Below are 144,179 nucleotides of genomic sequence, written 5' to 3'. Positions count from 1 at the left end.
TATGTAGTAGTTCCCTCTGACACACACACCATATCCCCAGTACATTATACACAGATATATAATAATTTGTAGTAGTGCCCTCTGACACACTCACTCACACACACCATATCCCCAGTACATTATACACAGATATATAATATTATGTAGTAGTTCCCTCTAATACACCATATCTCCAATACATTATATAAAGATATATAATACTATGTAGCAGTTCCCTCTGACACACACACACCATATCCCCAGTACATTATACACAGATATATAATAATTTGTAGTAGTGCCCTCTGACACACTCACACACACATACCATATCCCCAGTGCATTATACACAGATATATAATAATATGTAGTAGTGCCCTCTGACATACTCACACACACATACCATATCCCCAGTGCATTATACACAGATATATAATAATATGTAGTAGTGCCCTCTGACACACTCACACACACACACCATATCACACACACACCCCATATCCCCAGTACATTATACACATATATATTGGTTCTCTCTGAGACCAGACCTCACGGTCACCTACCTGCCCTGCTGCCGGCCACCTGCTGAGTCGGTCGGAGCCTCCTCAGTCCTGACATCCTCCTCCTCATCAGATTCATTGCTGCTCTCTAGCCCCCAGCCGGCCTCATGGAATGTGGCCCGGCCCCAATCTGGACCATGATCGAGGAGACTGGACTGTGAGATGAACATGGCAACTTAGCGCCTAGCCAGTAGTAGCCTTAGTCTGGATTCTGGAAGACCGTCCATCACAGTCACTCCTCTGAGGACCCAGCCACCTGAATTCGAATATTACATTTATAAAGCACAGTATTAGACTAGAAATACTTTTTCAAATTCAAATGTGACATTCAAATTCGAATGTAGCATTTGAATTCGAATATTACATTTATTAATCACAGTTGTAGACTAGAAATACTATTTCAAATTTGAATGTCACATTCGAATTCGAATGTCACATTCACATTCGAATATTACATTTCGAAATTGAATGAATACATAGCTAAACATTCTATTATTCAAACAAATATTTTCAAATTTTATTGAAAAATTTTAAAACGAAAATTCGAAAATAGAATGTTAGAATGTTATATAAACATTCGAAATTCGATTCGAATGAACGAATGTATCAAAATTCGTTTTAAATTTTGAATTTTTAGAAACATTTGCCCATCCCTAGTCCCTTACCACTAATTTATCTGAGTATTTAGATATCTTTCTGCAAAAATGTGTTAAGGTATTACCCTCCTTTCATGAAAGATTCAAATGACGTTTGGAGGCTTATTGACAATTTAGAATGGGAGGACTATTTTATTTTAGCAACATGCGATGTTAGCTCCCTGTACACGTGCATTAACCATCAGGATGGTTTAAAGGCAGTTAAATACTATCTAGAACAGGACATTTTACTTGAGGCTGAACAAAAGGAATTCTTTGCCAAATCCATCAATTTCATTTTGACCCACAACTTTTTTAATTTAATTAAAAAAAATTTAATCAAGATAGAGGGACAGCTATGGGTACCAGGTTTGCTCAAAGTTATGCCAACTTGTTTATGGGCTTTTGGGAAAATAATTTTCTACATGCCCACCCACTTGGAGCAAGCCTGGTAACCTATAAAAGATATATTGACGACATCTTAATAGTGTGGTGCGGGACAGAAAAATCCTTTGAGGATTTTGTTGCATCAATGAATGACAATATATGTAACCTGAATTTCACCTATGAGATAAGTAAATCAAGTATAAACTTTTTTGGATTTGGAAATTTTCGTTAAAGACAAAAAATTAAGTAATAAAACACACTTCAAAAAAGTTGATGCCAATAGTTATGTTCATAGAATTAGTTGCCACCACCACAAACTGAAGGAAAATATCCCTATAGGTCAATTTTTACGTATTAAAACAACTGCACCCAAAATGAAGATTTCGATCATCAATCTGAACTGCTGAAAAATACATTTCTAGAACGAGGGTATGAAGAGAAAAATGTAAATGAAACTAGAGATCTAGTACATAAAGTAGAGAGAAAAACACTACTACAAGATAAACCATGTTCATCAAGAGATAAATTAATTAATTATACTCTTTTTTGCTCCTTTCATTACTAAATTTAGTGGTAATAAACATCTAGCAGAAAAAAATCCTTAAAAAACTTTGGGGACTCCTGAAACAAGACCCCAAGTTGTTTTTAAAAAAACAAGAAATTTAAAAACAATTCTAGCGCCCACAGAGTTAAAAAAGAAAAGCAAAGGCACTTTTAAAGATCTTCATGGAGCGAATACGCAAGGTTTTTTTTCCATGTCCAACTTGTAAACATGGCAGTTATTCCAAAAAACAAAAAGATTTCACTTCAAATGTGACAGGTCAAACATATAAAATTAGGGATGTTATCAGGTGTAGTGACAAAAATGTTGTATATTAGAAATGTGCGATTCGTTTCGGATCGATTCGGAAATTCGGCCGAATTTGGTAAATTCAGGATTCTGATTCGAATTTCCGAATTAAAATAGTGCCGAATCTACCGAATAAATCCGAATTAGTTCGGATTTATTCGGATTTATTCGGTATATTCGGATGGCCATGGATTACACTAGTATTGTACAGTATATTAGGTTATATCAGTCTGCTATGGGTTACACCTAATATACAGTACATAACACTAGTCTAATACACAGCACATCCCACCTAACACTTACCGAAATTCCGTATTTCCGATCCGAATCGAACCGAATCCAGTCGAATTGATTGAAATCCGAATGAATCCGAAACGATTTGAATTTTTCCGAATTCTAATTGATCCAAACCGAAATTTGAAAAATCCAAACCGAATTTTTTCACTATGCACATGTCTATTGTATATATGATACAATGCAAATGTGGGAAACAATATGTGGGGGAATCTGAAAGACCACTAAGGGATAGAATACGAGAGCATATTTGGTCCATAGAAAATCATACTTTGGAAAGAAATAAAGATTTGCCTGTCCCCAAACATTTTGCATTATGTAACAATGCCAACATGAGCCATTTCTCCTATATGGGAATAGATAAACATAAAGGACATTGGAGGGGTTGCAATACACATACTGAACTCCTCATAAAGGAAGGAAAGTGTTTTTTTTAGTTAAAAACACTTCAACCTAATGGTTTAAATAATGATTTCGATATTAATTGCTTTTTAAATTATTAATTCACTTAAAGCTTTTTTTTATTGTTACTATTTCTTTTTATCACTTTGTTTCATTGTATTATCCAAAGAAAATTTGCTTTGGATATATGTTCAAATGTATTTGTATATATAGATTTTTATAGTTCACTTTTAATATATGTAATAGGTCACATAACACATAAATATTCTACACTTCGTAGATATTCACAAATTATACTCACAAGTCAATATTAGTTTATTACCATATAGGTGTTCCTATTATAAGAAAATGTATATAATATATTTATCCCAATAAATTTATAAAGTTATTAACTTAAAGGGACAGTTTAGTCCAAAATAAACTTTCATGATTCAGATAGGGCATGTAATTTTAAACAAGTTTCTAATTTACTTTTATCACCAATTTTACTTTGTTCTCTTGGTATTTTTAGTTGAAAGCTAAACCTGGGAGGTTCATATGCTTATTTCTAAGCACTTGAAGTCCGCCTCTTCTCTCATGGCATTTTGACAGTTTTTTACCACTAGAGGGTGTTAGTTCATGTATGTCATATAGATAACACTGTGCTCACGCACGTGGAGCTCCTAGGAGCCAGCACTCATTGGCTAAAATGCAAGTCTGACAAAAGAACTGAAATAAGGGGGCAGTTTGCAGAGGCTTAGATACAAGATAATCACAGAGGTAAAAAGTGTATTTATATAACTGTGTTGGTTATGCAGATTTAGGGAATGGGAACTAAAGGGATTATTTATCTTTTAAAACAATACAAATTCTGGTTTAACAGTTTATATCATTTGTGCACCTCACAGATATTGATCTTTTCACCTTTTTTTACTTTTCAATTTCTGAGCTACTATTTTTTATTACCAATGCTATTACCTGTTTGAAGTGTTAATATCTATGTTATGTTATGAATTTGTCAAACATTCGTTAATAATGCGCCCCTGTCTGAGATATACGACACTTAAATCCCTTTTCTTCCTATTGGATTAATTTTCAAATTATCCCTACGCTCTTTTTCTCAGCATCAGCAGTGTGCGGGTATGTAGAGCACCGTGGGCGCATTATGTGTAGAGCTTGAAAAAGGCCATGAACAACTGAAATTCGTTGCTCTTTATTCCTATGCTTTTTGTCCCTCACTGGCATCCGTAATCCTGTCACTAAGTGGTAATTTTCTAACCGCAACATAGCAGATACTTTGTACAAGACTACCTTCTGAATGCTAAATGAAATAGCATAACGGACGCTTTTGGATCCTTGCCGGCTGATCTAAATGACCACTCGTTGTGAACCGAAGCCAAATCCTCCCGGTGTAAGTAATTTAAAGCACCTTAGATTTGTTTTCTCTTCCAATTTTGATTGGGATCGTTTCCAATATCAGTTTCTTCCTATCATTTGGAGTCCACTCACCGCACTCAAGCCTCTTTTTGTGGCATTTTTCCTTTTCATGGATATCTACTCTATTTGCTCTATTGTGTTATTTTAACTCATTGTGCATTCTGGAGTGTATGAGATTCTTATTGTTTTTCATTGTATACTCTTTATTTATTTTTTTCTGATACTGCATTATTAGTTGTTTTATTGATGGTCATAACCCCTGTCATGCATTGCTAATTAGGCTGCCACTTACAGTGCAACAGTGTTTTTTCCTTTTAGGATTTCCCATTTTACTAAGAAATGCAGTATACAACCACAGGTGAACAGGCCCACAAAATAGCATACAGAGAAGAAAGGCTGTGAACCTGTTAGTAATAATTACAAAAGTGTCACTGTGACTTACTATCAAATATTGAAATAAAAATCATGCTATTTATAAATGTTGTGGTCCTGAAGGTACTATAAAAGTATGTTTATCATGTCAAGAGTGAGCAAAGGGGTTACATAATAAATAAATAGATATTTCCTGTAACCCTTAGAGGTGTGAATGGGTTATTGTATAAGTCAGTTTGGGAGACCTCACAGTTTCTATTTCAAAAACATGCACTTAACACATGAAAATGCCTTTTCAAAAGATTTTTGGTTGAAAACTAATTTTTAGCTGCAGGCTTTTAACAAACTAAACGACATTGCATTGTGATCAATATGGTCAGAAAGCCAAAAGCCTTTTAGGAAGCAAAACGCTGATAGATTATGATCAAGGCCTCAATATAAATACTTATCAAGCTGTGGATGCAGCTTCTAAGCTCTTACCGTGGGCCTGATGCGCTCTGTGGGAAAACCAGACCCGCTCAGTAGAGCACAGAGGGCGGGTCTGGAAAACCCTCTTTTGTAATCAAAAATCACCTGATATATTATGTAATAAAAAACTAGCACTAATAAAATGTTATATAATTCTGCACTATGTGCAGTATTATATAACATTATTTTTTAGGTTTACTGGCACTTTAAGACTGTTGTATTTTTTATTTTTTTTTAAATGTTTTATTGAGGTTTTTATATATAACAACAGAAAAAAAGCAATTAAGTACATGAATATTCAACATACAAAGTACTTTCTATCAATGATATTTAGGCACATTAGTAGAAATACATTATCTAACATTCAATATGTCTGTTGCAAAGCCTTGGGATTGTAGATCCACTAGCAACAACTGTATTTTTATATAGAACAATTAAAAAAATGAAACCTCATTTTATTTTTTAAGATATAACTATAGATTGACTACTGCTCCAGTCTCTCATGGACCGACAAAACTGTGTGTATTATATAGAACTGTAGTCACAAATAAGCCTTATAGACCTCCCAGCTGATATATAAGAATATACTTTATATCGCTGGAGGTGGTAGGACTAAAATGATAAACATTCCTTGTTAAACCATGACACATAGTTTAAAATCTGATTTTAATTTTAGAGCAGACAAACGCTGCTAGTAAATACCCCCAGATAATAACCTGGAATTTTTCTTAAGTTTGCAAATTATTAGAATATTATCTTAATAAGGTGGGGGGGGGCAGAGCCTTTTGAGAAGACTCAGGGTTATAGCATACAATTAGATGGCTTAGTGTTGTTTATATAACATCAGACTTGCAATCAGTCCAGACTAACATCTATTATGGGCTAGATTTATCAAGCCCCTACGGCAGCAAGTTCTCTCAAGAACTTGCTCGCCGGGATTTATCAAGCAGCGGTCACCAGACCGCTGCTTCCCTAACATCTACGCCACCTCTATTGTGGCGATATTCAATCTCCTCGGTCGTGTTCGACCAAGGAGATTGACAGCTCCTGCCCGCGTGTGATTGGCTGTGCGCGGGCAGGGGGTGGGATTGCACGCAAGCGCAAAATTGCGCTCGTGTGCAATGTTAATTACCTGCGGGTAATTTCGCCCCGCCATAGGCGAGCTGAGGCGTACAGGGGCGCATATACGCGCCCCTGTACACCTCAGCGTTGATAAATCTAGCCCTATCACTGACTGCAGAAGCACCCCTCCCTCCCCTGCCGGCTAGAGGAAAAAAGAGGATCCGTCCTTTAATGCAGACACAAGAGGAGAAAATAAAGCTCAATTTGAAGCAATATATGATAGAGCTCCCTCTGACTGTAGTAGAAAGGATATGTGATAAACCGTTTCTGAATTGGCTGCACATACTATGTGATTAACCGCTCAAATAACACCATGGAAATATACATGGAATACTTAACTATATAGCTTCATTTGATGAGATCTTTATATAAACGGTATGTCTCACACTGGCCTGGTGCTTGGCTATAAAATGTAGCAGTGCTGCTTATGAGCCATAGAGCTCTAATTGAAATAGAGTACGTTGATGTTCAACATATAGCTATAAAACAACCATTTAAATAGCTAATCTAACTTTTGTTAATAAACTTACTGTAAATGCTCAGAATTTAAGTATAAGATACCACAGGGAAGTTACACTTAATACGCTAACAAGAAAATGGAATCTGATATACACTGGGCGTGTATGAAGCACAATTTTAAAACCCCTGCAGCAAACGTGCACATACACAAGCAGTATATGATATTCTGTAACATATCATGTCGCATAAGACTGTATATTATAAAATCAACAAAAAAATTATTAAGTTCCATTCTGTTTGCCATAACTCCATAGTCTAAACTATCATACGAAGTACCAACTAAGTACCCTGAAATCAAAATCTATGTTACAATCATTAAAACTTGCATGAACAAAAACTGAGTCCGGGATCCCACAGTATCCTCCGCCACTTGCTTGATTCACTAATGAAGCAATAACTAGCGTGGGGAGTGTTTTTTTATCAGTACATCATGGTATCTGTCAAAAATTTTGTGGCTGAATCCTCCGAATCTCCCGTAAGTAAAAACTTGCATGCTGCGAATCAGTGGTGTCTCCCATAGTGTTACTGCTGCGCTCAAAGGTATATATGTCCTCATAGACTGCCGCAGCTTTGGGGGGCGGAGTTAACTGCCTAGCTGAGCAGACGTGCCATAGTGAAGCTCTGCAGAGAAAGCTATCTCAAACTTTATACAGAGTGATCAAAAGCTTTGAAAACTACCCTTTCTATTGCCCTAACGTTCCCTCAACAGAGGGTACCTACTCTAGAACTTTCGTGCACCTCTGAGAAGAAAAGAGAGGAAGGTGCTTTGAACCCTCAGCTCACACAGACTCGGGAAGCCGAAACAGCCCGCAAGCCGGGCGAAGGACACACAGACAACACACAGCCCAACAGGTTCACCGGACATCAGCTACACCTGTGGCATTTCACACCGGAGACTTAGTACACTGAACCGGGACCAACAGTGCACGGGCCGCAGCTTGCTCCTGGCGGCCATACCGGGACCTGAGAGAGACACCGCAACTCCCTCCTACATACAGCGCTGCTTATACCCCCACAGAGGGGTACGAGGGACTTACCGGCGAAACACCACTATCGGAAGCCAGGGAGAGGTGGAGAGCCACTGCGGTGAGTGCTCCGGAACTTTAATTACCTAACTTGAGCGGAGATTTAGTGTCGCGAAAAATCGCCATCTTGTCTTCTTGGAACTTTGCCCAAATTGCTTACCGCTGCCCGCAGCACGCTTACACACGGACATTTTGCCCCAGGAATTTAAAGCCCCAGCAGGCAGCTCCTTAAGAGGACAGGACATTGGCACTTACAAAACTGTACTCCCCGCAACCTGGTAACCTCAGATAATAGTGATGTGACACAGGGGGAAATAAAGAAACAATAAAATAAAATACCAAAGTATTAAGGCCTACTGTAGCTGCTTAGTGGATGCTGCATAACCCATCCACCATATCTGGCTGCATCATCTGGGAAAATTCTTATGCTCCCACACTACTGCTAACCCCCTAAACATTAACCTGCTTCTTTAACAACTCACTCCACCTACATATGCGAGATAGAATTTTACCTAAAAGAGGAAAGTCCTTTACATGTATACTTTGAGACTGAGATAAGCCCAATCAACCTGGGACACTTTAGAACTAATCCTACTCAGCAACTGTGAGTTTTGACCTCTCTCCCTACCATTTCCCACCTGGTACCACAGGTGGGTCATATCCTCACCCCCTTATCCCACTTTGTCGAGAGGAGACGCATCCCCTGGGGAGTGGGGTACATAGTCAAGACTGTCGCAGCCTTCTGACAAGCTCTCAGAAATAAGGGGTAAAAGCTACATAAAGTACACCCATTATACAAGGAGACCCTATCTTTCCTGCCACTGATGTAACCAGCAGTGCAGGACAAGGCTTCTGACCAGCAGACCTCTAGGCCACGTAGCTCTCAAGAGTACATACATTTTCATTTGAAAAGAACAACTTTTAACAGCATGTAACTAAACCCTAGCGGCTAGATTTGGAGTTTGGCGGTAAAAGGGCTGTTAACGCTCCGCGGGTTTTTTTCTGGCCGCACCATAAATTTAACTCTGGTATCGAGAGTTCAAACAAATGCTGCGTTAGGCTCCAAAAAAGGAGCGTAGAGCATTTTTACCGCAAATACAACTCTCGATACCAGAGTTGCTTACGGACGCGGCCGGCCTCAAAAACGTGCTCGTGCACGATTCTCCCATAGGAAACAATGGGGCTGTTTGAGCTGAAAAAAAACCTAACACCTGCAAAAAAGCAGCGTTCAGCTCCTAACGCAGCCCCATTGTTTCCTATGGGGAAACACTTCCTAAGTCTGCACCTAACACTCTAACATGTACCCCGAGTCTAAACACCCCTAACCTTACACTTATTAACCCCTAATCTGCCGCCCCCGCTATCGCTGACCCCTGCATTACACTTTTAACCCCTAATCTGCCGCTCCGTAAACCGCCGCAACCTACGTTATCCCTATGTACCCCTAATCTGCTGCCCTAACATCGCCGACCCCTATGTTATATTTATTAACCCCTAATCTGCCCCCCACAACGTCGCCAACACCTACCTACACTTATTAACCCCTAATCTGCCGACCGGACCTGAGCGCTACTATAATAAAGTTATTAACCCCTAATCCGCCTCACTAACCCTATCATAAATAGTATTAACCCCTAATCTGCCCTCCCTAACATCGCCGACACCTACCTTCAATTATTAACCCCTAATCTGCCGACCGGACCTGAGCGCTACTATAATAAAGTTATTAACCCCTAATCCGCCTCACTAACCCTATCATAAATAGTATTAACCCCTAATCTGCCCTCCCTAACATCGCCGACACCTACCTTCAATTATTAACCCCTAATCTGCCGACCGGAGCTCACCGCTATTCTAATAAATGTATTAACCCCTAAAGCTAAGTCTAACCCTAACACTAACACCCCCCTAAGTTAAATATAATTTATATCTAACGAAATAAATTAACTCTTATTAAATAACTTATTCCTATTTAAAGCTAAATACTTACCTGTAAAATAAATCCTAATATAGCTACAATATAAATTACATTTATATTATAGCTATTTTAGGATTAATATTTATTTTACAGGTAACTTTGTATTTATTTTAACCAGGTACAATAGCTATTAAATAGTTAAGAACTATTTAATAGTTACCTAGTTAAAATAATTACAAATTTACCTGTAAAATAAATCCTAACCTAAGTTATAATTAAACCTAACACTACCCTATCAATAAAATAATTAAATAAACTACCTACAATTACCTACAATTAACCTAACACTACACTATCAATAAATTAATTAAACACAATTGCTACAAATAAATACAATTAAATAAACTATCTAAAGTACAAAAAATAAAAAAGAACTAAGTTACAGAAAATAAAAAAATATTTACAAACATAAGAAAAATATTACAACAATTTTAAACTAATTACACCTACTCTAAGCCCCCTAATAAAATAACAAAGACCCCCAAAATAAAAAATTCCCTACCCTATTCTAAAATACAAAAATTACAAGCTCTTTTACCTTACCAGCCCTGAACAGGGCCCTTTGCGGGGCATGCCCCAAGAATTTCAGCTCTTTTGCCTGTAAAAAAAAACATACAATACCCCCCCCCCAACATTACAACCCACCACCCACATACCCCTAATCTAACCCAAACCCCCCTTAAATAAACCTAACACTAAGCCCCTGATGATCTTCCTACCTTGTCTTCACCATGCCAGGTTCACCGATCCGTCCTGACTCCAAGATCTTCATCCAACCCAAGCGGGGGTTGGCGATCCATAATCCGGTGCTCCAAAGTCTTCCTCCTATCCGGCAAGAAGAGGACATCCGGACCGGCAAACATCTTCTCCAAGCGGCATCTTCTATGTTCTTCCATCCGATGACGACCGGCTCCATCTTGAAGACCTCCAGCGCGGATCCATCCTCTTCTTCCGACGACTAGACGGAAGAATCAGCCAATCAGAATCAAGTTCAATCCGATTGGCTGATCCAATCAGCCAATCAGATTGAGCTCGCATTGTATTGGCTGATCGGAACAGCCAATAGAATGCGAGCTCAATCTGATTGGCTGATTGGATCAGCCAATCGGATTGAACTTGATTCTGATTGGCTGATTCCATCAGCCAATCAGAAAATTCCTACCTTAATTCCGATTGGCTGATAGAATCCTATCAGCCAATCGGAATTCGAGGGACGCCATCTTGGATGACGTCCCTTAAAGGAACCGTCATTCGTCGTCTAGTCGTCGGAAGAAGAGGATGGATCCGCGCTGGAGGTCTTCAAGATGGAGCCGGTCGTCATCGGATGGAAGAACATAGAAGATGCCGCTTGGAGAAGATGTTTGCCGGTCCGGATGTCCTCTTCTTGCCGGATAGGAGGAAGACTTTGGAGCACCGGATTATGGATCGCCAACCCCCGCTTGGGTTGGATGAAGATCTTGGAGCCAGGACGGATCGGTGAACCTGGCATGGTGAAGACAAGGTAGGAAGATCATCAGGGGCTTAGTGTTAGGTTTATTTAAGGGGGGTTTGGGTTAGATTAGGGGTATGTGGGTGGTGGGTTGTAATGTTGGGGGGGGGGGGTATTGTATGTTTTATTTTACAGGCAAAAGAGCTGAACTTCTTGGGGCATGCCCCCCAAAGGGCCCGGTTCAGGGCTGGTAAGGTAAAAGAGCTTGTAACTTTTTAAATTTAGAATAGGGTAGGGAATTTTTTATTTTGGGGGTCTTTGTTATTTTATTAGGGGGCTTAGAGTAGGTGTAATTAGTTTAAAATTGTTGTAATATTTTTCTTATGTTTGTAAATATTTTTTTATTTTCTGTAACTTAGTTCTTTTTTATTTTTTGTACTTTAGATAGTTTATTTAATTGTATTTATTTGTAGCAATTGTGTTTAATTAATTTATTGATAGTGTAGTGTTAGGTTAATTGTAGGTAATTGTAGGTAGTTTATTTAATTATTTTATTGATAGGGTAGTGTTAGGTTTAATTATATCTTAGGTTAGGATTTATTTTACAGGTAAATTTGTAATTATTTTAACTAGGTAACTATTAAATAGTTCTTAACTATTTAATAGCTATTGTACCTGGTTAAAATAAATACAAAGTTACCTGTAAAATAAATATTAATCCTAAAATAGCTATAATATAAATGTAATTTATATTGTAGCTATATTAGGATTTATTTTACAGGTAAGTATTTAGCTTTAAATAGGAATCATTTATTTAATAAGAGTTAATTTATTTCGTTAGATAAAAATTATATTTAACTTAGGGGGGTGTTAGTGTTAGGGTTAGACTTAGCTTTAGGGGTTAATACATTTATTAGAATAGCGGTGAGCTCCGGTCGGCAGATTAGGGGTTAATAATTGAAGGTAGGTGTCAGCGATGTTAGGGAGGGCAGATTAGGGGTTAATACTATTTATGATAGGGTTAGTGAGGCGGATTAGGGGTTAATAACTTTATTATAGTAGCGCTCAGGTCCGCTCGGCAGATTAGGGGTTAATAAGTGTAGGTAGGTGTCGGCGACGTTGTGGGGGGCAAGTTAGGGGTTAATAAATATAATATAGGGGTCGGCGGGGTTAGGGGCAGCAGATTAGGGGTACATAAGTATAACGTAGGTGGCGGTCGGCAGATTAGGGGTTAAAAATTTTAATCGAGTGGCGGCGATGTGGGGGGACCTCGGTTTAGGGGTACATAGGTAGTTTATGGGTGTTAGTGTAGTTTAGGGTACAGTAGTTAAGAGCTTTATGAACCGGCGTTAGCCAGAAAGCTCTTAACTCCTGCTTTTTTCAGGCGGCTGGAATCTTGTCGTTAGAGCTCTAACGCTCACTGCAGAAACGACTCTAAATACCAGCGTTAGAAAGATCCCATTGAAAAGATAGGCTACGCAAATGGCGTAGGGGGATCTGCGGTATGGAAAAGTCGCGGCTGTAAAGTGAGCGTTAGACCCTTTAATCACTGACTCCAAATACCAGCGGGCGGCCAAAACCAGCGTTAGGAGCCTCTAACGCTGGTTTTGACGGCTACCGCCGAACTCTAAATCTAGGCCCAAGTGTTTGTGGCGCCGCCGGTCAATGTATCTTCATAAGCATATGTGAAACAAGCAGGCCCTCCACAGTGATACCTACGTACCAATAAAAAGTCTTATGTCTCAAAGCAACAGGATGTCGCAAGCCCACAAAAGGAAACAGAAGCCCCAAGCCACGCCAAAGAGAACTGTTGCTGATCACTTCCAGCACCATACTAGCGCTCCCCAACCGGGCTCAGAAGATGAATACTCAGATACTGGTAGTGCCTCAGACACTCAGTCCGGATCATTGTTAAAACAGAAAGCAACACAAGTCCTGGGAACGTCCGGCAGTTCCAATAATAATATAATAGAAGCCATCCAGTCCCTATTATCTTCACATCATGACTCCCTGACCAAGAGATTTGACAGGTATCATGCGGATTTAAAGAGAGATATTGGCCTCATAGGGGAGCGAACGGACGCGCTAGAGCGCAAACAGGAAGACCTAGCAATAGATCACACCAACCTACTCGGCTACTCCCAATCTCTAGCCATTCAAATCACAGATTTAGAGTTAAAACTGGCAGACCTAGAGGATAGATCTCGCCGTAACAATATTCGCATTAAAGGCATCCCGGAATCAGTCCTACCACAGGACCTAGAAAAATATCTTCAGGGCCTATTTGAAGCAGTACTGGGACCTGCAACAGGCTCTGAGACCCTTATAGATAGAGCCCACAGGGCCCTTAGAGCTCACTCTGCAGATGGTGGCCAGCCAAGGGACGTCATAGCGAAGCTCCACTACTACACTTACAGAGAAAAAATATTCAGAGCTTTAGCCAGAGATAAACGCCGACCTGAAGAATATGCCAGTCTGCAAATCTACTCAGACCTTTCCACTCACACGCTGCAGATTCGCAGACATTACCAGCCCTATACAAAAATACTGAGAGAGAAAGAATTAAAATATAAATGGGGATTCCCAGTACGCCTCTTTATTACCAAAGACGGCCAGCAATACATGGCTTCAACTCCCCAACAGGCTCGTGAATTGCTCCAAAAATGGAACTTACTCCCTGCTGACGGAGAGGATCACTCTTCTGCCCCGGGAGTGACTACCGGACTAAGAGCGTCGGCTCCACCATGGAAGCCGTTACCACAAAGACCCCCTAGCGCTGCTGGACATTCCAATGAGACCTTCAAGAAGCGCAGAGACCTTATTGACCCACACCAGGATTCAGACCCATAGAGAGCCTGCTTTTATATTTTATATTTTATATTTTATATTTCATACTATTTCTGCTGAACCTCCTGAAAGAAACAACCAACTCATCACAGGAGGGAACATTCCCTAACCCCTGAAAGTCTATCTCATGGATTGAAAAGAATGAAGACGGGTGAGATCTAAGCTATTATATAGTGTAATTTATTTGTCTCTTTTTTTTTCTTTTTGCATGGGCACTTACCATAGACTTTAAACATGTTCATTTTTTGTTTTGGTATTCATCTTATTGTTCACATGTACACTGCTACGGTTTATTATTACAATGGACACTTGCCATGGACTTTAAACATGTTTTCTTCCTTCTTATTGCCCATATATGTATTGCCACTGCTTATCTCTACAATGGACACTTATTAGAGACTCTAAATATGTTTATTCTCTTCTCTTTATTGCCCACATATATACTGTTATTCATTATATAAGTTATAGGTATTAACTATGCTTGTCTCTTGTTATTGAATCACATGTTTATCCCTGGTCCTATAGTGCTGAATTATACACTTAAACAATTGAATGCCCACAGACTCACCTATCTGACCACCCCAGATACCCGAGCATGACAGAAATTGAGATTAGACCAAACCTACCCCTGAATAATATGACCATATTCCCCGAGAGGATTTATCATAAGTTGGCTCTGCCCTACGACCAGACCATGCTTTAATTCTCCCCATAACACCTTATCCTATATGGAGATTGTTGGGACATTTCACTTCACTCCCTAGCAGGCCTACTATGAGACGGTTACCCTAACCCTACTGAGATCTTTGATGACGGGCCCTGGCTATTACTGTCCACTGACTCTTAGCTAGCGACTCATAGCCTAGTGAACCGGACCATAATCTAAGATCCGAATGTCCATACCACCATTAGGGAGAACCTGACTATATAACACATAGAGTATGATATTAAGCAGGAAAAGTTTAATGATACCTAGCAGGGGAGTGATGATCGTGGAGTTCTTAATCACTCGATGTTAGGCTATCAAACATAATCCACAGTTCCTCCTGTTGAAATTGAAATTAATGTTATATTGAGAGGTTTACAGAGTTAATTGTTATCTTATATATGACATGCATATTTCACATATGTCTCTTAAGCTTTACTTTCTTTCTTCTCATCTTGTCTATTTCTTTCTCTTCTTCTCTTTCTCCTCTTTTCTTCTTTTTGCATATGGCTCCAAACCGGCGGGGCCATGAACCCCTCTCCGCTTAGCTCCCCCCCAATTTATTAGTTGTGCCCCACTGGCATAGACCAGTTGGTGCACTCATTGCGAAAGTGTACGCTCACCACTTTTAGCCAGTCACGGAAGTTCCTTAATTATTACATACCATTTCTTTTGTTCCAAAACGTCCCACGAGCCCCTAGGCCCCACTGCATACGCCCAGACCCCTGTTATTAATAACTAGAATACACCCGTACTCCAATTAGCTCAGGGAATCTCGCCCCCACCCCCAAAATGATCCCTATACGCATAGCCACGCTGAACGCGCAAGGCCTAAATTCTCCCACTAAGAGAAAACTATTACAGCAATATGCCCTGATACACAAGGTTCACATTATGTTTCTACAAGAGACTCATTGGATGGGGGAGCCCCGTGTTTCTGGACTTTCCCAGCACTACCCAGTTTGCGAAACTGCTTCTAACCTGGAAAGCAAAAACAAAGGAGTTGCCATCTTGATTAGTAGAGAACTATCATTTAAATTGCAATATGTCGAAAGAGACAGTGAGGGCAGATTTTTGATTCTTATCTGTTCGCTCAATAACTCGCTATTTACGTTGGTATCATTGTACGCACCCAACTCCAAGCAGATCCCATTCCTCCGTAAACTTTTAACACACATAGATCAGATTAAGAGGGGACACCTAGTAATAGGGGGAGACTTCAACATGGTCTGGAACCCAACCACTGACAAACAGTCCTCTGTTGCAATACATTCTGATAGAAACACTTCTTCTATCTCCAATGCCTTTCGGAAACTCATATACCAGCATAACCTCTATGATGCCTGGAGGTACTTAGCACCCTCAGTGAAAGACTTCACGCATCACTCAAAGGCCCATAACTCGTACTCCAGACTGGATTATATATTCTGTGACTCATGGTCCTTGGACCAATTTGTCAACCCCAACATTAGACCATGCACGTGGTCAGACCATGACATGGTCTACCTAGACTTCACTAAGTTACAAGCTTCCACTAATAGGCCCCCATGGAAACTCTCGGAGCAATGGTTATCGGAAATAGAACTCCCTGCACTCCAAGAGATTGTACAGGAGTTTCTGACACATAATGATTCGGGACTCTCTGATATCACTATGGTGTGGGCCGCTCTCAAAGCGTACCTGCGTGGACACTTTATAAAAAAAGCGTCCAGAAAGAGGCTGGCCAACCCTTAGCGAAATTGTATGGAGATCTCCGAACCCTAGAGCAGGAGAATAAAACAAGCCCAAAAGCTCAGATAGCTCTTCAAATAGGACTCATCAGGGACGAAATCTCCATAAGAGATTTATCACGGGTCCAGGAGAACCTACACAAGCTCAAACAGCTATATTACCACAAGGGCAATAGAGCAGACAAACTCCTAGCCAATAAGCTCCGCAAGCGCACGCTGCAGAAAAGGATACCCTGCATTTCAACGAGTGAAGGCGTAGTATATTCCCCTAAAGATATAGGATCAGCATTTGCTGATTACTACTCCTCCCTATACAACATTGGGAACTCGAAAGCAGCTAGCGACCCTGAACATGTCAATATCTCCAGGTTCTTGGAGAGATTACCTGTGCCCACCCTATCTGAGGAATCTAGGGCCGAATTGGAACGACAGTTCATATTAGCGGAAGTCAAAGGAGCTATAAAAGATCTAGCTCCTCATAGGGCACCCGGACCAGATGGGTTAATGGTCACGTTTTACAGAGAGCTTGGCCCAATCATATCTCCGGTGCTACTTCGGCTGTTCCAGAGTGTAGCGACCAGGGGCGCCTTCCTGGCGGAGTTCCTGGAAGCGAACATCACCACTATTCACAAAGAGGGTAAGGACCCACTACTGTGCTCCAGTTACAGACCCATATCGCTTATTAATGTGGATGCCAAAATCTATGCCAAAATATTGGCAAACCGATTAGGGAAGCATCTACACACAATTATACACCTCGACCAGGTGGGCTTTGTGCAGGGGAGACAGGGAACTGACAATACTCTACGCCTTTTAAATATATATTCGGAGGCAATGGACATGGGACTCCCTATACTCACCCTGTCGCTTGACGCCGAGAAGGCCTTTGACAGGGTGAGATGGGCCTACCTATTCCAGACACTCTCAGCGTTTGGCGTGCCGGACCCGTTTATCACCGCGACTAAAGCACTGTATTCAACCCCAACCGCAGTTGTTAGGGGAGTGGGATTCTGCTCCCCTAAAATTACAATTAGTAATGGAACCAGACAGGGGTGCCCTCTCTCCCCTTTACTGTTCGTTCTAGCTATCGAACCCCTAGCAATTGCAATTAGAGAATCAACACTGATCCACGGGGTGCAGATGCATGACACCCCCCAAAAGCTTGCACTCTTTGCCGACGATCTTACGGTCTTCCTTTCACACCCAGTAGATTCTCTCCCTCCCTTGATGGCCCTTTTTAAACAATTTGGAGACATCTCCTATTACAAATTGAATGTGACTAAAACAGAGGCTTACTCCATCAATATTCCTCAGAATGAGAGAGACGAGATCCAGCGCCTCTATTCTTTCAAGTGGTCCTGCAAGGGGATCTGTCACTTGGGAGTCTTCCTCTCACATAAAAAGACTGTGGTGATCAAATAGAACTTTGAAACACTACTAGCGAAGGTCACTTCAGAAATTAATTCAAAGAGATATTGCGATATATCTTGGATGGGCAAGGTAGCAGCCCTTAAAATGATGATCCTACCAAAGCTCACCTACCTATTTCGCTGTATCCCGATACCAGTCCCGGGGGCGCTGCTGAGGAGGTTCCAGACCCTCTTCAACTCATACACCTGGCATGACAAAAGACCCCGGGTGGCGGCGCATATCTTGCAACAGCCAATAGAGAGAGGAGGCCTTGGCCTTCCCAGTATCAAAACATACTATGAGGCAGCAATGCTAACCCATGCTACAGCATGGGCTCAGAACCTTCCACCAACAAGATGGAGGGAGCTGGAGCAGGCGTCGCTCCCAGCATACATCCACTTGGAAGATCTCCTTTGGTTGCCCCAACATTGGCAAACCAAGGTCCACGTCGCAAACGATATTGTGAAAGGGTGCCGAGATGCTTGGACTAAGCTGAGACACAATAAACTAGTGGCTCCACATCCCTCACCAATACATCCAATAAGAGGTCTCTTGATAGGGCTACTTAACTCAAATCTCAGTTCATGGGCTACTACGGGACTAAACTCAGTGAGAGACCTTTACAGTAACGGACAGCTACGAACACACAGAGACATGGTAGACCTACCCACATTGTCCTCTAGACATCAATTTGACTTATTGAGACTCCGTACTCTAATGAGATCTTGGGGCTTTTTAGATGACACATTGAGAGACCTGACTGTCTAGGGGCGCGGTGGACTACCAATACCCAACTACACAAACCCCTTTCAGTACACTATCATTGCCTTTTGGAGGAGGGGGCTACCCCAAAAACAGTTCATATGAATGCATGGGAAGAGGAGCTACAAGCTACATTCTCAGCAGAAACCTGGGACAAAGCCATTGGGCTAACGAAAAAGGCAACCCACTGTATCACTCTCTATGAATTATATTTCAAGATGATAACCAGATGGCACTTAGTGCCCACAAAATTAAGGAGACTTTTCCCAGAACACTCACAGCTGTGCTGTAGGGAGTGCGGGGGGCCGGGCTCCCCCATCCATGTTTGGTGGACCTGCCCCAAGCTAGCGACTTATTGGCAGAAAGTAGGTAAGATTTGTACAGAGCTGGAGTTAACTCAAGCCCTGAACCCAGCCCTAGCCATCTTACACTTAGACATAGACAAGCTCCCTAAAGCTAAACAAAACCTCTTGATCTATATTCTCATGTCTGCTAAACTGCATATAGCCAGAAACTGGAAAAAGAGCCAGCCCCCCAGATTACAAAGTGTAATTGAGAACGTGAACTACCTCAAAGATATGGAAAATTACGTTGCTAGATAGAGAAGACAACTGAGCAATTATTGCGCTATTTGGGAACCCTGGGACTCTATGCTGACCCGCTCGACCCCTAGTATTGGAACCTAGACACTGGAGGGAGGGTAGAGAGATAAGAATGCACCCCCTCCAAACACCTTCGCCCGTGGCCTTTATATTCACTTCCTGCCCCATCCCCTGTCTGGGACCTGTGATAGTAGTCCAAAGCTCTACCTGCCAGATAGCAAGCGGAGAGGGGTCGGACAACCCCCTACCTCATTTGGAACCTGAGCTACAACATACTGAGTAATACTTTGCTAATTGATTACCTCTTTTGACTGGTTTGTTGGTTTTAAGGATTACACCTTACATAAACTGGCCATTTTGGGCACTGTTTAATTATACACAATTGGCAATGCATCTATTGATATTCAATTTAGCTCAGCCTGTGTATATTGCCAATTGATTGCAGAAATTAAACAGTGCCCAAAATGGCCAGTTTATGTAAGGCATCTGAAATGGAACATTTGTCCCTTCTTTTTTTTGGATGAGGGCTCTTTGCAATTTTGCTGAGAGTCTTTTTTAGATGGGGGCTCTTTGCAAGTTTCCTCCCTAGTAGGTTCTTCTATTATTTCTTTCTTTGTTAAAGAAGATATATTCTGTTCCTTTTCGCCTTCAAATATAGCACTGTATTTTCCTTCCTTACTTAAATATGATATTTTGTTCTGCCTCATAATGTAATTTTTATTCCTGATATCTCTCATTGATGTCACACATTCCCTCATGATGTGCCCAAACTTTCCACATTTAAAACAATGTCTCAAAAATCTCTGCTTTCCCTGACTCTCAGTTAGCATAGATATATTATTATGAGTAGCATTCTTATGCTTTGAGTCTTTAAACCAGTCTTTAAGTATGTTAACAAAGTTTGTATAGGAGCTGGCATTTCTAAGAGTGATTCTTGTACTACTGTCAATTAATGTGCATTTATTTGCCATAGAATACAGAAAATCTGCATCATCTGGGGACATGTTAGGGCAGTCATAAGTTATCTTATACAGTGCAAGGTACTCAGTGCAAAACAAAATCGGGTCATCTCCTTCCTTTAAACTTGCATTTGCTATGGCACTGGTACCTCTGGCATCACGACAACACATAACATACTGTAATTCCTTTAATCTGTCCCCTGAATTTCCCCAGTTTGCATCAATATCAGGAGACACTCCTTTATGGGTGCCTACTGGTGCCCTTAGCTGTGCAGCTACTTGTGATGGCAACCAGGCCCGAAGCAAAGCACAGACATCTCTGTTGCCTAAATTATACTGAGTAATAACAGCTTCTAACTTATTAGAAAGGATTACAGGTGGTGTGGAGGTATCAAAGTGACCTAAAATATGGCACAAATTATTACGGTCTTGTATTGTAAGGGGGGCAGAGTTACTATGATCATTTACTTTAGTCTGTAATTGGGGGTTACTTTATCTGCATTCTGTTTGAGGAGTTAGAGTAGAGGGGACCTGGTTTAAAGTTAACAAAGAACTGTCAGGAATGTTAGGGGTTTGTCCATCTAGTTCTATAGTTTGACTTTCATTACCATCTACTTCTAAAGGACACACATGTGCTAGACTACTCCTGTAACAGTTGCATTTGTCTTGTATCCCCTGTGCTTTAAGAGACAAGATACATTGTTCCTTATTTAAAAGCTGTGATTCAGACTCCCATAAATCTGCCTTAAGTGATGCAATAACATTCTCCCTCTGCATTTCCTTTTCTTCCATACATATTACTAATTGTTCTCCCATGCCACACCTCACTTCACATTTATTAAGCCTCTCTTGTAGCTCAGCATTCAGTTTAGTAAGTTTGTCTATCTCTTCACTCAGTGTATCACACTCACATCTCTTTTCAGAGTGACTAGCAACAGCCATAATAGATTGACCAAGTTTATCCAGCTGTTCTATGATATCAGTTCTTTCTGCCTTCCATTCCAAATCTTTCTGTTCAGCAATCTCTTTCATTCTTAGAAACATACTCAGTAAATTACTTAGCTCTCTTTTTTTCTATGTCTTTCTGAAACAGTTTTCTACTTAGTTCATTATTGTGCTTTTCACATTGTTTAATTACATTATAAAACTGACGTGTCAATGGATCTTCTGTACATGTAATAAATGTGACAGAGGCATATTTCTTAATGTATTTCTCAACCAGTTCCATTCTTACTAACAACACACACACCAGATTAACACAACACACTATACACAGTACAGATGTACACACTGATCACACAACACAGTATACACAGTACAGATGTACACACTGATCACACAACACACTATACACCGTACAGATCTAACATCAACAAACCTTTTGCATTATTAGCCTAAAATCTAGACCTAGAGGGATCTCCTTTTGAGCTGCATGTAAAACTGGGCTATGCCTATTACACTTTACCCTCAGAGATGTCTGGTTACTCTCTTGTTTTCAGATTTTAGTAAACTTAATTCAGCAAGAAACAATTAATACATTTACTTTTCTGTAGCATACAGGAACATAACATAAACATAAAGAAACATATACTTACGGTACTTGCAGCTTTCTCACTACACAGTGTCTTGTAGATCTGCACACTTCCCACATAGATAGGTCCGGTCTGGCCTCTATTCACAAAGAGTTCTTGCAGCTCCAGTACTTCAGTTTAGCAAATTCAGCTGTAGTTCAACGTGGAATTAGTGATTTATCCACGTCCCATCTGGGGTGCCAAATGTAGAATCTGCTAACCTTTTTAGTTACTGTTTCCTCACTAATATTACCTTTATCTTAGGAAATCAGGACGCTGCTTGATGAAATTATTTCTTTTATTATACAGAAAATAAGTATTTACATAGAAACAAGTTGCTAACTAATGTAAGGGAAGGAAAGGGAAGTTGGAAAAGGGAGAGGGAGAGATGGAAGGGGAGAGGTGAGTGAGAAGAGAGAGCTTGCTTAGCCTACAATGGCAACTAACTTATATAGTCATTCATTCTTTCTCACAGCCCAGCCCACACTCTATAAATTCTTCAGAGACCAGATGACATCATTAGATCAGGGGGGTTGAATGTGACGTCCTTAGGCTATTGGTGATAGGAACTGAGATAAAATCAGGGCCTTGTACACCATCTGTGATGAAACGGCCATCTGTGCTGAAATGCTAAATATTGGGTTGTAAAATGTCTTAGTGAATCCTGTGGTATCCTTTTGATCTATTGTTTATATACAGTGGTTCATCAGATTTCCACTTATCTCTGCCTTGTCACCTCTGAACTGGATAAGCTGGTAACTGTAGGTCAGTGTGCATTTAACCCTTTGTATCCTTGATGTTGTAGACAAATGTCCCTTAGCATTTCATTATTCAATAATGTCCATGGAAATAACAGTCTGATATTAAAGTTAGGTGTGTTCATAAAATACAACATAAACTGATGATATATACCTGTATACCCCTAAAATGTTCATTGTATATACATAAGGTGACCTCTGTAAAAACGAGGATTCCTACACAGGGAGAAGCTTCTATTCTCAGTTATTGACAGCAATATTAGAACCCTGTGCATAAGAATGCTCCTTTCATACTTTGTTAAATGTTGACTTTGTTTATATTCATATTTGAGAAAGGCTGTATGTTAAAAATATATCCTCAATAAAAAATATTTATTTAAAGAAAAAAAAAAAAAAAGACTGCCGCAGCTTCTCTGTTACTGCTGAAGCATCTGCAGCATATGCGGGATAAAGAGTTTCCGATGGCCATTTCCTCTGCCTCAGACCGCCGCTGCGCTCAACCTCCCTCTGCTGATTCTTCCGGATCCACGGCGTGCTAAACGGGGCTGGGGAGTAGCGTTGGGGCCCCAGAACACTCTCCCAGGTGTGTAGCATGACTTCTCTGCTAGTCACTGAAACTGCAAGAGGTGTGGCAATGGAGGGTAAGTTGACCACAGTCCGCAGTGTAGCCTTGCAAATCGCTAGATGATAATCTAAAGGAGAGCCCAGATCCTTAAACAAAGAGATAATTACCTCCTGGGCGTTTGTCGAACCCATATAGTTATAAGACTCATTCATTTTAGTGTCTCAGGCTGGTTCGATGACGTAAATGTAGGGCAGCAGCGGTCCTTAGCGCATAAGTTTGTGGTCTCTAATGTCCGTTTAACTGTAAATCCTTGTCAGAGAATCTAGTCCCAGCTGCGATGTGAACACAGGCTCTCAAAGAATGTCTCAGATTCTCCCATGTAAGCTTCTGCAAATTTAGGACTAGGAGTGCCGCATAGGCCCCAGCACACAGTGTTGAAATGTGGCAGTCTCGGGGAAGGTTTGAACCACAAAAGGAAAGTTAAGGGGTCCACTGACTTCCACTATGTTTATGCTTGGTAAAAGTATCTTTTAAAGAGAGTAGTACAGCTTTTTTAGCTACTTTCTGTCTTAGTTATAGCCGGAGCTCAGTATAGATGCAACTGCTTGCTTTGGCTGTTGGCTCCGCCCCCAAGACTGCTGTTTTTTAAAGGGACAGTCTAGTCCAAAAAAAATATCATGATTCAAATAGGGCATGTACTTTTAAACAACTTTTCAATTTACTTTTATCCCCAATTTTGCTTTGATCTCTTAGTATTCTTAATTGAAAGCTAAACCTAGAAGGTTCATATGCTAATTTCTTAGACCTTGAAGGCCGCCTCTAATCTAAATGCATTTTGACAGTTTTTCACCACTAGAGGGCGTTAGTTCATGTGTTTCATATGAGCTCATGCACGTGAATTTACAGAGGAGTGAGCACTGATTGGCTAAAGTGCAAGTCTGTCAAAAGAACTAAAATAAAAGGGGGCAGTCTGCAGAGGCTTAAATACAAGGCAATTACAGAGGTAAAATGTGTATTATTATATCTGTGTTGGTTATGCAAAACTGGGAAATGGGTAATTAAGGGATTATCTATCTTTTAAAACAACAAAAATTCTGGTGTTGACTTTAACTCTTCAGCTCTGAGCTAGTGTAGTTTGGAATCATGCTGGACTAGTCTGACCGGGATAATTGACTAAACCTGCTCTTGCACGATTGGTTGTATGAGAGCAGGAGGTGGCATTGCATGTTCATGCACAATCCTGCCTGCTACCCGCAATCATGGGCAGATAGAATTGTTAATTGGGAGCCTGTCAACCTGAACATTCATAAATCAAGGCCTTTTTGTTTTTTTAATTACTTTTTGTCTTTTTAATTATTACCCATTCCCCAGTTTTGCATAAGCAACACGGTTATATTAATATACTTTTTACTTCTATGACTACCTTGTATCTAACCCTCTGCAGACTGCCACCTTATTTCAGTTCTTTTGATAGACTTGCATTTTAGCCAATCAGTGCCCTCTTATAAGTAGTAACTCTACGGGCGTGAGCACAATGCTATCTTTATGGCACACATGAACTAGCGCTATCTAGCTGTGAAAAACTGTCAAATGCATAAGCTAAGAGGCGGCCTTCAAGTGCTTAGAAATTAGCATATGAGCCTACTTAGGTTTAGCTTTCAACTAAGAATACCAAAAGAACAAAGCAAATTTGATGATAAAAGTGAATTGGAAAGTTGTTTAAAATTGCATCTTCTGAATCATGAAAGTTTAATTTTGACTAGACTGTCCCTTTAACTAAAGGTTAAATCCAAAAAGCTAATAGTGACACATATATTTTTCTTATTTTCTGTTTTTTGTCCTAAACACTGCATGTTTGTAGGGTGAACATTTTACTGGTCACACAGGCTTTTCCTTATAATGACTAAAAATATGTGTCCTACAACTCAGAACAGAGTCGACAAGAAATAAACTATCTAGAGTTTGAACAATATTTTTCAATATGAGCTTCCATGTGTAGATTTTTTTTGGTGGGGAACCCGTGAGATGGATTTTCTGAAATAAATTCCTTCACCTTCAATTTAAAGCTTTGTATTCAGGTATTTAACTTGCAAATTTGAATTCCCAGGGAAGTTGCTCATTACTGCTGTATATCTAAATAATTCATCTATTCTATCTGCACAGCACATCACTGGGCACTGTTGACATTAATGCTACACTAGACATAGGCTTCAAGAATAACTATGTTTATTTTAGTAAAATTATAATAGGGGTTATAAAGAAATTGGTGGAATACGACTTAACCCCTTAAATACACAGTAACATAGTAACAGTAGATGAGGCTGAAAAAAGACAGAAGTCCATCAATATTTAAAGTCTGATTGATCGAGAAGTCAGTGATGGCTGACTCTTGATAGGGGGCGCAATAGGTTTAAATATGGTAGGTATATATTAAACTATAACAATGATATGTATAGTCAAAAGTATATCAGTATATGATATACAACCTGAAAAAAAAAAATAAAGTAGTTATGTTGTAAGTACTAATACTAAAGTGTTAACAAGCATAAGCCTCTATGCATAAATGTCCATTGGTAGCTGATGGTCCAACTGTTGTTCAATGGTCAATGGATGAGGCTGCACTCTCCTCACATAGAGATGTCACGAAATCTGGAAATTTGGAGAGAACAAGAGAGGCGCCTGTGTCTATCGATAATAAAATGTAATAATCACAATCAATGATCGCTAGTCAGGGTACTCACATTTGTGAAGAGCACTCAGACAGTGCTATTAGGCACAGGCTGGATATTTGACAGCAACCCAGCTCACTGATCGGCCTGGATACAGGAACAAGTGTGTACCAGTAATATGACCAGGTGGTATCACTGTAAAATCCCTAATCAGGGTACACACATTTGTGAAGAGGACTCAGACAGTGCTATCAGATGCAGGCTGGATATTTGACAGCAACCCAGGTCACTGAACAAACCGGATGACAGGAACCCTGGAACACAGGAACCCTAGGCCACTGGAGTCCCCAAAATGGAAAAATGGAAAAAAATCTGTATTGATGCTGCAGTAAGTGCAGCCAGGAACTCCCTAAGGGAGTGGTGGGTGATTGGTAGGCAAGTAAGGCAAGGTTCCAATGTGGAATAAAATTGTTAAAAGATAATTTATTAAAATCAAAATATGGATAAAAACAAAGGAACCATAAGGTAGGGAATGCTAGAAACCCTCCTTACAAATTGCAACGGTTTTCTCAGCGCTTCAAAACTCTGTTTGATCAGGCATACAATCCAAGCTGTGAATAGCCTTTAAATATACATACACATAAAAGCCTTACCAATAGTAATACAAACAAATTAGCACATTAACAGATTAACACCTGGGAATCCTCCCCCTCCAGAGGGAGTTCCCAGCAACTTAACCCATTGTTTGAAATATATATTTCATTTATCCCATATATATTATATTATTAGTGATCCAAGTCACTTTATGGCTTAATAAAAAATGTTGAATTTACATACACATCTGTGTAAGGGGAATATTCAACATCAATTCCTCTTTCACAACCATAGTATAGGAAGCCCTGGAGATGTGAATGCAGGGGAGGGGCATTTGACCCCTGCATAGGTGTACCGGGATAGGTGGAGGAGGTAATAGGAGGGGCTGGCAGAGAAGTATAAGAGGTAGGGGAGTGGCTAGGAAAGAGCGCCAAAATAAGTTACAAGGTCCGTGGGGGAAGAAGCTGTTCTCTTCTGGCATGTACCTTGTAACAGATGGCGATTCTTCAGGAGCTGGTAGCTGTGGTTACATCCTTGGCACAAGCCAGAGGCATGGACTGGGTGCGGGAGCAGTTGGAATCGGTGGGCGCTGCGCCACCTGGGAGGCTGGAGGTGTCAGGACGAGGCAGGACTGCACGGCCATCTGGAGGGAGACCATCCAGGAGGACCAGGTCACCGGAGAGACTGATCCCGGAGATCAACGGCAGGTCTAGAACAAGGGGGCCGTGCTTAAGGAATAGGAGTGGAAGGAGCAGATCGCCTGTCAGAGGAGAGCCCCCAGCTGACGGGACATCGACGCCGGTGAGGCCTGGGGAGGCAGAGGAGCCGGGTACAGTGGAGGGGGGCCACAGTGAGAGGACGATAGCCGGATGTCACCGCCAGTCGGGCGGGGAGAAGAACAGGGTGGACTCGGAGGGGACGGAAGCCCCAAACTGTTAGAGCGGTGGAGGAAGGTAAGTGATGGAGGTAGCGGTAGTGTGGCGGTAGTGGTGGTAGGTTTCAAGGGGACATATTGGGGCCCGGAGGCAGCACGAGGGAGGTGGTTGAGGGAGAAGGGGAATAAAAGTTAAAAAAAAAAAAAAAAAAAAAAAAGGGGGAACATAGGGAAAGGAACCTTGGCGGGGGATCAAACATGGGGGAGGCCATTGGGCCTGTGTGGCGCGGAATTGTTCTGTGAGGGGATGGGGAATCAGATGTGCGGGGATGAGCACATGGGGGCCTGTGGGGGGACAATAGTGGAGGCACTTAAAATAGGGGGCGGACGGTCAGGAAACAATTGGGAAGGTAAAGGTGGGGAATCTTAGGCAACAAGGGGCATAAGAGAGCAGGGATATTTGGATTTGGGGCTGTATATATTAAAAAAAAAGGCAGAAGATAATAAAGGGTTAATGAGTTTGCGTAAGGGGAGGTATACTGCTGGGATTCAAAAAAAAAAAAGGGGATGATTAGAATGTAGATTGTATGGGGAAGAAGCACTTCTTTGGTATGCATAGGTTAAGTATTTGTAGGTACACAGGATTAGGAGATGCAAAGGGGCACTGAATTGGGTTAGGATGTTGGATGCCCCCCCTCCTTCCCCTTCTTCTCTTCTCCCCCTCCTCCTCTCCTTCTCCTTTCCTCCTCCATCTCCTTCTCTTCTCCTTCCCCCCCCCTCTCTGTGTATGCAGGGGTTGGGTTGGTTGTGTATTAACATGTGGTGCTGTCTTGCCTGCCACCCTTCCCCCCCTGTCTCATCACAGGACCCGAAGAAGTGAACAGGAGCAGGAGCTGCGGGCCTGCAGCCTGCGGAGCAGGGGATGCCTCAGAGGGGACCCGAATTTAATGACATGGACATGGATATGATCTTTCTGGGGACTCCTATAACGAGTTCGAGGAGGAGCAGCGAGAGGGCAGGGAGGAGTAGGGAGCAACAACCGCAGAGGGGGCCTAGTCAAGAAGGGGTGAGAGAGCACCGGGCAATAGACAGCGGGGGCAGGACAACCACGGGGTGGTGTGGTGGGACCAGCCTTGATAATATGTTGTCTTCACAGGCGGGAGCGGCTCACGGCTGCAGGCAGGGTAGCCAGAGAGGCAGTGGGGGCGGAGCAGATAGACGGCGGGGCAGGTCCCATTCCCCAGTGGATAACAGAAGGCGGAGCTTGTCGCAAGTGTCTCCAACGTGGGGCAGACTGGAGAGGTCACCCAGGAGGGGTAGCAACCAGAACAGAGAGAGAACGAGGAACAGAGAGCGCTCCTTGGGGCGTCAAGGGGTTGAAGTGGGACGTAGAGAGAGGTGGTCAGAGGAGAGGATAAAGAGGCCGGAAGTAACAGGGAGTGGAAGCCAGGAGGTCAGTGGCATGGGACAAGCAACAGCACCTAGAAGTACAGGTGAGGTGTCTGGGATGGCAGCAGGGACTCTTACACATACACATCATGCAATGGGGGGGGCAAATGCCGGTGTGTCAGTGTTGTTAAAAGGTTTGAGGGATTTGGTGGCACAAGTGGAAAAGCAGTGTGGGGAAGGAGGCAGTGTGGCGGGGTGTGGGGACAACAGGTGCAAGGGGCTGCTGGGAGGGTGATGGCGACTGCTCCAGGGGGATCTATTAAGGTAGCGGAAGTCACACTGAGTAGGCTGTGCTTATGTATGATAGGGCCTTTGGGAATACACTTAACGCAAGAAATTAAGGAAAAGATTTGGAAGCGGGAATTCCTGGAGATCTTCTCATTACTCCCGCTGGAGCAGTTTGTGGAGATCAAGGAGGATCCAAAAGGAGAACAAGGTAAGAAGGAGGAGGAAGAAAGGAAGAAAAGATACAGAAAACTTCCAAAAACCTTTGGGAATTGGTCGAGGGCGTTTTGTATTTTGGCAAGCGTGACAGCAGAGAAGTTCCCGGAACAAGGATCAGTATTGTTTTGCTACTTTGATGAAATTTCGGCAGCTTATCGGACCTATGGAGGGATGGCGTGGTGGCGATATGATGAACAGTTTCACCAAAGGATTGCGGTATGTCCAGATATGAAGTGGGACGATCGGGACATGGGGATCTGGTTGCAGATGATGACACCGCTCCGTGGGGGGCAGTCCTTTTGAGGGCCAGGGGGAACAAGTACAGGAGGAGTTGTATCAACCGCAGTGATGGCACTTAGAAAAGGTTTGTGCTTCCAGTTCAATGATGGGCAGTGCAGATTCAGGGGATCGTGTAAGTACAAGCACGAATGTTCAGGTTGTGGAGGGTCCCATGCGTCCTCAAAGTGCTTTAAGAGAGGGAGAATGTCAGCAAAGCTGGGGGATGTGGGTGTACAGGGACCGGACTCCGGTGAGGGTAGAAAAGATGGTTCCCTGGTTAAGGCGATACGCTAAGGGGAATAGGGGGAAGCTGGATGCGGAGCTGCAGTTGACGGGTTTCAGTTTGGGCTTTTGGATTCCGTTTGATAAAAGAAAGGGATTTCGGGCAAAGGGGAACTTGAAGTCAGCTAGGACGTTCCCGGAAGTGGTGAGAAGCAAATTGGGGAAGGAGGTCGCTTTGGGTAGGATGACGGGCCCATTTCAGGACATCCCGTTGGAGAATTTCAGGGTCTCACCATTGGGGGTGGTTCCCAAGAAGATTCCTGGGCAGTTCCGGATGATTCATCATCTATCCTACCCAAAAGGGGCATCTGTGAATGATGGGATTGATCCGGAAGTAGCAGCGGTAAGATACGCATCATTTGATAGGGCGGTTGATCTTGTGAGGGCAGCGGGGGTTGGGTGCCAAGATGGCTAAGGTGGACGTAGAGGCGGCATTTCGGCTGTTGCTGGTGCACGCATGGTGCCATCACCTGTTAGGTTGTTTCTTTGAAGGGTCGTATTTTGTGGATTTGTGTTTGCCGATGGGTTGTTTGATTTCTTGTTCATACTTCGAAAAATGTAGTTGTTTCGTTGAATGGGTGGTCAAACGAACATCGGGGGTAAATTCACTGGTACACTATTTGGATGATTTCCTGTTCGTGGGCCCGGAGGGGTTGGGGGATTGTGAGCGGCTGATGAGGGCATTTATGCAGGTGGATGAGCACTTTGGGATTCCAGTGGCGGCAGAAAAAACGGAAGGTCCCTCGACGTGCCTGAGTTTCTTGGGCATTCAAATTGATAAACTCCGGATGGAGTGCAGTTTGCCGGAGGAAAAGTGGAGGATTTGATGGCCGCAATTGAAGGGGCATTGGGGAGGCAAAAGCTTAAATTGAGAGAAATGCAGTCATTGATCAGGACGTTTAACTTTGCGTGTAAAATTATCCCAGTTGGGAGAATTTTTACAAGGAAGCTATCTTTGGCGACGGCAGGGGCGAAGGGGCCATCACATTCGGTTAAAAAGGGACCATAAGTAGGACCTGTTGGTGTGGAAGCGATTCTTGGGAGAATTTAATGGGAAGGCTTTGGGGCAGGAGGTGGCGGACGCAGAGTCGGATCTCCAATTGTACACGGATGCAGCGGGGGCAGTGGGTTTTTGGGCCTATTTAAAAGGTAAATGGTGTGTGGGGCAATGGCCAGAGGCTCGGGTAACAGAGGGTTTGACAAAGAATTTTGTATATTTGGAGTTATTCCCTTTGGTGGTTTCATTGGAAGTGTGGCCCCACATATTAGCGAATAAGAGGGTCATCTTCCATTCAGATAACATGGGGGTGGTGTCGGCCCTTAACCATTTGTCCGCTTCTTCCTTGCCTGTGATTCATTTTTTGCGATTATTTGTGTTAAAGTGTTTGCAATGCAATGTGTTGTTCAGAGCAGTGCATGTACCAGTAAAGAGAACCTTTCCTGTTTGCAGTGGGAGCGTTTTCGGCACCTGGCACCGGAAGCAGAGGCAGAAGGGGAGAAGCTCCCGGAGTTGGTATGGAGGAGAGCATTCGCGACAGGTTGAATTTGGTGAGGGGAACAGTAGCTTCGGGGACGTGGAGAGCGTATATGCAGGTATGTAGATTGTGGTTCAGGTTCCTGCAAGGGCAGGGAGTAGTGGAATCTTCTGAGGACAGAGCAAGGGCGATAATGGCCTGGATGTTGGAATGGCAAGGAGTGGGGATCTCAAGATCCATGGTCAGGAGGAGGTTGGCATTGGCGTTCTTATTCCAGTTGTTGGGGTTGGAGGACGTGTCTAAGAGGTTTGTGGTTAAGTTGGCAGCCAGAAGTTTGTGTAACAGAAGAGTGGTGCCAGATGGCAGGAGGCCCGTGGTTTATTCAGTTTTGTTGAGGATAGTTAAAAAATTGCGGGAGGTTTGTTTTTCAGATTATGAGCACAAGCTGTTCAGGTTGGTTTTTGTGGTGGCATTCTTTAAGCCATTTAGAGTGTTGGAGCTGGTGGGAAAGAATAGGCGGGACAGAGGGGGGATTCAGAGGGTGGATGTATCGGTTCAGGAAGGGGTATTAGATATATGGTTGAGGAGGTCAAAGACGGATCAGGTGGGGAGAGGGTGCCAGATTTCCTTGAGAGCTATGGGGGGAGTATGTTGCCCAGTGCAGGGGTGCCTGGAATATTTGGAAGTGAGGCCCCAGGGAGAAGGCCATCTTTTTATTTACGCGGACGGAACAGCCTTGTCCCAATAACAGTTTCAGGCGATTTTTAAGAAGTGTGTGGGCCTGGTGGGTTTAAAGTGGGGGGAATTTGGGATGCACTCATTTAGAATAGGGGTGGCTACCAAGGCACATGCCTTGGGGGTAGAGGTGTCGGGGATCAAAAGAATCGGGAGGTGGGTTTCTAACCATTATGTAACATACATTAGGCCATCATTGATTTAGTGGTTTTGTTATTGTTTTGTTTACGCAGGTCTGGTTCACTGTTGGCTGATAGGACATTCTTACATATAATGGGCGAAGAAGGCAGCGGCTGTTAAAGACATGGGGGCGCAGCTGGGGTGGTCGCCTGAAGAAGTTTACATCCGATGGCTGGGTTGCAGAGGCATGAGGTGGGACCAGTTGTTAGTTAAAGTGGTAGAGTACGCTAGGCTTTTCTGGCCGCCCATACTGTTAATACATGTTGGGGGGAATGATTTGGGGTTTATTTCACAGAAGGAGTTGGTGGATGGAATGAAGAGGGATGTTAGGAGGTTGGTGGAGTTATTCCCTAGGTTGGTGCTATTGTGGTCAGAAATAGAGCCGCGCCTGACTTGAAGGGCGGCGTGGAATGTCAAAAAATTGGACACCTCTCGAAGGAAAGTTAACAGAATGATGAGTAGTTTTGTTAAGAAACTGGGTGGGCTGTCATTACGCATGTAAAGTTTGAAGGGGAATCGGGCGAGTGTTTTTTCCTTTGAGATGGTGTACATCTAAACAAGGTGGGACAGCATTTGTTCAATTTTAACATGAAGCAAGGAGTTTCAAAGGCCTTGGGGTTGGTTGGCGGGGCATGGCAGTAGGCCTTTTCCTGTGGCGGAGTGCTTGCCTTGTGGAATAGCAGTTAGGGGTACCTCCTGGATTGGCAGGGGAGAGGTTGGTGAGGAATGATTTGATAATGGAGAATCTGTGACTGCTATGGGCAAGCTAATTTGGGTTTAAGTGTTCTGAGTTATTTATAACTTGTTATATGTGTTGTATAAATAAAAAGCTGCGGCCTTTGTACCCCATTTCTGGTTTTGTGTTTTTATTTCAGGTAAATACCTAGTGGAAGGGTCAAGGAAGCCCTGGAGATGCGAATGCAGGGGAGGGGCATTTGACCCCTGCATAGGTGTACCGGGATAGGTGGAGGAGGTAATAGGAGGGGCTGGCAGAGAAGTATAAGAGGTAGGGGAATGGCTAGGGAAGAGCGCCAAAATCAGTTACAAGGTCAGTGGGGGAAGAAGCTCCCTCCCTCCCTTAGGCAGAAGGAAGACATGTCGCAGCAGGTTGGCGGAGTGCTTGCCTTGTGAAATAGCAGTTAGGGGTACCTCCTGGATTGGCAGGGGAGAGGTTTGGGAGGAATGATTTGATAATGGAAAATCTGTGACTGCTATGGGCAAGCTAGTTTGGGTTTAAGTGTTCTGAGTTATTTATAACTTGTTATATGTGTTGTATAATTAAAAAGCTGCGGCCTTTGTACCCCATTTCTGATTTTGTGTTTTTATTTCAGGTAAATACCTAGTGGAAGGGTCAAGATTGTATCAATTTTAGTGTATATCTTTATGTTGCTCAGAGCAATCTCCCTTAACAATATTATCGTTATATGAAGCTTTATTCAGAAAGTATGATGTGCATTATAGTGTGTCTTACCTTTGAGGGACATTGTTGGTGTTATTTTGTGCAAGGAAACATATTTTCGATCCGTTAACCCAGTGAATAAAATGGTCATCGTGTCTGTTGGTCATGTGATGGACAAGGGAGTTGTTCATTTTTTCTTTGTATTTTTTTGTTGTCTTCCTTGTATGTTTTTTTCTTTCTTAATGCATGTTTTTCAAAGTAAATATTTTAATAAAATAAATTAACAGTGAAATGCAACAATTACATATTTAGGGCCAGATTATAAGTGGAACGCAAAATATTGCTTTCGCTAATGCAATATTTGCACTTCACTTTATAATACCAGCACATGCAAATGTGCGCTGGTATTACAAGTTAGGTGTATTGCACGGAAGCATTCCATAGGCTCCAACAGGATCCTCGTTCTGATGCCGTCATACACAGCACAGAACCCAAGCGCAGCGAAGGGGGTAAGATGTGCATTGAAATATACAGTATATGTAAATGCTTAGATACTTATATATTTATATGTTAATATGTGTTTATATGTGCGATAAATTAGCTCTCTACTTGTAATCTAGCCCTTAGTCTGCTATTTATAAAAGTGCTAAAAATGATAAAGAAGGAAACAGAGGAAACTACACTACTAAAAAATTCTTAACATTTTTTTATAATCTTGCCGTTGCATTGTGGCCAGAGTATCAATAACTTTCTCAGAAGTGCCTTAAACACAATTTAAATACAATACATAATTACATTTTCAAGTTTTTCATTTACATTTTTTCCATTTCAAAATATAGAGAAAAAAAATAGTTTTATTTTTTTTAGTCTATCCTTTGTATGTTTTTATTCAATGTTCATTTGTTCACATACGTTAAAAGCTCACAAAATAAGGGCCAGGTTACGAGTGGAGCGCAAACGTTATAAATGATAAGGGGTTTATCGTGGGTATTTGAGCTCGCACAAATATTAGATATATGTAGAAATATTTATTTATGAATAAATAGAACATATTTTTCTTTGTGAAGCACATTGGAATGTAAAATATTCATATTTTCATGTCGGTTTAGCGCACATGAGAATATACAATTGGGTTTGGTGTTAGTTTTTTCGTCGGGTTAGCACGCAAGCAAAAACAGTTTACTTTCAACTTATAATATATGTGCAACCCGACACGTTAAAAAAGCTTAGTTCTATCACAATTAACGCCATTTGTAATCTGGCCCTAAATGTGTTAAATTAGGTACTGATTTTTTAATTATAATTAATAAAATATCATGAGTAGCCTTTTAGGAGTTAAAAACATTGAAGTTTTTTTTTTGTATTCCAAAATATTCCGACTTTGTTCCAAAAATAATTTAGACTCCCTCAATAACATGAGTGCATGTTGCTATGTTTTTTGCTACTCTCACATACAATTTCAGGATATCAATGGTAACTGAAATGAAACAGCTGAATGGAAGGCATTGGAACAGCTAGTGTTGGCCAATAGTTTTGTCTTCCATATGGCTTTTTGTCTAAATGCATCGTTGCTTTCTAACATCTGTTATTGCCAAATGACACTGCTTTATATCACATATCGCAGGGATTTGTGAGCCAAAATATTTTTAAATGTTGAAATCATCAGTCTATAAAATGTCAAAGTTTGTAATAAGCTACTTCTTGCATAGTTGCAAAGGCTGACTGTAACGGGTTGGCAGAAGAAAGCTGATACCATACACTGCCAGCATAAAGGCTTTAATTAAAGGTATTATGGCAATAAGGACAGCACCATATTTTAAGATCATGCTGCACAGTGAAATTATAGTAGACATATATACCAGATTCACCATCCTTTTCAGGATAGGTGGATAATAGACTTGGCAGGATTTGTTTTCCAATGAAGTGTCACCAGCTGTTGGGCAAACCAGCAGTCTTGTTAGTTATATATCTGAACCTGGTATTTCCTAGAGAAAGGTGTAGTATTATATGGACAAAAAAAGTCAGATTGCTTGTGCACTTTATTTTACAATATATTTATATTTATTTATTAGGAATTTATTTTCTGGAAAATAAAAGCATTTACCAATAGCCAAAATTTATGTTACATTTGCATGCTTTTATAAAAGTATTGGAAAAACACCTCAATGTTTATGTATTTTTTTGTAAACTATTTGAAAGAAAAACTTTGCAGACTTGCAGACACGCTCCCACACTTGAGAAAGCTCTTGTTGGCGTAATGCAAGTCAAGCATAAGCAAAGCCATATGAGTTCAAAAAAGTTTCTGTGGATTTTATTCAGATCATATGAAAAGTATTTTTTTTTTTTTTTTTACTGTGTATTATGTCTACCTGATATATTGATAAGCTGAAAGTAGTGTTTCAGTTTATTGGACAGTAGACGTGTTCATTTGTTTCGTTACAAATGCATATTCATAACAAAAATGAAAATGAAAGGAATATCTGAACTAAGTCACAAACTAATTTACAGAAAATGAATATATACTAACAGAATTTGTTTATGTATTTTCTTTTCATTTAAAGGAACATGACATTTTTTTTAAATTCAGATAGAGAATGCAACTTTAAACAACTTTCCAATTTACTTCTGTTATGTAATATGCTTCATTCTCTTGGTATTCTTTGTTTTAAAAGCAAGTTAACACATTGGGCAAGCCAATAACGTGAGGCTTGTATGTGCAGCCAGCAATCAGTCACTCCTGAGCCTACCTAGGTATAATTTTTAAAAAGGGATACCAAGACAACTAAACAAATCAGATAATGGAAGTCAATTGGAAAGTTGTTTAAAATTGTATGCTCTGCTTAAGTCATAAAATAAAAAAATGTTCTATGTCCCTTTAAATTAGCCTTAATAGGTAAAATACTTATCTATTCCACTCTGTAAGCTACCATAATTGTAAATATTACACTGAGGACTTTTTCACAACGAGGAAATATCAAATGCCTTAAATTCTCTTATAGTATAATGAGCTTCATATTATCTTAAAGCAATAGAGTGGTATTCCATTTGATATAGCAATAAGTACTTTAAACTGTAGGCTTATTTATACCTCCTTATGTACAACAATTTCAAATCTTTCTAGTTTTATACCTCTACAAACTGCCGCCGAATGGCCTTCCAAAAATAAGTTAATTGGACCTTAATAATTATTTTACAGAATGGCTATAAAGTTTCCATTAAAAATGAAAGGTATCCCCAATCCTTCCAATCATGCTCTGATGCGTTTCGCCTAGTACGGCTTTGTCAAAGGTCCTCTACCAATTAACTAATGCTGAATAATCAGTAACATTTAAATTTGTTTTCGTAAAAACTAATGTAACTGTTCCTTTGCTGCAGGTGAAAAAGTGTCACCTATAGTTATATGCTTACCTATAGCGTGCTGGGGGAATCACGCTTATACTGAACATTCTTCACAGAGCCCAGGGCCACACTAGTATGAGTCTTTGCATGGTGGATCCCAGAGCCTGCGTTAAAGGACCTTTAGTTTCCATATTTCCTGAAAGTCTAAATCAGGTGGGGCTATTTTAGACTCTATTTTTAAATAATTCAATAAATGTTGATAAAAGAGTTAAATTAAAAGTGACAAAATTCTTCTAGTTTCTACAGATGTATACTTTTGTGTACTGGTTTTGGACTGGATGGCTGCTATTAAACTTAAAGTCCAAGCAAAATAAATTTTTCAAACTTTTAGTGTTACTAATTTTGTCCTTGCAATATTTGGTATTGGTATTCCTAAAATAAAGACAAAGGGGCATAATTATCAAAGCGTCAACTGAAAATACGCTTTTATTCCGCATTGTATTTGTCGCGAGATTGATCTGCCTTAATTATCAAAGTGTCAAGATTGTCAAATGTTGAAATTTGCGATGTAATATACCCTCCCACGATCTCAATCTGACGCAGATCGATGCTTGTGTCATTACAGATGTGTCGAATTCAGATTCGACTCTATTTGACCCTTTTCCAAATTTATCAAACATTTATCAGGTACGCTCGCGTCTATTCCAATGCAGCATACCAGTTTTCAATCCACCACCCTGGAGGCCGCGGATGCCATAGAAATCAATGGGAGTCTGAAAACACCGAAATTTTTTGTTCGATGCTGCAAGAGAATGAAGTATATTACATAATAAAAGTAAATTAGAATTTATTAAAATTATTAAAATTGTATACCCTTTCTAAATCAAACAATATTATTGCTCCACATTTGGTGCACTAGTAGATATAGGGATAAAAATGAAAAATACATTACTACTTATGGATTATGTTACAAATTTGTCTCTCATTACAAAGCAAGGGGATAATATTATTTCTCCAAATTTGCTGAGAAGTTTTGCCACAAACTTGTCGCACTAATAGATATAGAGATAAAAATGAAATAAATACACAACATAATATAGCTAAGTTCCTTTTTATTTTTTGTGAAAAATCTATGTGCACCATGTTTAAGTCATGTAATACAAGTCCCACTCTTCACTTTTCACCAATTTTGACGCAACACTTTTCACACTAATTATGACGCAAACTCCTAAACAACCCACACACTAGTGAATTTTTCAACCACTTTTTATTGGAATATGCCTAATCACATGATTTATGACATCAGCCAATCTGATTCAAATATACATTTTAAACTATCACTATTGAATCAAATTGCTCCATACTTGTGTCATTGATCACTCATCAGAACTTGTAAGTGCTATTTGTTACATTGTGTATTATACTTTGAAAGTATATATATATGAAATTAGTATTAAAGATAAACATTTATACTGACATTAGGACACACAGTGTAATATTTTAGACAATGCTTTTAAAATTCGAATTGATGTTTGATTCAATATAATCTTAAAGTTAAGGTAAACTTTGGTGAAAGTTTGGTGAGATCTTGATAAAGGCCTATTGGGCTGAAACGCGTAGATTTGCTCATCTGTACACTTCTATTGGGAATTTCAGTTATAGTAGGTGAGGTGCATTAAAGCCGTTTAGAATTTGCAAGCTGTGTATACATGTGCGTAATTCCTCACCCAGGATCTATTTACCGAGTTCTCACTAAGCCTACTAACAATTACTAAATCAAACGGCATTTCTACTTGTGACCCCCTACATCGGAACAGGTAATAGGACCTGGAGGTACAGCCTGCAAGTCTCGGCTACCAGCAAATACCTCAGCCCCAGGACTTACCTGCAACTGAGTGACAGCAACACATACGTTACCCAGACGCAGCAGGATTTGGTAACTTTGTTACTTCAAATTACAATCAGCACTGTTTGCCACCTACACCGCATAGGACATCACTGCCGGAGCGGATTCACTCACCTTTGAGGTCCGCAAACATATCTTTTCATCATATAGGATTTCCTAACAGCTGTGCACGGTAATCCCAGTACGGTAAACACTACCAAACCAAAAGGAAACATATGATATTCTTTCCTATGTGGCTACATTGATATGAACTGCTAACGTTAACAGATTTTATCTTATTGTAATTTTTAGCTTTTTATGTTTTGTTTATGCATTATTATAGGCTTTTTTTATTGTCGTTCTTATTATTTTGGTGCCGGCACCTTATAAGCTGTATATGCAGATTCTCCACATTTGTTTTTAAATTTTAATAATCGATCTTATTTCGGATTTGCACAACCATTAAAAACAAATAATTTTTATGTTATACTTGGTGTATATATTTTATTTGGTTTAACCATTGAGATTTTTGCCAACCCTATTACGCTGATTGCGTATCTTTTTCCCTAATCTAGTGCAAAGTTTTGATACTTTAAATTTTTTTGCTACATATAATATTTTAGTCATTATAGTTTGTCTGTAAAATATTCTAGTGACCTCCCCTTCTATATTGTCATTATACAATTTTCACTCTATATACTGAGTACTAAATATAACATCTCTAAGCTGTCTAGCGCTACCCTATACACTTTTCTTTCTAAACTTTGGTGAATGAAAGCCCATTTTTTAAAAAAAATACTATTAAAAACAGGGGCACTTTCATTCATCAAAGTTTACAAAGCAGCCATTTTGTTAAAAAGATTACCTTTTTTTCTTTTCACTACTACATCAGCTTCCCCCACCTAGAGATTCTCTAATCACACGTCAGCAATGACTTATCCGGCTTCCTCCAATCACAGCATGGCCTCAGGCAATGACTACCCTGGGGGGAAAGCTGTAATTGGAGGAAGCAGGATTAGTCATTGCTGACGTGTGTATAGAGGATCTCTAGGTGGGGGAAGCTGCTGCAGCAGTGAAAAGAAAAAATGTAATTTTTTTAACAAAAGGGCTGCTTTGTAAACTTTGATGAATGAAAGTGCCCCTGTTTTTAATAGTATTTTAAAAAAACGTTCACCAAGTTTACCAACATTCACCAAAGTTTACCTTCACTTTAAGCTGATAGCTCAAAGTGATAGCCCACCTAACATTAAACTGTCATGATTCAGATACAGCAGAAATTAAAATCACCTCTTTACTGTCATGATATTTTTCAGTGTATTTCTTCCTTCTCTTGAATTTCTTTTTCAGTAAGAAATATTATCTTATATGCCAGCCCATTTTATAACACCAGTATAGGGGTGGTGTTTAAAACTAGATTGCAATCAGGAGGGGTTACACAGGTACAGAGGGAAAACTGGCCTAGCTCTTAAAATATCCATTGATTGCAAATAAATACATATGATACCCTGATTACATGCTATATTTGCAATTATTCATACTTAGAATAATAATTAATTTACACTATATACATGTAGTGGTATAAATAAATACAGAGATAGGACAGACAACATTGTTTAGAACAAAAAAGGAACTTAAGGACATGTAAATATGTTTGCAAAAGATTTCTGACATACACACACACACACACACACACACACACATATATATATATATATATATATATATATATATATATTTATATATACAGTAGCTCACAAAAGTGAGTACACCCCTCACATTTTTGTAAATAGTTTATTATCTTTTGTCATGTGACAACACTGAAGAAATGACACTTTGCTACAATGTAAAGTAGTGAGTGTACAGCCTGTATTACAGTGTAAATTTGCTGTCCCCTCAAAATAGCTCAACACACAGCCATTAATGTCTAAACCATTGGCAACAAAGTGAGTACACCCCTAAGTGGAAATGTCCAAATTGGGCCCAATTAGCCATTTTCCCTCCCCAGTGTCATGTGACTTGTTAGTATTACAAGGTCTCAGTTGTGAATGGGAGCAGGTGTGTTAAATTTGGTGTTATCGCTCTCACACTCTCTCATACTGGTCACTGGAAGTTCAACATGGCACCACATGGCAAAGAACTCTCTTAGGATCTGAAAAAAAGAATTGTTGCTCTACATAAAGATGGCCTGGGCTATAAGAAGATTGCCAAGACCCTGAAAATGAGCTGCAGCACGGTGGGCAAGACCATACAGCATTTTGTCAGGACGGGTTCCACTCAGAACAGGCCTCACCATGGTCGACCAAAAAAGTTGAGTGCACATGCTCAGCGTCATATCCACAGGTTGTCTTTGGGAAATAGATGCATGAGTGCTGCCTGCATTGCTGCAGTGGTTGAATGGGTGGGGGAGTCAGCCTGTAAGTGCTCAGACTATATACTGCACACTGTATCAAATTGGTCTGTATGGCTGTCATCCCAGAAGGAAGCCTCTTCTAAAGATGATGCACAAGAAAACCCACAAACAGTTTGCTGAAGAAAAGCAGACTAAGGACATGGATTACTGGAACCATGTCCTGTGGTCCGATGAGACCAAGATAAACTTATTTGGTTTAGATGGTGTCAAGCGTGTGTGGCGTCAACCAGGTAAGGAGTACAAAGACAAGTATGTCTTGCCTACAGTCAAGCATGGTGGTGGGAGTGTCATGGTCTGGGCCTGCATGTGTGCTGCCAGCACTGGGGAGCTACAGTTCAGTGAAGGAAGTATGAATGCCAACATGTACTGTGATCTATTGAAGCAGAGCATGATCCCCTCCCTTCACAGACTGGGCCACAGGGAAAATATTGGTGGCCACACAAAATAGTGACACTTTGGGCCCAATTTCCACTTAGGAGTGTACTCACTTTTGTTGCCAACGGTTTATACCTTTATTGGCTGTTATACAGGCTGTACACTCACTATTGTAGCAAAGTGTCTTTTATTCAGTATTGTCACATGAAAAAATATAATAAAATATTTACAAAAATGTGAGGGGTGTACTCTCTTTTGTGAGATACTATATACAGTTGCAAGAAAAAGTATGTTAACCCTTTGGAATGATATGGATTTCTGCACAAATTGGTCATAAAATGTGATCTGATCATCATCTAAGTCACAACAATAGACAATCACAGTCTGCTTAAACTAATAACACACAAAGAATGAAATGTTGCCATGTTTTTATTGAACACACCATGTAAACATTCACAGTGCAGGTAGAAAAAGTATGTGAACCCTTGGATTTAATAACTGGTTGAACCTCCTTTGGCAGCAATAATTTCAACCAAACGTTTCCTATAGTTGCATATCAGATGTGCACAACGGTCAGGAGTAATTCTTGACCATTCCTCTTTACAGAACTGTTTCAGTTCAGCAATAATCTTGGGATGTCTGGTGTGAATCGCTTTCTTGAGGTCATGCCACAGCATCTCAATCGAGTTGAGGTCAGGACTCTGACTGGGGCGTATTTTCTTCTGTTTAAGCCATTCTGTTGTTGATTTACTTCTATGCTTTGGGTCATTGTCCTGTTGCAACACCCATCCTCTGTTGAGCTTCAGCTGGTAGACAGATGGCCTTAAGTTCTCCTGCAAAATGTCTTGATAAACATGGGAATTCATTTTTCCTTCAATGATAGCAATCTGTCCAGGCCCTGACGCAGCAAAGCAGCCCCAAACCATGATGCCCCCACCACCATACTTCACAGTTGGGATGAGGTTTTGATGTTGGTGTGCTGTGCCTCTTTTTCGCCACACATAGTGTTGTGTGTTTCTGCCAAACAACTCAACTTTGGTTTCATCTGTCCACAGAATATTTTGCCAGTACTGCTGTGGAACATCCAGGTGCTCTTGTGCAAACTGTAAACGTGCAGCAATGTTTTGTTTGGACAGCAGTGGCTTCCTCTGTGGTATCCTCCCATGAAATCCATTCTTGTTTAGTGTTTTATGTATTGTAGATTCGCTAACAGGGATGTTAGCATTTGCCAGTGACTTTTGTAATTCTTTAGCTGACACTCTAGGATTCTTCTTCACCTCATTGAGCAGTCTGCGCTGTGCTCTTGCAGTCATCTTTACAGGACGGCCACTTCTAGGGAGAGTAGAAGCAGTGCTGAACTTTCTCTATTTATAGACAATTTGTCTTACCATGGACTGAAGAACAGCAAGGCTTTTGGAGATACTTTTATAACCCTTTCCAGCTTTATGCAAGTCAACAATTCTTAATCGTAGGTCTTCTGAGAGCTCTTTTGTGCGAGGCATCATTCACATCAGGCAATGCTTCTTGTGAAAAGCAAACCCAGAACTGGTGTGTGTTTTTTATAGGACAGGGCAGCTGTAACCAACACCTCCAATCTCATCTCATTGATTGGACTCCCGTTGGCTGACATCTCACTCCAATTAGCTCTTGGAGATGTCATTAGTCTAGGGGTTCACAAATTTTTTCACCTGCACTGCGAATGTTTACATGGTGTGTTCAATAAAAACATGGCAACATTTCATTCTTTGTGTGTTATTAGTTTAAGCAGACTGTGATTGCCTATTGTTGTGACTTAGATGATGACCAGATCACATTTTATGACCAATTTGTGCAGAAATCCATGTCATTCCAAAGGGTTCACATACTTTTTCTTGCAACTGTATATATATATATATATATATATATATATTTATACAGGTATGTGCAAAGATATATGTACAAATTCTAGCATTAATAATCATTTGAAGAAAAAAAATAAGAGCATATCATGAATTCTAGACATACAAATAGAAACATAGAAACATAGATATTGACGGCAGATAAGAGCCATAGGCCCAGCAAGTCTGCTCGACCTTACCTAACAGTATAAACTTGTCTAGTTCGTAGGATAGCCTTATGCTTGTCCCATGCATTTCTAAAGTCCCCCACAGTGTTTGTTGCTACTATCTCTTGAGGAAGTTTATTCCATAAATCAATCACTCTTTATGTAAAGAAGTGCTTCCTCAAATTACTCCTGAATCTACTACCCCTTAGCTTGAGCTCATGACCCCTTGTTCTTGAATTTTCCATTTTATGTAAAATACCCACAGCCTCAGTTTTACTAAACCCTTTAATGTACTTGAAAGTTGCTATCATATCACCTATTTCCCTTCTCTCCTCTAAGCTATACATATTTAGGTCATTGAGCCTATCCTGGTAAGTTTTATTTTTTAGACCATGTACCATTTTGGTAGCCCTCCTTTGCACAGATTCAAGTTTGTTAATATCGTTCTGAAGATATGGCCTCCAGAACTGCACACAATACTCAAGATGAGGCCTAACTAATGATCTTCTATAAAGTGGCATAAGAACCTTACTATTTCTGCTGCAAATACCTCTACCAATACATCCAAGCATTCTGCTAGCCTTACTCGCTGCATTACTGCATTATTTGCTAAGTTTTAAATCATCTAAAATAATAATTCCCAAGTCCTGTTCCTCATCTGTAACAGTCAGTAAAGTGTCATTGAGTCTGTAATTAACATTTGGATTTTTCTTCCCTAAATTTATTATTTTACACTTTGCTGTGTTAAACTTTAGATCCCAGTCGTTTGTCCAATCCTCCAATTGTTGTATATCACTTCTCATTTTGTCTACCACCCCACATTAATTTATGTGAAAGTATCATATAACATTTTTTTAATAACAAATAACTATAAAAATAACTTTCTATGAGATATTGTTTATTGAGGTATAAACAGAGGCGTAACTAGAAACTACAGGGCCCAGGTGCAAGAATCTAAGACGCCCCCCCCCCCCCCCACACACACACACACACAAAAAGGTGAATTTGATATATATCATTTTTTTTAATTTTCTTTACATTTAACACAGAAAACAAAATGTCTGCAAAAGGAGGTACCCTGTGCCCACAGTCTGTGAGATGGTCTGACCCCCTTTTACTGTATATAGTGACACTGTTTAACCCACCAGTACTGTATATAGTGAGTTAGTGACACAGTCTGTAATCTGCCAGTGAGATGGTTGGCCTGACCCTACCTGTCCCAGTACTTTATAGAGTGACCACTGTAGTCTGTGACATGGTATATTGTGTTACTGTATAGTGACACTGTTTACCCCCCCATGCTTTAGTAACAAGGTCTGTAATTTGCTGGTTCCACAAACATACACACACACACATATATGCATAAATACACACACAGTCACATACATACACACATATACACACACACATAAACACCAATGGGAGAAACAGAAACACTAACCCCTGTAGCCAGAGAGACTAGTGAGGCATCATGTCATACTCACATGATATCAGTGCAGGAAGTGGCAGGTCAACGTTTTTTATTGGGGGGGGGATATATTTATTTTTTTAAGCTGAGCCCCCAACCTCAGGGGCCCAGTCGCAGTTGCGAACTCTGCACCCCCTGTAGTTTCGCCCCTGGGTATAAATATAGCTATTTCTTGGACATTAACAGATGAAAAATAAAAGATTAGCTTTAGAGAAATGTGCTTGTTCATGGACAGTAATGAAATGGTATAAATAAAGTTGGGAAAAACCTGAATAAACGCAACATTGATGACTGTTAGTTAACAACAGACCGATGCTCGTTGCGCCGTACTTAACGCGCGTATTTTCCAAGTTTTTTTATAAATAAGTGGATCGAATGTGGATTCACGTCAGCGACGTCTGGCGAGCGTATTGACGCTGGTGAATGCACTGAGATTGACGCTTTGATAAATATGCTCCAAAATCTATTTTGAGATATTTTCTTTAGTTAGATAGGTAGATAGATGATAGAAGGGAGATTGTTTAAAAGTAACACCATTGGTTCCAGTGGTTTGATTTTATAATATAACCATGTTATGAGGAGACATGAAGGTCTGTGTCTAATTATAATTTTCGTAAAAATAACTAATTGTTTATCCACTGCATGTGAAATATACCTGAGAGTTTGTTTAGGTGTATTTCAGGGCTGATTAATGATTTTCTATTCCTTTTTAAGATTGTAAGAATGACTTAAGCATTAAGTTACATAGTCCCCCAAATAAACAGATACGTGAATTTTGGGTTATAAAGGTCAAGGCTTTGTTTATTTAAAAATTTACCATCTACCAGTGCTAATCTCTCCTTTTTTAAAAATTTTGTGCTTCCAAACTTTAAAAGATATGCCCCATCTACAAAAAAATCACTTCTGTCAATCTAAAAATAACTCCCATTTAAAAATCACAAAAAGGTGCGTGTACCAATGCATAACAGCTGTAACACTGCCAACCCAGACAAAAAGGGTGGGCAGGATATATTCCAAGTTATTGGTCCATAATGGAATTCATTCTCTTTCTCATTTTCCGTTTTCCCCCTCCTAGCTCATTCTAATATGCAACTTTCACAAACCTCGTCATTTACAGGATTAAGCGTCAAGTGCGGGGATTGTTTTGACAAAACACAATCACTGTTAAAAATTATAGATCCTTGTAAACAACTAACACATAAATAGGGGGTTATAAAGGTTTGGGTTTTGTATATGAAATAATCATGATTTAGAACATTGATTAATAAAAATATCTATCAGCAGGTATGACACCCTGCTATGCTATGTACCTTCCAGGTTATTAAAGGCAGGCCCCAGTGTACCTAAATTCACTCCTATTTTTAACAGGAGGTTCCCAATTAGAAGAACCGTTCCCCCTCCCAAAAAAAAAAGAGCATACACATCCAGAATATCCAGCACCTGGGTTCCAATCAACAGTGTGCCAGCACCAAGGGTCTTGCACAAACCCCCAACACAATTATCAAACAGAAGAAGGCAGCACCACCAAATTCCTTAAGCAGGTTTATTTAGCTTTTCAGCTATCAATAGCCAGACCACAAATACAACGTTTCGGACATAAGTCCTTATACATGACTAAGGACTTATGTCCGAATATTTGTGGCCTGGCTATTGAAAGCTGAAAGGCTAAATAAACCTGCTTAAGGAATTTGGTGGTGCTGCCTCCTTCTGTTCGTTAAAACAAAAGAGCCAGTTACCCACAAAAATATTTTTATGCCATAAAACTCTGCACAAGAACCAAAGCTGTGAGAATGTAAACTAGATGCTAAGGAAAAAAAGCAGAATCATGTGTCCTGACACCTACAAATCTCCTGGTTTATCCAGTGCTTTACTAAATCAATAACTGCTCCACTAACCATGGGCACTGCCTTGATAGACCCTAAACATCCACTATACCTGTCAGACACTATCAGTAGTACAGTACTATAGATAAATAGATAGATAGATAGATAGATAGATAGATAGATAGATAAATAGATAGATGATAGAGAGATAGATAGATAGATAGATAGATAGATAGACAGATAGATGATAGATAGATAGATAGATAGATAGATAGATAGATAGATAGATAGATGATAGATAGAGCACTGAACATGTGCTATTCCATAAAATAATTTCTAGCAAATTAATGCACTGTTGTTGATTCATAGTGACACACACGCACAAATACCATGGAAGTGCAGTGAAAGTGTGTACTGTGTTGTTATATTCAGGCTGGGTTAAGGAATGATAAAGCAAGAGAAATACAACCTAATAGACACAAGAGGAAATTAAATAAGGAACACAGCGGGTAACTACAATACATAGAAAACAAAGTAAATTAAGCCATGCTCAATTACTTTGACTGCATTAATCACATCCAATACAAAAGTAAAGCTATCTTCTTAGAGCCTCTGAAGGCAAGGCAGCTACGGTATATTTTGCATAGTTTTCTTTTTTTACACTCAACAATAAGTAATATTTTATTTTATTAAGAGAGCAGTATTCTAAATATGGAGAAATAAATGTAATTTCTAGATAGTGTTTTTTTTATTTATTTATAAACAACACAGTAATACAGGCCATTAGATATGCTGTATTTATTCAAAGACAGACTTAAGAACCAGCTAGATATTTTAAAAGCCAGAAAGAATTTCTATGACCCAAAAAATAGAGTTATCTATGCAACTTGATTACAGTTCTCTCCTGATATGTATCTCTCTCTCTCTCTCTCTCTCTCTCTCTCTCTCTCTCTCTCTCTCTTTATATATATATATATATATATATATATATATATATATATATGTGTGTGTGTATATATATATATATATACACACTGTGGGCTCCATGTACTAAGCCGTCAATTCATCCGTCATTGTAGACGCGGATAAACTCGCCGTTACTCGCCGCGGGCGAAATGGTGTCCGCTGTCGCTATGTACTAATATTCCCCCAATAAATAGACAAGTCTAGCCCGCCGCGAGCAGTTGCGGATTGTTGATAAATTTGACGCCTCGCTCGCCGCGACTAAGCTGATGGTACTTAACTTTCAGTTGAATTGTCTGGCCAATTATTAACACGTGACATGCAAGGTGTCACGAACATCATAGTAGTCGCGGGAATAGAATTTTGCTCCTATAAAAGTTCAACTTATCTAAACAACTTTATTATTGTTCAAAATTTTTTGAAGAGTGATAACAGAGCGTTATTTTTGTAATATTTATTTACAATTTGGATATGGCTTCATCTGGATCTGATAATATATAAATATTAATATAAAAATAATTATAAAGATTGACAACTAACAATACAAATTTAAATAGATTACTCTTTAATTACAGTCGACAAATTGGGCGCAATTTATGTACATGGAAATGAGAGACAAATTAGACGCCAGTTATGCTGTAAGTACAATGCTGATATTACTGCCTTTTATATATGTCTAGACTGGCGTCTAGATTGACTTTCCTATTGTTTTGTACCTTGCCCGCCACCTAAAAGGTGGCGAGGCAAAAATAGCGAGGTGGGAGCGGAAATTGTAGCGAGCGGACAAATAGATTTTTTAGTACATTCGTTTTTTGGCGAGTTGGTGGTCAAATGTGTCTAATTACAGTGAAAAATGGAGCGGTAGCGAGGTTTGGCGGATAAGTACGCTCGCAATTTTAAAGATGCGAGTTTTAACATAATTGACGGCTTTGTACATATCAGTTTGCGAGTTTTGACGCGAGATTTGTTGCGGGTAGCTCGCTGACTGCTTAGTACATGGAGCCCTGTATGTGTGTGTGTGATATATATGTATATATATATATATATATATATATATATATAAATATATATATATATACATATATATGTGTGTGTATATATATATATATATATATATATATATACACACTGTATGTGTATGTGTGATATATATGTATATATATATATATATATATATATATATATTATATTATTTTTTAAAAAAGAATTAATTTAAGGATTTTGATAATTTATTATTTATAATATAATTTCTATAATTAAGAATATTATTCACCTTCTTGGAAATGTAATGTCATTTGTCTATTTATTGCACAAAGGCTTCAGTAATAATTTATGTCAGAACCAAACATTATTAATATAGTGTTTCAAGAAGCATCAAATTGGCACATACCATTAGTCCAACTCAATTAAAAACCATCATAATCTTTACCAGTCTATTAAAGTCCATTGCTATTTAATAGCGTTAGTTATCTTCTAAAAAAAAGCAATTAAATATGCCTAATGAAATAGCTATGAACTGTTACATATTAGTTAGCATACGCTACAATCTGTTGCAGTTCAATTACATTTTAATAAGTAATTGGTTATAGATCAATTGGAAGCTTCCTGAAGACGGGCAATGTTCTGTTTTTTCTCCTTGGATTCTCCCTATAAGTTTCTTCAGCATTCTAATCATTCTCTAATAATTTAACTTTCAATTGATTTAATATAATAACTGATTATAGGAAATACTTCATTGTGGTTAAATATTATTTTATATTAATGCATATAAATCACACATTTTTTCTCTTTTTTTTGCTGTTATACAGTATGTATATCTATAACCTATAGGCCCATGGAAAAATATGAAAACTCTTCTTTTAAATGTGACCAGATCACTAATTAATCTTATAGAAAACAAAATCCACTTATGTTTTTTTATTAACCTACCTAGGTGTGCTTTTCAGCAAGGGGTACCAAGAGAACAAAGCATATTAGATAATAGAAGAAAATTGATAGGTTGTTTAAAATTATATGCTATATCTGTGTCATGTTTAATTAGGACTTAGCTGTCCCTTTAACCACTTAATGATCAGCGACTAAACCTGTACGTTGCTTGTCTTTGAATGAGGATCGCTACCAAGACCACACTATTCCAGGATGACTACAGCCAGAAGGGAGGTCATAACAGTGCGGTCCTACTGCTCGTGGCGAGACCCATGCTACTATGACCTGAAAAACCCTTAACAACCAGCAACGAAGGGGGTCGTTCTTGCATTGTATGTGCCTTACCATATGAAGCCAAATCACCCGACTGTTACAGACAGTGAGACTGTCTGTGACACTGCCTGTATCACTGTCTATAACAATCTTTCGTTGGTGTCGGTGCGAGGTGTGCGAGGGAAGGAGAGAGGAAGGTGGGTGACCTACACTACAGAACAACATTGGTTCTAGGGGGAAGTAGGTCCCTACACTATAGAAAATGTTTGATTACTATGAAGGGGAGGTGAGGAGGAAAAGGGGAAACCCTTCACTAAAGAAAAAATAGATATATTTAATAAATAATTAAAATTAAAATATAAAATTAATAATATAGTTTTCATAGGTAAATCAAAACAACAAAGGCTTTATTTCTGTCTAAACAGAGTGATAGCAGAAATGCTAAAACTCTTTGGGCAAGTTTTTCAAAAAATTCCTGGTAGTGAAGAGTTAAAATTGAATGTTATATCTGAATCATAAAAATGTTTTGGAGTTTCATGTCCATTTAATTGCACATATATTAAATTGAGCTTTTAAGGGTCTGTAGCAAACTGTGATCAAACACATAAGGTTGTCATCAGCAATAAAGAATCTATTTTTTTTATTAAAAAGACAGTAAACACCTTGAAATTGTTTTATAAAATCTTTAGTTATATTTGACATGCACCCTGCTGACTTCATAAAGCTAACCCTGCTACATATATATCCCTAATTGGCTTTAACTGATAACAACTGCAAAAGAATTCCCTTTATACCAACTTTACCGCAGTGACTATGTCAGGATAGGTTAAGTCCAGAGTTAGACCCAAATGCTAAAATGAATTTAGAATAACACTCTAGCACTGTGAGTATATTCCCGGACCTGACCCTGCGACAGCTGCAATAGTATACTCACAGAAATAAACTGGAAGATGATACGACAGGTTCAGGGGAAGAACTTCGGGTAGATAAGGGTTAACCAAAAGAGTAATCCATCAAGCAATAACCGGCAACATGGAATCAGGCAGGCAGGGGTTAATCAGAAGGGTTTGTCAAACAAGCAAAGTTCCAGCAGCATGTAATCAAGCAGTTTGGGGTTAAACAGTAGAATGGTCAAACAAGCAAAGTCCAGCAACGTGAAATCAGGCGGTTTGGGGTTAAACAGTAGAATGGTCTAGCAAGCAAAGTTCCAGCAGCGTGTAATCAGGCAGTTTGGGGTTAAACAGTAGAATGGTCAAACAAGCAAAGTCCAGCAACGTGTAATGAGGCAGTTTGGGGTTAAACAGTAGGATGGTCTAGCAAGCAAAGTCCCAGCAGCGTGTAATCAGGTAGCTTAGGGTTCAACAGTAGAATAGTCAAACAATCCAAATTCCAGCAGCGTGTAATCAGGCAGTTTGGGGTTAACAGTAGAAATGTTCAAAACAAGCAATAGTCCAGATAACAGGAAACAGGCAGGAAGGAATAAGGAATCAAATAAGCCAGCAATTCTGATTCAAAATAAGTAATCCAAAAGTTACTTACAAGCAGGAACAGAACAAACAGGCCCCGAGGCCGGAATAAGAAGGCCCTCTGATGTCAGCAGAAGGGGCCGAGGAGAACAAGGTTGCTAAGCAACCAAGGAAGCGCTACCGCGCTGTGCAGAAGGAAGCGATCAGCAGCTGAGCGATCGCGACAGTGCCCCCTCCTCAAGGACCCCTCCGGGGAACACGAACAGGTTTAGAGGGATTCTGAGCGTGGAACTGTTTGATCAAAGCGGAAGCACGAACATTAGAAGCAGGTTCCCAAGAACGTTCAGTGATGGGATATCCCTTCCAGTGGACCAAATAATATAGATGGGTACCCCGTAATCTGGAATCAAGAATATGACTGATCTCAAATTCTGAAGTACCATCCACAAGGAACGGAGAGGGAACTTTACATTTGGTGGAAAACCGGTTAGAGACTGCCGGTTTAAGAAGAGATACGTGAAAGACAGGGTGAATCTTCAAGTTGTCTGGTAAATCTATCCTGTAGGCAGTAGAACAAACCTTGGAAACAATCCTGAATGGCCCAATGTATTTGGGACCCAATTTAGCACAAGGTTGTTTGAGTCGAATGAATCGGGTGGAAATCCAAACCTTGTCTCCAGTCTGAAAAGAGGGTGCCTTCCGGCATCTGCGATCAGCAAATCTTTTATAATTTTGAGAAGAGAGAAGAAGAATTTCCCGAACCTTCTTCCAGTGTTTACAAAGATTTCTCACTGTACGATCTGCTCCAGGAACTCCAGCACCTCCCGAAGACATAGGAAATGTTCTAGGGGCAAATCCATAGGCTGCCTTAAAAGGGGAAGTCTGTAAAGAAGAATTGAAACGGGAATTGTAAGCAAGTTCAGCTAAAGGAAGAAGTTGAGACCAATTGGAGTGCTGATGATTAACATAGTGCCTGAGATAGGATTCAAGAGATTGATTTACCCGCTCAGTTTGACCATTGGACTGAGGATGATGAGCAGTAGAAAGAGATATGGTAACTCCAAACAGAGATTTCCAAAATCTTGAGACAAATTGAACTCCACGATCAGAAACAATGTCCAAAGGAAAACCATGTAATCTGGTGATATGAAGAATAAACAATTCAGCAAGTTTCTGGGCCGATGGTAATCCAGGTAATGGAACAAAATGAGCTGCTTTGGAAAACCTGTCTACCACAACCCATATGGTCTTGTTTCCGGCAGAATTGGGAAGATTTGTAATAAAGTCCATGGAAACATGAGACCAGGGATAATACGGAACAGGTAGAGGTTGTAACAGTCCAAGAGGTAAAGATGAAGACTGTTTATTATAGGTACAAGAATGACAAGCTGCAACATAATCCTTGACATCTTTGCCCATGGAAGGCCACCAGACATGTTGTTTGAGTCTCCACAAAGTATTACGCACTCCTGGATGTCCAGATAGAACATTATCGTGAGCCCAACGAAGAAGTTTTAGACGGAATTCAGTAGGTACAAATAAGATTCCAGGAGGTATGTTAAAGGATGAAGGAACGGAAGCTTGAACAGACTGTAATGCTTGGAAAGGAAATGTAGACAACTGAGCTAGAACTTTCGCAGGGCGGAGAATAGGTTCAGAATCCAAAAATGTAGAATCAGAAGCTAGAAATTGTCTAGATAAAGCGTCTGCTTTCGTATTCTTAGAACCAGGAATATAAGAGAGGACAAAATTAAATCTGGAGAAGAACAAAGCCCATCAGGCTTGACGTGAGTTGAGGCGTTTGGCAGTATGAAGATACAGAAGATTTTTATGATCCGTGAGAATAAGAAATGGTTGAACCGTGCCTTCAAGCAGATGTCTCCATTCTTCCAAAGCCATTTTAATAGCTAACAATTCCTTGTTACCGACATCATAATTCAGTTCAGAAGTATTGAACTTCTTGGAGAAAAATCCCACAGGAAGGATCTTGCTAGAAACAGGATTTCGCTGAGATAGTACTGCCCCAGCAGCAATCAGAGAAGCATCCACTTCAAGGATGAATTGGAGACTCGGAACAGGATGGCAAAGAATGGGAGCAGAAGTAAATGCAGACTTCAGAGATTCAAATGCCTGTAAGGCTTTATCAGACCAATGTTTGCAATCTTGACCCTTCTTAGTAAGAGCAGTAAGGGGTGCCGAGATGTTAGCAAAGTCTTTTATGAACTTACAATAGTAATTGGCAAACCCCAGGAACCTTTGAAGAGACTTTAGGGAAGTAGGTCTAAGCCAGTCTATAATTGCCGACAGTTTGTCAGAATCCATCTTGAATCCAGACGGGGAAATAATGTAACCCAGGAAATGAATAGATTCTTGATGAAAAGAGCACTTTTCAAGCTTGGCAAAGAGAGAATTTTCACGTAATCTCTGGAGTACTGAGGTAACATGATGAACGTGGTCCTGTAAATTCCGGGAATAAATCAAAATATCATCAAGATAGATAATAACGAATTGATTAAGATAGTCTCAGAATATTTAATTAACAAAATGTTGAAAAACTGCAGGGGCATTGCATAACCCAAAAGGCATAACTAAATATTCATAATGCCCAAACCTAGTATTGAAGGCAGCTTTCCACTTGTCCCCTTTACGAATTCTGACCAAATTATATGCCCCACGAAGGTCCAATTTGGTAAAGATGGAAGCACGGTCAAATAATTTGGGAATGAGAGGAAGTGGATAACAATTCTTGATTGTAATTTGATTTAGAGCTCAATAGTCAATGCAAGGACGAAGGCCTCCATCTTTCTTTTCCACAAAGAAAAAACCTGCTCCTACTGGAGAAGAAGAAGGGCGGATAAAACCTCGGGCCAAATTATCCTTGATATACTCCTCAAGTGAAACATTTTCTGGATGAGAAAGTGGATATGATTTACCCTTAGGTAGAGGAGCTCCTGTTAATAGGTCAATGGGACAATCAAAGGTCCGGTGTGGAGGTAATACTTCAGCATCCTTTTTAGAAAAAACATCACAGAAAGAATGATAATGTCCAGGCAAGGAATCAGGAATGTCCAAAGCTGCCACAACAGTATTAGAAGCTTTGGTAGTACTTTTAAGACACTGTTTGAAACAAGAAGATCCCCAAGCAACAAGCTCTCCTTTAGACCATGAAAAAACTGGATCATGTAATTGAAGCCACGGGAGTCCCAAAATGAGAGGAAACTGTGGGGAAGAGATTATGTCAAAACAAATGGTTTCGGAATGAAGTACTCCTACAGACATGAGAAGTGGTATCGTAGAATATTGAATGAAACCAGAACCTAAGGGTTGACCACTGATAGTAGTGACCTTGATTACTTGACTCTTGGAAAGCAAAGGAATATGAAAAGCATTAACAAAGTCCGAATCCATAAACATTCCGGCAGCTCCGGAATCGATGAGTGCTTGAGCCTGAAATTTGGTGTTGCCAAAACGAAGAGTGACTGGAACAAATAGCTTGGGATTGAGGGTAGAAAAAGATCTTTGGCTTAACTCAGTCCCTCTTTCTGGAGTTAAGCCCTGGCTTTTACTGGACGAGTTGGACAATCTTTTAACATATGCCCCTTAATACCACAGTAAAGACATAGTCCCAGATTACGCCTTCTGAGACGTTCAGCTTCGGATAATTTAATTGCACCAACCTCCATGGGTTCACTTGACTCAGAGATAGAAGTATTAGGAGTAGGAAGGTTTGGTGAACGAGGCATAGGACGGAAAGAAGATCTGATAAAGGATCTTCTGTTACGGTCACGTTCATGGAGACGCTCAGAGTAACGAGCATCTAGCTTGATACATAAGTTGATAAGTTCTTCTAGAGAATCAGGAAGATCCCTATAAACCAGTTCATCTTTCAAACGATCACAAAGACCTTTACGAAACGCTGCACATAAGGCCCCATGATTCCACATAGTTTCAGCAGCTAAAGTCCGGAATTCTATAGCGTATTGTGCTACAGAAAGAGATCCCTGTCTTAGATCTAAAAGTCCTGCTTCAGCAGCCACTGATCTACCAGGTTTATCAAACACAGAAGAAAATATGGAAACAAAAGTGTCAATATCATGGAGCAAAGGATCATCCTTTTCCAACAGTGGAGAAACCCAAGCCAAGGCTTTACCCTTCATAAGAGAAATTAAAAAGGTGATCTTGGAGGAAGAGGAAACAAACATCTGAGGATTATTTCTGAAGTGAAGGCGGCACTGATTTAGAAATCCTCGACAGTCTTCAGGATTGCCGTCATATTTATCCGGTAGTGGAATTCTGGGAATAAACTGTTCTGCAGGTTGTGGCGGATTAAATGAACTGGCCGCAGGAACAACAGGTGTTGCAGAAACTTGAGAAGGAGAGAGATTATGCAAAAGAGCAGTAATTTGATCCAATTTAGAATCCAGGGATTGCAGGTGTGCAGAGTGGGTTCCAAGAAGCTGTCCCTGTAGAGCCACAGCTCTGGATAACTCACCAGGGTCCATTTTATGGCCTGTTTGTAATGTCAGGATAGGTTAAGTCCAGAGTTAGACACAAATGCTAAAATGAAGTTAGAATAACACTCTAGCACTGTGAGTATATTCCCGGACCTGACCCTGCGACAGCTGCAATAGTATACTCACAGAAATAAACTGGAAGATGATACGGCAGGGTCAGGGGAAGAACTTCGGGTAGATAAGGGTTAACCAAAAGAGTAATCCATCAAGCAATAACCGGCAACATGGAATCAGGCAGGCAGGGGTTAACCAGAAGGGTTTGTCAAACAAGCAAAGTTCCAGCAGCGTGTAATCAAGCAGTTTGGGGTTAAACAGTAGAATGGTCAAACAAGCAAAGTCCAGCAACGTGAAATCAGGCGGTTTGGGGTTAAACAGTAGAATGGTCTAGCAAGCAAAGTTCCAGCAGCGTGTAATCAGGCAGTTTGGGGTTAAACAGTAGAATGGTCAAACAAGCAAAGTCCAGCAACGTGTAATCAGGCAGTTTGGGGTCAAACAGTAGGATGGTCTAGCAAGCAAAGTCCCAGCAGCGTGTAATCAGGTAGCTTAGGGTTCAACAGTTGAATAGTCAAACAATCCAAATTCCAGCAGCGTGTAATCAGGCAGTTTGGGGTTAACAGTAGAAATGTTCAAAACAAGCAATAGTCCAGATAACAGGAAACAGGCAGGAAGGAATAAGGAATCAAATAAGCCAGCAATTCTGATTCAAAATAAGTAATCCAAAAGTTACTTACAAGCAGGAACAGAACAAACAGGCCCCGAGGTGAGGAGACGCCGGAATAAGAAGGCCCTCTGACATCAGCAGAAGGGGCCGAGGAGAACAAGGTTGCTAAGCAACCAAGGAAGCGCTACCGCGCTGTGCAGAAGGAAGCGATCAGCAGCTGAGCGATCGCGACAGACTAGACTTGTTATCTACAGACTAAAGCCAAAATTGACTCTTCCAAATAAAGCAAATGGTGGGTGGAATTTGGCTATTAAAAATAAATTGCAGTAAAATAGATGTTAATTTGTTTTAAAAAAACATTAAAACCTGATTGATATGTTATTCTGTAACAACACACCATAACGGTCTTATAATTACCATGGCCTCTAGTTATAAAGCCGTCAACCTCAAATACGCTGGAATTCAGCAGTGTATTTGTGGCGAGGCTGATTCGCCTAAGTTATCAAGCCCTACACACCGGCAAAAGTAGAATTTAGTGACGTAAGCTTCGATCCGCCGGACTCAGTCCGACACAGATCGATTTTTACGTCACTACAGATGTTCCGCACACAAGTTCGGCACAATCTGACTACTTTTGCTAGTTATCAAAAAACTAGCAGGTACGCTCGGCACTTTTCCGGCCCAGCATACCTGGTTTCAATCCGCCGCCCTGGAGGCGGCAGATCCCATAGGAATCAATGGGAGTTTAACCATAGCGAAAGTTCATGTTCGCTACTGCCAGACATCCCATTGATTCCTATGGGAGATGTCTACACCTAACACCCTAACATGTACCCGGAGTCTAAACACCCCTAATCTGTCCCCCACTACACCGCCGCAACTAAATAAATGTATTACCCCCTAAACTGCCGCTCCCAGAGCCCACTGCCACTCTAATAAACTTATTAACCCCTAAACCGCTGCTCCCGGACCCCGCCGCCACTATAATAAATATGTTAACCCCTAAACCGCCGCTCCCGGAGCCCACTGCCACTCTAATAAACTGATTAACCCCTAAACCGCTGCTCCCGGACCCGCCGCCACTATAATAAATATGTTAACCCCTAAACCGCCGCTCCCGGAGCCCACCGCCACTCTAATAAACTGATTAACCCCTAAACCGCCGCCCCCGGACCCCGCCGCCCCTATATTAAATGTATTAACCCCTAATCTGCCCCCCCTACACCGTCACCACCTATAATAAATGTATTAACCCCTATCCTGCCCCCCCTACACCACCGCAACTATAATAAAATTATTAACCCCTAAACCTAAGTCTAACCCTAACACCCCCCTAACTTAAATATTAATTAAATACATCTAAATATTATAACTCTTATTAACTAAATGAATCCTATTTAAAACGAAATACTTACCTTTAAAATAAACCCTAATATAGCTGCATTATAAATAATAATTATATTGTAGCTATTTTAGGAATTATTTTTATTTTACAGGCAAATTTCAATTTATTTTAAATAGGTACAATAGCTATTAAATAGTTATTAACTATTTAATAGCTACCTAGTTAAAATAAAGAGAAATTTACCTGTAAAATAAAAACTAACCTAAGTTACAATTATACCTAACACTACACTATCATTAAATAAATTATTCCTATTTAAAACTAAATACTTACCTGTAAAATAAACCCTAAGATAGCTACAATGTAATTAATAATTACATTGTAGCTATTTTAGGATTTATATTTATTTTACAGGTAACTTTGTATTTATTTTAGCTAGTTAGAATAGTTATTAAATAGTTTTTAACTATTTAATAACTACCTAGCTAAAAGAAATACAAAATTACCTGTAAAATAAATCCTAAGATAAGTTACAATTAAACCTAACACTACACTATCATTAAATTAATAAAATAAATTACCTACAAATAACTACAATTAAATTCAATTAAATAAACTAACTAAAGTACAAAAAATAAAAAAATAAGTTACAAATATTTAAAAATATTACAACAATTTTAAGCTACGTACACCTAATCTAAGCCCCCTAATAAAATAACAAAGCCCCCCAAAATAAAAAAAATGCCCTACCCTATTCTACATTAAAAAGTTAACAGATCTATTACCTTACCAGCCCTTAAAAGGGCCTTTTGCGGGGCATGCCCCAAAGAATTCAGCTCTTTTGCCTGTAAAAAAAAATACAACCCCCCCAACATTAAAACCCACCACCCACATACCCCTAATCTAACCCAAACCCCCCTTAAATAAACCTAACACTACCCCCCTGAAGATCATCCTACCTTTAGCCGTCTTCAGCCAGCCGAAAAAAATATTGGCTGAATGGCTGATCGGAACAGCCAATAGAATGCGAGCTCAATCTGAATGGCTGATTAGATCAGCCAATCCAATTAAACTTCAATCTGATTGGCTGATTTAATCAGCCAATCAGATTTTTCTTACCTTTATTCCGATTGGCTCATAGAATCCTATCAGCCAATGGGAATTCGAGGGATGACATCTTGGATGACGTCACTTAAAGGAACCATCATTCGTCGTTCAGTCGTCGGTGGAAGAAGATGGCTCTGCGTCGGCTCGTCTGAAGATGGCTCCGCTCCGCTCCAGATGGATGAAGATTGAAGACCCCGCCTGGATAATGACTTCAATCGGATAGAAGACTTCTTCAGCGCCCCTTGGATGAAGACTTCGGCCGCTGCGGATCTCCTCTTCTGTTCCATCGGTGGTCGGCTGGCTGAAGACGGCTTAAGGTAGGAAGATCTTCAGGGGGGTAGTGTTAGGTTAATTTAAGGGGGGTTTGGGTTAGATTAGGGGTATGTGGGTGGTGGGTTTTAATGTTGGGGGTTGGTTTTTTGTTTACAGGCAAAAGAGCTGAATTCTTTGGGGCATGCCCCGCAAAAGGCCCTTTTAAGGGCTGGTAAGGTAATAAAGCTGTTAACTTTTTAATGTAGAATAGGGTAGGGCATTTTTTTTATTTTGGGGGGCTTTGTTATTTTATTAGGGGGCTTAGATTAGGTGAAAGTAGCTTAAAATTGTTGTAATATTTTTTAAATGTTTGTAACTTATTTTTTTTTTTTTTTTTTTACTTAGTTTTTTTTATTTTTTGTACTTTAGTTAGTTTATTTAATTGTATTTAATTGTAGTTATTTGTAGGTAATTTATTTTATTAATTTAATGATAGTGTAGTGTTAGGTTTAATTGTAACCTAGCTTAGGATTTATTTTACAGGTAGTTTTGTATTTCTTTTAGCTAGGTAGTTATTAAGTAGTTAATAACTATTTAATAACTATTCTAACTAGCTAAAATAAATACAAAGTTACCTGTAAAATAAATATAAATCCTAAAACAGCTACAATGTAATTATTAATTACATTGTAGCTATCTTAGGGTTTATTTTACAGGTAAGTATTTAGTTTTAAATAGGAATAATTTATTTAATGATAGTGTAGTGTTAGGTGTAATTGCAACTTAGGTTAGTTTTTATTTTACAGGTAAATTTCTCTTTATTTTAACCAGGTAGCTATTAAATAGTTAATAACTATTTAATAGCTATTGTACCTAGTTAAAATAAATTGAAATTTGCCTGTAAAATAAAAATAAATCCTAAAATAGCTACAAAATAATTATTCTTTATATTGTAGCTATATTAGGGTTTATTTTAAAGGTAAGTAGTTTTAAATAGGATTAATTTATTTAATAAGAGTTATAATATTAAGATGTATTTAATTAATATTTAAGTTAGGGGGTGTTAGGGTTAGACTTAGGTTTAGGGGTTAATAATTTTATTATAGTTGCGGCGGTGTAGGAGGGGCAGGATAGGGGTTAATAAATTTATTATAGGTGGCGACGGTGTAGGGGGGGGGGCAGATTAGGGGTTAATAAGTTTAATATAGGTTGCGGCGGGGTCCGGGAGCAGCGGTTTAGGGGTTAAACAATTTATTTAGTTGCGGCGGGATACGGGATCGGCAGGATAGGGGTTAATAAATTTATTATAGCTGCCGGCGGTATAGGGGGGCAGGATAGGGGTTAATAGGTATTATGTAGGTGGCGGCGGGGTCCGGGAGCGGCGGTTTAGGGGTTAATCAATTTATTAGAGTGGCGGTGGGCTCCGGGAGCGGCGGTTTAGGGGTTAATACATTTATTATAGTTGTGGCGGGGTCTAGGAGCGGCGGTTTAGGGGTTAATAACTTTATTTTTAGTTGCGGGGGGCTCCGGGGGCGCCGGTATAGGGGGTAGAACAGTATAGTTAGTGTGGGTGCTTAGTGACAGCTTGTCAATAAAGCTGTAAAAAAGCCAGCGAGATGGGATGAGTGATAACTATCACAGTCCGCTGCTCATCGCCCCGTACTTGGTGCGTGGTTTTTTTGACAGATTTATTGATAACTTTGGCGAGATTTTTCAGGTCCGCGGTGGCGATGGTAGGCGAGCTTAGGCGGGCGTATTGGGCCGGAGAAGGCAGGTAAGTAGACACGCTGATAACTAGGCCTCCATGTGTTTACTGTCCCTTTAAATTTCTGCAAAAATCACAATTGGCATTGCTGTCCGGATAGGGGGAGCACTTATCATCATGTGCAATTGTGTTCCTTGCATCTATTCTACATACATCTAAGTCACTCTTTTGATGCCAATGAGATACACTTTTTAAAATGATTTGCAGCTCCTGATATTATTCTGGTGAGGGCAATTTATTTTTTGCACCCACTACACTCAAAACAAAATCTGCATAAAGATGTTTCCAATGTTTAGCTAATATAAGGGAATATAAGGGAATACAGAGGTTCTGAAATTCTGGCTAATGTATCTAATGTTTGTTATGAAATTCAGAGGCACTTCACATAGACTGATATATGAACTGGTAAAATAAATTCAACCCCTTAACGACACATGTCGTACAGGGTACGTCTTACACAAATTGGTCTTTAAAGACTAGCGACGTACCCTGTACGTCGTCAGGGTTTTCAAGCATCTAGAAGTGATCCTGATCACTTCCAGCCGCTTTCAAGGTATTGCCGTGATGCCTCGATATTGAGGTATCACTGCAATACCTTTTTTTGAACACTGATGCAAAGAGAGCCACTCTGTGGCCCTCTCTGCATCGGCCAGCGATGGTGCCGATCATTGGTGGGTGGGAGCCATTGCAGGGAGGCGGGTGGGAGGCCCATCACTGGGGAACTTCCCTTTCCAGCCAGCAGTTGTTGCTGTCGGGTGCGTGTGGGAGGTGAGGGGCGGGTGCATGCGTTTGCGCGTGCGTGCCTGTGATCGTAATCTAGCCACAAAATAAAAGTGGTGGGAGAGAGTGCTGGGAGAGGGTGGTGGGTGGCAGAGGAAGGTGGGGAAATACTTTTCAAAAGTGATCTGGGAGGGGGAGGGGAGGGGGCAGCTATACTACAAAAAAAGTAGGTTGTATATTTAAAAAGCCACATTTTGTTTGCAAAGTGGGTACTGGCAGACAGCTGCCAGTACCCAAAATGGTGGCAAATAGTTAGTGGGGGAATGGTTACAGAGCTCTTTGGGGGGATTAGGGAGGTTGGGGGCTAAGGGGGGATCCTTCACATCAGAATACATATTTTATTTTAAATAAAAAGCCTTTTATTTTAGTACTGGCAGACTTGCTGCCAGTACTTAAGATGATGGGGACAATTGTGGGGTGGGGGAGGGAAGAGAGCTGTTTGGGAGGGATCAGGGGGTGGGATATGTCAGGTGGGAGGCTGATCTCTACATTAAAGCTAAAATTAACCCTTCAAGCTCCCTACAAGCTACCTAATTAACCCCTTCACTGCTGGGCCCAATACAAATGTGGTGCACAGCGGAATTTAGCAGCCTTCTAATTACCAAAAAGCAGCCAAAGTCATAAATATCTGCTATTTCTGAACAAATGGGATCCCAGAGAATCATTTACAACCATTTGTGCCATAATTGCACAAGTTGTTTGTAAATAATTTCAGTGAGAAACCTAAAGTTTGTGAAAAAGTGAACAATTTTTTTTTTATTTGATCGCATTTTGTGGTGAAATGGTGGCATGAAATATAGCAAAATGGGACTAGATCAATACTTTGGGTTGTCTACTAAAAATATATATATACATGTCAAGGTATATTCAGGGATTCCTGACAGATATCAGTGTTCCAATGTAACTATAGCTAATTTTTAAAAAATGGTTTGGAAATAACAAAGTGCTACTTGTATTTATTTCCTTATAACTTGGAAAAAAGCAAAGAACGTGTAAACATTGGGTATTTCTAAACTCAGGACAAAATCTAGAAACTATTTAGCATGGGTTTTTTGGTGGTTGTAGGTGTGTAACAGATGTTGGGGGTCAAAGTTAGAAAAAGTGTGTTTTTTTTTCCATTTTTTCATCATATTTTATAAAATCTTTTATGGTAAATTATAAGATATGAATAAAATAATGCTATCTTTAGAAAGTCAATTTAATGGCGAGAAAAACGGTATATATGTGTGGATACAGTAAATGAGTAAGAGGAAAATTATAGCTAAATGCAAACACCTGCAAAAATGTAAAAATAACCCTGGTCCTTAAGGGAAATAAATTGAAAAATGGCCTTGTCCTTAAGGGGTTAAAAAACACCAGAGTAGAGAATAATACATTAGCATAGTAAATTATAAAAGCCTTTCTTTATATTATTTACAGTAGAAACTCAACTGATTTAATTTTAAAAACACCTAGAAGATATGGAAAATCTCACTAAAGGTAGTTTGTTGCTTGTCAGATGGGAAATATTTCTAGACTGATCAATGTTTTACAAAGAAAGCAGCCTAATATGTTTTATTTAAAATCAACACATTTTCTTATCTTAACTTTTGGTAATAAAAGTTAAATCTATCTACATTTTATATCTGGGGTTGGTTATAAAGCTGAAACATTCTGATTACACACAATCAAGCATTAACTATCTCAGTACTTGGATAGCTAACCACAAAAAATAAAATGTTCCTGTTCAATGACCCTTTCATTACCACAGCCTGCAAAACATTACTGAGCACTTAAGGCAAACACTTGATATATTATTGTTATGGGAAACAGATTAACAAATGGGTGACAGCATCACAAAATGGAAAATTAATCTTTAACTCACTTTTTTTTCCCTCCAAATTGCCCTTATTTTCCTCTTTGGCACATGATTTCACCAACTTGGCACACATAGGCTGGAATTTGGCCCAGTCATACAAGAGTGGCCATTGGTTCTTTTTCCAGTGTTGCTAAGGTACTGGACCAATGGCCGACAGGGCTCCCTAAGCCTGCCCCTTAACTCTTGTCTGATCCTGAATCTGTCCAGACTGTTTTAAAACCCTCTCTTCTCCCAGTTAATAATATTATAAAAAAAAACAACAAGCTCAGAGTTGATGCAAGCAAAACCCAACCAATATGTGCCAAGAACACACAGCAGCTGAAGAGAAAGTGCCCTAATGTTTTGTTTTTTTCACTGTAGCTGTAGGGGAGCAGAACTGCTGTGTGTGATGCTGTCAGACTAGTTCTATTGTCTATCTGTGTGCACAGCCTGAAGGTATAGGGCAAAACAAAGGTTCTTGAAATAACTTTATCCGCCACTCTGTCAACTTCACAATGATCTTTCAATGTCACTGGACATCTTCTTGTGCCTTTCTGTAACCCCTACCTCTCCTGGAGATTATCTTCCCTTTAGTTTTTCTAAGTTTTTCCTCCATATTGTCTCTCTTTTGCTTCAGCATGTTTACTATTCTCCCTACATAGCCCCTTTACCTCACTAAATCTAGCTTGCCTCTCAATCTCCATTTCTAGTCCCCTGTCTTTCACCTGCTAAATAATCTACATTTCCTCCATCTCTCGGTCACTAACTTGTTCCCTCAACCTTTTGTCATTATTATTATTTTTATTATTATCAGTTATTTGTAAAGCGCCAACAGATTCCACAGCGCTAGCTTATTCCTCATGTTTAATGCTTAAAATTACACGTACGCAAGCGTGATATTTGCGCTCCACTCAGTAATACCAGCGCGTGCAAATACGCACTGGTACTGCAAGTTAGGCTAAATGCAAACTCGACCTCGCGTTCGCAATTGCAGGGAAGCTTTATGTTAACAAAAGCGTGACTGGAGCAGCGTCCGTTTACGCTCAGGACCATCAGGGCTCTGCGGGTCTCGAGCTGTACATCTACTGTGTGTTTAACCCCTTTGACTGGGTTAAATACATAATACTGCAGGATCGCTAGTTTAAAAATTACATGTACTTTAATTAAAAATGTTCTTCCCATGCCCATATTCCCTAAAGAAGCCAAAAATAATAAGCATATTCCGTAACTGGGTTTCAAAATGCTGCAAATGTACTGAAACAGCCGTGTACTGGAAAGGAATTACTTAGGACAGCTAACAAACACATTAACAAATATCCCTAATTGGTCACAAGTAGTTTTGTAAATCATTAATAAACTGACAATTGTAAATACTTTTAAAACATTTATTTTGTGCATAGACCTTTTGCAGTTCAGTACTTAGTTATTGATATAAACTATGCATCAAATAAAAAAAAATAAACCTTTAATGTTTCCTTCATTTTGGTCTGGCCATTTCTTTATGCTTTTCTGGGGCTGCACTCGTCTCCCCCCTCTGGTATCTCTCTGTTTCAGACTGTTCCTCCCTCTTTTCATTTTATCAGTCTCCTCTCCATTTCTCCACTCACAGTTTGGATCTCTTCCATTTCTCTGCAAAAACTTTTCTTGTTTGTAGTTTTGAATCAAAAGACATTGTTAACTTCTTCCAAATTGCCATAACATTCTTACAGTCAATTTTAGACCAAAAAAGAGCAACAAAAGCCGTACAGACCAAATTAATAACAGTTTATAACAATATTTCATATACAAAATACAGATTGTGCAGGGACATAGACAAACTCTGACCTTGTTACCAAGGTTTATTCTGTAGCAAAAAATAAGCAATAACTTTTTATTTGGCTTGAACTCCTTAAAGGGACAGTAAAGTCATAATTAGAGAATCATGATTTAGACAGAACATACAATTTTAAACAACTTTCCAATTGACTTCTATTATTTAATGTGCTTCCTTCTCTTTTTATTCTTTGCTGAAAGGTGTATCTAGGTAAGCCCAGGAGCAGCAAAGAACCTAGGTTCTATCTGCTGATTGGTGACTGCATATATATATGATTGTCATGTGTGTGTGTGTGTACATATGTATTTATATGTGAATAAATGTATTTACAGACATACATATACACAAGTACAAAATACATATGTATAGATATATAGACATATTTATAAGTGCATTGGAGCCCTTTGCAGTTCAGTACATGAAACCAGGTAAAAGCATATTTATGTAATATTTATTGTTAATAAAGTGTTATACTGTGTATTTACTGTAAATATTTCACATTCCAATGCTCTTTCTAAACAGATATTCCTATATATACAGTATAATTATCTATCTATATATATAGGGATAGCTATATATTTTTCCAAAAAAATAATCAGATATATGTAGAACTATGTATTTATGAATAAATAGAACATACTCTGCTATGTGAAGAACAGTGGAATGTGAAATATTCACATTTTTATGTCAGGTTAGTGCACTTCAGAATATGTGATCGGGTTTGCACGAGAGTAGGATTTTTACCACTTTTTTGCTCCATTGACTTCTATGTGGGAATACATTGACCCAATCGCGATATTATAGCTTCCAGTTAGTGGGCGAGAGAAAACTTTTTACTTTCAAATAGCGGAGTTAGAACATGAGTGGGATTGATAAATACCGCTCCACTTCTAATCTTCCTCAAAATCTGTCATGATTCAGATAGATAGTAAAAAAAAGAGTAATCCACACTCAGTATAAAGCCGAGAACCAAACTGCTGAGAGTAAAATCGAAAAACTTTACTGTACATGTTTTTTAAAAGCATAGGATCCATTTAAAAACACGCACAAGAGCAAATTAAGTGCAAATGATGAAAAGAGGCTATGGCCTCTAGTTATCAAGGTCTGTCGGATCTGATCCAACAGTGTGGATCAGGTCAGCCAGAACTCACTGAATACGGCGAGCAATACGCTCACTGTATTCAGCATTGCACCAGCAGCTCACAAAAGCTGCTGGTGCAACGCCGCCCCCTGCAGACTTGCGGCCAATAGGCCGTCAGCAGGGGGTGTCAATCAACCCGATCGTACTAGATCGGGTTGATTTCCGGCGATGTCTGTCCGCCTGCTCAGAGCAGGCGGACAGGTTATGGAGCAGTGGTCTTTGTGACCACTGCTTCGCTGTTTCTGGCGAGCCTGCAGGCCCCTATGTGTGTTTTTATTTTACTCTCTTTTTTTTTTTACTTTGCACTATGTAATAAGTGTTTCTTGGAATTGACGGCTTTTTTACAATTTTATTTTTATAGCCACTATAAGTTTTTAACTGTACTGAACATGTTTTACTTCTAATAATGCGACCGCAATGTACCAAATGTGTTGTATATTAATAACATGTTTATTACAGTGTAGTCACAATATTTTCTTGGTTAGAGAAGAAAATTTTGCAAACATTGTTGTTTGTAGTTATAGCCGTAATGAGAATTGCTATTATCCTAATGTCCCTGTGTATAATACTGGCTGTAGGCAGGCTACTTGCAGGGGAAATAATACTGAATCAGTAGGAGGGTTGTGAATGGGTGTAAGGACTAACATACAATTATTTATGCTAGATACAAATGAGGATGTGGTTCTAAATTTAGAAGATGCAATGGAAACTTTTTCCTTTCCCTTCTTTGGAGCAAAAAAAACAAAGTTTTCTTCTTTTAATTTTTTACCAATTGGTTGCATAACAACTAATGTAACTGCCAAAAAGGTCACAGAGAGGGCAGTGTATACTTGTCTTTGTAAAACGGTCTATAAAAGACAGAGGATAAACACAGCGGGCTAGATTTAATAAGCATCGGATGCTACTTTGTACACCCAAAGTATCCAGCTCGCCAGAAATTTAAGTTAAGAAGCAGCGGTCATAAGACTGCTGCTCCTTAACTTGTCAGCCACCTTTTAGCTGCAGACTGCAGGGGGCGGCATTGCACAAGCATTTCACCAGAAATGCTTGTGCAATGTTAAATGCCAACAGTGTATGCTGTTGGCATTTAGTGATGTTGGGCAGACATGATTCGCTGTAGCTCAATATATAATAAATTGACCCCATTGAATTAGAAGCAATTTCTGTTTGAAATCAGTGTAGGGGTTTGCTATGGCCATGCATAGGCTTCTTATCATTCTGCTACCCTGTACTTCCTGATTCTCAGAGTATGCTGTATCATCTACTACCCAAAGTTTAATAGAAAAATGGTGTATCATATTGGTTGCATGTATTATTTCTGATATAGTTATACTGTTTAGTAGAACTGAAATGGTGTAGAATGTCTTATTTACATTCATGTATGTTAACTCCCTTTGGTCGGATGTTATCTGTTTGCAGAGCAAAACAACATGTGTTTCACTTTAAATAGCCCCATGGCTCTCTTCTAAGTCTACTGTATTGTCATTTTCAAGCTACTGGTTGTGTTATCTTGGATTGGTCTCTGTTGCTTACCTTGGCTTTAATTCCTTTCATTGCTACATAGTCATTTCTCTTTCATACCTTGCTGGCTGTAGACTGAACTTTGTTATTGATCATGTATCCACATCTGATATTTGCCTTATACTTAGGCCTATTCTTGATCATTTTGTAACCCTTGGCGTGTTCTTGACCTTTATTCCAGGGTTTACTGTTCTGTACACCTTTTTACTGTGATCCTTGCTTTAATTACTCAGGTTCTGTCCTTCTATACTAACTGTTATGTTGGTCCTCTGCTCATCTTATATCAACGTCTGGGTCCTATCTACCTTGGCACTACCTCCATGTAGATTGTGACCCCCAAAGATGAGTCCCCTGCTTAAACAATATGTAGCTATAATACAGGAGGAGGACCTAAAATAAGTGTGGACTTCACACAAGAGGGTAACAGCTCAGGACCAAAATCTGAGATTTAGAGCACATTATTCATGCGTTACCTCTTTCAGGTATCACATCACACATTTATAAAATTTTACAGATATTTCTGCTGTGCTCTGCCTGTCAAGAATGATCAATTAAGAGGTGTGGTCATGAAAGGCTGTAGGTTTACTTACAAAGAAAATCATGTGATTGTTAATATTGTATCCCCTAACCAGCTTAAATAACTATGCGCTAACTCCAAGAAACTACCCAATAACGCCTCTTGGCTGACTTTTAAGTACTTTCAGATGTGTTGACAGGTGTAAAGCCTGTAATTACATAAATGTGTTTAATACTTTCATGTTGTTTGTGTAATGATTTGTATGCTTCCTTATAATGATATGTATTATTTATTTTATCATATCTTTCAGTTTTACTCTTACTTTCAATATTGGCTGGCTTTTGTTCATCACACAAACTATTTAGTCTCCAAACTTCCATTCAACCATTGCTTGGTAATTTGTTGCTATTCATGTTTCCTTGCCTGCTGTTCCTCAGCGTTTGTTCGATTGCTGAACTGAACTTCCTACTCCTGTCAGCTGGTGCTGCCGCACTCACAGTCCTACTCAGCAGCATTTCATGGTGACGACATCCTGCACACATTGAGTCACTCTCAGACGCTCTGGACCTGTATTCCAGTACAAACACAGGTTACACAGCTCCTATATGAACCGGTTGTTTTGCCTCTGCTCTTCAGGAACCTTCACTACGATTTCAACTTAATACTTACCCGGGTAAGGGGACTTTTATTCTTTACCGCATTTCTAATACGGCTACCCATTATAGTACTCTGATTGGTTTAGGGTTTTACGCTTTACCTGTCACTCCTCTCATCTCATGTTATATACTTTGGTATCTTATATTATCCACAATCATTCATATTATATTGTTGATACCCAATTGATTCAATTACCTACAGTACTGTATACCTAGATCTCTCCATTAATGAGATACAGTTATATCCCTTATTATGGAGATATTATCAAGGCATATTAAAGCTGATAATTACCACTGCTCATACTAAGCCGTGTATGTCCAGTTTACCACTCAGCTACAACCTCCCAACTCAAACTTTATTAATAGTCTTTATTTGGACATCTCATTTAACTATAAGAAGATATTATTTAATAAAAATAATTTTAGAAAAGCAAATATTAGTTAGAGAGCTGTTTGTTTATCTAGCTGTACAGGGTTCTGGACGTGCACAAGAGACACCGCCAATACAAAATAATGCTTAAAAAAGGGTCCAAAGATATTGCGCAGTATCTCTCCATGCTGGCAAGTCTTTTATCATCAGGCCTGGCATAATGACCAAATCTAAGTGGCATGTAGAAAAATCAAGAAAAATCTTCTTCACATTAAGAACCCTGCATAGCTAGATAAATAACTCTAAAGCTCTTAAGTGCAATGACGCCAGTGAGCCAATTAGAACTCACCAATCACCAACCTTTTTGTGCAAAGCTTGCAGCTCCCAAGTTTGACTTTACCTATTCTTTCAGCCCTTTGCAGGAGTTAAACACATAAAAACGATTACAAGTCAAGCTCAACAATGAAAGCAGTATGGAATTCTAGTAACACTTGGGCGTAATCCAAATACTCCGATTACAAGTCCATGGTAAATATTTATCCTGCTTATCATTCTAAAGTGCACGGTACAGTATTCATGTCGGATAAAGTGGATGCATCATTTCCTGCAGGTAATAGATTTCTCTGAGGGCACACACTAAAGTTATATGGATAACGCATAAGCGCAAAGCTAATAAGTCACAACAATTCTACTCAACTAGTGGTGTTTTTCATTTATTTTTTTGCTGTACACTTTCAATGTAAAAATTTGCAGAAAGATAAAACAAACATACAGTAAACACAAACATACACAGATTGCCACAAGCACAACAATTAATCAACAGCTTGTAGAAAAAGCACAATTCTATTACTTTCTATTGAAAGTATAGATTTTGCTATATAAGTATCAGGTACAATTAAATATGCTTTAGTTAAACAACTGTTTATAATAATTTGCCTTATCAGTTGAGCTTAATTCATAATCCTGACCATAGTAAGCTACAGAGAGTAATGCAAAATCTAGGAATTAGGGCATGTAATTTTGCAATAAAATGCCATACTAAAAATAAGTATCCTGGATTCAATTTATATATAAAAAAAAAAGTTCTGAGGGGAAAATCTTACATGGGATTCAGAACCAGGTCATGTAAATTGCATTTATGGGCAAACTTAAAACATAAAAGCACAAAGTTAAATTACTCAGACTATCCTGCAAAGGAGCTAAGTGCTCTTGGAGACATGAATTTTTATATAATGTGAAACATTTTAAATACTATCTAAAAAAATTCCATGTGTGTAGAAAACAAATTTGTTCTACAAATGTTTATCATTTGCATTCACTATGCCACAATAGACCTGTGAGATTGGCATGACCGCAGACAGTATGACTATTCTAATATACATCTCAGGTTATTTATGTAACTTTCACTTACAACAAGAATTATTATAAAGAAATAATAGTTGGTGTGAATTAACTGGAACTTTTTTTCACAGCTACATTAATTTATTTTAGTGCCCTATCACATTTATAAAACTACAATGGAATTGTGTGGTTTATTTATGACACAATATAATTAACTCCAACTTTTTGAAAGCTCCATTAATACTAAATATAGAACAATAAAACTCTTGATGGTTACACTTAGGAGAAAGGTACCCCCACATTAATTGTATAGCCTTAGAGACATTTTTTATCTTGAATACAGTTGTAATAATACCCGTATGTGCACAAAAAAGACTATCACCAAAACATCAGAATGCATCACAATATATATATATATATATATATATATATATATATATATATATATATATATATATATATATATATATATATATAGTTGTCACTGCTGTATTATAAATAAGGGGGCATTAAACCATTTGAATTTGTAATATAACATTTGCAGTACAAAAAACTTTGTAATATTATTTAATTATTTATCCCCTTGTCTCTTAATTAAATTCTGAAAATGAAGAGCTTTACAATTCCTGTCAAAGACAGACTTCAGACTTACCACTGCTATATTCCACTCAATCGTTGTTTTGCACACTCTAGGGACTCATAACATGGCCACTCCTATCACTTTATGGACGCTAAGCGCTTGATTACAAGAGGAGCACAATGGATTGCACAGAATGTATTATCTTTTGTATGACCTAACTCAAAGAATAACGCACATCAGGTATAATAAGTTGATGGTTAAATATTTTAAACAAAGCATCTTAAAGCAGCAGAAACATTTTCAGTGTGCTCAATAATTTAAATGTGCAAAAGATAGTAGTATCCAGCACTGAGACCCAGGAAACAGGAGACCGGTGCAAGTAACTGCCAACTTGCAGGCAATGGTATAAAACACAAACAAGGTGGTCTCCTTGCAAAATTCCTTATTTATTTGTGTACAAGAGGAACAGGAGCAAACAAAGTCACAACGATTCGGGGCTGTGCCCCTTAATCATGGATAGTGCAGATAATTCCATAAACTCACTCTCGTATTACAAGTGGTGAATTAAGAGTTGCAATTGAGTGCCTTCCTTAAAATTTTCGGCCTCAATCACAATAGCATTCACCTGATTCTCGCACTCGCAAATGACTTTTTCAGATCCTCAATAAAAGTCCAATTTACCCTATAGAGCTGAAAAGATCTTGGCAATCACAATATGTTTTTGGGTTACTTTTCAAAAGCTTTTCAACCTCTTCTAGGCACTTGATAAGTCATAGAAAGGGCATTTCAGACACCTATAAAATGATATCACGTTTTTTTGCAAACAGTCTGTATGCTAATCATTGAAATGTTCTAGTCATACCTATTTTTAGATACTGTATACACATTTGCTTATGTATAGGGAAATATACATTTGTAGATGTGATGACGATGTAATATCAGGTACAGCTATGGGGATCTGCAGGAAAAGTCACTTCAGGACAATCAGGGCCATCTTTAATATTGACTGAACCCTGGGCAAACATTTTTTGGGACCCCCCCCCAAACCCATGCAATTTCGCTCTCTACCCGAACATCCCAAAAAACAAATCAATTTATTTTATAATTTTTTTTAAATTATTAGCCCAACAGTGGATCATCCACAGCTGGGCTAGTCATTTTAAAAAATGAAATAAATTGCAATATGTAAAACTGGACCTAAGCAGTACTAATAAGTAAATAAATACATATAAATTCCTCCACTGTGGATTAATTTAATATGCTTTGGAATGTGATTCTGGTGTGAGGTAAGCTGGTTAAAGTGATTTAGGGCAGCCAACATGAGCAAAGCAAGGTAAAGACTGAGGAGGAAGCATGGAGGTGCAGACAAATATAAGTTTACTGACTGGAACAGCAGAACTACTATTGGAAGCTGTAAAATCTGAGACAGAGAGAAAAAAATATATAAAAATAAACCTTACCATAATGTGTGAAGTATCAGCATGATATTATATATCAGCCACAGCAGCACATGTCACTTATTTGCTAGGAACAAGTTCCCTCTCACCCTGCACTTGACGATGATGCATGGGGGAGGGGCATGTGTGCACTCACTTATTCTTCCCACTGACACCTTTTTCAAAGCACTGTTCCCCTAACAAACTTCAGTTAGTTGATCTTAGGGCCACAGCAGAAAGAGCAGGGCTAAGGGGACCAGCAGACTGGATGCTGTCTGCCCAAGGCTACATGGATACAGTGTGGGACGAGTCACACAGCCTCAAGACTGAAGAGAGCTGTGTGTGCAGCTGCACAGATGCTCAAATCCTCATGTGTCTGCCACTCCAGCTTTTTGCTGCATGCACCTATAGTCAGTCCTACACAGAAACAATCCCCACCACCAGAGCAGTTACCTGGTAACAGTGGTAACCCCAGCAGGACCTTTTCTGATGCAGTGGGACTGGCTGGATGCCGAGTTAGGGCTTAGCATTCAGTGCTGCACAGTGCACATCTAAAACAGCACATGGCACTAGCTTGGCATGTCACATGACACCGGCACGGTCTGGCACAGTTTCTCACAAATATATATAAGCAGATAACTTGACTGTGACAGTATTAGGACTGACTGTGTGTGTGTCCCATGTCACATGACATCAGCAGTCTTTTTTTTTTTTTTTTAGGGCTCTTGAGCCCCTGAACAAAGACTGGGCTCTGGGCAGCTGCCCCTTTTGCAACATGTTAAAGACGGCCCTGATGACAATTACATCTACAAATGCTGTGATTTTATATTTTATTTTAATATTGAATTGTAAGTCTCACTCTCTATTGTGATTGTCATTGTAACACACTTGTACACATGTATATATATATACAGGGAGTGCAGAATTATTAGGCAAATTAGTATTTTGACCACATCATCCTCTTTATGCATGTTGTCTTACTCCAAGCTGTATAGGCTCGAAAGCCTACTACCAATTAAGCATATTAGGTGATGTGCATCTCTGTAATGAGAAGGGGTGTGGTCTAATGACATCAACACCCTATATCAGGTGTGCATAATTATTAGGCAACTTCCTTTCCTTTGGCAAAATGGGTCAAAAGAAGGACTTGACAGGCTCAGAAAAGTCAAAAATAGTGAGATATCTTGCAGAGGGATGCAGCACTCTTAAAATTGCAAAGCTTCTGAAGCGTGATCATCGAACAATCAAGCGTTTCATTCAAAATAGTCAACAGGGTTGCAAGAAGCGTGTGGAAAAACCAAGGCGCAAAATAACTGCCCATGAACTGAGAAAAGTCAAGCGTGCAGCTGCCAAGATGCCACTTGCCACCAGTTCGGCCATATTTCAGAGCTGCAACATCACTGGAGTGCCCAAAAGCACAAGGTGTGCAATACTCAGAGACATGGCCAAGGTAAGAAAGGCTGAAAGACGACCACCACTGAACAAGACACACAAGCTGAAACGTCAAGACTGGGCCAAGAAATATCTCAAGACTGATTTTTCTAAGGTTTTATGGACTGATGAAATGAGAGTGAGTCTTGATGGGCCAGATGGATGGGCCCGTCACTGGATTGGTAAAGGGCAGAGAGTTCCAGTCTGACTCAGACACCAGCAAGGTGGAGGTGGAGTACTGGTTTGGGCTGGTATCATCAAAGATGAGCTTGTGGGGCCTTTTCGGGTTGAGGATGGAGTCAAGCTCAACTCCCAGTCCTACTGCCAGTTTCTGGAAGACACCTTCTTCAAGCAGTGGTACAGGAAGAAGTCTGCATCCTTCGGGAAAAACATGATTTTCATGCAGGACAATGCTCCATCACACGCGTCCAAGTACTCCACAGCGTGGCTGGCAAGAAAGGGTATAAAAGAAGAAAATCTAATGACATGGCCTCCTTGTTCACCTGATCTGAACCCCATTGAGAACCTGTGGTCCATCATCAAATGTGAGATTTACAAGGAGGGAAAACAGTACACCTCTCTGAACAGTGTCTGGGAGGCTGTGGTTGCTGCTGCATGCAATGTTGATGGTGAACAGATCAAAACACTGACAGAATCCATGGATGGCAGGCTTTTGAGTGTCCTTGCAAAGAAAGGTGGCTATATTGGTCACTGATTTGTTTTTGTTTTGTTTTTGAATGTCAGAAATGTATATTTGTGAATGTTGAGATGTTATATTGGTTTCACTGGTAAAAATAAATAATTGAAATGGGTATATATTTGTTTTTTGTTAAGTTGCCTAATAATTATGCACAGTAATAGTCACCTGCACACACAGATATCCCCCTAAAATAGCTATAACTAAAAACAAACTAAAAACTACTTCCAAAACTATTCAGCTTTGATATTAATGAGTTTTTTGGGTTCATTGAGAACATGGTTGTTGTTCAATAATAAAATTAATCCTCAAAAATACAACTTGCCTAATAATTCTGCACTCCCTGTATATTTACACACTCACACACACATGTATATACACACACACACATGTATATATATATATACAGTATATATATATATATACACACACACACACACATATATACACACACACATATATGCACCCACACACATATTGACACACACACACACATATATATATAAAACTTTCTTTCTGTTTAACTGTTTTTAAACTAAATAAATTCCTAATACTCTTACACATTGGAAACTGTGTACTTCTATGCAGTGAGGAATTTAAATAGCTGCCAGAGAAAGTGTGGACAACTACCTTTCTAGCCTACGGCAAGGATAGAACTTGATTAACCCTTTGCTTTGTCTTGATTAAACTAAGCACATCCAGATATGTGCACCTCACGTACACTTATACAGAAACATTATTCCATTAACCACCCCAAATTTACAGCTTGAAAGTCACTTGTGCAATCATTGTCTCCAAGCACATGTACATGTTTTTCTCTTAGTGCGAAGCAGATGGGCAATAACTCATGTGCAGTTGAAATTTGTTGAGCATGATTTATGTAGCTGTATCAGTAACAATTGATAGATACAGCAGTCAGCTAACTCATTTGCAGAATGCTATCTCTCTCTTAAATAACAGCTAAGGTTCTCATAAAATGATTATCTTATAAAGAAAGCATAACATAAAACCAGCCTGGCATATTTCCAGGCGTGGGCTAATTGTTTCACAAGTGTACATTCCAAAAACTCCCCACTGACTGGGAGGCTCCAGAGCAGAGAGAGAGAGAGAGAGAGAGAGAGAGAAACAGGGAGACTCACAAATAATTGCATACGTGCACACACAAACGTGCACTTACATGCACACATACACACAAACTTGCACTTACATACACACACATATATATATATATATATATATATATATATATACAAACAATCTTGCACTTACATACACACACAAACTTGCACTTACATACACAAACACATATATACACACAAGCCTGCAATTACAAACACACACATATATATATATATATATATATATATATATACACACAAACTGGCACTTACACACATATAAACACACAAACTTGCACTTGCACACACAGAGACACATATATACACAAACTTGCACTTACACACATACACATATACACACAAACTTGCCGTTACATATACACAGACAAACAATTACACACACACACACATAAACTTGCACTTACATACACACACACATATATACACACAAACGTGTACTTACACACACACATGCACTTACATACACACACACACACACATATTTACACCCAAACTTGCACTTACAAACACACACACACATAAACACACCAACTTGCACTTACCGGTACATACACACACACACATATACACACAAACTTGGACTTACACACACATATATATATATAAACACAAACATGCACTTACACACATAAATACACACAAACTTACACACACACATATACACACAAACTTGCCCTTACATACATCAAGGCAAACATGCACAAAAAATACACACACACTTGCACTTACATACACACAGGCAAACATACACACAATTACATACACACACATGCAAACTTGCATTTTTATACATACTCACACATACAGTATATATCCATAAAAAGTGCACTTACAAGCACACACATATACACACAAACTTGCACCTACATACATACACATAGGCAAACATACACACAATAACACGCATGTATGCACAAACATAAAACTAAATGTATATAATATACACACAAAAATACGGGCGGTAAGTCTGATGAGCATTAACCCTCACAATAAACCCCTTAAGATCCACTTGCAATCTAGCCCTTAATTGGACAAAGAGATTGTACTATTGAAAGGTGATGGGGCGCTAACCTGATGGTGCACAAGTTATGGAGTTCTTCATGTAGTTCTGTTCTATATACCTTCCACTTATAATAAGCTAATAGCGCTCCCTGTACTGTCCATTTAAAGAATAAAGGGCCAGATTACAAGTTGAGTGCAAAATATCTATTCCGCAAAAGTGATATTTGCGCTCAACTTAGTAATACCAGGACACGCAAATGTGCACTGGTATTACCTCACGTTCGCTTTGAATGGAAGCGTTCCGCTCAGGAGAGCGCATTTTCATAGGCTCCAATGGGAGCCTCATTCTCATGCCGTCAGACATGGCATGAGAACTAGTGCAGCAAAGGGGGTAAGTTGTGCAGCGATGGGCAGCCCAGTCCCTATAGACTGCTATGTAAAGGCACTTTTCAGTGCTGTTTTTTTTCATACCCCCGCCAACTTAAACCCCATAAAATTGCTTTGTGCACTTTTTATTATTGAAATTAAAGATGCTACATTTTTTTATTTTCATAAACAGCACCATACTTAATTTTGTGGCCAATTTGGGGGACATTTATAAAATTAACCAGAGATCTGATTGCTGGTTAATTTAATGAGCACTTATTGCTACCGCAATTTTTGGTCGCATTAAGATGCTCTGGAATTTTTTTTTAACCATCAACCAGCAATAATACCGGCTTGAGACCAGTTGCAAGAAAACATACCCTGCACATCGATTGTGCTCCAGCTATAATCTAGGCCTGTTAATTTCCAACTATTCAATAGCCCAATAAAGAACTACTTTTAATTAGTATGTATATGCAGACCACACTGCACTTAATTAGGGAAATGATGAGTATTAATAATTATTATTTTTTTTTGGTCAGTTAGCTTTTGTATATAAAAAATAATATATTAAAAAAAATAATTATCCAGACTGCTCACCTTAGATTGTCTTATAATATATCCAAGGTCAATGAATAGCATGAACTACATCAATCAGAAGAAAAAAAAATCTCTTAATGAGCATCACTCCAGAATTATAAATATACTCATATAAGTGCTGCTGTAGCCAACCAATCTAAGAAGGCAAGAACAATTTTCAAACCAGAAGTATATGCTGATTGTCAAGGCGATGGAATTTGTGGTGAAAGCAATGGCTCATCTTTATACTTATTTTTATTTAGTTAGAATTATTTTTTTATGGACATTGATTTGAGATGGTTGTCTAGTCTTTCTCAATATTATTAGCTTGATCATCTGTCGTAGTTTATTGTTGACAACAAATAGGTTGGAGATCCTCCTTATTGCTTTATAATAACTTTATTCAAGGTGGTGAAGGGTATTTTTTTTTTTATACTAACAACTACTGATTATGAGGAGCAGATGTAAAAGAGCAGAGTTACATAGGTAGTAAAGATTTCTGAACAAAATGGCTAAAAAAATCTTCAAAACCTGGAAACCAAACCAAACAATTCAAGGGTTACCATAGGGCAGGTGAACTGGGAAACATATTACAGCAATGTAAACAAGTAATGAGAGAGGAGGAGAGGGGTAGGTTATTGTGGGATTTGTATTTGTAATTTTCCCAAAGTGTAAATATACTTTGAAGTTTAAACTACCCAAGTAGTTGTGTATCTCTCTGTTGCTTTTCACCAAGGAACAATAGCTATGTTTAAATGGTGAACAAACAGTGAGACATATTACTGAAGAAGATTTAGGTATTGATAGACACAATGTCTGTGGATAAACAAGAGATAGATTGTAACTAATGCCTAAGCATTAAAGATAGATATTGTAAAGATAAACACTGTGGCTTATTAGAGTTAGTGAAGATAATTTCGCAAAGCTAACTTGGATTAGATAGAGTTCCTGAGACTTCAGGGGTTAATATATGACACCAGTATAGATACAATAGGTTTTAGCAAGGTTAGTAAGCAAAGTCCTGGATACAAGGAGTTAATACTGAGGTAACTCTTTAAGCTTAGTAATGAATTCACACACGGGTTTGAATATATCTCCAATTGAATTTATAATCCACAAAGATAAACTTGGTGTTGCCGTTTTCAGGATGTAATATCTTCACATACTCACACATAATCATTCAAAGGTAAAATATTTACAGTTCTCCATTCACTCAAATAATTCTTAAACAGAATATTTGCAGGTTGGTTAGTTTGCGTGTTAATGCAAGGTAAAGATATACAAATAGCAAAAAGAAGCTGTGATAACTCAGTTGCACATAAATAATGTAAGTACAGTCAGTTTACAAAGAAGCAAGCATGATTATCCTCTTAGCGATATACAAATTTCCTCTGGAAGAGATAATACATGGAGCGGTACCTTGTGATAAAAAGTTTCCCCCAGAGCGATACTTTACCAACCGCTATAGTGTCCAGTGTGAGTGTGTCTGACTTCCGGAACACCGGGGAAATGAGATCCGTCACAGCTGATAGTGGAGTGATCTGGAGGTGGATAACAGCCGGTCCTGGCTGTAAGGTTGAAATAAGCTACGAATGGATTAACCACAGGTACAATGATCAAATGAATAAGAGTTATACAAGTATAACCCGGTTATAGCGATTAAGATGCAAAATTGACCTGAAGAGAAAATAACTAATAAGACAAAGTTATTAGCTGAACACATTACTGCAATTTTCAGGCAAGGTATCCTTGTATTGAGCTCCTTAAATAGGGTGGAGTTGTATAAGGGTGGGGATATACCTTAAAGGTATATCACATATCCCCCTTCTCAAGGAACCACCCCAGGAGAGTCCAAGGCAGGTTTGGAAGGGTTTCTCAAATGATAAGCTCGTAGTAACCAAGGAGCATGTACATCCGAATGAGGTTGCTATGAATCCTCCTCAGGACCATAACCCTTCCATCTAATTAAATACTCTAGTCTATTACGTTGTATCCTTTTCAAGGATAGTTTTTACTTCATAATGTTCAGAATCATCAATCAACGTAGGAGGTGGTGGTTTTGAGTTACTTCTTTGAGCCTCAGAACAATACGGTTTCAAAAGGGATACGTGAAAAGTTGTATGAATTTTATAATCTTTTGGTAAATGTAAACCTACAGCATTAGCGTTGACAATCTTATTAATGGTGAATGGACCTATATATTGGTTTGCCAGTTTTTTGCTTGGTAAGTGCAATTTGAGGTGTTTAGTTGAGAGTAAAACCCTATCCCCTAATTTGTAATTTGGACTTGGACTGTGCTTTGTGTCATAATATGTCTTCTGATGTTCTTTTGCTTCAGATAAATGAGTTTTTAGTATGTTCATTCGTGTTTGTAGTGATAAAGCGAACTCTGTAGCGCTAGGTGAATTATTGTTAATGGTGGTTAGTGATAAGGTGTTTGGGTGATATCCATAAGTTGCATAAAATGGTGACATCTTTAGTGATGATGATTTAGAATTATTATATGAAAACTCTGCCATAGGGAGATATGACTCCCAGTCATCTTGCAGATATGTAATGTAACATCTGAGATACTGATCAAGTGTTTGGTTTAACCTTTCGGTTAATCCGTTTGTTTGGGGATGGAAAGCTGTGGAATATCTTGGATTTATATGCAATGTATCACAAATAGCCCTCCAGAAAGAAGAGGTAAAGGGGGGTAGTTATCAACGTGTCAACTTTCCTGCCTTCGCCGGCCCAATGCGCCCGCCTAAGCTCGCCTAACATCGCCGCCGCGGACCTGAAAAATTTCGCCTAAGTTATCAAATAAAGCTGTCAAAAAGCCGCGCACCAAGTACGGGGCGATGAGCAGCGGACTGTGAGAGTTATCACTCATCCGATCTCGCTGCTCTTCGGCTTTTTCCCAGCTTTATTGCTAGCCTGTCACTAAGCACTCACACTAACTACACTGTTCTACCCCCTATACCAGCGCCCCCGGAGCCCCAACTAAATAAAGTTATTAACCCCTAAACCGCCGCTCCTAGACCCTGCCGCAACTCTGATAAATGTATTAACCCCTAAACCGCTGCTCCTAGACCCTGCCGCAACTCTGATAAATGTATTAACCCCTAACTGCCGCTCCCGGACACCGCTGCCACCTACATTATACCTATTAACCCCTATCCTGCCCCCCCTATACCGTCGCCCTCTATAATAAAGCTATTAACCCCTATCCTGCTGATCCCGCACCTCGCCACAACTAAATAAATAGTTTAACCCCTTAACCGCCGCTCCCGGACCCTGCCGCAACCTATGTTAAATGTATTCATCCCTAATCTGCCCCCCCTACACCGTCGCCACCTATAATAAATTTATTAACCCCTATCCTGCCCCCCACTACACCGAAGCCACTGTAATAAATTTATTAACCCCTAAACCTGTCTTACACTAACCCTAACACCCCCCTAACTTAAATATTAATTAAATAAATCTAAATAATATTTCTATTCTGAACTAAATTTATCCTATTTAAAACTAAATACTTACCTTTAAAATAAACCCTAATATAGCTACAATATAAATAATAATTATATTGTAGCTATCTTAGGATTTATTTTTATTTTACAGGCAAATTTCAATTTATTTTAACTAGGTACAATAGCTATTAAATAGTTATTAACTATTTAATAGCTTACCTAGCTAAAATAAAGAGAAATTAACCTGTAAAATAAAAACTAACCTAAGTTACAATTACAACTAACACTACACTATACTTAAATAAATTATTCCTATTTAAAACAAAATACTTACCTTTAAAATAAACCCTAATATAGCTGCAATATAAATAATAATTATATTGTAGCTATCTTAGGATTTATTTTTATTTTACAGGTAACTTTGTATTTATTTTAGCTAGTTAGAATAGTTATTAAATAGTTATTAACTATTTAATAACTACCTAGTTAAAAGAAATACAAAATTACCTGTAAAATAAATCCTAACCTAAGTTACAATTAAACCTAACACGACACTATCATTAAATAAATTAAATAAATTAACTACAAATAACTACAATTAAATACAATTACATAAACTAACTAAAGTACAAAAAATAAAAAAAGCTAAGTTACACAAAATAAAAAAATAAGTTACAAACATTTTAAAAATATTACAACAATTTTAAGCTACTTACACCTAATCTAAGCCCCCTAATAAAATAACAAACCCCCCCAAAATAAAAAATGCCCTACCCTATTCTAAATTAAAAAAGTTCAAAGCTCTTTTACCTTACCAGCCCTTAAAAGGGTCATTTGTGGGGCATGCCCCAAATAAAACTGCTCTTTTGCCTGTAAAAGAAAAATACAACCCCCCAACATTAAAACCCACCACCCACATACCCCTAATCTAACCCAAACCCCCCTTAAAATAACCTAACACCAATCCCCTGAAGATCATCCTACCTTGTCTTCACTCAGCCGAGCAGCGATGGAACCGAAGAGGACATCCGGAGCGGCAGAAGTGATCATCCAAGGGGCGCTGAAGAAATCTTCCATCCGATGAAGTGATCCTCCAAGCGGCGCTAAAGAAGTCTTTCATCCGGGCGATGTCCTCTTCCAAGAGGCGCTGAAGAAGTCTTCTATCCGGGCGATGTCATTTTCCAAGCCGGGTCTTCAATCTTCATCCCGCAGACGCGGAACATCCTTCTTTACCGACGGACTACCGACGAATGAAGGCTCCTTTAAGGGACGTCATCCAAGATGGCGTCCCTTCAATTCCGATTGGCTTATAGGATTCTATCAGCCAATCGGAATTAAGGTAGGAAAAATCTGATTGGCTGATTGAATCAGCCAATCAGATTCAAGTTCAATCCGATTGGCTGATCCAATCAGCCAATCAGATTGAGCTCGCATTCTATTGGCTGTTTCGTTCAGCCAATAGAATGCAAGCTCAATCTGATTGGCTCATTGGATCAGCCAATCGGTTTGAACTTGAATCTGATTGGCTGATTCAATCAGCCAATCAGATTTTTCCTACCTTAATTCCGATTGGCTGATAGAATCCTATCAGCCAATCGGAATTGAAGGGATGCCATCTTGGATGACGTCCCTTAAAGGAGCCTTCATTCGTCGGTAGTCCGTCGGTAAAGAAGGATGTTCCGCGTCTGCGGGATGAAGATTGAAGACCCGGCTTGGAAGATGACATCGCCCAGATAGAAGACTTCTTCAGCCCCTCTTGGAAGATGACATCGCCCGGATGGAAGACTTCTTTAGCGCCGCTTGGAGGATCACTTCATCGGATGGAAGATTTCTTCAGCGCCCCTTGGATGATCACTTCTGTCGCTCAGGATGTCCTCTTCGGTTCCATCGCTGCTCGGCTGAGTGAAGACAAGGTAGGATGATCTTCAGGGGATTAGTGTTAGGTTATTTTAAGGGGGGTTTGTGTTAGATTAGGGGTATGTGGGTGGTGGGTTTTAATGTTGGGAGGGGTTGTATTTTTCTTTTACGGGCAAAAGAGCTGAATTCTTTGGGGCATGCCCCACAAAAGGTCCTTTTAAGGGCTGGTAAGGTTAAAGAGCTTTGAACTTTTTTAATTTAGAATAGGGTAGGGCATTTTTTTTATTTTGGGGGCTTTGTTATTTTATTAGGGGGCTTAGATTAGGTGTAAGTAGCTTAAAATTGTTGTAATATTTTTAAAATGTTTGTAACTTATTTTTTTTATTTTTTGTAATTAGCTTTTTTATTTTTTGTACTTTGGTTAGTTTATGTAATTGTATTTAATTGTAGTTATTTGTAGTGTATTTATTTAATTAATGTAATGATAGTGTAGTGTTAGGTTTAATTGTAACTTAGGTTAGGATTTATTTTACAGGTAATTTTGTATTTCTTTTAGCTAGGTAGTTATTTAATAGTTAATAACTATTTAATAACTATTCTAACTAGCTAAAATAAATAAAAAGTTACCTGTAAAATAAATATAAATCCTAAGATAGCTACAATATAATTATTATTTATATTGTAGCTATCTTAGGGTTTATTTTACAGGTAAGTATTTAGTTTTAAATATGAATAATTTATTTAAGTATAGTGTAGTGTTAGGTGTAATTGTAACTTAGGTTAGTTTTTAGTTTACAGGTACATTTCTCTTTATTTTAGCTAGGTAGCTATTAAATAGTTAATAACTATTTAATAGCTATTGTACCTAGTTAAAATAAATTGAAAGTTGCCTGTAAAATAAAAATAAATCCTAAGATAGCTACAATATAATTATTATTTATATTGTAGCTATATTAGGGTTTATTTTAAAGGTAAGTATTTAGTTTTAAATAGGATTAACTTAGTTAATAAGAGAAATATTATTTAGATTTATTTAATTAATATTTAAGTTAGGGGGGTTTTAGGGTTAGTGTTAGACTTAGGTTTAGGGGTTAATAAATTTATTACAGTGGCGGCGGTGTAGTGGGGGGCAGGATAGGGGTTAATAAATTTATTATAGGTGGCGACGATGTAGGGGGGGCAGGATAGGGGTTAATAAATTTAATATAGGTTGCGGCGGGTTCAGGGAGCGGCGGTTTAGGGGTTAAACTATTTATTTATTTGCGGCGAGGTGCGGGATCAGCAGGATAGGGGTTAATAACGTTATTATAGAGGGCGGCAGTATAGGGGGGCAGGATAGGGGTTACTAGGTATAATGTAGGTGGCGGTGGGCTCCGGGAGCGGCGGTTTAGGGGTTAATACATTTATTATAGTTGCGGTGGGCTCCGGGAGCGGCGGTTTAGGGGTTAATATATATAGAGTAGCTTGCGGTGGGCTCCGGGAGCGGCGGTTTAGGGGGTAATAACTTTATTTAGTTTCGGCGGTGTAGGGGGGCAGATTAGGGGTGTTTAGACTCGGGGTACATGTTAGGGTGTTAGGTGTAGACAGCTCCCATAGGAATCAATGGGATGTCTGGCAGCAGCGAACTTGTACTTTCGCTATGGTCAGACTCCCATTGATTCCTATGGGATCCGCCGCCTCCAGGGTGGCAGTTTGAAAACCAGGTACGCTGGGCCGGAAAAGTGCCGAGCGTACCTGCTAGTTTTTTGATAACTAGCAAAAGTAGTCAGATTGTGCCGCTCTTGTGTGCGGAACATCTGGAGTGACGTAAGAATCGATCAGTGTCGGACTGAGTCCGGCGGATCGAAGTTTACATCACAAAATTCTACTTTTGCCGGTCTCTAGCCTTTGATAACTAAGGCGAATCAGCCTCGCCACAAATACGCTGCGGAATTCCAGCGTATTTGAGGTTGACGGCTTGATAACTAGGCCCCAAACTGCGAACCTCTGTCTGTGATTATATTCTTTGGTAACCCATGAAAACGGAAAATATTGTCAAAAGACTTTCGCAGTGGTTTTTGCAGATGGTAAACCTTTAAGTGGTATGAAGTGTGCCAATCTAGTTAGGTGATCTACTATAACTAGGATGGTGTTGAACTGTTGTGATATAGGTAAGTCTACTATAAAATCCATTGCTATAGTAGACCAAGGCCTATCAGAAATTGGTAGAGGCATTAATAATGTTTGGTAGGAGAGTTTTAAAACTTTTTTGCGCTGCCTTGTTTGGGTATGCCCTAACTCCTAAGATATTTTCCCCAAAAATATCTGGTTGTGGTGTACAGGAGGGGTGTGGTTTTGGGAGTGAGTGGCGCAACTTAATGCTAATACCCTTATGTTAAAAATGTACAAAAATTTTTTAAAAGGCCAATGTAACGGCCGAAACGCGTAGCGAACTACTGTGGCAAACCTTCCCTTTTCAAACCACCGGGTCAAAAAAAGAAAAACCCACTGTGACCAAAAAGAATCACAACTTTTCCGCTATAAGCCACCTTGGATGCTTAACTTCTCACCGTTTTACAACTCTGAGCGAGAAAAAGACCGGAGAAAAGAAATACATTGGCAGTTTTTGCCCCCTCCGAAAATTGCTCTCTAAACTGAGGACCGGAACTCCAGAGGTGGATAAACCATTCCTTACCACCTTTCTTACCACCTTCAACAGAGGATCAAAGACCAGAAAAAGAAGTCTACCCCGGGCGGCAACATCCAGGCTCCACGATCGGCGAAGAGTACAGTGAGTAAAAAACCGCCCCTTACTGCAACATCTCTTTAGACCGTAGAGCTCTGGCAACATCTAAATACACAGACCTCACATCTACATCAAAAGAAGGACATACTAACAGACTTTGCAACATACTACAATAAACAGAATATTCCAATACAAGGAGTACCTTTCTGCCGTACAAATAGCAAAAACATTTTTTTGACGCTTACTGCCAAAAATTGTCTTGAATTTTTTAAATCAGTAAAATACACCGGTGTTTTTTTCAATCCAAAGACTGGGAAAAACCTTTAAACATTACATTTTTTGTTTAGTGTCGGCCGACAACTATAAGAATAAGAAAAATATCTATTTTTATCTGAATATTTATATTTCCATTTTTATTTTTCATTATTTTATTTCATATATTTCTACTGTTTTATTTCATATATTCCTTTCATATATTCCTATCATACTTTCGTACCATTTTATCATTTTATCGTTATAGCTTTTGATCTACTCCCCTAATATAACATACCAAGAGCTTTTTTACAGCCTATTCACCACACGAATTCTGCTAGACAAAATATACGTTATTCCAATAATATGTAAATAATTTGTGTTTTTTGACTACTTTAGGGAATTGAACTAGGTATTCTATGTACTAGGTACAAATAACCTAATTAGCTGCTAACACTAAAAACAACGGAGCAAAATATACCAGCCAAATATATCAACCAAGAAAAATAGACAAAAGTAGTATAATCTATGAAATTGCATAAGGACCAAAACAATCCAACATAATTGCATACACTGCATACATAGGGCCTTCCTTATACCCCACTTTCTGTAGTAACAACATATATATGTTTTTAATGCCTTTTTTTAATTGTATATGTATTTTTTGGAAGTAATAAAATAGCAATCTCAAAAGTTTTATTTTACTTGGTTATTTTTCTAAAAACCTCATTCTGGAATTATTTTTTGTACATTTTTAACATAAGGGTATTAGCATTAAGTTGCGCCACTCACTCCCAAAACCACACCCCTTCAGAGGCATTAATAAACCAACTGGTTTTTTATGTTCTAATTTATTACGTGCACAAGTATCACAGCTTTTGACATAATCGTAAACATATTGGTCTATATTGGGCCAACAGAAATGTCTTCTTGTCAAATCTGTTGTTTTCTGTATACCCATATGTCCAGACATAGGGCTATCATTAGTATGAGTTAAAATGTTTTTTTCTTAGAACTTTGGGTATATATAATTTTCCATCATAATAGAATAAGTTTGTGATCGGATCTTTATAACAAGATTTTGGAGATTCTGTCTCAGTTTTCAATGCTTCTTGGACCTCTTCCTCTAACGTGGTAAGATTTCCAATAATCTTCTCATGTGGGATGATGAATACTTCATTTCCAGTTTCAGGTGATGAATCAAATTGACGTGATAAGGCATCAGCCTTAGTATTATGATGCACAGGTCTGTAAGTGATAAAGAAATTAAACCTATCCAGAAACAAAGACCATCTTACTTGGTGTGCAGTTAAAGTTTTACTCCTCTTTATATATTCGAGGTTTTTGTGATCTGTATAGATTGTAAATACATCCTGGATGCCTTCTAGGAGATGTCGCCAATGTTCAAGTGAACACTTTATGGCCAGTAACTCCTTATCTCCAACACAGTAATTGGTTTCTGCTGGTGTTAGTGCCCTAGAGAAAAATTCTATTGGATGTGGTTGAGAAGTATCTTTTTCAATTTGAGATAATATAGCACCAATACCTGTATTTGATGCATCCACTTCAACTATGAATTTTGAATAATAATCTGGCATTCGTAAAACTGGTGCTGTTACAAAACACTGTTTTAAGATGGTAAAAGCTTCTTGAGCTTCTTCTGTCCATTTGAATTTGTGTTTTTTACCTGTTAATTGAGTTAATGGTTTTACGATTGTTGAGAAATTCTTTACAAAATTTCTATAACAATTTGCGAATACAATAAACCGTTGTACAGATTTCACGGTTGTGGGTTTTGGCCATTTTGTTATGGCAGAAATTTTTTCAGGATCCATTTCAATGTTATTTGGGGTTATTATGTAGCCAAGAAATTTTATACGGTTTACATGAAAACAAAATTTTTCCTGTTTAGCGAACAACTTATGTTCTTTCAGTCTGGTTAATACCCATCGAACATGGTGTTCATGTTGTTCTTGGTCTTTGGAATAAATTAATATATTGTCAAGATATATTATCACACATATGTCGGTTAAATCATGAAAAATCTAATTTATAAAATGTTGAAAAGTGGCTGGTGCATTTGTAAGACCGAAAGGCATGACATTATATTGAAAAAGTCTGTATCTTGTACGAAACGCTGTCTTCCATTTATCCCCCTCCCTTATTCTGATTAAATTATAGGCTCCTTTCAGGTCTAACTTGGTATAAATGGTTGCTTCTTTTAAACGTTCTAGCAGCTCAGGAATGAGGGTTAATGGGTATCGGTTTTTTATTGTAATTGCATTCAAAGCTCTATAATCTATAATTGGACGTAAGGTCCCATCCTTATTCTTTACCAGGAACATACCTGCGGCTGCAGGTGAAGTAGAGTGTGAGATAAAACCTTTCTTTAGGTTTTCATCTAAGTTTGCTCTTAGGTAGGTTAATTCTGTTTGAGATAAAGGATCTATCTTCCCATGAGGGATTTCAGATCCAGATATGATATCTATGGGGCAATCAAAAGTTCTGTGAGGTGGTAAATTTTCTGCCTCTTTCATATCAAAAACCTCCGCCAAATCCTGATAGACCTCAGGTATACCACTTACAGTGAGAGATATAGTACTATGTGGAAAACATGTTTTTTGACAGAAGAGTGAATCAAACCTTGCAGTATGTTGTGACCAATTTATGGTGGGATTATGTCTACTTAACCAAGTATATCCTAGTATTATAGGGTGTAATGAGTTAGGTAGTACGTCAAAGGTAAAGCATTCTACATGTCCTGAATTTGTGGTTATCAGTATTGGTATGGTTTGGTGTGTTATGGGTCCTTTCTGTAACAGTCTTCCATCAATTAATTTAACAAAGACTGGAATTTGCTTACGCACTAGTGGAATTTTATTGTTTTCAACATAACTTGCATCAATATAATTCTCAGAAGCTCCTGAGTCAATCAGCCCTTTAGTTTGTGTGCTTGTCTGGTCCCACTGTAAAGAGAGAGGGATTAACATGTGTTTTATATTTACTAAACTGTGTATTTGGTTAAGTATATTTAGCTTACCCCTCTTTTGCTTGGCTAATATTGGACATGTCGCTACAGAATGTTCTTTTTGGGCACAATACATGCAAAGGTTTCCTAATCTCCTCCTGGTCTTTTCCTCCAAAGTTAGAGGTCCCTTCATAGCTCCTATTTCCATGGGGGTTGATCCACTTGTAGTTTTGTCATGTTGTGTTGTGAAAGGTCGTCTTATAGGTATTTCGCTTGATACTTTTTCTGTCCGTCTCTCCCGTAATCGTCGGTCCAAGGTTGTACTTAATTTAATGAGAGAACTTAGTGTCTCTGGGAATTCTACTCTTGACAATTCGTCTTTTAATGTCTCGGACAATCCCAGACGAAACTGATTTTTCAAGCTAATTTCATTCCACTGTGAATCAGTGGCCCACATTTGAAAATCTGTGGTGTATTCTTCGACTGTGCGTTTGCCTTGTTTTAATTGGCGTAAACGTGTCTCTGCATATAATTGATTATTAGTGTCCTCATATAAACTTGACATGGCAGTGAAGAAATCCTGGATAGACTCTAATATAGGATTGTTTGTTTCATAGAATCGGTTTGCCCAAGTACGTGGTTCACCCTGTAAATAGGAAATTACTGTACAAACTTTAATCCTATCAGATTGATAAGTCCTTGGTTTTAGGGTGAACATTAAACTGCAGGCATTCTTAAACTCTCTGAATTCACTCCTTTTACCAGAAAAAGGTATAGGTGGTAGGATTTGTGGTTCTGGTATTTCTGCTTGTTTAGGTGTCATACACTCTTTAATAATATTTTTTAATGCTAATGTTTCTGCTTGCACTTCAGTTAGCCCACGTGCCAAGTAGTCAAGTTTATTATGTACATTAGTGAATTCTTTCTTTATTTCTTCAGCATTCATTATACTTAATGGCAATATAAACTTCAAATTATAGTATATTTTATTGGCCTGAAAATTATGTGGGATTTGTATTTGTAATTTTCCCAAAGTGTAAATATACTTTGAAGTTAAACTACCCAAGTAGTTGTGTATCTCTCTGTTGCTTTTCACCAAGGAACAATAGCTATGTTTAAATGGTGAACAAACAGTGAGACATATTACTGAAGAAGATTTAGGTATTGATAGACACAATGTCTGTGGATAAACAAGAGATAGATTGTAACTAATGCCTAAGCATTAAAGATAGATATCGTAAAGATAAACACTGTGGCTCATTAGAGTTAGTGAAGATAATTTCGCAAAGCTAACTTGGATTAGATAGAGTTCCTGAGACTTCAGGGGTAAATATATGACACCAGTATAGATACAATAGGTTTTAGCAAGGTTAGTAAGCAAAGTCCTGGATACAAGGAGTTAATACTGAGGTAACTCTTTAAGGTTAGTAATGAATTCACACACGGGTTTGAATATATCTCCAATTGAATTTATAATCCACAAAGATAAACTTGGTGTTGCCGTTTTCAGGATGTAATATCTTCACACACTCACACATAATCATTCAAAGGTAAATTATTTACAGTTCTCCATTCACTCAAATAATTCTTAAACAGAATATTTGCAGGTTGGTTAGTTTGCGTGTTAATGCAAGGTAAAGATATACAAATAGCAAACAGAAGCTGTGATAACTCAGTTGCACATAAATAATGTAAGTACAGTCAGTTTACAAAGAAGCAAGCATGATTATCCTCTTAGCGATATACAAATTTCCTCTGGAAGAGATAATACATGGAGCGGTACCTTGTGATAAAAAGTTTCCCCCAGAGCGATACTTTACCAACCGCTATAGTGTCCAGTGTGAGTGTGTCTGACTTCCGGAACACCGGGGAAATGAGATCCGTCACAGCTGATAGTGGAGTGATCTGGAGGTGGATAACAGCCGGTCCTGGCTGTAAGGTTGAAATAAGCTACGAATGGATTAACCACAGGTACAATGATCAAATGAATAAGAGTTATACAAGTATAACCCGGTTATAGCGATTAAGATGCAGAATTGAACTGAAGAGAAAATAACTAATAAGACAAAGTTATTAGCTGAACACATTACTGCAATATTCAGGCAAGGTATCCTTGTATTGAGCTCCTTAAATAGGGTGGAGTTGTATAAGGGTGGGGATATACCTTAAAGGTATATCACAGTTATTGAGTTTATGGGGCCTATCTATCAGCTTGAAGCCCGTGTTTCTGGTGAGCCTTCAGACTCGTGAGAAACACAAGTTATGGAGCAGCGGTCTAAAGACCCCTGCTCCATAACCTGTCCGCCTGCTATGAGGAGGCGGACAGAGATCGCCGCAATTCAACCCGATCAAATATTATTGGGTTGATTGACACCCCCCTGCTAGCGGCCGATTGGCCGCAAATCTGCAGGGGTCGGCGTTGCATCAGCAGTTCACAAGAGCTGCTGGTACAATGCTAAATGCGGAGAGTGTATTGCTCTCTGCATTCAGCGAGGTCTGTCTGACATGATCCGCAATGTCGGATCATGTCCGACAGACCTTTAATAAATAGGCCCCAATACATCTACTAGAATAATATTTGTACACAAGAACCGCAATGTTGATGCATTTTTATATAAATTATACAATTTTTAATTCCATTTTGGAGAATAACTGGGTGCCAGGGGACCCAAGTGATGCTGCAGATGATAGAGAACATTCAGGAACTGAATAGAAGAAGCAAAGAAAAAGAGCAGAAGTAAATGTGACAGCAATGTTGATGCTGCGTTTAACAGCAAAGGGCAATTTAAGGTATCAGATTGAATTGGAAAACAGTAAGGACTAAGTTTTCGCATTGCTTTAGACACTGAGGAGATGGCTAGACAGATGAATCAGATTGGCAACAGGTGATAGGATGAATAATATTTATTACCTTTCTGATTTGAGCGTGCTGACTCTAAGCCACCAGCTAGGGCTGTCAGGTTAAATTCTGATACAAATTTTAGAATGTGGCACTTGTTTCAGACATGCATATTTATTATTTCTTGGACTTCAGTAATTTTCTTATTTGCAAACTATAAATGCTAATTATTATGGTTTTGTGAGAATTTTGAAGGAATACAAACAATTACATTTTCTGCAAAGCCATTATCCAACCAGGAAACCTACACTGGGCTAGCAGTGGTTTAGTTTATTTTGAATATATCTAGTTCTCTAGTCTGCCTTTAAATTTGAATGATTTTTATTGTTTTTCAAGTTCATAGAAAAGATGCATTTATTTATTATTGTTATTAATATCATTGCTAATTAGTAATGTGTCAGCATGTAATCCAGTGCGATATAAGGGTAAAGTACATAAAATTAATACTGAACAAATTTACACTATGGGCTCGATTTACCCAGTTTCCAGTGGACATGATTCGCTATAGCATAAGCTGTCCACATTTATCACCTAACACTCATACTTGCGCACTAACCAGAATCGCCATAAGCCCCTACTCTAATAACACCTAAACCACCCCATAGCCCACTGGTTATTTTGCAATGGGGGTTTAGGGGATAATAGTAAACAGCAAAGAGTTCAAACTCTACCAGAAAATAACCAATGGAAGTACAATTGGTTCAAAAATTGAAAGGAGTCCAAGCAGTGTGTGCAGTAGATACTGTGAACAACAAAGAAAGCAGCAAATATTTATAGGGTAAGTAAAGAGAATTCTACTTTAGCTTTAGTAGTCAATAGGATGTTTACTACTTTACGGTTAAATTACAAGTTTTGCGTTATGGTGTGGTACAGCTATTCCGCTGAAAAATTGGCAATTGCTTGCGGAATGGCCGGTAACGCATATTACAAGTCGCTGTGGTATGGCTATACCGCAAGCATTTTAGCCTTAACGCAACCCTCCATTTCCCGCTCAAAAAATGAGACCAGTAGTTATGGATTTTGCGAAACAAAAATGTTTCACAAAACTCATAACTAAAATGTTACAGAGTACACTAACACCCATAAACTTCCAATTAACCCCTAAATCGCTACCCTCCCGCATCGCAAATACTTTATTATATTTATTAACCCCAAATCTGCCACCCACATTGCCAACACTAAAATAAACCTATTAACCTCTAAACCACCAACCCCCCATCGCCAACACTAAATAAATCTAGTAACCCCTAAACCTCCAGTCCCCCACATCGTAACTAATAAACTAAACCTATAAACCCCTAAACCGCCGGCACCCCACATTGCAAAACACTAAATTAAACTATTAACCCCTAAACCTTACACCCCCTAACTTTAAATTAAAAGTTACAATATAACTATCTTAAAATAAAAAAAAACTTACCTGTGAAATAAAAAAAAAAAACTAAGATTAAATTATAAGTTAACCTAATATAACTATTCTAATAAAATAAAAAAAAACTACAAATTAAAAATCCTAAATTACAGGATTAAAAGAATTTATCACTACGAAAAAATAAACTTAATACTACGAAAACATTTAAAAAAATCTAACATTACAAAAAATAATAAACACTAAAAATATGAAAAATAAAAAACTCTAAGATTACAAAAAAAATTATAAACAAAATGATCAAGAATAAAAAACAATTACAACTAATCTAATAGCCTATAAAAATAAACAAGCCCCCCAAAATAAAAACACCCCCTAACCTAACAATAAACTACCAATAGCCCTTAAAAGGGCCTTTTGTAGGGCATTGCCCAAAGTTAAACAGCTCTTTTACCTACAAAAAAATTACAAAGTCCCTCCTAAAAGTAAAACTCCCCACCCAACCAACCCCCCAAAATAAGTCTAAAAAAAACCTAAATCTTAAAGAACCCTAAGCTACCCATTGCTCCTAAAGGGGCATTTGTATGGGCATAGCCATGAAAAGGGCATTCAGCTCTTTTACTGTCCTTAAAAGGGCATTCAGCTCTTTTACTGCCCAAAACACTAATCTAAAAAAAAAAAAATGGAAAAAAACCCCACCTAACTCTATTATTATTATCAGGTATTTGCAGAGCGCTAACAGGTTCTGCAGCGCTATGAACATAGGTGGTATATAAAAAAAATTACAGGGATCAAATGGGTAGATGGTCCTGCCGAGAGTTGCACTGTTGTAGTTGGCTCTAATGAAGGTGGACTACAAACAGCTGGGCTCATAAGCTTACATGATATGGGGTTTAAGGGGATAGCAGTGGAGATAGGAAAGTTAGTGTAGGTTGCATGCGTCCCTGAATAGTAAAGTCTTCAGGGAGCACTTGAAGCTTTTAAAACTAGGGTAGAGTCTTGTGGAGTAAGGCAGAGAGTTCCATAAGATGGGAGACAGTCTGGAGAAATCTTGTAAATGGGAATGTGAGGAGGTAACAAGAGAGGAGGAGAGGAGGAGATCATGAGCGGAGCTAAGGGGTCGGGAGGAGAGTATCTGGAGACAGGGTCTGAGATGTAAGGGGAGCAAAATGCAATTGAGGGCTTTATAAGTCAGAGTGAGAATGTTGTGTTTAATCCTGGAGGCAAGAGGAAGCCAGTGAAGGGATTGGCAGAGAGGTATGGCAGATGAAGAGCAAAGTGTACGGAAGATTAGCCTGGCAGATGCATTTATTAGGGATTGTAAAGGAGCTAGGTGGCAGCTAGAAAGACCGGAGTGGATGGAGTTGCAGTAGTCGAGGTGGGAAAGGATGAGAGAGTGGATTAAAATCTTAGTTGTGTTTTGTGTAAGGAAATATCTGATTTTAGCGATGTTTTTAAGGTGGAAGCAGCAGACTTTAGCCAAGGACTGAATGTGAGGAGTGAAAGAAAGATCTGAGTCAAGTGTGACCCCAAGACATCGGACATGTGAGGTTGGGGTAATGATGGAGTTATCAACAGTTATAGAGACATGGGGTGTGGAGATTTTGGAAAAAGGGGGGAAAATAAGGAGCTCAGTTTTGGAGAGATTTAGCTTAAGGTAGTGAGAGGACATTCAAGATGAGATATGAGAGAGACAGTGACACGGGTTAGCAAAGAAGGAGATAGTTCTGGTGTAGAGTGGTCGATTTGGGTATTGTCAGCATACAGATGATATTGAAACCCATGGGACTTTATTAAGGAACCTATTGAGGAAGTGTAGATTGAGAAGAGAAGGGGACCAAGGACAGAGCCTTCTGATACCCCAACAGAAAGAGGTAACAGGCAGAGGATGCCCCAGAGAAGGCTACACTAAAGGTACGGTTTGACAGATAGGAAGAGAACCAAGAGAGAGCCGTGTCGCATATGCCGAAGGATTTGAGGGTATGGAGCAAAAGAGGGTGGTCGACAGTATCAAAGGCTGCAGACAGATCAAGGAGGGTAAGTAAAGAAAAGTGGCCTTTGGATTTTGCTGTAAGTAGGTTGGTAACCTTAACAATTGCTGTCTCTGTTGAGTGAAGGGGGCGAAACCCAGATTACAGTGGATCAAGGAGGGAGTTTAATGTAAGGAAATGGGATAGATGTGCATATACTAGTTTTTCAAGAAGCTTTGAGGCAAGAGGGAGTAGGGAAATAGGGTGGTAGTTGGATGGGGAGGTTGGATTGAGAGAAGTTTTTTTGAGGATAGGTGTGACTAATGCATGTTTAAGAGATGTGGGAACTATACCAGTGCTGAGGGAGAGGTTGAAGATGTGTGTAAGTATAGGAGTAAGGGTAGAAGAGAGGGAGGGGAGTAGTTGTGAGGGGATGGGGTCAAGGGGACAGGTAGTGAGGTGAGAGGATAGTATAAGGGCAGAAATTTCTTCCTCTGTAACAGGGGCAAAAAGAGCTAAATTTATGGCTATGTGGGTTTTGGATGATTGTGAGCTTTTGAGGGGGCGGGAGACCGGTAGTGTGTTGGGAGCTGATTTCATTTCTGATGGAGTCGATTTTGTTGTTGAAGTAGATTGCAAAATCTTGAGCTGAGAGAAAAGTTGTGGTGGGAGGAGGGGGTGGGCGGAGAAGAGTATTGAATGTGGAGAACAGACGTTTTGGGTTTGAAGAAAGAGTAGAGATAAGAGTGGAGAAGTAATGTTACTTATATAGATTAAGGGCACAAGAGTTCAAGATGAATTTATAATGAAGAAAGTCAGTAGAACTCCGAGATTTCCTCCAGTGTCGCCCAGTAGTATGGGAACATCTACATAGGTCAATTATTGAAGTTTGGGAGCGCTAAAAAAAAAAGCTTAAAGGACGATATGGAGATTATAATTTTAACATATATTTATTGCTAGTAGACAATCTAAAAACATATATAAATCAAAGATACATAAAAACAATGATGTGAGCAAGATAATCAGTCTTGGGTTGGATGACAGAATAATCTGAATAAATTTGTATGTGTGATAATATATTGTGGTTTGGGACGTCTCCCTTTTATTCAAAATACTTTATAATGGTTAATTGCCTAATCTCTCGTGTATCTTAACCTTTATGTCTTAAATATTACAACATAATAACTTAAAATTAATGTTAGAATTATAATCTCCATATCGTCCTTTAAGCTTTTTTTTTTAGCACTCCCAAACTTCAATAATTGACTTTTTTTTGGTTTATACTAGAAAGTGGTAATCATAGGGAAGATTACCTGTGAGGGAGCTAAAGGATAACAACTTGGCGCTCATCTTAAACTAACCCCCTATGGTAGGTGGGGCCAGATTATCAAGGACCGATGTAAGGGTGGAGTTATAGTGGCAGATAGATTCATCAGGACAGGAAAACGAGGGGATAGAAGAGTGAAGAGGTTCAAGAGAGCTAGCGAGCTGTTGCTGATCTAGTGACTTGATACTTCTGTGAAATTTAGTCTGAGGGGTAGAAGGAGGGAGAGTTTTAGGGAGGGAGGTGACATTACAAGTGAGGAGGTGGTGGTCAGAATGAGGAAAAGGTGAGTTTGTGAAGCTTAAGATTGTGCATCGATAGCTGAAAAACAGATCAAGGCAGTGACCATCTTTGTGAGTGGGCGAGTCAGTCCATTGTACCAGGTCAAAAGAGGAAGTGAGTTGCAGAAGTTGTTTTGCAGAGGAGGCAGTGGAATTATCAACAAGGAGGTTGATGTCACTGAGAATGAGGGCAGGGGTTTCCGAGGAAAGGAAGTAAGGTAGCCAGGCGACAAAGTGATCTAGAAATAGAGCTGCGGAGGTAGGGGGCGGTATATGTCTGCAATGCATAAAGAGAGGGGAGAGAATAAGCAAATCATGTGTGTTTCGAGTGAAGAAAATGTGAGAGAAGAGAAGGGCTGTATTTGTTGAACGGTGCAACGAGAGGAAAGTAAAATACCAACACCACCTCCTTGTCTATTGTCAGACCTAGGAGTGTGGCTGAAGTGGAGACCCCCATGTGACAGTGCAGCAGAGGAAGCAGTGTCTGAAGGAGAGAGCCAGATTTCTGTGAGAGCCAGAAGATTGAGAGAGTGGGAGATAAAGAGGTCATGGATAGAAGTGAGCTTGTTGCAAACAGAGCGAGAGTTCCAAAGTGTGCAAGTGAAGGGGGTGGGGCTTTAGATGCAAGAGGAATGAGATTAGGGTTACCAGAGTTTTGTTTTTTAAGTATATTGAAGGGGAGATCTCACCAGAAGCTAGTATGAGCAAGAGGGAGTGTGACATGAGATGAGTTGCGGATTTGCAGTAGTGAGACTGTATTTGTGATGAGTTGCAAGGGGGAGAGAGAGACTTTAGGAATGTGTGAAGTTCATGAATACAAAAGTAAGATGAGGTTAAGAGAGATGGGATAATGAGCAGTGCAGGTAGTGAGGGGTAAGGAGTAATTGAGTAAAGTAGTTTGTTAAACAGACAAAAGGTGGCAAAAAGGAATATGAAGATATTTAGCATTTTTACAAAATAGACAGTGTATAAAACTCAGTATTAAAACAGAACTTGCCGTCTCCATTGTCCAATCCTTGTCAAATTCTTGTATAATTCGTTGTGCCTCACTTATAAATGTTAATTCTTGTATAAGTTGTTGTGCCTCACTTATAAATGTTCACTTATGAGATGTGAAAAGATGATCTTACAATACTGCTACCTAAGCCTGTATTGCTAACCCTTGCATTGCTTTCTCCATAGCAGTGTTAAATTTATAGGCCAGAGCGTTCAGCTGAATGCAATAAATTAGGTAATAGCATGATGAAAGACAGTCAAAGGCCAGTTGGGGAAATTTGAATCAGGGTAAGATAAGTTAAAAATAACAGACAATAGAATTTGGGGGAGGCTGTGGTTATACAATTAGTGAAATTAAAAAATTAGGAATCATAAAAAATATTTGCAAGGTTTGAACATCACATAGATGAAGACAAGATCCGGTGAGTAAATACATAAATTATTACACAGACTACAGTCAAATGCAAAAAAGAGAGACTTGTAGTACAAGTGACACAAAAACAGGGAAATTGGCAGGATTTGAATGCAGGGACCCAATTCACATACCAAAGAGAGACTTGTAGTACAAATGACACAGAAACAGGGAAATTCGCAGGATTTGAATGCAGGGACCCAATTCACATACCTGAAAGCAGAAGAGAGAGTCGGTTAACTCAGCATTCCTTAGCAGATGTCAGTAGGCAGTTTGTTAATTAGTAACAGCAGTGTGGTGAGTATAATTTTTGTATAATTCGTTGTGCCTCACTTATAAATGTTCACTTAAGAGATGTGAACAGATGATCTTACAATACTGCTACCTAACCCCAGAATATCTACTCACGGTTTCTGAAGTCCGGTCATCCACCCTCATCCAGGCGGCCAGAAGTCTTCATCCAGGCAGCGACATATCTTCCTCCATCGCGGGACCATTGTATTTTTAGTGTTTATTATTTTTATAATGTTAGATTTTTAAAATGTTTTCATAGTTTTAGGTTTATTTAAATTTGTAATTTAGGTTTTTTATTTTTTCGTAGTGTTAGATTATTTTAATCATTTAATTTAGGATTTTTAATTGGTAGTTTTTTTATTTTATTAGAATAGTTATGTTAGGTTAATTTATTGTTTAATCAGTTTTTTTTAATTTCACAGGTAAGTTTTTATTTATTTTAAGATAGTTCTATTGTAACTTTTAATTTAGGGGTGTTAGGTTTAGGGGCTTATAGTTTAATTTAGTGTTTTGCAATGTAGGGGGCCGGCATTATAGGGGTTAATAGGTTTAGTTTATTAGTTACGATGTGGGGGTCTGATGGTTTAGGGGTTAATAGGTTTAGTTTATTAGTTGCAATCTGGGGGGCTGGAGGTTTAGGGTTAATAATTTAATACAGTGTTGGCGATGTGGGGGGCTGGCTGTTTAGGGGTTAATTAGTTTATTTAGTATCGGCGATGTTGGGGAGAGGTGGTTTAGGGGTTAATAACTTTATTTAATGTTGTGATGTTGGGGAGCGGCGGATTAGGGGTGTGTAGACTAGGGGTTTATGTTAGGGTGTTAGGTTTAAACGTAACTTTCTTTCCCCCATAAACATCAATGGGGATTGCATTACAGTGATTTGCCATTCCACGGTTGCAGGTGTTAGCTTTTTTCTAACATTTTCTCCCCATTGATGTCTATGGGGGAAAGCATGCACGAGCACGTAAACTCAGCCTTCGGCTTTTGTGCAGTATGGAACTTAATGCACCTTAACGCACAGCACAAGGAGGTTTTTCAGTAACTCATAATGGCAGCGCAATGGAAAGTGCAATACCGCTAATTGTATTGCATTATTTACGCACCCGGTAGGACGCAAAATTGGTAATCTAGGTGTTAGTGAGGCTAATGTTAGTTGAGTGCTGTGGACATAAACTTTCCAGTAGTTTTGAGGTAAGTGGAACTAGGGATATTGGGCAATAGTTGGAGGAAGAGGCTGGACTTTTTAAAGATATGTTCCAGTAGTCACAGAGAGATTGATGAAATGGATACAAATTGGTGTTAGACTGGCAGAAATGGAGGGAATTAATTGATGTAATTTGGACAAGTCAACAGTGTGTAAGATAATAGGATGATATGAGTGTTGTCACCTTTATCTCTGTCACAAGGATAAAGCAAAGAGTTGTGGTTGGACTGATGTAACTAAGATGAAAAAAATGCTTTATGTTTTGACGGACTGTCTTAATAATGGTGTTAAATTTTGCAAAGAGTGCAAAGAAAGCTGTTGAAATTAGAGTAGAGGGATTTGGGGTAAAAGGGCAAAGAGAATATAAGTGAGGAGGAGGAGTTTTGCTTATGTAGGCAGGGCCAGACTGGGAATAAAAAGAAGCCCTGGAAAATGTTGAGACCAGCCCTATTTTTCATTGACTCAGTATAATGCGCACACTCCATTTTTCTCAAAGAGGATTACTGGGATACTCATTCCCCCCAATATTTTCCCCCCAGAAATTATATTATATTAGTTTGTATTAAAAAAGTTCCAGATTATTGTTATATGCACTCTACAACCCAATTACATCCATCAATCACCCCTTTAAATTGTAGCTTTCTTTCATGATTTAGAAAGAGCATGTCATTTTAAACAACTTTCTAAGTTACTTCTATTATCTAATTTGCTTCATTCTCTTGATATGACTTGCTGAAAAGCATATCTAGATATGCTCAGTAGCTGCTGATTGGTTGCTGCACATAGAGGCCTTCTGTGATTGGCTCACACATGTGCATTGCTATTCCTTCAACAAAGGATATCTAAAGAATTGAGCAAATTAGATAATAGAAGTAAATTGCATGCCCTATCTGAATCTTGAAAGTTTAATTTTGACTAGACTGTCCCTTTAAGGGCAATGGTGTAAGACTGTAGCATAACATTGTAATGCAAGAAGAATACTTGGGTGAGAGGCTTGAGAGTGTATAATAGTGATAAATAAATGGTTGTAGTCAAAAAAAGAGGAAAGGAGAGATTGAAGAAATAAGAGAAGTGGGTAAGCTAAGGTGAATGAAGTGGCCTTCACAGTGTGCTAGAGAACTAACCACTGAGAGAGGCCAAGAAGAGAGTTGTGAAGGAGGCAGCTGTGGTGATCAGGTTGTTAATGGGATAAGATAATATTGTAAGATAATATTGTAAATGAGAAAGTGAAGAAATGAAGCAGTAAAGTGGTTAAATAACTGTGAGCACAGTCCATAAAGTGTAATAACAACAACATGGAGTAAGAGAGGAGAGAAAATATGTTTATAGTGTAAACTTTGAAGTAACTGAAGGAGAGAGATGGAACCAATTGTATTCATTGAGAGAAAATGTAAGGACTAAAAGTTTTCTTTTTCTCTCAGCATTCATAGTATTAAAAGCTAAGGGTCTGTGGCTGCAAGGAGGTAAATGGATTTAGAAATGATGAGGTTGACATTTTTTTCACACAAAGATCCGGTTTCAGAGGCTACAGAAGACAGAAGCCATGGAAATGGAGTGAGGTTTTTTAGAAGATTATGGGGATTTTGTATGCATTACAGGGAAGTTAAAGGTGTATGATTATGGCTGACAACTCAGAGTCCAAAGTAGCTGCTAAGAGAGGAAGAATGAAATTTTACAAACAATGTATCAGTGAAGAAGCTCCTAAGGTACACATGGAATAGGTGTTACCAGAGATACCGAAACAGTATTTCATTTTAGTGTAGTCCTCTCAACCTTTCTGAATTGTCACAGGTTTGTGAGGTCTAGCTTGATTCCTGGCCAGGGCAAATTTCTAGTCTTCCAGGGACAGCCCCAGCTCTGCCCAGAACATGTTTTTCGCCACTCATAACACACCACAGCAATCCCTATAATATGTGCCAACCCCTCCCCTTTATGACCCTGCCCATAAAAACACAGGTGGGCTATATCTTAAAACTTCACTAATCTTTCCATCCATGAAAGCCTCTGAGTCATGTTTAATGAATTTAGGGGTCCTAATAAATATGATTTCCATACAGAGCTTTGACAAATTATATCATGACTTAGCTGCCTTTATCTCTTAGGGAACTGCAAGCAGAACACTGTACCTTTTTAATATTAGGAAGAAGAATACTTCCTTCTCCCACAGGGGGTAATCATATTACATTAAATACTTGCACTATATCATTAATTATTTTTTTGTCATAAATTATTTTATTTTCCCCTTTGTTATAAAACACAATATGAATATAAACTAAAAATAAGTTAGAACCATGTTTTGTTGTCTGATACATATTTTACAAAAAAATAATCAAATTAAAGATCTAACACTGGTTTGAACCTGCCTAAAATACTACATTGTTGTATTAAAAACATAAGTAGAACAGTTACTTGGGAAAATATTGAACTTTGTTGAAATAGAGATCCTGGTCTTATTTGCATTTGATTTTAATAAACTTTGGAAACAAAACTTGTGATCCAAAACAAATGTAGTCTTCAAAAGACAAGTTGAATTGATATTCCAAACAGTGAGACAAGTAGCTATTGAGTTTCGACTTGCAATGAATGCAAAACTATGCAGAGTACGTGTATTCCTTTATCTGTGGACGAAAAGCTATAGAAAGAGACTGAACATCACAAAGAGGGTAAATAATTTGATAAAATATTTTACTACAAATATAAATTAAATTTCATAAAATAGACTTGTTACAAGTTGAAGGCTAACAGTTACTCTCAAGCTATAAGGGGTTTTTGTTTGCGCTCGTCGGGTTTGCTGCTGGTATTACAAGTTGAAAGTAAACATGATCATTTGAGCGCAATCACAATTTATGATAGAATCATTATCGTGTCCTCAGAGTTCTGGTTAACTGTTGAGCGAAACAAAAAAGTTGCAAAAAAACACATCACAAATATATTATAAAGTACAGTTACACTCATAATAACACCATCTAAAAAAAATATTTAAAAAAATATGGCACAAATAAATATATGAGGTCTCAGGTGTTAATGAAAAAAAGGCAGGCAAAGGGCTTTAACATTGAAATACATGTTTAAAGATGTATATGTATGTATGTATCTATATACTGTATATAATTATATATATATATATATATATATATATATATATATGAGTCCAGTAAAGAGCACTTTTACCTTATTCATCATCTGCCAGGGTGCCAGCAGTCCAGTATATGTGGACATAGAAGGCAATCTCTGGTCTTTTTAACAAAGTTGTTGATTGAAACAAGCGTGATGTTTCAGGGACACACTGAGGAAGAGGAGTGTGTCCCCAAAACGTCACACTTGTTTCAATAAACAACTTTGTCAAAAAGACCAGAGAGTGCCTTCTATATATATATATATATATATATATATATATATATATATATATATATGTTTGTGTGTGTGTATATATATATATATATATATATATATATATACATATATATACTTGCTTATATGTGTGTACAGATGTATTTATGTATTTATATGGGTACATACAGTATGTATTTACAGACATATATACACATACAAATACATATGTACACATATATAGACATATATATAAGTGTGCAGGGCTTGGTAATGTCAGAGTGGCATTACAGAAAGTGTATACAAGTTTGCACTCAGCTACTTATATTGTACATTGTTAACAATTATATATGATTGTATGTAAAGAAGAACAAGAAAGTCGGTTTAAAGTTTAACTTTTATTAAATGTATATTATAAAACAAAAGGTAACCCATATTAAAAACACAAATCATGCATGCACTAGCGCGACTAAGAGTGGTTATAATGTCAGTTAGATCTTTGCTGGCCAAGTACTCGACTGATAATGCCACTATTTACTTGTCTACTAATAATTCCTGTATGTCTGTAAGAATATAGTCAAGGTGGTGACACGAAAAGTGGCTAGACGGTATAATAACATTGGTCTGTAGAAATACTATCAAAGTTAAATTGGTGACAATTTGATTTATTGGTTCGCAAAAGTGCTTTACTGATAGAGCCACTAATAGATATAAGGTAATAGTTCACCTATAAGTCTAGAGATGTATAGTTTCAAAAATACCAAGTGTGGGTGGCTAGGTAGGGACGGTACAGTATCACTGGTCTGTGACAATACTATTAGAGATAGACTATTACGGAGCGTGTTTATCTCCTATGGATCCAAAATAGGAAGTAATCCTGTGGTGTATCAGCGTATGTACGTATCCTGTGTTATAGTCTCTAGTGGTTAATGGTGAGAAATTATTACTTAAAGAGTAATATCAAGGATCCTAATGAGCAAACATAAGGTATCGCAAAATGTTAACAATTGGTAATACTGCCCTCATTCGGCACCGTGGGGTTAAGTCCACTGGATACAGATTATCATAATAAATTATGTATGTGAGAAAGTTACGGTAAAAATTGAGCAATAGTACTGATATCTAAGGTTCCATCTGCTGTATGTTTCATTAGTATATATATAAACAATAGTTGGTTAATTATGAGGGAAATAGCCCTCAGGTTGGAACACAATTATGTATATATATTTCAAAGACTATATTAGTCTTTGGCGTTAGATAGTGGACAGTTTCTTAATGGCGTATATTACTCTCAGCTAAATAAATATAAGGAGTAGGGAGTATCGACTTGCTGAATAAAAGTGTTTAGCTGATAATTCTCTAGTATTGGGGCAAGAGTATGTAAATGTGCATATGTATATATGCTTGGTATTGGCGGGATAGTACGGGCATTATAACAATTATTGGAGATGTTGTTAACCCACCAGCAATTTATTAGATACTCATGTGATAACGTGCAGAAATTGCTGTTACGTTTGCTGAGAGCAAATATATTAAAGATAATATAATGTTGTGATGTGTTAATTTACAATACTGTCCTCTTATCTGAGGGAAGAAAGTACTGCTCAATATACAGTAATATCTGCAATTAGTACAGATTTAACTAAGAATAAGTAGCTGCAAAATTTAAGCAGTTCTGCTAGCGTCGTGAGCCACTGCCTACAAGCGAGTGAGTTATTCAGTAAGAATGATAATACAGGTGGTATTACAATAAGTATACGGGTATCTGAATAGATAATATCAGGTGTGTATATGTTTATTATTTATGAGGCCTTGGTCACATGAAAACAAGTCACACAGGACAAGCATACATTGTGTATATATATATATATATATATATATATATATATATATAGGTATAAATCTATATTTGTGCAAAAAAACATCAGATACTTTTACTTTTCCCTCTCTACCACATGAACTATTGAACTTCTGAATAGTATTTGTTAAATAGAATGTTAAATTCGAAATTTCGAATGTGGACATTTGATATAATTATAAACATTTGAATTCGAAAGTGACATTCAAAAACTGTATATAGCATTCGATTATAGAATTTTTAAGAATATTCGTTCTTATCAACATTCGGATTTATAAATCAATTTCGGTAATAACATTCGTTCTAACATTCGAATTCGGAAATTTACACATTCGCCCATCCCTACTATTTTATATATATATATATAGCTCTCCAGGTGGGGTGCCACCCACAGGGTGTGGACACTCCCCTAGCAACCAATGAGGCTGGCCAAGTATACAACTAACAGTGCATAAGAATATACATATATACAGCAGGAAGGGACATAGTATACTGAATATATAGGAGATACATCAATGTAATACAATATAATACAATACAACATAGCATTCAATGACAGGCACAGAATAATGTGATAGAATAGTGGTGAACCTCAGTAACCACATACTGACTGAGACGGAACACCGATTATTGAACAAAGGACTCTCTTTCATCCTGACCTGCCAAACTAACAACTTTGACTTGTTTGTGGATCAGCAAAGATTCCAAAGACAACTTTGCCTCAAAGAGAAGTTCCAGGGACAGGAATCTACAATAGAACCCTTCCGCAAAAAATCAACCTATGATCCAGGATCCCAAAATGCAAGCATACAGACTTATGCACGCCTGGCATACTCCGGTATGACAACATCTATTGCGGAGGACAAGCACAGCACCTTTAATAATCTAACTAAGGATGAAAGACTGGCACTCAAACTCCTCACTGAAGATACCTCTATCATCATAAGGGAAGCAGACAAGGGTGGTGCCTTGGTACTCTTAAACTACAGCGACTATAAGGCTGAAATGACAACTAGGTGACACACTCACTTACTCCAGGATGGATGACTCACTCTGGCGAGTGCACTCCTCATTATTTTATATATATATATACATATATATATATATATATATATATATATATATATATATATATATATATATATATATAGCCTGTTGAAATATTTCACTATCCCCTTCAATAGTGGGCACCAGAAAATCATAGTCTGGTTCCATAATTTCAATAAATAACCTGTTTTGGTGCAACTAGGAACTGTTGTGGACATACTATTTTCTTGGTAGCCAAACTTTATTCAGTATTATGGGCTATTGTATTGCTTTGTATAGCAGGCAGATTATTTAAATACAAATTTAATTACTTAAAAAAAAGTGCATGACATCCCCTTTCAGTGAAGCAGGTTACATCCTCTTAGTTAAAAGGGACCAGAAACTCACAGAATACATTTTAAAATAATGCATGAATTGATTATATTTATGCAAGTTCCTCTGTACACTTTATTCTGTCATAAAGAAGACTCTTTTGTATACCTTGAAAAGGACTAGAAATATACATGGGCTAGACATCGGTCACTGATGCACTTTGGATATCAGCAACTGTCTCTACATAAAGAAGATGTGTAAGTAGGAGTGGACTAAGCGCTAATAGATATTTGGCCTTAAGCTTACTCACAGGTTAGTCTCCTAGTGGGCTAACAGAGGATGGAATATAATGAAAGGAGAGAGTAAGCGTTAGAAGCTTAAAAGGCACAGGACTGGATGATTGCTAAATACTATAAAATTGTTTTAAAAATGTTTAATACATATAATATATATAACAATACTGCAACAATGTAAAAAAGATTATGTGCATGGATAAATGACTGTAGCTTAAAAACATACAAACATTATATAGATATATAGAAATGTATAAAATAATGCTGTGTTCTAAAAGTAAACCAGATGTTAAACCAACTTGTGGCTGATAATGGTGATAAATGCGAATGATGGATAAAATCCAGAAGAATCACAATAAAAATCTAAAAATGTTCACAACAATGTTCACAACAAAGATAAAACCTGTGATGTGGTTTAAAAGAACGTGATCAAAAAGGTATATGAGGTCCGAAAATTCTGGATAGTGCAAAAAATGAATATAAAATGAAAAATGTGGTACATTCAAGAGTTTCTGATACAAAGTCAAATTGTGATGAATCCTCCAATGGTGTCGTGAAGAAGTGCTAGGTGTAAAAGGTAGATCCAAAAACCAATGTCAATTATCAGGTGACCGAGTGGAACAGTAATTGGCCAATTGTATCAAATGTAAAAATTAAAAAATGATTGTAATAAATGTGATCACATAAAAAAGTTGAAAAAATGAGAGGAAAAAAATGGTGCAATGGTTATACAATATTTATCCAGATGAGTGTCCATGTGTTAGGTATCCATGATTGTAGACTACACAAAAATGTGATAATAAATGGAAGTGTGAAAAAAATAGTACAAATAAAATATAAAAAATAAATAAAAGATGTATTTAAAAAAAAAATGATAAAAATGCAAAAAAACCTGTGGAAAAAAAGAAAGAAATAATAGTGCAAAACTGTTTGTACACAGTAAAAGACAATTAAAAATAAGCTCACCAGTATGTCAACGCGTTTCGGCCTGGATTAGGCCTTTCTCAAGACTATCTTTGGTTACAGCTTCTTCTTCATTTTATATTTTTTGTGAATAAATTCTGCTGCAATGAAGTTTCCTTTTAAACATTCTAATGTTTCTGACTTTTGCTTTCTGTTGAGGTTGGATTGTTGTGTTCATTTATATTATAGTGCACCGAGCAGCAGTACAAAACGTTGAGGGCACCACAGATGGTCTCTGTTGCAACTACTTAGCTTTGCTGTTGTATAGTGAAGCTAGGTCTCATTAGTACATTTCTGCTCCTTCAACAAAGGATACCAAGAAAAATAATCAAATTAGATAACAGAAGTAAAGTTGGAAGCTGGATAGTTGTTTAAGATTGTGTGCTCTATAGGACTCAGAAAAGAAACATTTTTAGTTTCACGTCCCTTTAACTATATTTACAAATAATATGAAAGGGTAATAATATGAAAGTGAAGTTTACACAGGTATCTGTAATGCAACATTTTGAAACATATTTGTGCATGGTACAGATGGAAGTAATTTTGAAATACTTTAAATTATTTTCAAATGCAAACACAAATCACTCTTTCCAAATGGCTAAATCACTACACAGCTAAATAATAAACCTTACAGTTACACTGAATATTGTATAAGGTTGATTCTATTTTCCTGAGCTTATTGGATCAGATCAAAGTATATTTGAGAATGCTAGTAAACTGAATTTTGTTTTTGTGCTTGTAAATAATTGATATACAATAATGTAATCCAAACTGAAGTTGTTATATACCATATAAAGCCACTCTTTGAAGAACAGTTACATAATCTACAGTTAAAAACAAGATATGGAGTCTTGAGGCTTAGTCAGGAAGATCCAGTGGTGGAGTCATGGCAGGCTGGGGTTAGAGTCAAATCAGGAAAATTCAGGGCAGAGAGTTGGACTGAGCAGGATGGGGATTGGGCAGGATTATGCTGTACTTAGAAAACAGGTAATTGTATAAGGTCTTACAATAATAATAATAATACAAAATAATGTATAACAGTAAAGACCTTTCTGATTCTATAATGGCTACTTGGGTTTTAAGCCTAATCTCCCTTCCTTATCAACACCTCAGCTGTGATCTTTTGTTTTTTCTTTATTACAATTTGAAACTAAAAAAGTGAATGATAGGTTTCACCAGGCAGTATAGAACAGTATGTTTTACCACTTGCTAGCTGGTCAGTGCAATAGTATAACCGAGGAATGGAAGCCTACAGTTGGATGCTGCTAATGTTACAGGCCTCCTTAGTTGGAATTGCTTAGTTATAATAAAGGCAGCCAGGATTGCTATGTTTGGAATAAAATAATATTAGCAACATAATTTTGGTGTGGTAAAGGGCAGAACCAATAGGTTCATAAGAGTGGTTTTGTCCATTCAGATAGAGTCAAGCACTTTTTAGTTGGGTCTTGGTATTCTTCAGCATGGTGTTGGATATCTTGCCTGTGGTGTGAATGACCTCAGGTTTCTCTAAGAGAGAATGGATGGTCAGCAGAACAAAGCTCACATGTTTTGGTATTTCTCAAATAGTTAAACCGTCAATCAGAAATAACTTGTTAAGGGATGTGCTATGTTTAAACATCCAAAACGGTTCGATTGTCGACCTGAGAAAATGGTTAAGTAAACTAGAGATATGTGCTTAAATGTGAAAGCTTTGGGTCAAATCTGGCAAGGTCCCAGGTAAGATAATAGATTAGATAAAAAAAATATTTAGGATCAGACAGTCACAATAGGGCTCCACAGCAAGGGGGCTCACTTGAGCAACAAAAGAATAAAAAAAATTGAGTTTCCTAATTTCCTGTGACTGACCAAAAATAGTCCAGGTAAGAAGAGGGGGACAGCAGTGGATCTTCATACAACTATTATTGTTATTATTTATTTGTATAGCGCCACCAAATTCCGTAGCGGTGGGTACAATGATAGGGGTATACAATGACAGGGATTTGTGATAAAATACAAAACATAAAAAAACTAAACAAATCTAGTACAGGAGGAAGAGGGCCCTGCTACGGAAAGCTTGCAGTCTACAGGTTTAGGGTGCAGAGACATAAGGTTGGGGTAACTATAACTAAATCTGTATTTGTGATTTGGATATTAAAATAGCTGCTGATGCTACCTTCATTCAAATGACAGTTGTTTTGTTATACTGAATTTAAAGGGACAGTCTACACCAGAATTTTTATTGTTTAAAAAGATAGATAATCCCTTTATTACCCATTCCCCAGTTTTGCATAACCACCCCAGTTATATTAATATATGTTTTACCTCTGTGATTACCTTGTACCTAAGCCTCTGCAGACTGCCCCCTTATCTCAGTGCTTTTCACAGACATGCAGTTTATCCAGTCAGCGCAGACTCCTAAATAACTCCACGGGAGTGAGCACAATGTTATCTATATGACACACATGCACTAGTACTATCTAACTGTGAAAAATTTTCAAAATGCTCTGAGCTAGGAGGTGGTTTTCAACTGTTTAGAAATCAGTTTCAGCCTATCTAGGTTTAGCTTTTAAAAAATACCACCAAGGGAACAAAGCAAATTTAATGATAAAAGTCATTTGGAAAGTTGTTTAAAATTTCATGCCATATCTGAATCATGAAAGTTTAATTTTGACTAGACTGTCCCTTTTAATACTGTTTTTTAAACTTCCACCATTGCTATGGGTTTATCAATTATGTATATGTATGTATGGATAGAAATAGATAGATAGATAGATAGATAGATAGATGCTAGGTAAATAGATGATAGATACTGTAGATAGATAGATAGATAGATAGATAGATAGATAAATAATAGATAGATAGATAGATAGATTCTAGGTAGATGATAGATAGATAGATAGATAGATAGATAGATAGATAGATAGATAGATGATAGATAGACAGATATATGATAGATGATGATGATAGATAGATAGATAGATAGATAGTTAGATAGAGGATAGATATATATATATATAGATAGATAGTTGATAGATAGATAGATACATAGATAGATAGATAGATAGATAGATAGATAGATAATGGTCTACCTGTACTGTAATTCATACATCCTGAAAATGTGTTCCTTTAGTGGATCATGAGTACTTTGTTGTAAAACCTTGACACTGAGCTTATTACTTCCATGCCTAATCCGATATTCATATGTTGCATCCAATATTATCTCCATGATACATGTATAATATCCAGCAACATTAATACAAGGAGACGCCTCTCCTTTCCATGTATGACCTTGAATTTTAATACACTTATGGGCCTAGCATGACAGGGTAATTGTGAGAGGAATTATCATGAAAACAGTTGGATAACACTATTATTTGTTATTAAAGTAATTAAATGGAAAAAATATATTGTTTTTCCATGTGTTATGTCTATGTAAGCCACAATTCCCGAATATTATGTTATGAAGTATTTTTTATATGTTTTTGTTTTGGATGATTAAGATATTTTTCTCTTTTTCACTATAATTTCACATGACATTCTGCTATTTTAAACAAGATGAGCAGAATTAAGATCAGAAACAGAGGAAATTCAATGGCAGATAAATTCATATTGACAGGAAATAGAAGATATCAAAATGTATTTTAGTACAAGTTGTCAGGCAAACTAACAGTTCATGGTCAGGCTTTAATATTCCCTAATCGTAAACAACCAGTCAAAAATAACCTTTGTTAAAGACAAGAAAAGATAATATAAACACATCTATGTGTATATTCCCACATCTATATTTTTTTTTTGTTCTGCTTGTGCCTTTTTTAACACAATAGATGATTCATTTTTCACTCAATATCCTAAATCATAAAAAAATGTATTTGTGTCTAATAATAATTTTACATGAATACATTTTTTGCACAGTACTCATTCGAATCCATTAGCTCAATTCATGTTTGCCTTCTTTTTCTATAGCACAGGTAAAATAATCAGCTGATAGGTAAGAGCAGTTTAGTAACCATGGTATTACTGACCAGCTGATTACTTCACCTGTGCACTGGTTCAGCTATAATGAAAACCTGGCCTGTTGGGGGTACTTGAGGACCGGAGTTTAGAAAAACCGGTGTATACAATGTTTCTGGGTCATTATGATTCAGATAGAGCATGCAATTAAAAAAAACTTTATAAATGACCTACAGTATTTTAAATTGTATTATTTCTTTTGGTATCCTTAGTTAAGAAGCATACCTTAGTACATTCTGGAGTGTTCACATGTCTTATGTATTTATTAGGGATGGGCGAATGTGTTTATATTCAAATTCGAATGTTAGAACGAATGTTATTGTAGAAATTTGATTTACATAATAGAATGTTGATAAGAACGAATATGCTTAGAAATTCTATTATCAAATGTTATTTACAGTTACATCCAACTGTGAGCTCTCCGGAGCAGGGCCCTCTTGCTCCTGTACTAGATTTGTTTAGTTTTGTTATGTTTTGTATTTTATCACAAATCCTTGTCATTGTATACCCCTATCATTGTACCCAGCGCTACGGAATTTGGTGGCGCTATACAAATAATTAATAATAATAATAATAGTTGTATGAAGATCCACTGCTGTTCCCCTCTTCTTACCTGGACTATTTTTGGTCAGTCACAGGAAATTAGGAAACACAGTCGGCTAGATTTAGAGTTCTGCGGCCAAAGGGGTGCGTTAGCTACGCATGCTTTTTTTCCCCCCGCACCTTTTAAATACCGCTGGTATTTAGAGTTCACAGAAGGGCTCCAAAAAGGGAGCGTACAGGCATATTTATCGCCACTGCAACTCTAAATACCAGCGGTGCTTACGGACGCGGCCAGCTCCAAAAACGTGCTTGTGCACGATTCCCCCATAGGAAACAATGGGGCAGTTTGAGCTGAAAAAAAACCTAACACCTGCAAAAAAGCAGCGTTCAGCTCCTAACGCAGCCCCATTGTTTCCTATGGGGAAAGACTTCCTAAGTCTGCACCTAACACCCTAACATTAACCCGAGTCTAAACACCCCTAACCTTACAATATTAACCCCTAATCTGCAGACCCCGCTATCGCTGACCCCTGCATATTATTATTAACCCCTAATCTGCCGCTCCGTACACCGCCGCAACCTACATTATACCTATGTACCCCTAATCTGCTTCCCCTAACACCGCCGACCCCTATATTATATTTATTAACCCCTAATCTGCCGCCCCCAACGTCGCCGGCACCTACCTACACTTATTAACCCCTAATCTGCCGACCGGACCTCACCGCTACTATAATAAAGTTATTAACCCCTAATCCGCCTCACTCCCGCCTCAATAACCCTATAATAAATAGTATTAACCCTTAATCTTCCCTCCCTAACATCACCGACACCTAACTTCAAGTATTAACCCCTAATCTGCCGACCGGATCTCACCGCTACTCTAATAAATGTATTAACCCCTAAAGCTAAGTCTAACCCTAACACTAACACCCCCCTAAATTAAATATAATTTTTATCTAACAAAATAAATTAACTATTATTAAATAAATTATTCCTATTTAAAGCTAAATACTTACCTGTAAAATAAAGCCTAATATAGCTACAATATAACGAATAATTATATTGTAGCTATTTTAGGATTTATATTTATTTTACAGGTAGCTTTGTATTTATTTTAACCAGGTACAATAGCTATTAAATAGTTAATAACTATTTAATAGCTACCTAGTTAAAATAATTACAAAATTACCTGTAAAATAAATCATAACCTAAGTTACAATTAAACCTAACACTACACTATCAATAAATTAATTAAATAAAATACCTACAATTATCTACAATTAAACCTAACACTACATTATCAATAAATTAATTACATACAAATACCTACAAATAAATACAATTAAATAAACTAACTAAAGTACAAAAAAATAAAAAAAGAAGTGTTACAAAAAATAAAAAAATAATTTACAAACATTAGAAAAATATTACAATTTTAAGCTAATTACACCTACTCTAAGCCCCCTAATAAAATAAAAAAGCCCCCCAAAATAAAAAATGCCCTACCCTATTCTAAAATACAAATAGAAAAGCTCTTTTACCTTACCAGCCCTTAAAAGGGCCTTTTGCGGGGCATGCCCCAAAGAATTCTGCTCTTTTGCCTGTAAAAAAAACATACAATACCCCCCCCAACATTACAACCCACCACCCACATACCCCTAATATAACCCAAACCCACCTTAAATAAACCTAACACTAAGCCCCTGAAGTTCTCCCTACCTTATCTTCACCACGCCGGGTATCACCGATCCATCCAGAGGAGGCTCCGAAGTCTTCATCCAAGCCCAAGCGGGGGCTGAAGATGTCCATCATCGGGCTGAAGAGATCCATCATCCGGCTGAAGAGATCCATCATCGGGCTGAAGAGGTCCATCATCGGGCTGAAGAGGTCCATCATCGGGCTGAAGAGGTCCATCATCGGGCTTAAGTCTTCTATCAATCGGAATTCGAGGGACGCCATCTTGGATGATGTCCCTTAAAGGAACCGTCATTCGTCGGGAAGACGTCGGCCAGGATGGATGTTCCGCGTCGGCGGGATGAAGATGGATCCGGAAGAAAGAAGATTGAAGATGCCGCTTGATAGAAGACTTCAGCCGGATGATGGACCTCTTCACTATTTAATAGCTATTGTACCTGGTTAAAATAAATACAAAGTTGCCTGTAAAATAAATATTAATCCTAAAATAGCTACAATATAATTATTCGTTATATTGTAGCTATATTTGGGTTTATTTTACAGGTAAGTATTTACCTTTAAATAGGAATCATTTATTTAATAAGAAATAATTTATTTTGTTAGATAAAAATTATATTTAACTTAGGGGGGTGTTAGTGTTAGGGTTAGACTTAGCTTTAGGGGTTAATACATTTATTAGATTAGCGGTGTGGTCCGGTCGGCAGATTAGGGGTTAATACTTGAAGTTAGGTGTCGGTGATGTTAGGGAGGGCAGATTAGGGGTTAATACTATTTATTATAGGGTTATGTGTGTCAACTCATATAAGGTATATGGGCTTTAAACTTTTAGCAACAAGATAATCTAGAATAAAATCCTCCATATTACCCCTTATCCTTCATATATCAACAATAGTATAAACCATCTATCCCATCTGACCTTTGAACTATGAATATATCTCAAGATCTCAGACCATCTAGAGTGATCGCTATATATACTTGCTTCATAAGTTTAACACTCGGTTCAAAATTCAAAGGGAAAGGGTCTTTAGAATCTGTGTTCTATGTTTATTAATTAAACAAAAATTTAGGGAGGGCGAAGCCAGCAGTAGGGGAAATTGCAGGAGGAAAAAAAAGTAATGAAAATAAATAGAGATTAATGTGCTAAGGTTTTCTCTAAACTCCTGAGAGAGAAATGTGAAGTTTATCTTTTAATTTTACCTCTATATAAGTGCATAGGGCAGACTACTAGATGGAATATGGTTCAATATTCCACATAAAATAACTAAAATCTATTCCCCTGTAATATAAGATAGGAACCGCAAATTAGGAACTATCAAGGGACTATAGCTAGTTGTAACCAAAATATTTATGTATGTTTACATCCTATCTCATGAAGACTTAAGTCCAGATCACCATAGGGACTATTAGGGTTATCTTAGTGGTTAGTAAATATAAAAATATAGCCTAAGGCAGGTTAGGAAACTGCACTCTATAGAGAAACTTCTCTTTAGATCAATATAAACTCGGGACTGCGTCATCCCGGCAGCTGACAACGCAGTAGTAATATCATTTGCATAGATGATCTCAATTTATATACTGTATAAGGCTCCTGCCTGTCATACCCTAACCATGTAAAATCTCTTTTTCTGGTGCCATGGTAGTATACAGGTAGACAAGATGTTTAAGACAATTTAAATGAACTATGGGCCCTAACCTTAGCTAATCCTAACTAATTGTAGCTGCAAAGGCAAGTCAGATAGTCCTCCCCAAACAATAAAAATACATAATAATTGAACTATATACCCTTAAAGAGAACATAAAGCAATAGACATGGGTTACAGTAAAATATTGACATTTAGCATTGTTCTATAAGATCTAGAGGCAAATGTACAATAACATTGGACTATACCATAGCTAGACATATAGCCTTATGTTAGTTTTGAGAATATAAAAGATAGAGTTATTAACACAAAGAAAACTCAACAAAGCACATAACATCACTGGCACTCTTAATGAGAACACATGTTGAATCCGGCAAGTAAAGTCATCATAAGTAGTGCAAAACATAGGCCCCTCTAGTGGAAGGCTACAAATGTCAGATGCAAACAGATATGTCTTTACCCGATACCTAGTCTGTACTGTTGCACTGATTTCACCTCCAGTTGTATAGCCATTTTCTGGCTTGCGTGGGTATAAGGAGACCTCATCCTAGCCTCAGTAAAACTCTGCGTGTGCAGGGGAGCAGGTGCGACACACAGTGTTGTTCCTCTCTGGCCGGGACCTAGTCGTCTGGAGACTCTGGAGTAAACCCAGCTAACCAATGCCACCTGTAGTTTCCCTGCCATCTCAATCACACTATCGGGGCCGTTCCTCTCACACACCGAAGATTTAGCTGGTGGTAAGTAAGGGCAATAAGTCCCCTAGTAACTGTCTCAGTATCCCAAGCCGACTTCATTTCACCCTCCTGGGTTGTGTTGTGAGGAGAGTCTGATTTCTTTAGTCAGATAAGATTTGGGTAGTGGGTCTGTCAGAGTAACCTCTGAGCGCTTGGTGGGTAAGTCTCCGTTGTGCCGTTGTCCATATCGATCCACTTATTAGCAGGTATAACGCAGGGCCCCAACGGGGCAGGAGTATTGAGCTGTGATCCATCGCCATCTTGGGGAGTGTGACACACATCCATTTTCTCACGCCACTTCATGAGTACTAAGTGTAGATCTAGCATATGATCTCTTAGCAGATTATAGAGTTGTTCCTCAAGTACCTCCACCAACATTGTCTTGAGAAAGAGACTTCACCACAAATCCCTACAATAAAGGAATCATCCTCAGCTACAGCTTTCTCCTGATCAGTTCGAGCAGCGTCCTTGCTTAAACATGTAAAGTGTCTTCTCAGCCTGTTTGGAGACTGTAGTATGTGTTCTTGGCTGGGGATCTGGATTTAAGTTAACAAATATTTTAAGAATTAGCCTCAGAAAAACTCAATATTCAATTTTAAAGCCAGGAGCTCCTGAAATATGCTGCTAGTCGCTTTAGCAGTTGGCTCCACCCCCCCCTAAATATTTTTTATCTAATCTATTATCTTACCTGGGACCTTGCCAGATTTGACCCAAAGCTTTCACATTTAAGCACATATCTCTAGTTTACTTAGCCATTTTCTCAGGTCGATGATCAAACCGTTTTTGGTGTTTAAACATAGCACATCCCTTAACAAGTTATTTCTGCTTGATGGTTTAACTATTTGAGAAATACCAAAACATGTGAGCTTTGTTCTGCTGACAATCCATTCTCTCTTAGAGAAACCTGAGGCCATTCCCACCACAGGCAAGATATACAACACCATGCCGAAGAATACCAAGACCCAACTAAAAAGTTCTTGACTCTATCTGAATGGACAAAACCTTAGGATCCTATTGGTTCTGCCCTTTACCACACCAAATTTATGTTGCTAATATTATTTTATTCCAAACATAGCAACCCTGGCTGCCTTTATTATAACTAAGCAATTTCAACTAAGGAGACCTGTAACATTAGCAGCATCCAACTGTAGGCTTCCATTCCTCGGTTATACTATTGCACTGACCAGCTAGCAAGTGCTAAAATATACTGTGCCTGGTGAAACCTATCATTCACTTTTTAGTTTCAACTTGTAACAAAGAAAAAACAAAAGATCTCAGCTGAGGTGTTGATAAGGAAGGGCTTAATACCCAAGTAGCCATTATAGAATCAGAAAGGTCTTTACTGTTATACATTATTTTTATTATTATTATTATTATTGTAAGACCTTATAAAATGACCTATTTTCTAAGTACAGCATAATCCTACCCAATCTCCATCCTGCTTCGAATTCGAATGTAACATTCAAATTTGAATATTATTTTTATTAAACAAAGTTGTAGACTAGAAATACTATTTCGAATTTGAATCTCACATTCGAATTCGAATGTCACATTCGAATTCGAATATTACATTTATAAAGCACAGTATTAGACTAGAAATACTATTTTGAATTTGAATGTTACATTCAAATTCGAATGTAGCATTTAAATTCGAATATTACGTTCATTAAACACAGTTGTAAACTAGAAATATTATTTAGAATTTGAATATGACATTCGAATTCGAATGTCACTTTTGAATTTGAATATTATATTTAAAAAACACAATATTAGTCTAGAAATACCATTTCAAATTTGAATGTGACATTAGAATTCGAATGTAGCATTCAAATTTGAATATTACATTTATTAAACACAGTTGTAGCCTAGAAATACTATTTTGTATTTGAATCTTACATTCAAATTCAAATGTCACATTCGAATTTGAATATTACATTTTGAAAATGTAATGAATACATAGCTTAACATTCTATTATTCAAACCAATATTTTGAATTTTATTGAAAATTCGAAAAACAAAAATTCGAAAATAGAATGTTAGAATGTTATATAAACATTCGAAATTCAATTTGAACGAACAAATGTATAAAAATTCATTTTAAATTTCGAATTTTTAAAAACATTCGCCCATATCTAGTATTTATGCAGGCACTGCTGCCATATACTCAAGACATGTGCAAGCTCCTGAGTCTACTTAGGTATACTATTTAACAAATGATTCCAAGAGAATGAAGCCAATTTGATACTAGATGCAAAATTTAAAGTTTTCTTTCTTTTTAAATTGCGTCCTCTTTTCATGATTTTTAAATGTTTAAATTCACTAAGAAGGGAACTTTAATGGTGTTTTCACATGATTTATGTTGAAATTTTCAAAACTTTTAGTAGACCTTCATGGGGAAAAAAAAGTTAGAACCAGCTAATAAACACACATCATCAAAAATGGATTCATTGTTCTAAAAAACAAACATTGTTATGATTCACAGAAGGTGTCAGGCAGGTTAGTTCTACAAAGTTTTTACATTTAAAAAAAAAATAAAAAAAAAAAATAAAAAGGCACTACACTTGCATAAACAGATATAGCACACATACAGCATAATACATACTCACACTTTTTTCAAAAAACATACACTTACATTATAAGAATGTAGTGTAAAGTGTGAGAGAGGAGTAGTGAGAGAGGGATAGAGAAGTAAGAGAGGATGCACAGGAGCGAGTAATATAGAAAATGAGGGAGGCAGATAGAGGGAATGAGAGTGCAAGAAAAATGGGAGTTATGTTAGTGAGACCATGATGGGAGCGTGAAGTTAAAGCTATATGAAACCCACATTTTTTTCTTTAATGATTCAGACAGAGCATGTCATTTTAAGCATTTTTTTAAATTTACTCCTATTATAATTTTTGTTCGTTCTCTTGGTATCTTTATTTTAAAAAGTAGAACCCTGGATAACGCTAGCTGATTGGTGGCTATGTAACTTATCTCTGTGTGATTTAAGTATAAAAAACGTATTCTACCACTGCATGAGATAGAGCACCTTGCTGCTGAACTTGACTTTAAATGTTTCCATCCTTTTTAAGGCAGTGTGTATTCTTATTCTTATAATTTTAATAGCAATGTAAGAAAGTCCAAACTCAAATGTCCTAAACTTACAAAGAGATTCACAGCCCATTTCATAGATCTGGAACAGTTGGGAGGTTCATTATAGTAATGCTAAATGATACATTTCAGTGTAATTGTTTAAATTTTTTTTTATTTTTTAAATGGAATTAAAGAGTTATTGTTCTTACTAGCCCACCATTCTTTCTAGAAGGTAACACCCCCAAACAAGTGGTATCCCTAAGTTAAATTAAAATTGCCAACAACCTACTATAAGGGTTACTTGATCCCCTGCACCCCGCTCAATTGGCACACCTTTTAACAAGCAGCAGATGGGGCTCAATTCCTGTCCGGCTCTGAGTTCCACTCCCGCATTTACCACATCTCCTTAACAAAATATGTATTGGCATGTGCAATGTAGATTATTAAAAGTAGTGTAGATATCTGAAAATGATTTTAATGGTTGCTTGCTATTATTTCAAACAAATATTTATTTGAAAATATTTTGATTATGTTTAAAATAATAGAAAACATCATTAAATACCTTTTAGTCTATAGATATATACAATGCTTTAAACAATATGCATTGTACATGGCTATGCATATCATTTAAACATTGACCCCTAAACTGTCATAACCTAAAACTAGCTGCAAAAGCTAAGGCCCTACACATAAATATTCAATATTCAAAATGATGCATTGTTATGTAGAATGCATAATATTTCGGTATATACATTAAAATGTAATTAATGTTGGTTGTTGTGTTTATTATTTGATATTAAAGACAGAATAATGAAAATTATAGTTCTACATAACTGCATGCCTGTTTTGTAAAAATAAAATTTCATGCTACTGCCTACTATAACATAAATATATATTCACATATATATCTATGCTATCACTAAAAAACACAACAAGCTAACACAAATACATTTTAATGTATATGCAATATGCATGCATAACAATTTAAATATTTAATACCAATGCAAGGCCTGACTACATTATATCTACATTGTTTGAAATAAAATGCATGGTCATGTATAATGCATATTAGTTTAAGTATTGGATATATAAATTCAAATGTAGATATTATTTCTTGATACGTTTATTATTTTAAATATAAATATATTTTTAAAATAGATATTTATGTTATAAAAGACAGTTGCATTATATGTTAGTATTACATAACTGCTTACAATTGTAATACTAATACCTTTTGTAACATAAATATAAATTTGAAAACATATATTTATGTTTATAATAAAAAACACAACAAAAAAATACATATTCATTTATATACAATAATTAAAAGAATATGCATCATACATAAGACTGCAAAATAAAAAAAACTGTAGAAAAATGCGCTATTAACCCCTAAGCTGCCCTAATGTAATCACCTAATCAACCCCCATACAGGCATGGTGGGGGGTTAGGAGATTAAGGCCTGCTAAATGGTAAATATCAATAATCACCTAATTAACCCCCATACAGGTATGAGGGGTGGTTAGGAGATTACAGCCTGCTAAATGGTAACCAACAATATTCCCCTAATCAACCCCCATACAGGTATGAGGGGTGGTTTGGAGATTAAAGCCTAAACCACCACCTCCCAATGCAAACTAGAACTACACTAACACCTATCCCCCAAACTAAACTAACCCCCAAAGAGATTTTAGTTCTTGCAGAATTTTCTTTTATTACAAAAGCCCCTCTCTACCCCCCCCAACATGATGAAATCTACCTAAAAAAACTATCATAGAAAATAAAAGTAAAAAAAACCAACATATTCTAAAAAATAAAAAAAACAACCCAAAAAAACCTAACTAACCCCAAAAGTTGTACTCACCGTTCGAAAATACAGCTTCTCTTGATCCGACATTGGGTCCTCTTCATCCTGGCTCCTAGTGCCAGGGGCCAATCTTCGCAGAGATGGACTTCGGCAGCCCCTACTGATGCCTCTGCTCCGCATCTTCTTTTCTTTGCCTCTCTTCCATGAGCCCTGGTCTTCATGCAGTTGCCGCCACACACTGAAATTTCAGAAGCACGGAACCCCTATATATAGGGGTACCGTTTAATTCAGATTAGCTGATTTAGAATCAGTCAATTCCTATTGGCTGATTTTATTCAGCCAATAGCAAGAACATTTTTTATTTTAAATTCTAATTTCCCTTTTATATTGGGTTTGTTGTTTTTGTTTTGTTTTGTAAAATAGTTGAAATCTCTTTAGGGCAATGCCCTACAAAATGCCCTTTTAAGGGCTATTGTCATTTATTTTAGAGTTCGAGTTCAGGTATTTTTTTTATTTTATGGGGCATGTAGATTAGTGTTAGGTATAATGGTGGGTTTTATTTTGGATACTGTAGTTTATTATTTTTTGTAACTTACTTTTTTTATTGTAACTTGGATTTTTTTATGTAACTTAGGGGGTTTAGTTTAGATTGGTGTTGAGCTTAGAAGGGGGGTTAGTTACAAGGGGGGTTATGTGTTAGGTAGAGTAGGGTTAGATTGCGTTTGGGGTTTTGGTGGTTTAGGTTTAATATTTTTTATTTTTAAGTAAATAAAAAAAATTAAAGTAACTTGGGGATTTAGTTTAGAAGAGGGGTTAGTTTTTAGGTAGAGTAGGTTAGCTTACTTTGCATTTGGGGTATGTGGTGGTATAGGGATTAATAGGATAGATATTTGCGGTGGGTATGTGGCGGTTTAGGATTAATAATATAGTACTTGCGGTGGGATAGTAGTGGTATAGGGGTTAATAGTTTAGATACTTGTGGTGGGTATGCGGTGGTATAGGGGTTAAAGGGACAGTCTAGGTCGAAATAAACTTTCATGATTCAGATAGGGCATGCAATTTTAAACAATTTTCCAATTTACTTTTATCACCAATTTTGCTTTGTTCTCTTGGTATTCTTAGTTGAAAGCTTAAGCTAGGAGGATCATATGCTAATTTCTCAGACCTTGAAGGCCACCTCTTTTCAGAATGCATTTTAACAGTTTTTCAACACTAGAGGGTGTTAGTTCATGTGTTTCTTTCATATAGATAACACTGTGCTCGTGCACGTGAAGTTATCTGGGAGCAGGCACTGATTGGCTAAACTGCAAGTCTGTCAAAAGAACTGAAATAAAGGGGCAGTTTGCAGAGGCTTAGATACAAGATAATTACAGAGGTTAAAAGTATATTAATATAACTGTGTTGGTTATGCAAAACTGAGGAATGGGTAATAAAGGGATTATCTTTTAAAACAATAAAAATTCTGGTATAGACGGTCCCTTTAATAGGATAGATCAGTGCTTTCCAAACTGTGTGTCGTGACACGTTAGTGTGTCATCGGCAGTGTGTAGGTGTGTCCCTGCTTCAGCACTAATTTCTTTTAATTTAAAAAAAAAATATTTTTTTTTTGTTTCTGACTTTCCTCCTGCTTGCTACGCATATCACATGGTTGACACATGATTGATACCTAGCGGGTCACAGATCATCTTAACCTATTGGCGCAGCTCAGTGGGAACTGAAACTATTCCCATTGGTGACTTTGGCGGCACATTGGCTCCTGACTGCACATGTAGTCTCCTCAATTGGCTCGTGACTGCATGTGTAGTCTCCTCAATCGGCTCGTGACTGCATGTGTAGTCAGTGAGTGGGACAGCAGTCTGTTTGCAGCACGGGCAGTAGTCAGTTGGACTCGCCGCAGAGCTATGAGGGTGGCAGCTTAAACGCTGAGCTGAAGTCAGAAGTCAAAGTGTTTTGGTTTTTTTGCAGCTAGAAGCTAGAAGTGGAAGCTTACAAATGCTTGATGATGAAATGCAAGTGTCTTTAGCTAATATTCCACCAAAAATTCAGAAACTGTGTTCATCCCATCAATCTCATACATCCCATTAAAATAGTAAGTAGCTATTAGTGTTAAACTTTTTTTTATTCTTGCACATACATACTGTTACTTGTAAATACATTTTGTTATTGTATAATTTATGTGTGTGTCTGTATCTCTTAAAGCAAGTTAGTTTAACCTCCTGTTTTCTTGTACAACTGAATTACTGTGTCGCAAAATTATGTAGGTCTAAAAAGTTTGTCACCAACATGAAAAGTTTGGAAAGCTCTGGGATAGATACTTGCGGTGCATATGTGGCGGTTTAGATTTTTATAAGTGTAGTGTTACTTTGCGATCGTGGGGTATTTTGATTTAGGGGTATTAGGATTAGTGGTTAGGCACGGCAGCTCTATTCCAAAGAATCCTTTTACTATGCATCCCCAATATGGGCGGCAATGTTGGGTGTTATCTATAGCCAGCATCGCCGACCAATGGCATGTATAGTAAATGCATCTTGACGATGCTGCTATGTTGGGAGGTTGAATATTTTGAAAGGTTCGCTCGACATAGTGGCGGATCCTTTGGAATATTTTGCCACCTTGTAGCACTTTGGTTCATAGAGGCCTCAGACATGAAAAGATGGATAATAAATGCTTTTAACTATCTCATATAAAATATACACTCCCCCACTGCCACCCCCAAAAGTGAGCCTTCTGAGTAAGACAGTGAAGATAGTTTTTATCTAGTTTAGTCTGTATACTGCATATTGAGTATATATTTTGATTCTCAATTAAGAGAGAGCTAAAACCAGGAATTTTCCCACTTTTTTCCATTTAAGCCAAAACATAAAGGGACACTCTAAAATATTCTTCCCTTTAGTGTGTTCCCCATAGTCAATTTTTCCTGCTGGAGTGTATTTAATTGTTTGCAAACAGATACTTTACCTTTATTTGTTATTTGAAATAGTTACTTTTGTCTTTTGTACCCCCGCCTTTACTGGAAATATTAATAACACAAATGTTTTCTCTTAGAAAAGATATGTAAAGAGAAGCACTGATTAATTTCCTAGAGGGGGGTTATAAGGGAAAGAGAGTTTATGTATGGGAAATAGCTGCTTGTGCTTATTCATCCCACAGCTACAATTAGCATTTGGAACATAACTAACATTCGGCTAGATTACGAGTTTTGCGTTATGAGTGAAAAAGCAGCGTTATGGGTTATAACGCTGCTTTTTCACTACCGCTGCTATTACGAGTCTTGTAGGTACAGCTGTCCCGCGCACTTTTTTGGCCGTACCGCAAATTAACATGCAATTTGCGTAAAGTCTTTTTTCAATGGAACTTCCATAGCACCGATATTACAAGCTTTTTATTGGAGGCCAAAAAGTGAGCGGTACAGCCTATCCCGCAAGATTCGTAACGCAGTCAGTAGTTATGAGTTTTACGCTACAAAGCTGTAGCGTAAAACTCATAACTAAAGTGTTAAAAAGTACACTAACACCCATAAACTACCTATTAACCCCAAAACCGAGGCCCTCCCGCATCGCAAACACTAAAATAAAATTATTAACCCCCTAATCTGCCGCTCCCGACATGGCTGCCCCTATAATAAGCATATTAACCCCTAAACTGCCGCACTCTCGCCTCGCAAACACTAGTTAAATATTATTAACCCTTAATCTTCCGCCCCTAACATCGCCGCAACTTACATTAACCCCTAAGGTTTTTTTAAGGGTTTATTGAGTGGGTTTTATTTTTAGGCTAGGGTTTGGGCAGCAATAGAGCTAAATGCCCTCTAAAGGGCAATGCCCATCCAAATGACCTTTTCAGGGCAATGGGGAGCTTAGTTTTTTTAGTTAGGTTTTTATTTGGGGGATTGGTTGTGTGGGTGGTGGGTTTTACTGTTGGGGGGGGATGTTTGTATTTTTTTTACAGGTAAAAGAGCTGATTTCTTTGGGGCAATGCCCCACAAAAGGCCCTTTTAAGGGCTATTGGTAGTTTAGTTTAGACTAGGATTTTTTTTTATTGGGGGGGGCTTTTTTATTTTGAGAGGGCTATTAGATTAGATGCAATTCGTTTAAATATCTGATCATTTGTTTTTTATTTTGTGTAATTTAGTGTTTGTTTGTTTTTGTAATTTAGGTAATTGTATTTAATTTAGGCAATGTATTTAATTGTAGTGTAAGGTTAGGTGTTAGTGTAACCCAGGTTAGGTTTTATTTTATAGGTAAATTTGTATTTATTTTTGCTAGGTAGTTAGTAAATAGTTAATAACTATTTAGTAACTATTCTACCTAGTTAAAATAAATACAAACTTGCCTGTAAAATAAAAATAAACCATAATCTAGCTACAATGTAACTATTAGTTATATTGTAGCTAGCTTAGGGTTTATTTTACAGGTAAGTATTTAGTTTTAAATAGGAATTATTTAGGTAATGATAGAAATTTTTATTTATATTTCTTTTAATTAATTTGTTAGGGGGTGTTAGGGTTAGGGTTAGACTTAGGTTTAAGGGTTACTAACTTTAGTATAGTGGCGGCGACGTTGTGGGTGGCAGATTAGGGGTTAATAATATTTAACTAGTTTTTGAGATGTGGGAGTACGGCGGTTTAGGGGTTAATATGTTTATTATAGTGGCGGCGACGTTGGGGGCGGCAGATTAGGGGTTAATAACATTATGTAGGTGTCGGCGATGTTGGGGGCAGCAGATTAGAGGTTAATAAATTTAATGTAGGTGGCGGCGATGTTGGGGGCAGCAGATTAGGGGTTCATAAATATAATGTAGGTGTCGGCGATGTCGGGGGCAGCAGATTAGGGGTTAATAAGTGTAAGATTAGGGGTGTTTAGGCTCGGGGTTCATGTTAGGGTGTTAGGTGTAAACATAAATTTAGTTTCTCCCTAGGAATCAATGGGGCTGCGTTACGCTGCTTTATTGCAGGTGTTAGACTTTTTTCAGCCGGCTCTCCCCATTGATGTCTATGGAGAAATCGTGAATGAGCACGTACAACCAGCTCACCGCTGACTTAAGCAGCGCTGGTATTGGAGTGCGGTATGGAGCTTAATTTTGCTCTACGCTCACTTCTTGCCTAATAATGCCAGGTTTAGGAAAACCTGTAATACCAGCGCTGTAGGTAAGTGAGTGGTGACAATAACGTGCAAGTTAGCACCGCACCCCTCATAACGCAAAACTCGTAATCTAGCCGATTAGCAGGTCTGCTTTAGTTGCATTATATTGACATTTCCAAGGTAATATATATTTCAAATACAGAAATAAACATTAAGGACCAAATTGCCATGCATTTAACACCCTGCAGAGGGTATAAGAAGTCATTTGGAAACACATTTTCTATAACAGTGTCCCTTTAAACCCATGTATTAATGTACACATTTTGTAGCATTTATAGGTCCTTGAATTCCTTATTTTGAGATCTCCTAGCTTTAGTAGAAAATATATAAATAATTGAATGAAGTTATATGTCTGTTTCCAGTCATTTGCTTTTTCTAGATCTGAGTTATAAGCAAATTCAAACAGGTCATAAATCAGTAACATCTTTTGTGCAGACAAATAAAAATCTGTAGCAGTTCTGCATCAGCAATGCGTAATCATGCCAGATAAAAGCTTATGTATTTATCTATCAGATGGTGGTGCAATGTGTAAGGAAATGTAGCTATGTTTGTCTCCCAGAAATAGTGAAAAAACAAAATATCCTCTAAATTCTAAAATATATTTAAAACAATCCAAAGCTTAGCTCAACCAGCTAATTTAAGTGAAATAACAATGTATGTAATTGTTTAACATATACAAGACAAGAAGAAATATTATGTGAACTACTGTATGTACTGTATATGTTTCGTCATGAAAAAGAAAATTCTTTTGTTTTGTCCTTTATTCACTTATGGGATCGATACTTGCTCTCTCCTATGAGAAAGTCTTCAAAACAGCAGAGTAGATGGACAGCAGATTAAACAAAATCCATGCGACAAAAGACATGAAAGACTGATAAATTCAGTTTATATGCTACTAAAATACAAAGCATAATCTAAACATAGGTCAAAGATATTGATATAATGTGTTAAGCAGTAATATTGTTATATTGCTATTTCATTGAGTAAATAATATGTATACACACGACAAGGAAAAAAAGTTATTGTATTTTCAACATTACTATGTTATGTTGTGTATATTATGTTAAACTAGGTGATAAGCCTGCCCAGAGGGCGGTCTATGTTTAAAAAAAATACAAACCCCCAAGCTAATTTTACTAAAAATTAAAAATGTAAACTTACATAAAAAAATAAACAAAGCTGTCAAAAATAAAAAAAATTAAACCTAAACTAATATCCCTATAAAAATAAAAAATCCCTCCCAAAATAAAAACACCCCTTATCTATTACTAAACTACCAATAACCCTTAAAAGGGCCTTTTATAGGGCATTGTCCTAAGTTAAACAGCTCTTTTATTTTACAAAATTACCAATTACCTCCTAACAGTAAAACCCCCCACCCAACCAACCCCCCCAAAATAAAAAAAACTAACACTTAAAAAACCTAAACTACCCATTGCCCCAAAAGGGGCATTTGTATGGGCATTGCCCTTAAAAGGGCATTTAGCTCTTTTACAGTCCTTAAAAGGGCAATCAGCTCTTTAACAGCCCATTAAATCCCTAATCTTAAAAAATAAAAAAAAAATAAAAAATCATAAAAAACTAAGCTCCAAATAGGTTCTCACCGGTCATGAAGCCTGGCGTAGAATGTCTACTTCCAGGCGGCTCCGTCATCTTCTATCTTCATCCTGTGCAAAGGCGGTGCGGAGCGTTTTTTCCCAATTTGCGGATCCGGATCAACTTTTGTCAGCGGCGGTCTACATCGCCAACACTAACTAAACCTATTAACCCCTAAACCGTTGTACACTGAATCCTCAGGGTGCGGCAGACGATCGCATGAAGTGGACCTCCGCTTCGGACCGATGGACCTCCGCCTCTGCGCATCAACCGCTCCGCCTCCGCAGGGATGAAGAAGATGCTGGTCCCGCGATGCATGAAGATGGAGACGCCTGGATGAAGATACTTCGCAGCTGGGATGAAGATCTTTCACCGGACTTCAGCAACTGTGAGTACAGATTTTGGGGTTATCGCTTGGTTTTTTTGGGGCCGAAAAAGAGATGAATGCCCTTTTAAGGACAGTAAAAGAACTGAATGCCCTTTAAAGGGTAATGCCCATACAAATGCCCTTTTCAGGGCAATGGGTAGATTAGTTAGGTTTTGTTTTATTTTGTGGGTTTGGGGGGTGGGGGTTTGTAATGTTACGGGGTGTTTGTTGTATTTTTTTTTAGCCAAATAGCTGTTACCTTTAGGGCAATGCCCTACAAAATGCCATTGGTAGTTTAATATAGATTAGGTTTTATTTTGGGGTGGTTTTAAAAAAAAAAAGGGGTATTAGAATAGGAATAATTTTTATTATTTTGGATAATTTTGTTTCTTATTTTTTGTAATTTTAGGGTTTATTTTTTTTTGTAAAAGCCCCAAAACTGGACTCAGCGGCACCAGAATATTCAGTTTGTTTAGAAGACCAAAAAACATTTGTCCATAAGCCTCTTATTTTAGGGCATTCATAACAAATGTGTACAGCAGTGCCTAAGTTGCCACATTCTCTCCAGCACAGTGGGGAGGTAGTCTGATAGTATTTATGTAGGGTAACTAGAACCAGATGCCAACGTACTGTCAATTTGTAGTAAACTTCCCATAATGTTGCACAATGCGGGGATTTTTTGACTCTAGTCAGCTCCTTGAACCATTCAGCTGCCACTGTCTCAATGTGTAAATCTCTATCTCAGGCCCTATATTGATTATGTTTACTTAGTTCTGGGGATGTGATTAATATATCATAATAGAACAAGAGGGATCCTTTAAATAAAGCCCCTGACTCCCATTTCTGTTCCCAAACTGTAGGTTTTCTTATCGCTTGGCCTGCTTACCCCCAAGATTTAAGAATGCTAGCTAGGCGAATGTATTCAAACTGAAGTGATAAGGGAGAGAAAATTTGTGTTGAATAGCAACATCAAAATTTAGAATATAGTTATCTCTATATGAAGAGGAAATGGGCAAATTTTCCATTTCAGACCAACTATGAATGTGGGTTTTAGGCATTGATACTAGTATGCTTCAGATCTTATACATGGGCGAAGGATGAGGTGAGATAGTCACGGTATGCTTTTTAGTATCCCAATGCTTTAGGGCATCTAGAATAATTGGATGATCAATCTTTAAAGATTTGTGCATATGGGTTGGAATCCCAGGGAGATCTGAGAGGGTTATACCTTTGGGTGTGAAAGATTGTTCTACTTCTTGCCATATGTAGTGGGATTCCTTTAAGTTCCAGCACATAAGATGAGGCATCATGGTTCAGAAGAATACTTGGATACGCAAGACCCCTCAATTTATTGGCTGTTGAATCACAGTGGTCGCTACTCTAGGTCTTTTACCTTTCCAAACATATGTTGAAATGATACTTTTTTAACTTATTCAATATTACCCTAGGAACAGTTAAGATTATGCAACTAAAGAGATAGGTGAGCTTTGGAAGTAGTGAACATTTTGACAGCTGCTATCCTACCTGTCCATGAGAACTCTTTAAACTCCCATCCTAATAGCATTCTGTATTCTGGTATACGGTCCATAATTTTTATAGAAATCATTAGATAGCAGTCAGGACTTAAATGGATACCCAAATGTTTAATGGATGATGGAGACCACTGAAAATGATATTTCCTTTGTAGGTACTTGAGTTTTTTCTGCTGTATATTCATATAGAACACTACAGTTTTTGTGTAGTTACGTTTATAGAAGCTGCATTTTCCAAATTTCTCAATACAATCGAATACCGCTGGCATGGATTGTGTTGGAGACGTAAGCAACAAGATTACATCGTCTGCGAACAGTGTGATTTTATATTGTGATTCTCCAAACTTCATTCCCGAAATATTTGGGTTGAGTCTAATCATCTGCGCTAATGGTTCTATCAATATTGCAAACAATAAGGGGGATAGGGGACATCCCTGTCTGGTCCCTTTTAATATGTCAAAAGGGGCTGAAATTAACCCTACTCCACTAACCCTAGCTGAGGGCTGAGAATACAATGCTTGAGCTGCAGATATGAGTTGGAGAGGTACGTCAAACACCTTCAAAACCTCCCAGAGATAGTCCCACCTGACCCTGTCAAAGGCTTTTTCAGCATTTAGTGACAAGGCCAGGAGAGGGGTCTCTAATCTTTTAGCTTCAAATAGGATAGAGGAAAGTCGACGGGTATTATCAGGTCCCTCTCTACCAGGTATAAAACCAACCTGATCTCTGTGGATAATCTTGTTTAAAACTCCCGATAAGCGGTTAGCTAAGATTTTTGAGTACATCTTAATGTCAGTGTTAATTAGCGATATAGGCCTATAGTTCTGGCACAGCTGGGGGTCTTTACCTGGTTTAAGAATGGTAATTATTTCTGCCTCCAAAAATTCTTTACAGCAGACTCCTTTTAATGCAAAGTTATTGAACATTTCTTAATAGTAATGGACTGAGAATCTCAGAGAAAGTTTTATAGAACTGTCCTGTATATCCGTTAGTACTGGTGCTTTTTCCCTTTTAAGTTGCAGGATTGCTGCTTTGAGTTCTTCCATAGTAATTGGGAGCTGCAGCTGTTCTATTTTATCCTAACTTAATGTCGGAAGATTAAGGGATTTCAAAAACTCACACGTTTCCTCAATCGAGGTTATATCAGAAGATTACCCCTTTTTTAAATTGTAAAGATTGGTGTAGAAAGATCTAAATAAATCTCCTATGTCTTTAGGGGATATTGCTACGTGTCCTTCATATTTGATCAAAGGGATAGTGCACTGTTTCTGTCTATGTCTGAGTTTAGCCGCCAATAGAGTATTCACTTTGTTGCTATGATAATAATAGATTTGTCTAAATTTACTAAGAATGTTTTGAGTTCTCGTAAGTTCAAGGTTTCTAAGCTGAGCTTTTAAACTCTCTAGTTTCTTAGCACTCTGCATCGAAGGGTTTAGCTTCTGCATGGAGGACTGTAATCTGTAACCGCAAGTCAATTCGGCAATAGATTTACCTTGTTCTTTCTTTATTAAGGCTGTCCGTTTGATGAATAAGCCTCTAAGATAAGCATTAAGGGAAGCCCAAATGTACTGCACTTTTGTCTGGTCATTATCATTAAAATATAAAAATTCTGACATCTTTCCTAATTTCTTACTGTGCAGTAGGATTCTTCATAATCCAATCTGCATATCTCCATTTTCTATTAGTACTAATTTGTGAGGAAGTAAATGTAACCTGGACAGGTTCATGGTCAGACCAAAAAATCAAATAGATTTTAGAACTGCATATATTATTTAATGTCCAAGGCTCAACAAAAAAATAATCAAGCCTAGAAAACATTTTGTGTGGATGTGAAAACAATGTGAAATCCCTGCCTGAAGGGTGCATAGCTCGCCATATATCATATAAACCATATTGAGACATTAGAGATCTAAAGGCACTATCCAAGGAGCTAACGGAGTGGTCTGAGATAAAGGTTTTAATACCCTTTCTATCTACTAATGGATCCCAAATTAAGTTGAAATCACCCCCCACAATCAGGGTGCCCTGTTTAATTTTGGATATTGTTTTGAGTAAATTTTTTAAAAATGGAATTTGTTGGGAATTTGGAGCATATAAATTGACAAAGGTATATTTGCGATCATTTAGTTTGCAGATAACTATTACGTATCTAGCTTCTAGATCTGTTTCTACATGAAGAGTATCTACTTTTATGTTGTCTCTAATCAGAATAGCAACTCCTCTAGACTTAGAGGTGTGGAAGGCTTCAAATTTATTGGAGAAATGCTTGAAGGAAAATGGGAAGATAAGGGTTTTTTTTAATTTTGGGATGTATTAGAATAGGAATATTTTTTATTATTTTGGATAATTTCGTTTTTTATTTTTTGTAATGGGATTTTTTTCTTTTTGGGCGTTTTTTTTTTTTAGATTAGGCATTTTTCATTTTTAATGGGCTGAAAAAGAGCTGAATGTCCATACAAAAGCCCTTTTCAGGGCAATGGGTAGATTAGGTTTATTTTTATTTTGTGGGTTTGGGGGGTGGGGGCTTGTAATGTTAGCAGTGTTTGTTTTAATTTTTTTGCAAAAGAGCTGTTAACTTTAGGGAAATGCCTTATAAAAGGTCCTTTTAAGGGCCCTTGTTAGTTTATTATAGATTAGTTTTTTTTTATTTTGGGGTGTTTTTTTTTTAAAAAAACAGGGTATTAATATAGGAACATCTTTTATTTTTTTGGATAATTTTGTTTATTTTTTGTAATGGTAGTTTTTTTTATTTTTCATAATTTTAGTGTTTATTATTTTTTGTTATTGTAGTTTTAACAGTTTAGTAATCTTATTTTTTTTTATTTTTATTTCAAACAGATCAGAAAAGAACGGAACAAAGAGTAAAAATATAGCACTCACAACGTTAGATGGAACAATAATTGAATAAGAGCAAAGATTCAAAATAATTTAAAACTTAAATTTTACTGAGTTAGTTAAAATGGAGGGTACAAAAAAATGATACATTAAAATTTGTGTATGCTAACTAAGGTTAGGTAAGGTACAATAATGAGTTGGAACACAAATGATAAAGTAATCCCTAGGTCGTATGGGATTGAAGGTATGGCAGGTATCAAATCCTAAATTCTGGATAATCCCACTGGAAATATCAGAGAACTAAATCTATCAGTAAACCCCTATTGAATTGGTTGTGAACATTCGAGGTTGCCTCTGTAAAGAGACCAAAAGTTTGAAATTTCCCAAATAATGCCTATCAGTTAGCCAAATGATAAAGCCTATCTGAGAGTGATTTTCAAAAAATGTTTATATCAGAGACTTATATTTCTCATAGTTTGCCAAATGATTGAGCACACATATGCAAATAGTTGTAACTCTGGAAATGCTACTGTCAGTATTTTTGTCTCTGAATATATTGAAGATGTGTATCTATGAATTTGTCAAAATTGGATTAAAGGATATAGAAGGTAAGGGCTCATGTTGAAAGTGCTGTATAGATTAAATTCACCACCGAATATAAAATATATATTGGGGACCTATACCGGTGTTGGGTAGTTATCTTACAGAGAATATTAGAGACCTATACCATAAATTATACTAAATGATATCTTGCAATTTGCCCAATGAGGGAGCATATTGGGAAACATTGACTCTCTGGAAATACCAGAGACCTATACCTCTTAGTTTACTGAATGACACATTTAAGTTTATCAAGTGGTAGAGCACATAGATATAAATGTGAGTAGTTATTTCTCTGGAGATACCAGAGACCTATACCTGTTAGTTTACCGAGTGCTACCTTTAGGAGTATTCAGGGTTCCTGTTAAAGCGCCATCAGCGTTCAAAATATGATGAGGAAAGACTTCAGTATAAAATATTGTGAGGGAGGACCTCAAAATAATTGGGGTAATGTACCTATTGATACCAGCTCTCTCTGGAAATACCAGAGACATATACCTTTTTAATTTACCAAATGGTAATACCAGAGACCTGCAACTGTTAGTTTACCAAGTAAACATACTCATTTGCATTATCGCTGCTGCTTTACTGTTTAAATTTTCATTGGAAGAAAGACATCTATTCATTTAACACACTTTTTTGCTTAGCCAATGTTTCCTTTGGGAACATTCAGAGTTCATGTTAGAGAGCCAATGGCGTTCAAAAAATGGTAAGGAGAAACCTCAGAGCTATTTATAATTGAGTACCTTTTAATACCAGCTCTCTCTGGAAATACCAAAGACCTATACCTTTTTAGTTTACCATATGGCACCTTGTAGTTTACCAAATGATGAAGCACATAGATATAAATATAAGTAATTATACCTCTGGAAATACCAAAAGCCTATACCTGTTAGTTTACCGAGTATTACTCTTGAGAATAACCAAGGCTCATGTTAGGGAGCCATTAGCGTTCCACCATGTGGTGAGGGAAACCCTCAGAACAAATTATAATTATGTACCTGTTAATACCAGTTAAATACCTAAAGTATATAAGTAGGCATAGCGGTTAAAAAATGGGGGAGAGGGAAGGGGGACGCCACTGATGCGTTTTGCCGTAGTGGCTGTATCAAAGGGCAATCTCACTCACTTCTCGTGGGATTTAAATACCCTTAGGTACATCAGGATTGGCTGAATTCTTGGCCTGTCGTATTATTGGCAAAGGGATTGGATAAGACACCTGTCAATCACCATAACGCATTGCGATTGAACAAAGTATCGATGTCATATAACATAATGTTGTTTAAATTGAAATTAAAATTAAAAGATATCTGCTGGGCCAGCATTAAGTAATGATGTACCTAATAGCTTTTTTATTTTTAGTAATGTTAGCATTTTATTTTTAGTAATGTTAGGTTTTATTAGTGTAAGCTTAGGTTTTATTTTTATTTCACATGTAAGTTTGTATTTATTTTAACTAGGTAGTTAGTAAATAGTTATATTGTAGCTAGCTTAGTTTTTATTTTTATTTCACAGGTAAATTTGTATTTATATTTAAACAGGTAGTTAGTTAATAGTTGTAAGTTTAATTTAGGTCTATTTTAATTATGTTAAAGTTAGGGGGTGTTTAGGTGTTAATATAGTTTAATTTAGGTTGTTGCGATGTGGGGAACAGCTTTTTATGTGTTAATAGGTTTAGTTAGTGTTGGCCTTGTGGATGTACAACAGTTTAGGGGTTAATAGGTTTAGAGGCGGCTAGATTTAGAGTTGGGCGGTAGCCGTCAAAACCAGCATTAGAGGCTCCTAACGCTGGTTTTTACCGCCCTCTGGTATTTGGAGTCAGTCAGGAAAGGGTCTAACGCTCACTTTACAGCCGCGACTTTTCCATACCGCAGATCCCCCTACGCCATTTGCGTATCCTATCTTTTCAATGGGATCTTTCTAACGCCGGTATTTAGAGTCGTGGCTGAAGTGAGCGTTAGAAATCTAACGACAAAACTCCAGCCGCAGAAAAAAAACAGGAGTTAAGAGCTTTTTGGGCTAACGCCAGTTTATAATGCTCTTAACTACTGTGCTCTAAAGTACACTAACACCCATAAACTACCTATGTACCCCTAAACCGAGGTCCCCCCACATCGCCGCCACTCTATTAAATTTTTTAACCCCTAATCTGCCGCTCCGTACACCGCCGCCAGCTAAATTATCCCTTTGTACCTCTAATCTGCTGCCCCTAATACCGCCGACCCCTATATTATATTTATTAACCCCTAATCTGCCCCCCCAATGTCGCCGCCACCTACCTGCCGAGCGGACCGCACCGCTACTATAATAAAGTTATTAACCCCTAATCCGCCTCACTCCCGCCTCAATAACCCTATAATAAACAGTATTAACCCCTAATCTGCCCTCCCTAACATCGCCGACACCTAACTTCAAACATTAACCCCTAATCTGCCGACCGGAGCTCACCGCTATTCTAATAAATTTTTTAACCCCTAAAGCTAAGTCTAACCCTAACACTAACACCCCCCTAAGTTAAATATAATTTAAATCTAACAAAATAAATTAACTCTTATTATATAAATTATTCCTATTTAAAGCTAAATACTTACCAGTAAAATAAACCCTAATATAGCTACAATATAAATAATAATTATATTGTAGCTATTTTAGGATTAATATTTATTTTACAGGCAACTTTGTAATTATTTTAACCAGGTACAATAGCTATTAAATAGTTAATAACTATTTAATAGTTACCTAGTTAAAATAAGTACAAAATTACCTGTAAAATAAATCCTAACCTAAGTTACAATTAAACCTAACACTACACTATTAATAAATTAATTACATAAAATACCTACAATTATCTACAATTAAACCTAACACTACACTATCAATAAATTAATTAAATACAATACCTACAAATAACTACAATTAAATAAACTAACTAAAGTAAAAAAAATAAAAAAGAACTAAGTTACAAAAAAAAATATTTAAAAACATTAGAAAAATATTACAACAATTTTAAACTAATTACACCTACTCTAAGCCCCCCAAAATAAAAAAATGCCCTACCCTATTCTAAATTAAAAAAGTTCAAAGCTCTTTTACCTTACCAGCCCTGAAAAGGGCCATTTGCGGGGCATGCCCCAAAGAATTCAGCTCTTTTGCCTGTAAAAAAACCCCATACAATACCCCCCCAACATTACAACCCACCACCCACATACCCCTAATCTAACCCAAACCCCCCTTAAATAAACCTAAAACTAAGCCCCTGAAGATCTTCCTACCTTATCTCCACCATGCCAGGTTCACCGATCCGTCCTCAGAAGTCTTGATCCAAGCCTCGGAAGTGTTGATCCAAGCCCAAGCGGGGGCTGAAGAGTGACGTCCATCCTCCGGCTGCAGTCTTGATCCAAGCGGACAGAAGAGGACATCCGGACCAGCAAACATCTTCTTCCAAGCCGCATCTTCTATGTTCTTCAATCCGATGACGACCGGCTGATCTTCAAGACCTCCAGCGCGGATCCATCCATCTTCACCGACGACTTCCCAACGAATGACGGTTCCTTTAAGGGACGTCATCCAAGATGGCGTCCCTCGAATTCCGATTGGCTGATTCTATCAGCCAATCGGAATTAAGGTAGGAAAAATCTGATTGGCTGATGGAATCAGCGAATCAGAATCAAGTTCAATCCGATTGGCTGATCCAATCAGCCAATCAGATTGAGCTCGCATTCTATTGGCTGATCTGAACAGCCAATAGAATGCAAGCTCAATCTGATTGGCTGATTGGATCAGCCAATCGGATTGAACTTGATTCTGATTGGCTGATTCCATCAGCCAATCAGAATTTTCCTACCTTAATTCCGATTGGCTGATAGAATCCTATCAGCCAATCGGAATTCGAGGGACGCCATCTTGGATGACGTCCCTTAAAGGAACCGTCATTCGTCGGGAAGTCGTCGGTGAAGATGGATGGATCCGCACTGGAGGTCTTGAAGATCAGCCGGTCGTCATCGGATTGAAGAACATAGAAGATGCGGCTTGGAAGAAGATGTTTGCCGGTCCGGATGTCCTCTTCTGCCCGCAAGGATCAAGACTTCAGCCGGAGGATGGACGTCACTCTTCAGCCCCCACTTGGGCTTGGATCAACACTTCCGAGGCTTGGATCAAGACTTCCGAGGACGGATCGGTGAACCTGGCATGGTGAAGATAAGGTAGGAAGATCTTCAGGGGCTTAATGTTAGTTTTATTTAAGGGGGGTTTGGGTTAGATTAGGGGTATGTGGGTGGTGGGTTGTAATGTTGAGGGGGGGTATTGTATGTTTTTTTTTTACAGGCAAAAGAGCTGAATTCTTTGGGGCATGCCCCGCAAATGGCCCTTTTCAGGGCTGGTAAGGTAAAAGAGCTTTGAACTTTTTTAATTTAGAATAGGGTAGGGCAATTTTTTATTTTGGGGGTCTTTGTTATTTTATTAGGGGGCTTAGAGTAGGTGTAATTAGTTTAAAATTGTTGTAATATTTTTCTAATGTTTGTAAATATTTTTTTAATTTTTTGTAACAGCTTTTTTTATTTTTTGTACTTTAGTTAGTTTATTTAATTGTAGTTATTTGTAGGTATTTTATTTAATTAATTTATTGATAGTGTAGTGTTAGGTTTAATTGTAGGTAATTGTAGGTAGTTAATTTCATTTATTTATTGATAGTGTAGTGTTAGGTTTAATTGTAACTTAGGTTAGGATTTATTTTACAGGTCATTTTGTAATTATTTTAACTAGGTAGCTATTAAATCGTTATTAACGATTTAATAGCTATTGTACCTGGTTAAAATAAATACAAAGTTGCCTGTAAAATAAATATTAATCCTAAAATAGCCACAATATAATTATAATTTATATTGCAGCTATATTAGGGTTTATTTTACAGGTAAGTATTTAGCTTTAAATAGGAATAATTTATTTAATAAGAGTTAATTTATTTCGTTAGATAAAAATTATATTTAACTTAAGGGGGTGTTAGTGTTAGGGTTAGACTTAGCTTTAGGGGTTAATACATTTATTATAGTAGCGGTGAGCTCCGATCGGCAGATTAGGGGTTAATTATTGTAGGTAGCTGGCGGCGACGTTGTGGGGGGCAGATTAGGGGTTAATAAATATAATATAGGGGTCGGCGGTGTTAGGGGCAGCAGATTAGGGGTACATAACTATAATGTATGTTGCGGCGGTATACGGAGCGGCAGATTAGGGGTTAATAATAATATGCAGGTGTCAGCGATAGCGGGGGCGGCAGATTAGGGGTTAATAAGTGTAAGGTTAGGGGTGTTTAGACTCGGGGTTCATGTTAGAGTGTTAGGTGCAGACGTAGGAAGTGTTTCCCCATAGAAAACAATGGGGCTGCGTTAGGAGCTGAACGCTGCTTTTTTGCAGGTGTTAGGTTTTTTTTCAGCTCAAACTGCCCCATTGTTTTCTATGGGGGAATCGTGCACGAGCACATTTTTTAAGCTGGCCGCGTCCGTAAGCACCGCTGGTATCGAGAGTTGCAGTGGCGTTAAATTATGCTCTACGCTCCCTTTTTGGAGCCTAACGCACTGAAAACGCAGCCATTCTGTGAACTCTAAATACCAGCGGTATTTAAAAGGTGCGGGGGAAAAAAGCACGTGTAGCTAACGCACCCCTTTGGCCGCAGAACTCTAAATCTAGCCGTTAGTGTTTTAGTTAGTGTTGGCGATGTGGGTGTATGGCGGCTTAGGGGTTAATAGGTTTAGTTAGTGTCTGCGATGTCAGGGAACTGCGTTTTAGGGGTTAATAGATTTAGTTAGTGTTGGCGATGTTTGGGAACGGGGGTTTAGGGTTTAATAGGTTTATTTAGTGTTTTAGTTACGGTTGGCGATGTCAGGGAACTGCGGTTTAGGGGTTAATAGGGTTTAGTTAGTGTCAGTGATGTTTGGGAATGGCGGTTTAGGGGTTAATAGCATTATTTAGTGTTTTAGTTAGTGTCGGCGATGTCGGGGAACTGCGATTTAGGGGTTAATAGGTTTAGGTAGTGTTGGTGATGTGGGGGGCGGCGGTTTAGGGGTTAATCGATTTTAGTGTCGGTGATGTGGGTGGTGGCGGCAGTTTTAGATAATTTAGTTTCGGCAATCGCCGACATATTAGTTATGTTAAGTTAAATCATTTTTTCGGATCCTTTCGTTTTTCGGATCAATTCTTTATTCATATACGTTATTCTATTCTATAAAGAATGGATTCATTAAACGAATTAACGGATCCGAAAAAACAAATTAACTTAACATAACTAATTTGCCGAAACAATAATTTTTTTTTTAAACTAAACTAATTTGCTGAAATGAAATTATTTATTTAACTAATGAAAACTAAATGAAACAAAATTTTTAGCGTTGCACATGTCTACATCCTATTGGCTGATTTCAAAATTTCAGCCAATAGGAATGCAAGGTACCCAAATTAATATGGGGTACCTTGCACTTAATCCTCAGTGTGCGACGGGCGATCGCATGAAGAGAAGCCTCCACGCCGCTGAGGACCGTCGCCGCTGAAAACCGCCACATGGACCGCAGCTGAGGATCCGTGCATCGGAGAAGCCAGCTCCGCACCTCCACTCAGCGCCGCATTCACTCCAGATGAAGATAGAAGATGATGGAGCCGCCTGGAAGAAGACCTTCTCCGCTGGACTTCAGGAACAGTGAGTACCTATTTGGGGCTTAGTTTTAGGATCTTTTTAATTTTTTTTTAATTTTTAAGATTAGGGATTTAATGGGTTGTAAAGAGCTGAAGGCCCTTTTAAGGGCAGTAAATGAGCTGAATGCCCTTTTAAGGGCAATGCCCATACAAATGTCCCGTATGGGGCAATGGGTAACTTAGGGTTGTTTAGTGTTAGTTATTTTTTATTTTGGGGGGTTTGGTGGGTGGGGGTTTTTTACTGTTAGGGGGGACTTAGTATTTTTTAACATAAAAGAGATGTTTAACTTAGGGCAAGGCCTTTTTAAGGGCTATTGGTAGTTTAGTTTAGATTAGGGTGTGTTTTAGAGGCTTTTTTTATTTTTATAGGGATTAGGTTTAATTTTATTTTTTATAATTTTGTTTATTTTTGATAATTTTGTTTATTTTTTCTGAAATTTAAGAGTTTTTTTTAATATTTTTGCAATTTTAGATGTTTTATTTAAGTGTAACTTAGTATTGGGGTTAATTTAGGGGGTGTTAGGTTAGGGGGCTTAGTAATTAAATTATTTATTTGCGTTGTGGGGAGTTGGTGGTTTAAGAGTTAAATGGGTAAATTCGGTTTATTGCGATGTAGGGTTTTGGCGGTTTAGGGGTTAATAGGTTAATTAGGTTTATTGCGATGTGGGGGTTTGGCGGTTCAGGGGTTAATAGGTTAATTAGGTTTGTTGCAATGTTGGGGGTTTGGAGGTTTCGGGGTTAATATTTTAATTATGTTATTTGCTGATTAGGGGTTAATTACTTTATTATTTTGCAATATGGGGATTGCGGTTTAGGTGTTTGTTATTACTTCATGCGGGAGGTTAGGTTTTTTTTGTTATACTTCGTGTGGGCGGTTACGTGTTTTTTATTTATTTCTTGCAGGCAGTTGCATGTTTTTGTTTTTTTAAGGCTTTGGGTTTGCCTATGCTGCATCCATGTGGAATATTTTGGCTGCATGAGCAGCCAACATTATTTTGGCTGCCTCGCGCAGCCAACATTCTTTTGAGGATGCGTGCGCAACTGGCGACACCGACAGACGTGCTACAAACGCGATTATAGTATAGATGGACACTTTCTAGTTTTATGCAAATAAAAAATGAGTGTAAAATGTCCCTTTAATGTCTTCCAGTTCAGTAGAAATCCATTATAAACATTGTTTTCATTCTGCCTTTAAATGTTGTGGCACCACATAAACTCAATCTATGCTTTTTGTTTAGAGAATTCAGCAACAGTATTTCATTAAACAGTAGTTCATTCAAATATTCTTTTTTAAACTTTTATCTTTCAATATATTATATTTTTTGCTTCTTTAGAGTGGCATTTTTTGCTGTTTGAAAAGCTTGTTTTCTTAAAATGTTAAAGTTTTTGCTCATGTTCAGTTTACATATCAAATGCACATGAATCACTAGAAAGTGTTGTTGCATATCTATAAAAAGCTGACTAGGAAATATCATTTGAACATAAAATGTAAAAAGGAAAATATTTTCCCTTAAAAATTAGTGGCCAAATCCCATTGTATAGGAACTTTAAAAGTCCAATCAGAATGCTTGTTTTGGGACTAACAATAGATTATGGCCTCTAGTTATTAAGCTCCGTAATTTTCTTGCATTCGTTGGCCCAATACGCTCGCCTAAGCTCGCCTCACATCGCCGCCGCGGACCTGAATACGTTCGCAAAAGTTATCAAAAAAGCTGTCAAAAAGCCGCGCACCAAGTACGGGGCGATGAGCAGCGGACTGTGATAGTTATCACTCATCCGATCTTGCTGCTCTTTGGCTTTTCTACAGCTTTATTGATAAGCTGTCACTAAGCACCCACACTATACTATACTGTTCTACCCCCTATACCACCGCCCCCGGAGTCCCCCGCAATTAAATAAAGTTATTAACCCCTAAACCGCCGCTCCTAGACCCCGCTGCAACTATAATAAATGTATTAACCCCTAAACCGCCGCTCCCGGACCCCTCCGCCACCTACATAAAACCTATTAACCCCTATCCTGCCCCCCTATACCGCCGCCACCTATAATAACGTTTTTAACCCTTATCCTGCGGATCCCGGACCCCGCCGCAACTAAATAAATTGTTTAACTCCTAAACTGCCGCTCCCGGACCCCGCCACCACCTATATTAAATTTATTAACCCCTAATCTGCCCCCCTACACCGTCACCACCTATAATAAATTTATTAACCCCTATCCTGCCCCCACTATACCGCCGCCATCTATATTAAACTAATTAACCCCTATCCTGCCCCCCCTATACCGCCGCAACCTATAATAAAATTATTAACCCCTAAACCTAAGTCTAACACTAACCCTAACACCCCCCTAACTTAAATATTAATTAAATAAATCTAAATAAATATTACTCTTATTAAATTAATTATTCCTATTTAAAACTAAATACTTACCTATAAAATAAACCCTAATATAGCTACAATGTAATTAATAATTACATTGTAGCTATTTTAGGATTTATATTTATTTTACAGGTAACTTTGTATTTATTTTAACTAGGTACAATAGTTATTAAATAGTTATTAACTATTTAATAACTACCTAGATAAAAGAAATACAAAATTACCTGTAAAATAATTCCTAACCTAAGTTACAATTAAACCTAACACTACACTATCATTAACTAAATTAAATAAATTATCTACAAATAACTACAATTAAATACAATTACATAAACTAAACTATAGTACAAAAAGTAAAAAAAACTAAGTTACAGAAAATAAAAAAAGATTACAAGAATTTTAAGCTAACTACACCTAATCTAAGCCCCCTAATAAAATAACAAAGCCCCCAAAATAAAAAAAATGCCCTACCCTATTCTACATTAAAAAGTAATCAGCTCTTTTACCAGCCCTTAAAAGGGCTTTTTGCAGGGCATTGCCCCAAAGTAATCAGCTCTTTTACCTGTAAAAAAATAAAAAAAACCAACATTAAAACCCACCACCCACATACCCCTACTCTAACCCACCCAACCCCCCTTTAAAAAACCTAACACTAACCCCTGAAGAGTTTTGTTCACCCAGCCAGGCCGAAGTCATCATCCAAGGGGCGCTGAAGAGGTCTTCCATCCGATAGAAGTCTTACTGATTACTTTTTAATGTAGAATAGGGTAGGGAAATTTTTTTTTTGGGGGGGGGGGGCTTTGTTGTTTTATTAGAAATTAGATTACACACGCAGACTGATGTTTCACAGTCAAAAAAGTTTTTTTTTTTTATTTACACTACTGTTACAACAGATATGTGTGGTGGCACTGGGCAAGTGGGCAGAGTATATTCTGTGAGCCTGGCACACATGCTGGCAGGCAGGCAACTGCAATTAGATTACACAAGCAGACTGATGTTTCACAGTCAAAAAAGTTTTTTTTTTAAATTTACACTACTGTTACAACAGATATGAGTGGTGGCACTGGGCAAGTGGACCTGGCACACACACTGGCAGGCAGGCAACTGCAATTAGATTACACAAGCAGACTGATGTTTCACAGTCAAAAAAGTTTTTTTTTTTTAATTTACACTTCTGTTACAACAGATATGTGTGGTGGCAC

Source organism: Bombina bombina, chromosome 1 (assembly GCF_027579735.1).
Source record: "Bombina bombina isolate aBomBom1 chromosome 1, aBomBom1.pri, whole genome shotgun sequence".
NCBI classification, from domain to species: Eukaryota; Metazoa; Chordata; class Amphibia; order Anura; family Bombinatoridae; genus Bombina; species Bombina bombina.
This window is presented reverse-complemented; position numbering follows the sequence as displayed.